This window comes from Zonotrichia leucophrys, chromosome 17 (genome assembly GCF_028769735.1).
Source record: "Zonotrichia leucophrys gambelii isolate GWCS_2022_RI chromosome 17, RI_Zleu_2.0, whole genome shotgun sequence".
Lineage (NCBI taxonomy): Eukaryota > Metazoa > Chordata > Aves > Passeriformes > Passerellidae > Zonotrichia > Zonotrichia leucophrys.
In genome coordinates this window covers 2,456,696-2,575,736 of record NC_088186.1, presented here as the reverse complement: position 1 = coordinate 2,575,736, position 119,041 = coordinate 2,456,696, and the positions used below count along the sequence as shown (strand labels likewise).

Genomic DNA, 119,041 nt, shown 5'->3' with positions numbered 1-119,041 from the left:
AATAATTGTTCTATAGGCCTTCTGTTACTAAGGGGGTAAATACCAAACTCTCAGGCCATATATTTGTCTGCTGAGACTGCTTGAAGCCATCCCTTCCTGAACTCACTTGTCCTGCCCAGGGCTCATTAAGCACTACCTGCCTTCAGCAGCAGGAGCTGGAATTTATCTGAGAACAGGCACTGTGTGATGCTTCACCAAAGTGATGCAAGTGAGTGCACCAGGGAGGTTTGCAGAGCAACTGCAGCCACTCAGCTCCACACAGCTCCATTACCTCCAATCACAGTCAATTCCTTTTGGCTTTATTTTTCCAGATCAGTAAACTGTGAATAACTTGCTATTTCTGAGGTAGTGTTGTCTTAAGGCTATATATACTACAAGGACCAGTATGGCACTGGTAAAATGTTAAGTACAGCTAATAATTAAGAACTCCTCATGGGCACAGATGGGATCATTAATCACTTTAGGACCTAAAACATCATGCAAACACCTTGGAGGAAGTGCTGCTGACTATGCAACCTGTCCAAGACAGGCTCCTGTTCTGCGGTACATTTATGGCACTGACCTGTCTGTAGCCATCAGGTATTTGGATTTCCTTTCTTTTTAAAGGAATAAAAATAAATTAATGCAATACCTTAAGTGAGAAACAGCTTTTAGTGTTGTCAGAACCAGAGTTCTTTGTGTGGTGTGTGTTTGGGTGACCTGGACCATGTCTCCAGCTGGAGGGGTGGGACAGATTTCTCTGTAATTGTTTGCATTGAACAGAGCGTGCTCCACTGGCCAGCTCAGGAAACCCTGGCAGATGAATTTCAGAACTCTTACTACTTGCTCAGTTGTTCAGAGGTCTCTTTATTTCCTCACAAACATACACAACAACTGAACAGGACTTGCACACTGTGGGCTCTGCAGGAAGCAATGCAACGTTGGAGTTGCATGAGGAAAGGATGGGGTAAAGCAGGTACCAGCAGCCTCACAGTGCTCTGCTCCCAGCTGCACTGCTCCTTACCAAACACAACCAGCACTCAAGAGCTGCAGGGCAGCTCTCTTGTGTTTTTAAACCCATGTATTAGGGGATTTAAAATCCAGTGTTTTATTCCTCTTTTGAGTCTCCATTTCTTTAGCATGTCACACATGTGGCACTTGGCTTTCTGTGACGTGGTGTCAGTCAAGATTGTGTTTCTAAATGTTGTGATTTTGTTATCTTGACTTCCAGCTGAGCCACATTTCTGCTGTGAGACTGGTTGTGTCTTCCTTTTGCAAGGCCTTAAGTCCATCTGGGTGACACTGAGGAAATGAGGCACAAGTTTCAGGTGCAGCAGCAGCAACTCCTTTAATAACTGTTTGTAAAGCAACTCTGGAGGAAAAGAACTTTTATTCTTTAGCACAGTTCATGTTCAAGTGAAAAACCTAAAGAATAGGATCAACCTCATTCTCAAGTAAGTGTCCATTATGTACAGTACCTCTGCAGAGGAACTCCACAGAAAATTGGTTCTGTCATGGGGCTGCTTTCCTTGGAACTCTGGCAAGACGATGAAGTTATTCCCAGGTAGGCAATTCCTTGTCAGATGGTGAATGGATCCGTGATTTGTAACAAAATCTGGATTGCAGGAAACTTTCTGGCTAACTTCACAGGGACAGTAACTATTATTTTCCTAATTCAGTTTGACCAAGTCTTGGTTCACCTTGGTAACAGTTATAAATATTCTCTGAATTGAGACATGGAAGCCAAGCTGTTTAAGGTGCCACACATTGCTCAGGAAGGGCACAGTGGGGCCTCGTGTGACAGCCCCACTTCCACTGCTGGGCGATGAAGAGGCAGTGGCTGCTCAGAGATGTGCTTTCACTGTAGTGATGAACATTTTGGCTTGCTCTGTTCTCCCCAAAGCCAAGAGAAGGGTGTCAACACCCATCTTCCCTTGTAACCTACTCAGAGGGTCAGACTCCTCCTCCAGGGGCAGCGCTGGCTCCTTACACGAGCTCTTCACACTCCAGTGCTCCAAAGCAGCTTTGCTCAGCTCCACGCTTGCACAGAATGCCTGGGAGCATTGGGGGCAGGGAGGGTGGTACAGCAACATGAGAATGAAAAAAAAACCATTAAAAAAGAAGGGATTTGAGGGCGGGCAGGAGGCGCCGCTCGCTCTATCGGAAGAGGCGGTAGAGCCGCGGGAGCCGCCCGTCCTTGCTGGAGAGCGCGGCCTGGATGTGCTCGTACGTGGGCAGGTCTGTCAGGTCCCCCAGGGCAGCCACTGCTGGCTTCTTGTGCAGCATCTTAGTCACCACCCTCTTGATATCGCTGGGTTTCACCTGACCTGCAGGCAGAAGAAAGGCAGAGCTGTGACACCTCCATACAAACAGCACAAAGCAGCTTTGGGCCTGTGCTCAGAAAACCAACTCTGTATCTTCTCTACCATGATTTGTTTTCCCTTCCTTCTGACCAAAATAAGCCCTATGCTGTAATTGTGAAAGCAATTAAGCTCAGTTTGAAATGTATTTCTGTAGTACTTTCAGAGGTAATTCATCAGTGCTACAAGAGTATTTTAACTGTGCCCACAGTTCCCTTGAGGCAAGGCAAAGCATTGGCTACTCACTGATGAGGTCACAGAGCTCATGAGGTAGCTTCCTTGTGTTTGTTGCCAAAACCTGCCTCCCCACATCTTCAAAGATCACTGGCCGAGACTCCAGGTTCATCATGAGCATGGACTTGAGCTGTGTCTTTGCTCTCTCAAGTTCAACCTGTGAATGAGCAGGAAATTAAAAAAAAAAAAAATTAATTGCTGCTCTGTAGTACAAGGTAACATGGAGGAGTTCTGCAGAAACCTCTCTCTGTGGATGCATTGCTAATGTTGCTGTATTCTTTTACAGAAATATATAACAAAATTATCTCTAAAAATCCATTCTAGCACAGTCAATGCAATGCATTCACAGAATCCCAGACTGGTTTGGGTTGGAAGGGACTTTAAAGCCCATCCAGTGCCACCCCCTGCCAGGGGCAGGGACAGCTTCCACTGTCCCAGGGTGCTCCAAGCCCTGTCCAGCCTGGCCTTGCACACTTCCAGGGATTCTTTCAGCTCAAAGACCATCTGCAAACTCAAATGTGCTGCTGACCTCTCCCACTGCTCCTGCCATGAGGATGAATTCCCTGGTGATGATTTCCACCATCTCCCGAACCTGGGGAAAGCAGATGATGGAGAGAAGATCAGAACAATGCTGCTTGTGTCCACAGAACCCTGGGACTGCTGTGGGTACTGGTTAAGGACTCCTGTCTCTGAGCACAGCACTCTGTACCTGTTTTGGATCTGCACTGGCATGGATGCACAGCAGACCTGTGTCCTCATAGCTGTGGTGGTAAGAGGTGGCATTGTACATCCAGTGGTGCCTGTGAGTATAAAACAGTATTTTAAAATTTAAAACCCAGAATTTACAACGTGAAAATTAAACATGGACAGTGAGCACCCTCCCAGTGCATTCTCAGGATTCTCAGCAGTGCAGTGAGAATTGTCAGTCCCTGCTTCTGACAATTTGTGCATGTGGCATCTACTCCCTTCTCTCCATTTCAGTCCTTGAATCCAGGAAAATACAGAGCCAATCCTGTTAATATTCCCTGATTAAAGCATGAACAGGGCTAGCAGAAGAAAACTCCTGGTCATTTCTGCCCTTTACTTTCACCCTCTCAAAATCCCAAATGACACACCAGTCCCATGATCCAAGCAGAATGAACTGATATAAAAAATCCTGGTGGGATTTGCTTTTTTTCCATGTAAAACTGCTACAGGATTGTTCCTGGCAGCCCTTAAGCAGCAAGACAAACCCACCTGTTGAGCACATTGAGGTAGAGCCGGGTGAACATGCCCTTGCCAGGCCCTCCAGCTGAAAAAGAGCCACCACCTCCCATCATCATGTTCAGCACAGCAAAAGGAATGAAATCGTCCTCCTGCATTGCAACAACAAACCCAGGTCATGGCAGAGCTCCCGAGGGTCTGGGGTGAGGAAAGGGGAGGGAAAAACACAGCACAAGAGCAGTGGGAGGGGCAAAACCTTCAGCAAAGTGTGGTGGGAAATGCTGATTGTTTTTATGTGCAGCAGCAAAAATGTCAATGTTTGTGGGGTGAGTCAGTGTTCCTGGGATTCTCCAAGGAACAGGTTTATGTACTCCAAGTATAGGGCATGCAAAAAGGGATTTTAGGTTAATACTTACTAAAAACGAGCAGCTTTCTAAGCCAATCATGATGTGGGTGAGCTCTGGGATGGGAGTAGGGCCCAGGCTCACATCTGACATGTCTTTTTCAACCTGTGGCAAGGGCAGACAGATCATTAACACCAATTTTCACAGCTCTTGTACCCAGTTTGATATATTCCAAATAATCACCACACCACCCAATTTACAGCTGTCATGGCCAGTTTGAGGCTCATACTCATGAAATACAACTCAAGAAAAGCAAAAGCCTGCAGAGAAATGAGTAAATTTCTCTGCCACCTGCACACACACCTTGATGATGCCTCCGGTGTACTGAGCCACGGACCTGTCCACAGCCCTGCCCTGCCCCGAGCCCCACACGGGCTCCACGCCCAGCAGGTGTTTCCTGGCACACTCCACCAGCTGCTCGTGCTCAATGCCCACCCCAGCCAGCACCATCCTGTCTGGGGTGTAGTAGCTGCTCAGGTAGGAGTGCAGCACGGCACGGTCGATTTTGTCCGTGTTCTCCACGGGGCAGAACCTGTTCAGCCCCACTGTGTTGTCTCTGAAGGCTGCCTAAAAGGGAACAGACACATTAAAGTCACAAACACTTTTCTCTAAATCTCTTTTTGCTTTGGAAGTAAGCCCACATCTGAGAGAGGAAAAGCTGAGAGTATTTCAACTCAGTTTTGTCACCCACATCAACAAAGGGAAGTTACAAATAGAATTATTTTGCAGTTTGGGTTAGAATCTTCCACATGTGGAGAATGCTGGATTTCAAAGTGAAGGGACAGCCAAATTCTCCCATCACAGAAACTGAATAACAGAAAATCTGGTTTTAGAACAGGCTAAAATAAACCCTGAAACTGCTAAAAACCACGAGGAATGCAGCAGGGTGGAATTGCCAGTGTGTTACCGCGTGGATCATTTCTGTCAGCAGAGGCTCGGGGTCAGGTCTCATGTTCAGATCCTCCAGCTCAAACCTGATGGCCATTCGAGTCATCTCAATTTCTTCATCTGCAACGAGACAAAGAAAGGCATGGCAACCCCTACAGGAAACCCCCAGCTGCTGCAAGTTCACTTCAGAGAGAATTCTGAGCTCTCAGGAGCAAGCCATGAGATGGAAATGGTTTTCTTGAGATAAGGATTGTGCTGCCAGACCTGATAACCTGGGCTGCAGGGTTACATCAGCCAGCAAGTTGACCACGGTGTCCAGGCCCCTGGCATCAGCAGACACTGCATACATGATGGTGTCCCTGCAACACACAACAGGTTCTGCACTGAGACATCACCTCTGGGGCTATCAGTGTCATCTCAGCATCAGGAAATCACAGATGAAGCTGTTCTAACCATTAAATGCTTCACAAATGAAATAGATCTGAGTTTTATCATCCTTTCAGGCTCACTTTTGTAGCTTCCCAGCAGCCCAAACAAACAGATTTCTGCTGCTTGGGAACAAAAAGTGGCTTTTCCTGCCCTACACCATGAAAAGAGATTCAAAGTGCTGTCAGTGCTACACCACCAGGTAAGAGCAGAAGGAGCAGAAGGATCAGCTCACCTCGATGCCTGGCAGTCACAAATGCCTCCATGCTTCTCCAAGGTGAGGAGAATTTCATCTTTGCTGCCAAACTGAGCTGTGGACTAAGGAAGAAGATACCAGTGTTATTAATTAGTAAAGCAATAACTGTTTATAACCCTTCAGTGTAACCCAGAGCATCTCTGACATTCTCTCAGTCCTAGAGTTTGATCACTACATGTCAGCCTTGGAGATGAAACCACAAAGACTATTAAAATGTAATCACAGTCATGCTAATTAATAAGCAATTAGGGTTCTTGACTTACCATGATGCTGTCCACCACTAGGGCTATGGAGTTGGGTGCATGCAGCACTCAGAGCGCTCTTGTGCAGATTTGGAGATGCAGGCAGTCGCTCACGGATCCCAATTCTCCCAAAGAACTGCAGAAACTGAGAAGTACGCCGTGTCATCCTTAATCACCAGCGACTCACAACGAGAGAAACCCAGCGTCCCTACCCCGCGATCCCTCACATCCGGTACCCCGGCCCCCGCCCGCCGGTACTCACCGCCCCAGCCCTCCGGTACTCACGGCCCCCGGTCCCGCCGGTACTCACCGCCCACGGTGCAGAACTGCCCGAACTTGTTCTGGGAGGCGACGCGCAGCCCGTTCTCCAGCACCGTCACCCGCGTCTCGAAGCGCTCCCGGCTCTCGGCCGCCGCGAACACGGCCTTGGGCACGCCGGGCAGCGGGCACGTCAGCGACACGCTGGGGTAGGCGCCGCCGCCGCTGTAGCTCCGGCCGGCCGCCAGCCCGCACCTGCGGCACACCGGGCACACCGTCAGGGCTGCGGGCGCGCCGCTCCGCCGAGGCCGGTACCGAGCGCTGATCCCCCTCCCAGAGCGGGTGCCGCCTGTCCCTCCGCTGTCCCAGCACTGTCCCCCCGCTGCCCCCCGCTGTCCCCGGCTCCGTGCCCTCCCCGCGCGGTGCCGGGCCCCGCTCACCGCCGGGCCGGGCCGCAGGCGCCGCGCCGCAGCCACGCCATGGCCGCCGCCATCTTGCCGCCACCGGGAGCGTGGGGTCAGGGGGCGGGGCCGCGGGAAGGGGGCGGGGCCGCGGGTGGGCGCGGCTGCGGAGCGCGCGCGCTCATTGGTCCGCTCCGAGTGGGAGGCCCCGCCCCGCCCTCAGGCCATGGCGGCGCCGGCGCTGCCGGTGGCGGAGCCGCTGCCGGGGGCCCCGGCCGAGCCCAACCCCTTCTCCTTCCGCGAGTTCGTCCGCTCCAAGGCCCGCGGCGGGGACGGCGCTGGCGCTGACACGCAGGTAAGGCCGTGCGCGGCAGCGCGGCCGGGATCCGCCCCGTCACGCTGCCCACCTCAGCGCGCTGTCCCCTCTGCAGGCGGCTTGGGCTGTGCCCCCGCTGCCCGCAGTGCCCGCAGAGTCGGGGGACGAGCAGGAGGACGAGGAGGAGGAGGAATGGAGCGAGAGCTACCGGCCGCTGGCCGTGGAGCAGGAACACCTGGGCAGCGCCGGAGCCGCGCCGGGGCCGGGCCGGGTTCCCCCCGGGCAGCCGAGCTACGAACAGGTGAGCGCCGCCCGCCCCCGGTACCGCTCCGGGAGAGCCGCCCCGAGCCCGGCCTGGCACAGCCTGCCCCACCGAGAGCCGCTGGGGAACAGAATGGGCTCTGGAAATGCGCGCTCAGCAGGGCCAGGGCCGGTTCTTTCCCTGTCCTGCTGCCCCGCACATGACCCGGGTGATTTCCTCGTGCTCCTGCCCCCTGGGTTCATGGTCATTTAGAGTCGGGACATTAATTAGTCACGTTTACATTGGTGGTTCAGTGCCACGTTCCTGTGCCCCGCAGTGGTTTCCAGATGGGTAAACTGAAGGTAAAATTCAGCTTGAATGTATTAGAAAGCACAGGGATTTCCAGCATTAAAGCTGAGCATTCTGCTATTGATCTTAGATTGTTGGTGTTGTTGTGAAAATGCATCTAAGTCCTAATAAGAATTTTTTATTTCTTTTTTTAGCTAAAAGAAGAGAATGCTATCTTGAGAAACAAGATCAAGAAGCTTCAGATTCTGTCTGAAACTCAAGCAGACAAGTATGTGAGAAGAAATCATTTTCCACAAAACCATGAGATTCTTGATCCCTTCCCAGAATTTCCCTCCTCAAGTATTTAATGGTACAAGTACTTACTGTGTGCCATCCTTTATTTTTTTTAAGGATGAGGAAGCTTGAGAAGAAGCTAGAGGAAAACAAAATCAAAGAAGAGAAGGAAGCACAGGATTTGGAAGCAATGGTGCAGCACGTGGAGCAGAATCTGCAGCTGATGACTGTAAGTGTTGGCTTTAGGTTGAGCTCAGATGTCAGGAAGAAATTCTCCCCTGTCAGGGTGGGGAAGTTCTGCAGATCCCAGAAAGGAGCAGTGAGAAGGGAAGGAGGGAGCTGTTCCTACATCCTAAAACATTCAGAACACAGTGTGGTGTAACACAAACCTATCCCTCCAAGTTCTGTGCTGGAATCACTCATTCCCCTGTGGCTCAAGCTGCCTGGGTTATTATTATTATTATTATTATTATTATTATTATTATTATTATTATTATTATTATTATTATTATTATTATTATTATTTTATCTTTACTATTATTAATATTAATTGCAATAATAAATTGGATCGTCATTATTATTAGCATAATCACATAATAATTTATTATATATAGCAGCATTATATTTTATTATATGTAATAATATACAATAGTATTAGGGTATAATAATAGTTGTTAATAATAATTATTAATATTAATATTAATATTATTATTATTATAATTTCAATAATCTCTGTTCTGTTGCAGAAAAGGGCTGCCAAGGCTGAGAACAGTGCTGCCAAACTGAGGCAGGAGAATGCACAGCTGCAGGTACAGCAGCACTGCTGGGGCTGCAGGGACACATGTCAGAGCTGAGCCAGTGCAAAGGATTTTGCAGGCTCTGAGGAAAATGCTGGGTGTGTTTTTAGGCTTGGGAGTTGTGTCCTGGCAGAGGCTGGGAGAGCCTGGATGGTGCAGTGGTGAGGAGCAATGGCCAGAAACTGAAATGAGGAAGAATTTCCTTCCATGGAGGGTGGCAGAGCCCTGGAGCAAACTGCCCAGGGAATTTGGGAAGTCTCCTTCTCTGGAGACACCCAACCCCACCTGGAATTGTTCCTGCCACACTTCCTTAGCAGGGCTTGGGCTGGATACATCCAGAGCTCTTTCCAAGCCTAATGATTCTGGGCAGACACTCCCTGCAGGCAGCTGGTGCTGGACTCCAGCCCTGTTTATTGCACTGTTTATTGCATTGTTTATTGCACTGTTATTGCATTGTTTGTTGTATTCCCTCGTGTCAGTCAATGGTTACATCCCAGCCCATCAGCAGCTATGGGAATGCACCATTAGCTGCAGAGTATCTGCCGCGGTTCCGGGGTGGTTCCTCACGGATTCTGCCCTCACCCAGGCGGAGCTGAGGAATTCCCGGCTGGAGCAGGAGGAGCTGCGGGCGGGGTTGGCCGCGGCCAAGCAGAACGCGGAGGCGGCGCTGCAGCAGCTGCTGCGGGTGACAGCCAGCTCCAGGGCATCCATCAGGTCAGCTGCGCTGGGACAGCCCCACCGACCCCCTCCTGACACACAGATAAACCTTCTCAGGGGGTTTTAGGGGTAAAATTCAGGGGTTTGTGCTCTGTGCCGCAGGAGCTGCTCTGTGTTTCCTTCAAGTGTAAACATACGTGGGAAGTGGGAGTTTCCAGTCCTGATAAAATGCTGCTTGATAAATCACAGAATGTGGGGAAACTCCCCCAAAGCTGCCTGGCTGCCTGTCCCCACGTGTAACCCTGCATCTCTCCCCCTCAGGCAGCTGCTGTCTGGAGCAGAATCCCTGCAGCTCGTGGCTGATCTCCTGAAATCCATAGACAGAATTTCTGAGGTGTCAGAGGATGGACACTGAGTGACTCACACAGCACGGAGCACTTTGTTTTCATATGGAAACCATTACTAAAAAATGATTTTTTTAATACTTGGCCTCATTTTGATGCGTCAAACTGCAGACCTGGCTTCTCCATCACCTCCCAAGAGATCCCTGAACCGGGAAGGGAGCAGCTCCTGCGGGGCCGGGAGCGCGGCCCCTCCTCCCCGGGCACCCGCAAATCCCCGGGCGGCTTTGGTTGCGGCTCCCGCTGCCCTTCGGTGCTCGGAGGGGGAAAGCCGGTGTCCCAGTGCCATTGAAGGCCGTGCCGCGGTGTCCCGGTACCATTGATGGCCATGTCCAGGTACCATTTGAAGGCCGTGTCCCGGTACCATTGAAGGCCGTGTCCAGGTGTCCCGGTCCCGTCCCGGGCCGATCTCTGCGCGTCCCGGGACCGCCCCCCGGCCGTGCACGTGCGCCGGGCCCCGTCCTGATTGGCTGTGCAGTGTCACGTGTCCGATCAGCTGACCAGCTCTCGCAGCAGTGATTGGCGGAGCGGAGGGCGGGCCAGGAGCGGCGCTGCCGCCATGTCCCGCGGGCCGGGCTCGGCCGGGCCCCTGCGCTCCCCGCAGGGCCTGGAGCTGGATGCGGAGCGGGAGAGGATCCGCCGCGAGATCGAGCAGCTGGAGCGCAGCCTGCAGCCCGGCGGGACCGGCATCCAGCTGGCCCTGTGCGACACCACCCTCAGCTCGGGTACGGCTCCGGGGGGCTCGGGGCGCTCCCCGCCGCTTTGCGCGTTCCCTCTGCAGCCAGAACCGGCAGCGGTGAAACGGCGGGGCCCAGGAAGCCTCACAGAGCGCTGTGTGAGCCGCAGCGTGCCCAGCTCGGTGTGCGGAGCCCGGAGCGCTCGGTGCCGGCGGGAGCGGCGCTGCCCGAGCGGCTGCACCCCCGGTCCTGCGGTTCCTGCGGGCGCTGCGGCTCCGGGACCCTGCCCGCAGTCTGTGCCACCCCCGGTCCTGCGGCTCCGGGACCCTGCCCGCAGCCTGTGCCACCCCCGGCCGGTGCCAAGGCTGGGCTCTCTTGCCTCGGAGCTGTCCCTGGGCTCTCACCCGGAGCCTCTCATGTGCAGCTCCACCGTTCAGCTTTGCTGTGCTTACCCAAAGCTGTTCTCCAGAACAACAACGAACAAAAGCAAAAAGCATAAATAGACTATAACAATGCGCTTTTTACATGACTGCGTTGTCAGTATCCAAACCCACTGATGGTCGTGTCTGAGCTCTCTCTGCTGTTTTTTCCTCTCTGTTTTAATTGCAAAGATTTGGGTTTAAAGCTTTTCTTTTATCCCACTGCAATCAGCATTTTTGTGTTTTGTTTGTCTAACAGATGGTGATGATGAAGATGATGATGATGAAGATTGTTGTGCTGAAATGGTAATTGTTTTTTCTTTAAGTATGTATTTCCAGTTTTGAAGGGAAACCTCACCCTGCTCTGGGGAAATCCAGGCAGTTGCCTTGGCTTTGTGCTCAGTAAAACCTGGATTGGGGTATTCCTGCCCAGGATTTGTTATCCAGGCTCAGAGGCCTCCCTGCAAACCCCTCAGCACTGAGGAAGGGCTGAGTTACAGCACTGCTTGTTACAGACCTGCTTTTGTCTTTTTTCTCCCTAAATGCCTTCTCTGCCTCTAGGAAGTGGAAGTGGAAGAAGACAGCAGTGATGATGATGATGATGATGATGTTGAAAGCCTGCCCCAGGATCCAGAAACCTGCCTGCAGATGAACCATGTGTACCAGGATGTTATCAAGGAAAAGATTGAGGAGGTGGAGCTGCTCATTGCTCAGAACAGAGCACAGCAGGTGAGCACAGCAGCAGGGAAATGCTCATTCCTGTGCTTTTCTGGGTTCCCATTTGCCTGCCTTCCTTCCCCTCAAGCCCAGGGCTCAGGTGGTTTATTTAACTGATGATTCCATGCTTTCTTACAATAAAAAAGGTTATTTTACATATTATATTTTAGCTTGCTGTGGCAAGTTATTATTTTATTAAGCTTATAATCATCTGCACAGTGCTCAGCAAGTTCCAAATGCTGCCTTTGACTCCTGCAGTGATTTTGAATCTGGTGCTGCAGGTTTGAGCCCTGCCTGGGGTGTTTGTGAGGGCTCAGCTCTCTGAAATCAGCACTTTGGGGGAGACACTGTTCAATTCATTCTTGTGTTGCAGAAAGAAATCATGGATGAGCGTGATGGTTCAAAAACAACCAAGGCAGGAGATGGCAGAAATCTCCCAGCAAATGTGTTTTTGGGTCATTTTATGAAGCCATACTTTAAGGATAAAATAACAGGAATTGTAAGTAATAAAAGCAGCTTGCAGACTGGTGTGTGTTCAGTGATGGTTGTACTGGAATGTGTTTGAACTGTTCTCATTTCAGGTGTGGAACTGACTGTCACTCCTCAGCCTGAAACCTTTCCCCTCTCACTTGTCACTCTCCCTCTTTTGGAAATGTTTGTTCAGCCCTGGGAGGTCTGAGGAGTGGAATTGTTATTGGGTTTAACTTAACTTTAATTGTCTTCATTTCCATGACCCAATTCCATGCTGCTCTTTAAAGCCCTCACTGAAATCTGATCTGATTGTCTGTGAAACTGAGTTTTCTCAGTTCCTGAGATTTTCTGTATTTTTTAATATTTTCTGGAACAATCAGTAGTACATTTTCATGTGTTTTTAAAAGGCCATCAGCAAAAGGAGATCTTGGCTTTTTGTGGTAGCCAAGATGTCAGCTATCATCATCCATATAATAATATATTCAAGCAATTACTGGTAATATTTCTGTTTAACTAAATGAAACCTGTGAGCTCTTGCTAACAAAAGTAGCTAAGCAGTGGGAGTGTGACAGTTTGCACAAGTCTGAGTTTCCAGTTATTGTAGTAGCAGTTCATGCTGGAGTTTTAAGAAGAAACAGTCATTTTGTGACTCTGAGTGTATCTAACCCTGCTAATCCTCCTCAGGGCCCTCCTCCCAATGAAGAGGCCAAGGAAAAGGCAGCTCAGGGCATCAAATCCTTTGAACAGCTGCATTCATCCAAGTGTAAGTAAGTCTGGCTGCTGTTCAGTGCTCTAGAAGAGCTGTAATATGTTTATATTTATGTAACAAATTTATATATTCATATTGTTTGTGTGTTCCTGTTTGCAGTTAAACATCAGCACCTCTGCCTGACTCACAAAAAGTTGTTAGAAGGGAGTGGGGTGCTCTGTAAATAATTTCAGTGAGTCATTAATGACTCCTTTTCCATTTGTTGTGCTGATCAGCTCCTGTGAGCACTCCTAAAGCAAGGAAGGTGCTGCAGGGTGCCCAGATGAGGGCAGTTCAGGGGACACCTGCAGCTCCTGATGCTCACAGGGTGATTCCTTTCTTGGGGTCCCTTGGGGGGTCCCAGTAACACCGAGCCAGAGGCTGTGCCCAGCCCTGGTCTGGCACCACGTGGGTGATTTGTGCAGGGAGCTCTCACTGCAGAGCTGCAGGAATTCCCTGGAGCACTGGCTGTCTCCTGGCAGTGTTCTGCACTGATTGTGGCTGCTCCCTGTCTGCTTTAGGGAAAGCTGCAGAGAAGACTCTGCTGCAGAAATCCGTGGTGAGCGACCGCCTGCAGCGCCTGCTCCAGCCAAAGCTGCTCAAGTGAGTTCTGCCCCAAATCCCCTCTGCTCCTGCTCAGAACACTGCAGGGCGAAGGAGAAGGGACATGTGCAGATTTCCCCTTCCTCCAGCAAGTTCCTGTGTTAATTGCTTGTGTTTGTGGGATTTTACCATCTATTCTTCCCCTTGGCACTGTGGTGTAACTTAAAATACTTTGCAGGGCTTGGAGCTAAAATTGTGATATGAGGCCTAAAGGTGTGGATTTCTGTGCTGGAGCTGGCACAGTCTGTGTGGCTGTTGCAGCAACCATTGGTTCTCTGTGTAAACACCAAAATGGTTTATCTGAAACCTGCTGTGGGTCAGGGTTTGCACTGAAGGGGCAGAAATATGGCAATGAGTGTGCCTTGTGGGAAACCCTGGGAGAACAGTTTGGTGTGGAAATAAACCTGAAGGGAGGAATGGAGCTGATGGGGAAGGTGTCTCTGCTGTACATCTTCTGATGCCATTGACCCCATTCCCATCTGTCCTCTTAAGCAGTGATAAAAATGTCTTTGAACAGGTTGAGTTATTGGAATCAGAAACTGGAGAAAATCAAGACTGAAACAGAAAAAGAGACCTTGGAAAAGCAAATCAAAGACTTGGAGCAAGAAATAGAGGCAATTAAGTGAGAAGTCTTTCTATGTTCTTGGTGAAAAATAAAATGTCTTAGAGTCTAGCTGTAAATGTTCTCTCCTTCTACTTCTGAATAGTCATTTGTGTTGGGTTGTAAAAGATCAGGTGCTGTTGTGGCTCTGCAGCTCTCTCATCTCCACTGTTCTGTGCTAAGAAATGTGTTTGGGTCTTGATACACAAAGTGCCTGCAGCCAGTGTAGAGGTGCTGCTTTAAATTGTTCTTTAGCAACAAAGGAGCAGAGCTCTGATTTTTCCATAGTTTTGAGCTTTTGCTCATGAACAAATATCAAGCAACATGTTTGGATATGGCATTAATTGTTTCTCCTGCTAACCTGAGTGTTCTGTTCTTGTGGAAGTCAGGAACAGGTGGGAGGAATGAGATGAGGCAGGATCAAGAAGACAAAGTGTTTCATTAACCATTTAATGAGATTCTTTCTTCCTTTTTGTACCTTCTCCTGTAGCCAACTCCCAGAAAGTGACTTGATAGGAAACAGATTCGATGAGCATGACTGGGACAAGATTTCAAACATCCACGTGAGTTGAGGGCTCAGCTGCTTTATTGCTTCTGATATCTGGGTCCTTCCTCTTGAGAATCCCTGATCTGGTTTGCATCCAGTGTTTCCATCTTGCATTTCTCCAGGCTGACTGTTAAGTGATCTCAAATTGTTAAATTTGGTGATTTAATTCTGGCAAACTTGGCAGTAAGACATACTTGGAATGCAAAATACTGATTTTCCTTTTGTCCAGGTGTCTTAACCCCAGCTAGGAGACTAAACATATTTTTGTTGGTTTTTTAGTTTGATGGACAACGCAGCTCAGAGGAACTGAGGAAGTTTTGGCAAAACTGGGAACATCCAAGCATCAACAAAGAGGAATGGACTGAGGAGGAGCTGGACAGGCTGAAGCAGATTGCTGCTGAGCACAACTGCCTGGACTGGCAGAGCATTGCCCAGGAGCTGGGGGTAAGGTCTGAGCTGGCTACTGGGTTCACTCTGGCTTTACTTTGCCTCTTGTCAGGTTTAAAACACAATGTTAATACTAATTCAGTGTTAATTAATGCTTTGTGATGAGTGTCCAAGAACAGTACCAAAAAGGTTTGGTGCTTTAGCTTTTCCCTCTTGCTTTTTGTTCTCATAAATAACTAATTACCTGCCTCTCTCTGTTTTCCTTGTATTAAGACAAACAGGACACCTTTCCAGTGCTTGCAGAAATACCAACTCTATAACAAAGATTTAAAAAGGAAAGAGTGGAGCAAGGAGGAGGATCAGATGCTTTTAGAGCTTGTTCAGGAGATGAGAGTGGGGAGCCATATCCCATACAAGAAAAGTAAGTGGCCCACAAGTGACAAACCTTTCATTCACCTGGAATGCTTCACTCTCCCAGTCTCTTTTCCTTGGTGAACTCTGCCTTTCCTGTTTCATTATATCAGCAAGAACTTCATATCTCTTGGAACCTTTATCCATACTGGGAATTTGGCTGAAACTGGCAGAGCACCATTTCTTAAGATTTAACTGCTGCTTATGGCAATCACTGCAACTGTTTTCCAGATAAAGAAAGAAGCATTAATTACAACAGATTTAAATAAGCTTTTTAATTTCCAGTTGCTTATTACATGGAAGGAAGAGATTCTGCTCAGCTGATTTACCGCTGGACAAAGAGAGTGGACCCCAGCTTGAAGAAGGGACCCTGGACACCAGAGGAAGATGCTGTAAGCTCCATTCTCTGGGCCTGGAATTGCAGGGGGGGAGTGTTGGAGTGCTGAGGAGTTGGCATGGCTGTAAATCTGAGCTTGAGGAGTGTGGAACAGACCAAGGTGGGCGCTCCACAGCTCAGGAGCGCTCAGAAGCTCCTGAACAGTTTTGTCCAGAGATTTGCACAGGAAACAAACAGAACTGCTGCTGTCTCAGGCCTGTTAGGGTTGATCCTGGTGAGGATTTCAGCTCTTGCTCTGCCTGCACAGATGCTGATGGCTGCAGTTAAGAAGTACAAGGAGAAGGACTGGTACAAAATCCGGAGGGAAGTGCCGGGCAGGAGCGATGCCCAGTGCCGGGACCGGTGAGTTCAGGCCAGGGAACATTCTCCCTAAACAAGGGAAATGCTGGGTTTTTCAGTCTTGGAGGGCAGGGATGGTCTGATTTTTACAAGCAGGACTGAATGATGCTGACTGTAATGTTTTCATTTGGAAGGTATGTGAAAGCATTGCACTGGGATTTAAAGAAAGGCAAGTGGAGCTTGGAGGAAGAGGAGCAGCTGATTGAACTGGTTCAAAAGCATGGCCTGGGTAGGTGTTTCTGTGGCTTAATCTTTAGAGGTGTCATTGAGGTTTTCTCTTCTTTCATTGTAAGCCCTGCAGCCTCTGCTTTGTAGTGATGATTGCAGCTTCTCTCTATTGTGTGCTGTGGATATGAGATCCATTCATGCAGTAGCTCTGTCTCTTATCCATGGAAATGTGTAACAAGTGTGTAATGGCTGCATTGAAAGGTCTGTTGCTCAGTTTGTGGCACAAATAAAAATGTTCTGCATCCTCTGCATCCTTTTCAGGTCGCTGGAGTAAAATAGCTTCAGAGCTGCCCCATCGGACTGGTGCCCAATGCCAGAGCAAGTGGACAGTCATGATTGGCTCTAAGGTATTGTGGGAATCCTGCTATGTCACAGCCCCATCTCTTCAATTAAGTTTCTCTAAACTAAAAGTGCAATCCTAAAAGTGAAATCAGTAAAAAAATTGACATTGATTTCACACAATCAAGGTTTTTTTTGTGGATTTCACAATTTGATTTTTTGGTGGGTAAAGCAGCCTTTGTTCTGAAGGGCTGAAGTTAATTTGTTGTATATTTATATATTATCCAGAATCCTTTCCTGCCTTGAAATGCCAGTAAGAATGGGATATATGTAGGTTTTCATGTCTGTACCTCATGACTTGCCAGTTTTGATCCCAGACACTCAAGAAATTCTGGCTGCTTAAAACCATATTAAAGATGGTTTTGTTTCCTTTGGAAAAGGAAACTTCCTGCTTTGAGAGAGCTGCAAGCCAGGAGTGAACACTGACTAAAACTTGTGTGTGCTTGTTTTGATCAAGAGGAAAAGATCTGGGGCAGCCAGACGGCGCCACGCTGAGGAGAGCTCCAGCCCCTCAGAGAGCAGCAGTGATGATGAGGAGCTGGAGCTGGAGCTGGAGCTGGCAAACAACTCAGAGGAGGAGAATGTGACCACAGGAAAGGAGAAGTTTGCAGTGCCCAGCATTGACCTGTGGATACCAACAGGGACAGACAAACAGGAGACAAGCAGAGAGGGAAACCAGATCCAGTCCCTCCTGTCTGCTGCCAGGCCTGGCACAGGGAGCAGCTGCAGTGAGGTTCCAAGGGCAGGGTGTGATGGAGACAGAGCTGCTGATAAATCATCTGAGCTGAACACTGTGCTCATGGGCATTGCAAATGCCTGCTCCACAGATGTGCTGGTGAGGAATCCAGCAGAAGTGATGGCCAAGGTGAGCAGGGATGGGGGCTTGGATCAGCAGTTGGGAGGGAAGTGCAGCTGCTGCAGTAAGGGCAGGATGTGATGAGCAGATAACATCTTGCTGTTCATTCCCTTGTGGTGTTAAGTCAAAAAACATGAAGATAATTACCCAGTAAATTCTGGTTTTTGGTAGATCCTTCACACAAAAGCTTGTGTGAAATAGGCATTTCACAGAAATGATGTTGTGATGATGCACAAGGATTAAAAGGGAAGGTCTTCAGAGTTGATTTCATTTAGTAAGATACCTTCAACAGCAGCAGTGTTGAGAACTTTTACCTGCTGTGCATATCCAGTGCAAATCATTTCCTTTGACTTTTCCTTCTGTATTTTCTTGTGTTCTTTCATCTTTAGGCTTCCCAGTGTGGGAAGCACGTGCTGCGGGTTAGCCTGGAGGAGGTGAGGACAATACTGAGGAACAACACGAGCTTCCAGAGGAAACTGGTGAGTGCCTCTTGTGTCTTGTCTGCTCTTGTGACATCAGCACTGCCAGGCTGTGCTTAGTAGGAATTTATTTTTATATAATCACTGTATTTCCAAGAGGAAAAGCTCACAGTTTTTTGTCCTGACTGCCCTGTGAGTTGTTTGTCCTGGGACTAATGGCAGAATCTTCCTAACGGGAACTCTTAATTGTGTATTTTTCATGCACGGCAATGAAAGATGCTGAGACCTGCCAGGCTTTTGGCCATGCCCCCTGGAGTGGGTGCAGCTGCTGGCCAGGATGCCCAGGAGGTGCCCAGGAGAGCCTGGCGCTGGAACAGGGAGCACTGGAGGAGGCTGAACCTGGACAGGAAGCTGCTGATGGCAGTGACCCCATGGATGGGCAATGTGCTGCTGCCCCGCAGCCTGAGGGCTGGCACCATGGGCTTCTACCACACAAAAGGTACTGGGGGCCCATCCTACCTCTGTCCCTATTTTCTGATCTCTCCTGAGTGATTTCCCAGCTGATTTTGTTGTTGGATTTCTTCCCAGCTGCTGCTATTCATGAGAAGGTGAAGTCAATGAGTCTCAGCAGCACTCCCCTGTTTGCACTGCTCATTCAGGTGAGTTTTACTGTCTTTATAACATTACCTGCTTTCAAACAGGGGGAGTCTTTATTTTTCAGTATTTGAGGCTTAAATAAATGGTTTAACTTTGTTTCTTAAACAAATAATCTAATTATTGGACTAATCTGCCCTCATGGTTTGCACATGAAGTTTCTTAAATAAGTCCTGCATCCAAAGTCTGGTCCTGCCAGGGCTTTTTCTGCAAGTGTAAAATTTCCCCAGAATCTTGCATGTGGAGCATGTCCCATCTGTCTTGCTTTGTCACTGACCCCAGCAATACATTTTTGTTCTCATTTGAATGTTAATGAAGCTCTCACCTTGCAGCTCCTCCAGATTGATACCAAGGGCTGTATGAGGATTATTAAGGAGAGGAACCTGAGGCACCTGGAGCTGCTTAAGGCTAATGCAAGGAGCCCTCAGCAGGTATTGTGGTTTTAAGCTTTCCCCAATGAAATCTTGACTAAAATAAGCACTTTTAATTGTGTGGCCACACAGTTTATATGTGTGTTAGCTGTTTTGGTTCAGAGGCAGAATCAAATGCTGGCTCTGTTTGTTCAGGAGGTGGCAGATGTGGGTTTGATTCACATCTGTGCTGTTTTAATCATCTTTAAATCTATCAGAAGTATAATTTAATATACCTTTATTTTTTACAGGCTTCCCAAAATACAGAGACTTCTTCAGGTACCTACCAGAACATTTATTTTTGTGATGTGCAAGAACTTTCCCATAATTCATCACTGTTACATTAATAACCAGTTTAACTGAAGGAGAGCTTTGGGGGACAAACCTGCATTGTCATGCTCATTTTTGCTAGATCTTGGATCTTTAAGCATGTTCCCCTTTGGTAAGGACTGGAAAAAACCCTGCAGGGCTGGGGAACCAGTGGCTGTGGACCAGTTCAGTGGGTGTTAGGGTGCATTCCTGGCCCATCTCTGATTTCTGGGGGCAGTTACCCCTTGTTGGGATGTGGCTTGATTAAATCAGGACTGTAGTGTTGTAGGAATTCTCACAAACAGGAATTCTGCCACATTCCTTGATGTTTAATGAGAAATGGCTTTTGGAAATGCTGTTCATTCGTTGTCATTTTATCCTCTGCAGGAAACTCATCCCAGGCTTGTTCTCAGAGGAATTCCCAACAGGGCATCCCCAAGAGTGCTGTCAGGAGATCTGCCTTGAGAGCACGGGCCAGCCCCACTGGAGCCTTGGAGAGCTGGGCCCCAGCTGTGCTGGGAGCTCCCCCAGCCCTGGGCCAAAGGCACAGGGTGAAAACTGTCTCAGAACTGCTGCAAGAGAAGCGTTGGAGGAGGATCCAGGCCAGGGCAGCCATGCAGAGGACAGTGCTGCTTGCCCCACAGGTGCTGGTTTCAGGGCCTTTGATCATCCAGCACCCAGCACAGCAAATCATTCCCTGTGCACCAGCAGGGAGCTCAGCTGCAGCTGCTGCTGGGACACACAGCCAAGTACAGGGTTCAGCAGTGCCCACAAGGACTTCAGCTGCAGGTTCTGCTCCTGTGCCTCAAAACCATTCCTCTGCAGTGCCAGAAACTGGGGAGAGCCCTGGCTGCTCACAAGGGACAGATCTACAGTCAAGTAAGGAACTTCACGAAAAGGAAGCTCTGGGAAGCAGCCCTGAAGGAAGGGTTTCTCCAGCTGTGAGTCCAGCTGCAGCAGAGAAGGCCCCAGACCAGGGAGGGTGCAATGGTCAGGGCACAGCCAGCAGCTCAGCTTCAGCAGTGTTGCACAACCAGGCTTTTGTGCCTCACCAGATCACAGTGGTGGCTCTTGGCCTGGAGTCTGGCACCAATAAATTGTCCCTTTCCACACCAGTCACCAGTGAGCTGGAGAGGAACAGGCCACAGCAGAGGCCAGTCAGCCTGCTGCCTGCTCTGGTCACTCCACAATCTGCTTCTCCCGTGCTTCCCAGCAGCATCCTGCCCTTCAAGTGGGTTGTGACCCCCCAGGGTCTGCTCCCCAGCACTGTGCAGGCTGTGCTGGGTGTTCCCCAGGGATCACCAGCTGCTCCTGGGGGATGCCAGGCTCAGACAGCTGTGACTTCCAATGGCAATGTCTCTGCTTTGGGAGGAACTCCTGTAGCAGCTGAAGCAAATCCACCTCACCCCAGCAGTGCAGAGACAAAAGGACCAAGTTCCCAGCTGGCAGGAGCTCCTTTGGGAAAGGCAGCTGGCCAGTGCACCCATCTCTTACCTGTGACCCCAGTGAGTGCTGGATGCATCACATGCAGCATTTCTGCTGTAACCCCTGCGTGTTCAGATGGCTCCTCCATGGCTCCAGACTCCTGTGCAGCTCCAGCTGCCAGCCCAGCCCTGTGGGCTGTGCTGCTGCCCCAGCCCCCTGCCAGCACCCAGGGCTCTGACTGCCAGCCTCTGCCCAGTCTCACCAGCTTGGGAAGGAGCAGTGGCTCCATCACACCAAAGGGATCATCCTCCAGGGCAGGCAGCAGCAGGAGAAGGGCTGTGCACTGGCCAGGAGCTGCAGCTCCTCACAGCAATGTTCCAGGGAGCTCTGCCTGCTCTGGTGCCCAGGCCCTGAGGAACAGACCCATTGCCTCCAAACCACCAAGCACTGACGTCCCCCCACAGCCAAGCACCTCCCATGCACAGAAGAATCTCCTTGACTTCAGCCTGATCTCCCTGGAGGACCAGGGGCTGGTGAAGGAGTGGCTGAGTGGGAAGCAAGGGGTTCAGGTGCCACCACTGCAGACCAGGCTGCCTTATCTGCCCCCTTTCCTCTGCAGCATAAAAACCCTGTCAAGGCTCCTGCTGCAGAAAGCAGCTCTGGAGGTGCAGGCAGCCTCTCTGCTGGCCTCTGAGGCCAGTGGGGATGGGGGCACTGGGGATCTCTTCCATGCTATTGGAGAACTGGTGCAGCAGAAACTGGGTGATAACCCTGCTTACCTCCTGCTGAAAGCCAGATTCCTGGCAGCCTTCACCCTCCCAGCTGTCCTGGCAACTCTGTCTCCTCCCAGAGTGACAACGACTGTGTCAGCCGGGAATCAGCTTGAGGAGAGTGAGGAGGAGGAGTGGCAGAGTGAGAACCCAGTGTTGAAGGAAGAGAGCTGTGGGAATGAATTCACAGGAGTACAGGAGGACTGGAGACTTGGGGATGAGCCTGGAGATGAAGATGCTGATTTACTAAATCAGGTAAAACAGATTCCAGGGGCAAAAAGCAGAAAATTACTGCCGGATCAATATTGCACTGCAATCCAGGGGGAAGCCCCACTGTTCTTAAGTGTAGCAGAAATTTGGTCCTTTTGAATAAACACAGTTCTGCAGCTGCTGAAAGGAAAAGCTCTGCAGCTCAGCAGGGTGAAATCCCATGGTTTAGGTAGCACCTTACACTTGCCATGACAGTTCCCAGAAAAGTATCAAAGCTCCCTTCCCCTTTCTGTTTATAGTCTGCTCTTGCCTTTTTGAAGTCAGGCCTTTGTTTTCACTCTGTAAACTGATGTTTTGTGCCTTCTCTGACACTGGCAATGCAATGTTGTCCCATGCATCATGAAAGATTGTTTTAGAAATGTTGCTGAGCTCCCTAAATCAGGAAGGTGGCTGAAGGGGTTGTTTGTAATTCTCGTGGTGTTGATCATCTCCTGCTTCTGTTGCAGGACATGGGGGCTGAGGAGAGCCCTGCTCAGTCTGCCTTGGGCTCCTGCACTGCTGGGGCTGATGCCAGAGCTCCCCAGAGCAGGAGAAGTGCTCGCTTCAAGAAGAGGAGGAGGACATGAGAAGGAGATGTGTTAGTAGCTCCTCAGTGGTTTGTACATCTTGCTGAGAAGCTGAACCACGTTTGTCTGTGGTTCAGCTCAGACAGTGACTCATGACCCCAGGAAAGGACTGAAATGATCTCTGCTCTTGTTCCCCAAGGACACAGAGTTCTGCAGTCACCACCAAGCACAGCCTAAGGCTGATAATATTTTGGGGAGAGGGAAAGTTGATGTCTCTACAATAAAATTATATATAAACTCATGAAATTCAAATATTTGGCAGCCTTTTAGTTCATGCCCTGAACCCTACTTAGTATGCACCTAGTTGGTTGCACTCTACAGGCTTGACAGTGGAGTTTTTCCTTAATACCTCATTTTTGAGCAGCCTGGTGGGGTTTGGGGTTTATTTCCCCCATTTGGCTTCATTTCTGTGCAGTTATAACAGATCACCTTCTGCAGGGTACAAATGGCTGATGTCCTGATACCTGCTGAGGCTTTTGGTGCACTGAGTGGAATGAACATGAGCAGTGTTTGATTCACATGGTGATCAGATGAGACTGGCTGGAGATTATTTTTTTTTTCTTGAAAATTCATTTTAGGAACTCCAAAAGGGCAAGTTCCCTGTAAAAACGTGTGACTGATAGGAGCTGTTTGTGCTTTGTTACAGGGGTCATGGAATGAGCTCTGCCTTCCTGCATGGCAGGAGGAGATAATCTTTGCACTGTTCACCTTTTCCACTTCCAGTGATGACTGGATGGACCTGGGGAAGACGAAAATGCTGGATTGATTTTCCCATCCCTCAACAAAATCTGCATCTGTAGGCAAGGTTTAAAAAGGATAGATTTCCCTCCAGCCAGTTTCTTTCAGGCACAGACTCCTGCTCTTTCAAACTCCCACCTGCCATAGATTCTGAAGGGGAATATTGCAGGAAATGTGGGGAAACAAGCAATGGTGGTTATTTATTTCTTCTTGTGTTGTTTATGTGAATGCTTATCCATGTTCAGAATATGTTAATTGGGTGGTTTTTAGTGCTGTGACAGTGGCTTTGCTTGGTAACTGACTGAATACTGTGGAATAAGCAGCAGATTAATTTTGTATCAAAATGACTCTTAAGTATTTGTTGAAATACAGATGTTTTATTTTTCACACTTAAAAATTACTGATGTATTCTGTGTGGGTTTTTTTTCCTGGTAAATAGTGCTTTTAATAATGTGTGTATGAGAGTGATTGCTAATGAGAAAATGAAGTTTTCAGGCTGCATGAAAACCAGGGAAAATAGGGGAGATGAATATTCATGTGCCTAAAACTGCAGGATTGAATTAGGATTCTTCCTTGATTCTTCCACAGCCTGCCCCGTACAGACATCACAAATCACTTTAAAAAAACTTGTTTCTTCATTTATAACCCAGCAATTTCTGTCTCACAGAGAGGTGCAAGGTTAGCTGAGGCAAAGCTGATAAAATCTAGAGGGAAAGTGCAGTGAAAGCCTCATTGCACTGCACTGACTGAACTCCCCTGAGTCTGGTGGGGAGTTGGGATTTGAGCTTTTCCACGAGGGCTCTTCAGGCAGAGCTGGGGGCAGAGGGGCACTGGGTGCCTGTGTTGCTGTAATTTGGTGCCAAGACTTTATGGAGCACAAGGAATGATTGTGGAAGGCTCTCCTCTTGCAGTGTACTCTGTTTTCCATAAGCCACTCTAGATAGCAGTTTTCCAGGAAATTCAGCTGTGGCAGAGTTGTGGGTCTGTGCCCAGGCTGTTACAGTGAGGCACTGGTGGGAAAGGTGAGCTGTGCTCTAAATGATTGTTGGCCTTTGCAAATGCTGCTGAAAGATGCCCTTGTCATTTATTTGTGGGGGAAATGTGTAAGCAGCAGCTGGCTTTGTCCTTTTTCAGGATTAAATTGATTTGTCACTGGAATAACACCTCCCCAGGCTAAACTGGTGAATTAACAGACACACTGATTACCTCCAGCAAGGGCACAGCTGACACAGGTACTGCATCTTTTTTAGTGTAAAGCTAATTTAATGACAAGAAACACAGGCTGGAAGAATCTCTGAGCATCTCTGTCCTACTGCTAATGATGAGATGGAAAAACTCTCCATAAACTTAGAAAGCAGAACAAAGAGGGGAGTGGGAAGCTAACGGGAACATGTGTCATGCTGCCATGGCATCAGAGCCTGTGTGCTCTCCAGGCTTTCTTTAAAAAACACTGAGTGAGTTCTGAGTTCAGCTCCAGGGCTGAGGGAAGGGGGGAGGCAGGCTCAGGTCTTGTGGTGATGCTCAGCATCATCACAATGGCATTATCAGCGTTATCACACAGCCCAGCTGCTCCTTTGCTGCTGCCATGGCCACGGGCTCTCATTTGGGAATCAGGGGTGATGTTCCTTGCTCTGCCAGGACTTGATTCCCTTCCCCTTTCTTGTTATAATTATGCTGGAAGCTTGAGGACTTCCAAAATTAGAGGCATCAATGTAGCAATCACCCTTTTCAGCTGAAGAGACCTGTGTCTAAACTGAGAGTTCTTCTGCCACCTGTTTTCCTGGAGAAGATGTTAACAGCTGGAAAGCCTTTGAAGAGCCTCTTTCTTCTAATTTTATGGCTTGTTTTGTCCCCTGCAATCAGCTGCACACACCTATGGCTGTGGCTTCCATTCTTTTTAGCCTTTCTGACCACTGCACAAGGAAACTTTCTGGACCCCAGCAGGTCCTTCAGTGGGACAGATTAGAAAACAAAACCAGAATTAATTTAAAATCACTGCTTACGTGTTGCTGCTGACTCACAATGCCACTACCATCTTTCTCCTCCCCCCTCACCCATTCTGGCTTCTGCTTTTCTTATTTATCTCTCTTTTTCTTTTCCTTCCCTTTCCTGTCTCAGGGTATAGCTGAGTAGTTTCCCCTTTTTTCTCAACCCAGTTTTGTTCCTGGAGTTATCTTTTCTCTAGTCAGAGTACAGAGGGAGGCTGCATGCAAGACAGGTTTCCTCAGAGCCAGGACACAGGAGGAGAATCAAGGAAGCTTTTGTGACTGCAGAGGTGAAGGTTGGTGATACAGAATGGCTGATATTAACAGGGAATAAAAGTTTATTTCACAGCTCTGTGGGTGTTAGATTTGGTGTCTGTGTGGTCAGACAGAACACAGGGATCTCACATGCTGGGAGGTGGAGAAGGAAGAGTGAGCTGCTCGTAAAGCAGAGGCAACAGCTCATGAGGACACTTCTGCATTGTCAGTGTTGACGTCCTTGTTTTCAGCACCACCGCTCCGAGAGCCTCAGGGGCTGCTTGGTTGGGTTTTGGTGTTTTTTTCCAGGCAGGACAACGCTGCTCACTGATCCCCTCACTGCTGACATGCTGGAAGAGGATAACGATGAGATCTGCTGGAATAACCTGGAGAACTTCCGCGTGAAGCTGATCTCGGTGATCGAGCCGTCGCGGATCACGCCGTACCTGCGGCAGTGCAAAGTGCTCAGCCCTGACGATGAGGAGCAGGTGCTCAACGACCCCAGCCTGGTCATGCGCAAGCGGAAGGCAGGTGGGAGCACTTCCAATCCTCCTGGGGAGTTTCCAGGCCATTGGTTTGGGATTGTCTGGGGAGTCAGGCACTGGAAGGGCTGCCCTAGGAGGTGCTGGTGTCACCCACCCTGGAGGTGTTTAAACAAAGCCTGGATGTGGCACTTGGTGCCATGGTCTGGTGGTTCAGTCATAGACTTAATGATCCCAGAGGTGTTTTCCAACCTAATTTATTCTGTGAGTGGATCCCAGGGACTTTTGTATGTGGAGGAAGTGAAGCCTCCACATACATTTTTTCTTACGTTAAAAACAGGTGAAGAGAGAAATAACTGAATAGAATATACTGTTGCCATGATTTCAGGTGTTCTCCTGGACATTCTTCAGAGAACAGGACACAAGGGCTTTGAGGCATTTATGGAGAGTCTTGAGCTTTATTATCCACAGCTGTATAAGAAAATAACTGGCAAAGAGCCCAGCAGGGTTTTCTCCATGATTATAGGTAATGTTTGTGTTCCCAACATCAGCTTTTCCTTTGGTGCTGCTGAGCAGAGCCAGGAGCATTCCCTGCCTTGCTCCATGTGTGCTTGGGAAAGGTTCTGGGAAGAACAGCCCTGGTGTCACGGGCTGGACTTGGGAGGGGGATGAGGAAGCAGGAGGATGAATTCTTCCTTCTGCCTGTTGTGTGGTGCAGGAAGGCACAGAGCAGAGAGGCACAGCGGGGATAATTTGCTCACACACCATCAGGGTTGGCTGCAGTGACGTGCAGGGGAAGCCGAGCTCTGCGTGTGCCTTGGCAGCAGCCACGAGAGCAGAGAGTGACCCCTGTCCCCCACACAGACACGGCTGGCGAGTCTGGCCTGAGCCAGGTGCTGATGAACGAGATCGTGAAGCTGCAGAGCGCGGTGCAGGAGGAGCGGCGCAAGGCGCAGGAGCTGGCGGGGTGGCTGCACTCCAAGGAGGACACGCTCAGGGAGATGTGGGTCAGGGACAGCCTGCTCCGCAAGCACCAGGAGCGCGCCCAGAGGATGAAGGAGGAGAGGGACAGCCTGAGCAAGGAGCTGCGCAAGTGCAAGGACGAGAACTACAGCCTGGCCCTGAGCTACGCCAAGCAGAGCGAGGAGAAGAGCGCGGCCCTCATGAGGAACAGGGACCTGCTGCTAGAGGTCAGGCACAGCTCCTCCAGCTTCCCTCTCTCACCTGGGCTGAGCACCTCGTCTTTGCCAAGGATGCTCCAGGCCAGCATGAAGCACTGAGCATCTTTTCTAGAACGTGTCTTTGTGGTCCCCAGCTCAGCCCTGTAGGCCTGAATTTAACAAGCTGTGCTGCGAATGATGACCAGTCTTGCCCTCACTCAAGACTGCTCTCATAAAGGCAGCACAGGAACATGTCCCTGTTAGCACACAGGACTCTGGCCCCAGGGCACAAAACTTCCTGAGGAAAACAGCTGGGGAGAAACTTGCCCTGGGTTTGGCTGGGGAACTGAGAACTGGTTTTGCAGGCCAGAGCTCTCTCCTTGCTCCTGCTGAGCTCTGAACCTTCTCGTAGATCGATCAGCTGAAGCACAGCCTCATGAAGGCTGAGGATGACTGCAAGCTGGAGAGGAAGCACACCATGAAGCTGAAACACGCCATAGAGCAGCGCCCCAGCCACGAGGTGGTGTGGGAGATCCAGCAGGAGAAGGAGCTGCTCTTGGCCAAGAACCAGGAGCTGGAAAACACTCTCCAGGTTGGTGGAGTATGGACTCAAGGGATTATTTGCAGCAGCCAGGGCAGCCATGCTGCCGTGAAGATTGTGGGGATCAGCTGTTGCCCAAGAGCCCTGAGGGGAGAGAACTGATAGAGAGTTAGATGGGGGCCCTGTCTCACTTCTGCCTTTGTCCTGCAGGTAGCCAGGGAGCAGAACTTGGAGAAGAGCCTCTCCAAGGAAACTCTGGAGAATGACTGCAGCCAGACCGTGGAAGAGCGCCGGGAGCTGGTGAACACCATTTACAGCCTGCGCAAGGAGCTGCGCCGGGCCAAGGTGCTCCAGGACAAAGTAGGTGCTGCTGTTCCAGTCCCTGCTGGGGCTCTGGATCACACAGGACAGGCAGGTGAAGCCCCTGCAGTGTCCTGCCTGTGGAGCAGAGCACCTGCTCAGGAGCAATCCCTGCTGCTCCTGCTGTACTACCTGTATTTCAGCACTCTGTGTGGGGCAGCTGACAGCTCAGACACCCCATGGAGCTCTGTGGCACAGAGCAGGAGTGGGGACAGTCTGGCTCAGGCTCTGCCCACAAGCAGGTGCTTTTGACCTTGTCTCAGCAGTTTGCAGAGGAGAAAGAGGTGCTGGAGCTACAGTGCACATCTCTGAGGAAGGACTCCCAGATGTACAAAAAGCGGATTGAGGCTGTCCTGCAGCAGATGGAGGAAGTAGCTTCGGAGAGAGACCAGGTGATAAAATATCCCTTGCTGCTTTTCACTGCTTTTTGGGCAGAAATGCCAGGCTGTGTGTGCTGTTGTGTGACTGCCCCATTTCCCCTGCACAGGCTCTCCTGACCCGGGAGCAGTTCCACATGCAGTACTGCAAGAACCTGGTGGAGAGAGACGCCTACCGCAAGCAGATCCGCGAGCTGGGCGAGAGATGTGACGAGATGCAGCTGCAGCTCTTCCAGAAGGAGAGCCAGCTCCTGGCCACGGAGGCCAAGCTGAAAAGGCTGCAGCTGGAGCTGCCCACTCTGGTATAGCTCTCCTGCCCTGGATGGATTGGGAAGCTGAGGATGGGGTCACAATGTGGCTGTTCCCAGGCCTTGTGCCTGAGCAGCTCCAGCTCATCAGGCAGTGAACACTTCCCTGAGCCACCACCAAAATTAATTAAAACTATTGCCATGCAAATGCTGAGCTTAAAAAATGAAAGGTGATGGTCTCTATCACCCCACCCTGGTTTCAGGCCTGGAAAAGCTGGACAGATGCAAGCTCAGGCCACTTGTGTTTGTGTTTGGAGCATTTCCAAAGGTGGTGAGGGGTTCCTCAACCACCAAAGAGTAGCTCTATTTAGAGACTGGGTGTGAGCCATTTGGATGAAATGGGGAGCTAAGTTTTCTGGAGCTAAATTAGGTATATTTTAATTAATATGTCATTGTGTGTACTTTCTTGAGTGTCCAGACAGGAGTGTAGGAGTTGTGTGTTTTGTGGAGCTCTAAGTCTCCTCCTTGCTCATGAGGAATGATCAATCTATACTGGTTTTGTTTCAGACCTCTGACCTGGATGACTCCTCCTCCAGAGATTCCCAGGAAGTGAGTAGGTTTCCTTGTTCACCTTTCCCTTTCCTCTGGGATGGTTTCATGTTCCTCACCTGTGCTCAGCTCCCCAAGTATCAGCAGTTTTCAATGGCTCAGGCTCATTTCAGTCCATAGGCAGCAAGACAGTGACAGAACCTCCCTGTGTCCTGAAGTTCTAAGTGTAGGACACAGTTATGGCATTAGTCAGCAAGATTTGTTGAGTCTAAGCAAATCAAGGGAATTGAATTATTTTTTAATTGCTTTTAATTGGCTCTCTTGTGTGAGAACAGGCAAAAATAAGTCTTACCCTGGAGCCACCTGTAAAAAAGAGTTTCACTTAGTTCATAACTTTAGTGAGGGAGCAATTGTCACATTGTCTGGAGGCCAAAAGTACAAATGAGGCCAAAGGAAGCTGGATCTATTCATGGAGGAGAAATCTGAGCAAATCTGTAACTCCTGGCTCAATGTGCTGTTTGCTGGCAACAACAGGGAGAGAGAGGTTGGTTCTAGCATGTCCTGGATTTTATGTTCATTTATCTAGGGACAGTTCTGATGTTCTTGCTCTGTTTTCTTCCCCACAGCTTGTTCTTCACACTAACCTGGATGAAGATACACAGACAGCTAAAAGTAAGGGGAAAATATTGAGTAGAGCTCTGGAGAGGATGGTCCATTCTGTTTTGCTCTCCTGGAAGATCTAAATGATCTTTTCATTCATTGAGATGGGAGAATTTTCACTAAAACTAAACAGCACTGATCCAAAAAGGCATTTTTTATTATTCTGCCTTGCTCAGTCCAAAAATATCTATTGTAACACCTGGTCACTACAGGAGTTTCACCAAAATAGGATCTGGTGTGAAGTGCCATGATATTCACAACTTGGGGAGCAGGGACAAATGATGGATAAATAATGATTAACACATTTCTCACAGTGGCCTCAGAGGAGCTGCTTGGCAAAGGTTTGTTTGGCTCCTGCTGAAGCTGGAAGTGGAAAGCTGTGTCTCTTTCTGAGGGAGGTGGGGAACTCCACCATCCTGGGGAAGATTCAGGGCTCAGTTAAAATGAGAAGTGACTTGTGATGGATGACAGGATGGAGCTCTGAGTGCTTTGGGCTTGGTTTCAGTTCTGCTGGGGACTCTGTGCAGTTACATCACAGCTCTTCAGTTGGAAGAACTGCTGGAGGGAGAAGTTACTTTGCAATGGCAACTCTGACTAAAGCTGTGATTTTTTTATCTTTCAGAAGATTGCCTGGAAGTACAAAGCCAGGAACTCAGCCCTCAACAGAGCCATCTGCCCCCAAAATCACCAAGTGTAAGAGAATCTTTGTGGGCTCTTCTTTACTATGACTGGGGTTTGTGATCTTTAATATTCTCATTAGTGATGGATTTACCAGCTTGGAGAAGCATGTCAGCGGCTCCTTCTTTTCCAAACTCTGAGCACTTTGTGCAGATCCACCCTCCAAAAAGGGTGAGCTCTGAACAGCAAAACATTTACAGTGGACATTTCTTCATCTGTGTATAAAAACTTTTTCTAATTACTTTCTGCCCTTCATCTCTGGGTGGGGATGTTTTCCAGTGTAATTACCGCCAAATTACTGTTGCTGCAGAAAACAGACTCCCAGAATTACACATGTTGAAGGAATAAATGTAGTAAAACTGTGTGAAACAGCAGCATTACCACTCTGCACACACTAGTAGGGAACTTGCTGGTACTTGACTCTGCAGATGCAGGAAGCAACCTGGTGTTAACACTGATCTGATCAAGAATAAATTCATATGTTTTTATGTTTTTTTGCTTTTTCCATTTCAAGGAGTGTGGCTTGGCCAACGAGGAACTGGCAGAAAAGGAGAGGAGGAGGATGAAGGACTGCTTTGAGCGTTACCGAAGGTCTGGGCTGCAGTAAGCAGGGCTGACCTGGAAATATCCATGATTTGTATTTTTATATCCATGTATTTTTATATCCATGTATTTGTATTTGTATTTCCCCTTTCCTGTCCCCAAGCTTGATTCATGGAGGGCACGAAATGAGCCACAAAGGGGACCGATATGTACTAACAGCATGAAATGCCACTTGTTTGCAGAAAGCACCGTCTGAAAGTTGTATATCTGGTATTGTTTGCAGGAAACACCTTCTGAAAGTTGTATATCTGGTGTCGTTTGCAGAAAAAGAGCAATGAGAAGGGTGCCCAAAGACCAGCACCATGAGGCGGATTGGGAGAACACGTCTGGCAGTGACAACACTGACACCGAGGGCTCCTGAGAGAAGGACAACACCAAAATCCCTTGGAAAGGGACACCATGGACACCAAAGGCTCCTCAGGAGCCAGTCACTGAGGGATCACCAGTTTCTGCAGGCTGCCTGTGTCTCTCCGTTTCACTCACAACGGACTGTTTGGATTCTAAAACCATCCAAACACCCATTTATGAAACGCGCTGCAGTGACACTATTGTATGGCTCTGACGGCCCCTCGGTCAATAAACAGGTTTAAATGCCAGCATGTGACACAGGGCCGGGCTGAGCTGGTTAATTACGGGTTAATGAAGGGCACTGCCCGACACCGCCATGGCGGCATTGCCCGCACCCAACATGGCCGCCGCTGCCTCAGGGCGCGCTGAGGGCGCATGCGCGGTGCAATGCAGCGCGCGCTGAGGGCGCTGCTCCGGCAGCCGCCGCCATGGCGGCCCCGCCGCCCCCCGCCCGGCCCGAGGGGCCCGGCCCGCTCCGCCCCGGGGCTTCTCTGCGGGCCCGCCCGTCCGGGCTGCACCGGCCAGGGACAGCGCTGGGGCCCGGCCCGCCCGCTCTGCACCGGCCAGGGACAGCGCTGGAGCCCGGCCCGCCCGCTCTGCACCGCCCCGGGGCCGCCGCCATCCACGCACTATCGCCTGGTGTACACCTGCAAGGTGGGCGTGCGCGCTCTGAGCGCACCGTCGCTGGGGTTCACGGTGTAGCTGTTTGCTTAGTTTTAAACTTTCAAAGACTAATTCAGAGTGGAAGAGCCCTCTGGAGGTTTCAAGTTCATGCTCATTGTGTTCGGGGTCTTGTGAGTGTCTCTGAGGGTGGATCCTCCTCATTAGGGAGCCCCAGAGAGCAGTGAAACCTCTCAGCCTTTGTGTCCCTGGCTGAACTCATGACATCCTAACATGATGGAGCCGACTTGGGATAGTTAGAGATGAGGGAGGGAAGACTCTTTTAATGTCAAAAGTGTTTTTGTCTTAAAAGTCCCAGGAGCTGCAGTTACCGTGCTCGTAAAACCCACTTTTTTTATCAGGTGTGCCAGACCCGTTCAGCCAAATCCATCTCTAAGGCTGCCTACCACCAAGGAGTGGTGATCGTGACCTGTCCTGGCTGCGGGAACCATCACATCATCGCCGACAACCTGGGCTGGTTCTCTGACCTGGAGGGAAAGAGGTGAGTGTGCCACCAGCATCCTCCTCTCACCCTGCTCCCACCTGCAGCTTCCTGAAATTATGCCTTATTTTTGTGATTTTTTTCTAATATGGCTCATACTAAAAGTTTCATCCAGTTCATTAAAACACACAGACTCTGTTTTCAGTCATTATAATTTGACTGTTGCTGTCTAGGATCCAAATAAATTGGTGTGAAGCTGCAGTAGAAACTTCACAGGGATCCTTAGTGGTGCCAGCGGGTGATCTGCTGTTCCCCTCAGGCTTTATCACTTCACTGCTGCCTTTCCTTGGATGTTTCAAGTGTGTAGATTGGTCTGTGGAATTCCAGTGATTTCTAAATTCCCAAGATAACTTTAAAAGCTTCTGTTTAGCTGTAATTGCTAAATCATTGATCCTAGTGGATGAGAGCAGTCCCAGAAGGTTTGGGTGGTTTTCTGTGGTTAATTTTGGGTGGTTTTCCCGGTGATGCGATTCCCTGCATGGTGTCAGTGCTGAGGGCAGAGTGCAGTGTGCCTTTGCCGTGGTGTCACTGCTGGTTCTCAACTCCCTGTGCAGGAATATCGAGGAGATCCTGGCAGCCAGAGGGGAGCAGGTGAGACGTGTGGCTGGGGAGGAGGCGCTGGAGCTGCTGCTGCTGGAGAGCCCTGCAGAGCCCCAGGGGCAGCTGGCACAGGGGGACACCGAGGAAACCCCCCCAGATCCTGGCAGCAAGGGACACACCTGACACGAGGGACTGTGGCCTGAGGGACAGATGTGACAAGTGAGATCGTGGCCTGTTGGACAGACCTGCCACGTGGGATTTGGGACATTCTGCTTGGGCTCTTCACCTTCATTCCCTGATTTCAGCTGTTTCTAAAATAAACTCGGGTGTTGGGTTTTCTCTGTTTTGTGTCTTTGCCTTGTGTAGTTTCACCTTTGATGTCTTTAGAGGTGTGTTGGTGCCTTTCCTGGTACTTGTTTTGCTGATTTCAGATGATTTTCAGTGCCCCAGCTGTGTCCCTTGCCTGGCTTTGTTCCCTACTCAGAAATTCTCTGTCTGTGTGTGTTTGACCTAGCGAGGTGCAGCTGGAGCTGGAGGTTTCAGGATTGCTCAGGTGTGGCAAATCAGGAGAGGGGCCAATTGATACCACCTGAGGAGATGGGTCCCAGAATTCTAAAGCCAAAATAACCCTGCAGGAGGGTCAGACCACCTGCTCTTAATGCAGTCAAACACTGCTTTTATCTGTTCTTTTGACCTTTTCCAGAGTTTTGTTTCTGTGTCACTCATATCAGGGTTGAAAGTTTTGTATTTTGATCCCACTCAAGCTCCAGCACGGGGGTTTTACCTCTCCTTGTTGGTGAGGGGGAGTGTGGGTGTGAAGGCAAAATTACTGGTGGTGGAGAGAAGAAGAGGACCCAGAAAGTTGTCTTGGCAGATATTGAGGGGCTTATTAGTGCTGCTGCAGTAGGTTAGGATTAGTTAGAAATTTAAAAAGAAATAAATGACAGATGTGGGAGTTTGTCAGCATGCAGCTCTGGGGTAGTGGTGGATCAGGCACTGAGATGATGATGCTGTGCTTTGTTAGGGTTTGTTCCCTCTGCACAGTTCCCACCTGCTTTCTTAGGGTTTTGAGCTTGCAATCAAAGATAATTCAGTTTGGAAGAGCCTTCTGGAGGATTCCAGTCCAGTCTGCTTGTCAGAGGAGGATATTCAGGATCTTGAATCACAACCTCTGTAGATCCCCCTCATCATTGAGGCACAGAAAGCAGTAAAACCTCTCTCACCTTTGTGTCTTGGGCTGAGCAAACCCAGTTCTCTCAGCCAGGCATCCCCAGCTGCTTGTGGTGCTTCATCAGCCACAGATTCAGTGAGGGCAATGCAGGCATTCATAAATCCTTCAGCTGGAGTGTTCATAACAATTTTATTTGTGTTGCATTCTAAGTGTTGGGTCAGAGCACCAGGAAAGTTGTCATGTCCTGTGGGAGTGTCAGTGCAGAGTGATGAAACAGGGGCAGGAACTTCATCAGGCAGCTCGTGTGTGCTCAGCTGTGTGAGCTGCAGCTCTCCCTGACACAGCCAGCTGCTGGAGTGACCCAGGACTGACAAACAGGAATTTGCATTCAGAGCACTGCTGTGTTCTCCCCCTGAGCTGGGCTGCTGGCACCTATTAGCACTGCTGGAAAAGTGTTTGTTTTATTACCTTTAATCTGAAAATCAGCATTCTGCTTCCATGGTGCTGATGCCTTTGATGGGGTGGAACAGAGCAGCTGTTACAGGATCTGTGTTGCCTTGGAAACAACTCATTTACAATCTGGCTTTTTAATACTGTTTTCCTTACCTTTCTTACCTGTTACTAGGTCCCAGGAAGGTGGTGCAAATTTTTGCTATGTTTTAGTAAAAAATGTAGCGAAATCTGTGTTGGCTGCTCCTAGATTTTAGTGTTTCCTTGTGCCAGTGTCCTCTGTCACCAGGTGCTCTTTGGGGCAGGACAGAGACAGAAGCCCTCTGTGCATGGTGGGTGGCAGTTCTTGCTGCTTCTCTGAACATTCAGGTTAACATCAGGGGAGGGAATTTACACATAATACAAAAAGATTTGCTGCTAAGAGATTGCAGCTAAAAACCAGAATTTTTTGCTCCCTTTTGAAGATGTTTTTTCTGAAAAATGTTGTGTCATAGGGCAGTGGGTTTGCTCTGGAAAGGGGACACAGGTAAGCACATGGGCTTGCTGTAGCCAAAGCAGGGAGTGAGGAGAAGCAGCTTTTCTCCTCAGTGCCTTTCTCCATCAGCCCTGTCCTGCGAGTCCCTCTGGTTCTTGTGTACAGCTGGGTAGCAGAGGGCAGGATCTCGTGTTTCTGCTGCATTTTTAGGGTTCTTCATGAAGAGGACGTGCCCTGCTCCAGCAGCTCACACTGCACAGCTGCAGCAGCAGCAGCGCTCGGGGCCGGCAGTCCCGCGGCTCTCCAGCGGATGTCACCATCAGAGAGCTCTTCCCGATGTGGGAACGAGCCTGGCAGCGTGGCAGAGAGGAGGATTCACACAGCAGGAGCTCAGAACGAGCCTGTGCTGCTCAGGATGGACAGACAGGAGGTGACACCATCACTCTGCCCCAGGGATCACCTGAGGGCACAGTTCTGGCCCCAGTCACACTCAGAGCTGCTGTGCCCAGGCACCCTGAGGTGTGAGAACACCTGATGGGAACAAGCTGGTGGCTCTTTATTAATCTTTGCTCAGGGCTGGCAGTGGCCAGCACACATGAGCCAGGCACGGGAAGCCCAGCTGTGACTTGGCTTTATCCTCACAGGGCCCAGGATCCAAACTGCTGCTCCCAGGCTGCCTTCCAGCCTGCTGTGCTGGAATGAGCTGGTGCTGCTGCTTTGTGTCTACTCCAGGGCTGTGCCCAGCACTCCCTGCCCCTGTCCCCTGGCTCTGGGGAACAGCCCAGCTTTGGGCCAGGCGCCGGGGCGGCACCCAGACCGGGCAGGGCCTGAAAGGAACAGCTCAGCCTCTCCTCAGCCTTTTCCAGTGGCCTTTTCTGTGCCATGCAGGGCTGCTCTGTCTGCCCTGTTGTCCTGGAAACTTCTGGGCAGGGAATTCTCAGGGCTTTGTGCCTTCCCTGCAGAGCTGGGATGGTGGTGCTGCCATGAGCCCCATGTGCTCACAGAGTAAAGTGATGTGGAGGTGGGTGCACAACACTTTCCTTAGCACATGTGCTGGTGTCTGTTACCACAGACCCCCCCATTCACCCCCACCCTTATTCCAAAGGGCCAGGATTAGCCCTGCTCTGAGCCAGGAAATAATGGAAATGAGTATTTGCACTGAAGCTTAGACACAAATATTTATTAAGCACAATTCCCCCCCACCCCTTCCCCTTGAGCTGTATTCATTTCTAATATATTAATCCATTTGGCAGATTATTTTTTAGAAAAAAAAACAAGTACCTGTGGGTTGGAAATTCCCCATTAAAATGACATTAGCAAATGCACATGTAAAAAATAAATAAGCTCATACATTCAAGTATATGGCAAATAATACCTCAATAATACCTCTGAAAGCTTAATGGTCAGGTTCCAGTTCACCACCTGGCTGAGAGCTGCACAGGCCTGAGCCTGCAGCTGGTCAGCTCATCATCATCATCAATGTTTTTCTCTTTTACAAATGCCAGCCTGGCTGGTAGGGATGGGCAGCTCCTCCTCTCCCCTCTCCAGAGCTCTGCCAGCCCCAGGAAGGAGGCCCAGCAGCAGGTGAGTGCTCCCAGGTAGCAGGTGAATGCAGCTACCACTCCACATGGTCAGTGCAGGCAGGGTAAATGCCCCATGAGCAGCATCACTGGTCTAAAAATACCTCCCTGCTGGCTGGGAATGTTTCCATCAAATGCATTTCCAATCCAAAGTGCTGATTTGGTCTCTGCAGGAGCGGCGCTGCTTCGGCACAACGCTGGAGCTGCTGAAGTCCAGCACAGTCTCTGGTCCAGCACAGGGAAAATACTGCAGCTCCTCAAGTCAGGGCCCTGCTCCCCTCCTCCAGCTTTTCCAGCTGGTCCAAAAAGGAAAAATAAAGTGAGTTCCCAGCCAGCCCCCCAGGCTGGGGCTCTCCTGAGACTCCAGGGGCTGCAGACAGGTGGGCAGAACCAGAGAGCCTCACTGGGAGCAGCTCAGCGCTGGTTTGGGGAGAAACAAGAGCAGGGAAGGGCCACTGGCCAGAGCTGCTGTTGGACACAGAATAAAGGAGGGGTGAGCCATGAAAGCTTTGCTGGCTGTTGAAGCAGGGCCCAGTCACACACAGGTTCTGTCTTGGGTGCCCTCACATCGGCTCAGTGGCACCAGGAGCTGTCCCTGATTGCTGTGGGCTGAACACTTGGGCAGAGACCTCTTTCTTTCCTCCTTCCCTCTGCCCAGGAACAGCCCCTGCCATGGGGCTGCACAGGGCTCCAGACATAACAAATCCCACTAAAGCTTAGAGTCAGAGAGGCTTTTCCCCTGCTCAGGAGGTCCTGCAGGGCTGCAGCTGGAAGCAGAGAATGTCCAGGGCTCTCCAGAGAGTCCTCAGCAAACTTAAAATACACTCAGGTGTGTGGGACCACGATGCAGCTGGGGTGGAAAAGGTTTAAAGGACTTGGGCTCTTTTTCTCCTGTAGAAGGAACAAAGCTGAACAAGACGTTCCAGAGAAGGATCCAGAACCATTTGTGTCAGGGAAGACAGGACGACTTCAAAATGGAAAAGGTGTTCTTCCCTTTCCCTGTTTAAATAAAAGTGTTGTGGAAATAAAAGAAATCAAGGATGGAGTTAGCTACCCCTTGTGGGCTCCTCCAAGTTCCTGGGGTTTTAGGTGATCAGCAAGGGGCTGCTAAAGTCTTCCAGGTGCTGTGCCCAGAGTTACAGTGGCCGAGTGTCCTAAAAAAAACTCCCTTATTTAAAAACTGTCCCCCATCCATTGGGCTCTCCCATAGGAGCACGATGGAGGTGCAAAACTGGGAGCACTCGGGCTTCAAACCACCTACTCTGTTCTTCCTTTTTGAAAAACAAAACAAAGCTGAAACAACCCCCCCAGCCCAAAGCCCAGTTCTTAGCTGGAACCAGGCCTCTGCTGCTCCTCCTCGGCCTCCTCCTGGGCTGAGGCCAAATCCACACGCTGCTCGTCCATGCGCTTGGCCTGCACACGCTGGATGAGGCTGAAAAAGTCTTCATCAGGCATGGTGGGGCCCCGGGGGATGGAGTCTGGGGGGGCACAGCGCTGGTCATCGATGCGGGAGGACTGCAGGGACACAGGGGCTCAGCGTTAGCACAGGGCGGGGAGAAGGGGCTGGAGCAGGGGTGCCACAGCTCCCCAGCCCTGTGCCCGTACCTGACACTTCATGAGCATGTTGAAGAACTCGTCCCCGGGCTCCTGGGCGTCCCCCTCCACACGCAGGTGGCCCAGGTTGTTGTGGGTGATCCTCAGGCCGGGCAGGTTGCCCACGTTGGCACGTTGGTCATCCAGGCGCCTGCTCTGCGAGCTGGCAATGAGGTCGAAGAACTCCTCTGTCTGTGGGGATGCCATCAGGGTGGACTGTGCTGGGGGAGAGGAGCACAGGGCAGGGTCACTGCTCTGCCTGAGCTGCAGAGCCCAAATCCCCTCCCCAAACTCCTCTCCAACCCACACAGACCCAGCAGGCAGCAGCGGGGGAATCAGTGCCTTGATAAAGCAGAACCTCACACACCCACCTTGCACTGCTGGGTCCCCTGGAGGCCACCAAAGTGCCACCTCAGCCCAGGAGATCCAGTGCCCCCGGACTGAACCACAGCCTGCATGTGATCCCTGCACTGCCACTTCCACTCTGGCTTCCACCTGGACCACGAGGCACAGGCAGAGCTGGCAATGGCAGGGGAGCACAGAGTTCCTGGTGGCCCCTGTGGCTGTGACAGGCACACACACAGTCCCAACAGCTGGGAATAATTGCAAACAGGCCACCAGCAAAGCCCAGGCCTGGCTGAGCCTCTCACCTGGCAGCACCTTCCAGACCCCCCCAGAAATCTGAGCTGTTTGCCCAAGGAGAGGCACTGCCGAGGTGAGTCTGGCTGTCATGGGCTGCAGGACCTGGTCAGCACCAGCAAAACACTCAAACACTCCTGGGCTCTGCTGCTTCTCATCCCACGGAGCAGAGCCTGGGCTGTGCTGGTGCTGGGGGTCCCAGTTCAGAACCAGTCCATTCATCTACCCACCACTGACCCTTTGGAAAGAGCCTGTTGGCTCCTGCAGCTGCTGGGTAGGGAGAGGCTCCCAAACAACAAACCAGCAAGGCAAAACTCAGAAAAAATCTCAGAAATCCAGCCCAAGTGGGGTTACTTTCCCTGAGCACAAAGCACTGGAGCAGAGCTCCCGACACAAGTCCTTAGAGCCCCAGCTCATAGAGCTGCAGAAACACGAGAAAATCTCAGTGCTGACGCAGGGATGAGTTTCCTCCAGCTCACAAAGAATCCTCAAAAATAACACGTCCAAAAGGCTCAGAGCCCAAAAGAGCCAAACAGAATGTGGGGCCGCTCGTGCATTCTTTATAAAGCTCCACATTTTCAACCCCATCTCCTAAATTACACAGCTGTTACAGCCAAATGCACTTGTGTGTCAGAAATGAATCTCTTGACAAAACAATGCTCATTTCCACCTTATTTTTAGACAATAAATAACCTCTCACCTCAGAGCCAACCTGCCTTCCTACCACAGCCTGACCTCAGCTTCAGCCCCTGCCCTGGCACTCGCTGCTTGTGCTGCAGTGTCAGGGGGCTCCTCTTCTATTTGCACTTCATATTCATTTGGCAACTGATGAAGAACAAATCCATCAGGTTAAATAACTGGTTTGAGCCCTCTGTGCTGGTGATTAAACATGTGAGGGTGATCTGTGCATTTCAGAGCTTGGGTTAAACAAAGGCCCTGAACACCGAAAAAGCCACGGAACCCAAGTGCAAACACAGCCCTGCCTTTCCTGCCCTATTTGTCAGGCGCCTTCCTCAATTTATCCCTGTCCTTCCTAGGGCTGTTTGCCTGAGCAGTTCCCACTGTTTATCCATCCTCCTGGCTCCTCTGTCCTCACACAGCACCTATCACCGCCGTATCCAAGAACAGTACAAAATCCAGAAGTTTTTCCTCCATGGCAACGCTATTACAAAAACTGGCAATATTTTAACTTGCCTGAGAAAGCCTGACCCGGCCCCTGCACGTCCCAGACCCCAGTTTGTCACAAAGCTCCCTCAGCAATGACCATCATCATCTTCCTCCTGGAGATACTGGAAGTGGCACAAGTCCTGTGCCAACCTCCTTGTTCAGAATCCAAGACTTAAAGACCCACACTGAAAAAAATCCAAGTGCATTCTGCATTTCTCTCGCTAATTTACTCCCCAAACCTTAGCTCACATTCTCCAGCCTTTCCCTCGGCAACCATTTACATAAGAATGTTTTTTCCTTCCTTAAATAATGACTGAGATTGCCAAGGAACTGCTAAAAGTTCAGAGAGCTGAGTGAAAACATCACGGGATGCAGGGCAAACCACAGCAGCTGGGCACGCCGCGGGAGCAGCGTCGCTGCCACAGGAGCAGGGATTTTTGGGATTTGGGATTGGGGTGCTCACACAGGCGCTCCCCCAGCGCAGGGACCCGCGTGGCCGCTCCCTCCGCAGCCTCGGCCGGGCACTCCTCCAGCGGGCAGCGCTGATCATCCATCCGGTTGCTCTGGAACTTGCTCAACAGGTCAAAGAAGCATTCCTCGTCCGAAGGGGTCCGGTTGATTTTCTGGGGAGAGAGAGGAGAGTCAGAGTCAGAGTTAAAACACCCTGAACAAATCCCTGAATCTCAGGAACAGCCGTGCCCTCTCCTGCTCCGTGCCAGGCTGGCTCCTGGCTGTGCCCTGTGCCAAGCCCCACAGTCTGGAGCCCGCTGGGGTCTCTGCTCCTTGCTCCCTCTGATCCCAGAGGCTCCAGGCACTGCCACAGCCCAAACCCGTGCATGGATGAGCCTCGTGCAGCCGCTGTCACTGCAGAGCAGCCACAGGAACCTGGAGGCTGAATGGGAAAGGGGAAAGGAGACAGAATTTACCCTGGCACTGCTCCAGGGGAGCTCCTGGGCTGGGTTCAGAGCAGGATTCTCAGAGCAGAACCGTGCAGCCACCCTGGCTGAAATGCTGCCCTGTGCCCAGGGCTCAGCCCAAGCTCAGGGATTGCTTTTTCCACCAGCTAAATCCAACCTTTCCAGGCCACTGCCCCTCACACCCCAACACTTCCCTTGGTGCCTGTTTCCTCAGCACAGCACTTGTAGCAGTCACCCAGCTGAAAATGCCACAAAATTACAGATTTTCAGGACAACAGCTCTTGCACAAGAGCCCCAAATGAGCACCTTGCACTAGACAGGGATATATTTAAGTTGTGCTGCAGGAGGCTGGCGTTGGAGGCAGCCTCTCCAAGCCACTTCCAGCAGGGAGAGGGGCTGTGTGTCCTGATCTGGAGCAGACAGAGCAGCAGGAACCACAGATCCTTCCAAGGAGTCGCTTGGAATGGGAAATAAAACTAGCCAGTGATAGGAGGGGCATCTGCCAGGCTTGGGGATATTCCCTACACACCAAGCCAGTCCCACCAGTTGCTGGGAAAAAAGCCACAACAGAAAGCAACCAAAACCTCTTAGGATGGGTCTATCTGAGCTATTTTCTAGCCAGAGGCCAATCAGAGGCACTGGGTTCATCCTGAGGGGCTGCAAATTCCACCAGAGAGATGGAGAGGGCACAGCCAGACTTTCCATCAGAGCAGGGGATTCCCTGGGCTGCTGCTGAAGCAAAGTCCCTCTCCCACTCTGCTGGCGGCCTGGGAGCCTCCCAATCCCACCACAAACAACGCTGCTCTTCCCCATGGCAGGGGCAGGCAAAGCCCTTCAGGGGAGCTCTGCACTGGGGAGAGACTTGTGCTGACAGGGTTAAAGCCACAAGTTGGATTGGGTAGATGAAGGAAAACAATTTTCCTGTATGCTAAGCGAAGCAGATGAGATGCACTCAGCTTCTATTTAGGGCAGCGTCAAAATTAGCAGCAGGCCAGAGAGGAACATTGGCAATGTGGGAGCTGATCAGGGAGGGGAAAAACCCCTCTCACCTCCTGCCTGCCACGTGCTGATCCACTAATGCAGCCCCATGGACCCTCTGAGCCACCAACAGCTGCACCTCAGAAATCAAAGCTGGCTCGGGCTTGAACCGAGGGTGAACTTCATCTCTCACAGCTCTGCTGTGCTGGGTTGTGTGACCCAAATTTCAGGGTAGGGGAGGAAATCAGTTCATTCACACCGAGCCTCCCTCCCGCTGTTCCACGACTGCATGGAGTAAAGCAGAGCAGCCCTGAGCCAGGGGGAGCTCCAGCTTGCAGGAGCAGCCTGGCAGTGCATGGCAGAGCCCCCAGCTCAGAGCTGCCCCCCACAGACCCTGCAGTTTGGGGATCCTGCTCCCAATGCCCCTGGCAGAGCAAAGGATGCTCTGAATGAGCAGGAGGAGCAGGCAGAGCATGGAGGTGTGGGGCAGGGCTGGCTGTGTGCCTGGCACCTCCAGTGGCACCCGAGGGGCAGCAGGTCAGTGCCCATGGGCCATGTTAGTGCTGGCAGGGCTGTGCCAGCCCATGGGCAGCCCCGGGGCACCAGGCTCCCTCCAGCCAAACCCTGCCCCAGGCCTGAACCTCTCTAATTAAAATGGCCAAATGTGACACGGCAGGGAGCTCTGAGCTCCCTCCCTGCCAGGCTGCTCCCAGCCCCGAGGCAGGAGCTGGGAGGGCAGATGGAGCTGTGATCCCACCCTGGGGCTCTCCATCTGCTCCGAGCCCAGGGCTGGGCACAGCCAGGGTCAGGAGGCCCTCGTGGGGCTGAGCACTGCCCTGCCACAGCACAGACACACAGCCACATCCCCAAATGCTCCTGGGCACCAGCCTCAGTGTCCAGCCCTCAGACCACCTCTCACCTCATGGCCGGTGTCCCTGTCTGGCCTCATCCCCCATCCTCAGCCTCCAGCGCTGCAACTGCCCAAATTCTGCCAACTGTCACCTTCCTGTGGCAGCCAGACACTGTCACAAGGAGTGACAGAGGGACCCGGGGCTGCTGGCTCTGCAGAGATCACCCCAGGGCAGATCTGGCTGCAAACACGCTTGTCCTTGGCACGGGCACAGAGACACTCCCAGCTCTGCCCACACAGGGACAAGGACAAGTGTGGAACCCCTGCTGCTGCTCCCTGACCTCAGGCAGGACAGGGATGGCACCATCCCAGGCAGGCTGGGGTCCCACTCATGGGGGTCAGAGCTTTGTTCACATTTTCTGAGAGTGGAGGGGAGCAGGGCTCCCTCTCCTCACACAGATCACTGGAAGGCATCCAGGCTTTTGCACACATTCCCTTGCTGGAGGAACAGGCTGTTTAACCTGCCTGGGTGGATTCAGGATGTGTAAAACCACAGCCGAGGTGTTGGAAAGGCAGCAAAAAGCAGCTGCAGAGTGTGACAGGATCCTGCTCTGCCACTGTCCCCTCTCCCTGCAGGCTGGGACCACCAGCTCCTCAAGAGCCCCAAGCCAAAGTCATTACACCCCGTGGAGAAGCACAAATACACACATTTTCCTTTCTGATAAACTCTCACACCACATAACACCTGTCACAGTTTTGGGATGAGAGGGTCCTGGGCTGCCCAGCTCTGCCCCAGAGGTGCAGGACATGGAGCAGCATCTCCTGTGGAAATCCCTCAGTCTGACCCCCCCCAGATGTGCAGGTAAAGCCGAGGCTGGAGCGATCCCAGGCGAGACAAAACAAAGTCAGAGCTGACTCCTGAGCCTCACCCCCCTTGGCCATTTTCACTGGGATTCAGGAAAGCCATTAAACAAAGGCAGAAAGCCTCATTGCAAGAACTAAACCACCTCCTAGCTCCCAACACCTGAAGGCACAGCCCACAAATGCCCTGAGGGCTCCCACCTGGACCCGCTGCCCACCCAGGACCCTCCAGAGAACAATTCCCACTGCCAATCTTGGGATCAGCACCCTGTCCCAATCTCTCTGCGGCATCTGAGCCCCCCAGCCAGCCCCAGCTGTGCCAACCACACCAACATCTGCTGCAGAGATCCCTCACCCCAACACTCCGATGGTGGCAGCTTCTCCCACAGCTTCCCGCTGCCCCCACAGCAGCTCGGGATGCAGCTCTTCCCACAGCGCTGCTCAGCCCCACCAAAGCCTGTCAGCTCCGCTCTGGGACAGCGCCCCAGAGGTCCCCAAGGACCACAAAAGTATTTCTGTGCTGGCCAAGTCATGGCACATCCCTCAGCGATTCTGTGGTCACCCGAACATGTGGGATCCCCTTCGAAGGGAGCTTCGCCCACCAAACCAAACCACAGACACCCAAAGGGCCAAACCTTGTCCCTCTGTGAGAGCAGCTTCTCTCACAGCTGCTGTCCCCAGGGCACTGACCTGCCTTGGTTCCCCTCCTCTCCTCCAGGCTCAGCTCCCTGCAGCCCTGACCCAGTGCAGGACGGAGCTGTCAGGCTCGAGGGCTGCTCACCCCGGCTTTGTCCAGCCCTCCCAGGACAGCTGGTTGGGATTTGCAGATCCCAGGGGGGGTGGATGGACCCTGGTGGGTCTGGTACAGCAGATCCAGCTCAGGAGCTGCTGCCTGAAGGTGCCTGCTGAGTGCCCAGGTCAGGGATGAGCGAGGAGGGTGCCAGGTTCAGCATTTGTCACTGTCACCCCTCAGAGCGCTGCCTCGGAATTCAAACACATCCACCACAATTCCACCTGATCTCAGAAAGGACACAGCCTGGAGATGAAGTGACCTGACCCTGTCCCACAGTAACAGAGGCAGCAATCAGCCCAGGACCAAGTTCTCCCCCATGGACAGCCCTTGGAGATCCGTGCCCTTGCCCAAACAGGCGCTCACCTGCCCTGGCAGTTCTCCACTCCCAACCTCTGTGCCCACATGCCCTGCCCTATCTGCCTCTCCCCTGTGAGCCACACATGTCACCACTCCTTACCTCTGCTCTTTGCAAGGCAGCCGACCTCAAAATCTCCAGGCAGGAGCAGGGCTGGAGCTGCTGGTGACCACCAGTGCCGGGAGCAGCTCATCCAGGGCTGTCTGTCAGTCTGTCCGTCCCCTGCACGCAGCTTTGCTTTATCCTGCACCACCCCACACCTCACCCCGCAGAACTCACCGTGGGGGCTGCACCCCTGGCACAGCCACAGCCTCAAACCCCAAAACCACCAGGCACTGAACTTCCCAGCCTCACCTGCAGAAAGGCTCTGAGGGGGAGGCTTGCAGAGAGGCAAGCGGGGGCTGGAGGAGAGGAGTGGAAGGAAATCCCTGGCTGGAATCCACAGCCTGTTTTAAAAACCAGGAGCTGAAAAGCCTGGAGTGGTGTCCCTGTGCTCCGGGGGAGCGGGGCTGTCCCTGTCCTGGGCTGGAGTCCCCACTCCTCTGAGCTTCAGAGGCAGCAGAGCTGTAAAACGCTCCCGCTCTTTGCTCAGGACAGGCAGCAGAGCTGTAAAATGCTCTCAGTCTGCTCAGGACAGGCAGCAGAGCTGTAAAATGCTCTCAGTCTGCTCAGGACAGGCAGCAGAGCTGTGAAACTCCCCGGTCTTTGCTCAGGACAGCGCTTCCCTTTCCCTGCCAATCCCCCCGCGGGTGACAGACGGACGGACAGACAGACACCTCGTGTCTCCCCCGAGCACGGCCGGGCTCAGGGACCCTCCGCCCCCCCTGTGCTGTGGCACACAGCCCACTGAGCAGCCTGAACACCGCTACAGAAATATTAACATTAAAAAGTTCACACCGGAGCCACCTGAAAAACTTCAAACCCCCGAGCGCACCCACGGCACATCCCGGCCCGAGCGAACCCTCCGTGTCTCCGCACCCACCTCCTCCTCGCGATGCTCTCATTCCAGAGGAAGCCGGACACACGGACAGACAGACAAACAAACCCGCGTTTCCCTCACTGACCTCAGCAGGGCTCCTCCGGCTCTCACATGTCCGCGGGCAGCAGCGCTGGATGCTCCGGGCTCTGCGGGGTTTGAGCCGAGCCGGGTTTGTGTGCCCAGCCGGGTTTGTGTGCCCAGCCGGGTTTGTGTGCCCAGCCGGGTTTGTGTGCCCAGCCGGGTTTGTGTGCCCAGCCGGGTTTGTGTGCCCAGCCGGGTTTCTGTGCCCAGCCGGTTTCTGTGCCCAGCCGGGTTTGTGTGCCCAGCGATGTGAATGCAGAGCGTCGCCGGCTGCAGGGACCCGCAGGGTGCGAGGCGAGGTTTAAAGCGCCAGCCCCGCTGCCACCTCCCCCCGGAGCCCTGGCACGATTGGGGAGGCTCCAGAGATCGCTGCCGGCTCCCTCACCTCGCTGCCACGATCCTCCCGTTATTAGATGATGCTCTTAAACACACAGTGCAGCTACGTGAATATTTAGCTTCCCTTCCACCTCCTCACCTCCCACCCGCCACACTCACTTCACCTTAAAAATAGATCGGGATCGATTCTCCCAAACTACATCTGCAAACACGCTCGGCTCCGCGGGCACAGGCAGCACACGCTCTGTGCACACACAGACACACTCTGATCGCTCGGATTTAAAGCACTAAAATACTGAAGGGCCATTTTTAGCTCCTGATAGTCCTCCTGCTCTTCATATTATTAGATATGTGTGGTTTTTTTGTCTTATTGCAAGAGCCTAGGCTGCTCAGCCATAAGCATCTCTTGATTTAAATGTAACACTGCTCGACAGAGGGAAATTTCTAATTGCAACAGGGTTTTAAACAGGGAAAGATGGAAATGCCACGCAGCAGCCAAAGAGCTGCTCTCACGTTTGTGAGAAGGGAATTACTGACAGTGAAATGGGGCTCTGTCTGGGAAGAAAATCACTTTTCCAAAGGGGAAAAATGGGGACAGAGCCCCACTGGCACTCTCGGCTCCCTGTCCACACTTGTCCTTCATTCTCATTTTTCACTACAAAAGTAGGAAATCACTTTAACCTGAACAGCTTTGGGGAACTGCCCATGCTGTTCCACAGCAGTAAATTCATTTCCAGGAGCCACCCCGTATTTTCCAGAGAAAGATGGAAACTGTGCAGGACCTGAGATCAGGATGCCTGGCTCGGTACCTGGCCCTGAATGAAAAAGATGAGAAAGGTGAGGGAGGGCAGGGCACAGCCACAGCTCCTGTGAGCTCAGAGCTGGTGCTGCAGCCCTGTTCCCACTGGGGCTGAGATCAGGGATCCATGGACAGAGAGGGCAACAGGGGAATGAACCAGGATGGGGACTCTGCCCCTGATCTGAAGGGCTGAGCCGCCTTTGGAGAGCTCTGAAAGGGGAATCTGCAGCTGGAACAGGGGGAAAGGCAGAAAAGGGTGATAACAGAGGGGGAGAGGTGCTTGGAACACCATGAGGAAATGACATTTTCCCTGTGAGTTTAGGATGCAGCAAAGAATAACGAGCGAGACATCTGTGATCTGCAGAGACACCACCTACCACGGCAGGCTGGGGCTGAGCGTGCCCTGGGCACACGTGTGCCCTGCACCGAGCTGTGCCCAGCCCTGGCACAGCCCATCCACACCCTGCCCAGCCCCAGGACCTGCACACGCTTCCCTCGGAGCATGAAATTATCACCCTCACTTGGACACTTTTCAAAGATTTTTTTTTCCCTTTAAACAACTCGCCCACTCATCCCTATAAACGCCGGTGCTAAAAGCTGGTTCTGTTGTTAAGATTTCAAATAACTCGGGTTTTATTGTTCCAAACAAAATCAAAATAACTCACCCACGCTGCCTCCTTCCGAAATGCAGTCAGGGCTGACCTGTGGGGACGGTGCCCGGCTGCCACCCGGCTGGAGCACAGGGCTGTGCCTCGCTGCAGTGACAATGTCACTGCTGATTGCATTTGCAGGGAGCCCCGGGGTGTCTGCCTCAGTGTCACTGACACCTCTGGTCTGTCTGGGAGCCACCGGGACCACATTGGGCCACTTTGTGCCACATTAACACAGGATTTACTCTTTTTTACTCTTTTTCCTCAGCTGCACAACAACCTGTCCTGGGATCACAGGTCAGTCCAGCCCTCACTGCTGAGACCAGGGGGAATTACTCCTGGTTTCTCTTCTGTCTATTCACACAATCCTCTGCAGTAAATGTTGCAACTTTTCCACGTAGATTTTGGCAGCATTTACCATGCAGGCTGGGTTTCCCTGGCACTATTTAACACAAACACACAAGCCTGGATTTAGCACCTGGAGCTTGTTTTACTAACCAGGGACACCAGGTAGGAGCATTCTCACTCCAGGTCAGTCCCTGGAGAAGATGAGTGGCCAGAGAGGTCAGAATGGCCCATCAGAAACCTGGGGGATCCCTTAAACACCCAAACTGGGAGTGAACCTGAGCTACTGCTTGGAACAGCTCAGGCTGGAGGTGGATGACAACAAGCAGAAAGTTTTTGGGGTGTAGCTCTCACCAGGGCTGTGGTACCTGGCTGTGCACACCAGCACACACCCAAAGCAGTAAAACACAGAGTTTTGGCTATAACTCACAGCAGTGACTGACCCTGCATTGGAGAGGGGAGAACCAGGACCATGCTCAGCCAGGGCAGTCTCAGCTGAGCAGCACTAATTTGCTAAACTGAAATAACTCCGTTGCTTGAAAGGGTATAACCCATATTCCTGGTTAATTAGCACAAGGTTAATATATAGAGCACTTTCTCTATCCAGCTCCCCACTCCAAGCCCCACGGAGCAGGGCAGGTGAGCTCCTCTTTGGTGATGGAGACAATCCATGCTCCAGCTGCTCTCCCTGCACCTCACATTGGAACCTCTGACAGTTTGCTTTGAAAACGCTCTGCACAAAAAGCCTGCTCGTCTCTGGATTGCCAAAACCGTGCTGCTTCCTTGAATCAGACTTTTATTCAGACACCTACTTGCTCTGAGCACAGCGAGGTTTTCAGAGGGAGCTGAGCAGATGCAGCACCTTCCTTGGGCTGGTGGGGATGGGGGAAGTGGAGCCGTGCACACCCATAACACATCCAGCCTGCACATAAACAGCCCTGCTCAGCACACACCCAGATGTTAATTATTATTTACTCCCAGCCCAGAAATGAGCACGGTTTAATGAGACTTTCGTTATGCAGGCACCCCACTCAAGCCACGAATCTGGCCTGCTGAGCTCCTCTTTTGGTTTGCACTGCATCCACTGCTCTGCTGACCTCTCAGGAGATTGACAGCTGCTATGAAACAACGCTCTGCACACAAAAGCCTCTCTGCTCTGGATTGCCAAAGACAGTGGCTGCGCCTTGCAGATTTTTTCAGGAACACTACTTGCTTCTGAGCACAGCAAAAGAGGTTTTGCAGAGGGAGTGAGCACTGCAGCAACCTCCGGCTGGTGGGTGACAGGGGAAGTGACTGCCTGCACAGCCCAGACACTTCCCTGACATAAACAGCCCTCCAGGGAAAGGACCAAGATGTGTAATTATATTTACATCAGCCCAAAAGTGCAGCCGCGTTCCAGTCGAGGCTTGTTGTGCAAGGCACCTACAAGAACACAATCTGCCTGCTGGGCTGCTGCTGGGTTGCCACTGCAGCCACGTCTGTTGACTGCTCAGGGGTTGAAACAGCAGACAATCATTGCAGGCAACAGTTCTGCTATCACCAAAGATCTCCTGTCTGGACTGCTGCTGCAAAGGGCGATGGACGCCTGCTTTGGGTTTGCTCAGAAACTGGGATCAAGCTTAGAACTGCAAAAAATCCTCTGGGATTCTGCAGGTCCAGGGAGTGGCACCTCTGACCAGCACCACAGGCTGCTCTGCTGGCTCCCAGACAGGGCTGCACTGACTGCCCTGCACTGAGCGCTGCAGGGAGCTGGAACTTCCCTGGGGCACAAACAGCACCGTCCAGGCTGGAAAAGTTGGATCCAAGGGATGGTTTGGGGCCCTGCTCTAATGGCACATCACCCCAGGGGAGCCCCTCCAGCCAGGCCTGCACTCAGAGCCCTCTCTGGGCTCCTGGGGAAGGAGCCAGGGGCTCTGAAAAACCATTCTTTGGGCTTTTTTAGATTAATTGGTGTTAACTGCCTAGGGAGGCTTAAAAATAGCACAGCTAATGGAACATGTGGATGCTGAAGGTGAGGTGTGAGAAAAGCCCTTAACTGACCAGCTTGCCCAGCTGCAGCAGAGCCAACTGGACACTCGTCCAGTCCAGGACACTTCTGTCCAGACAGCCATCGCAGCCGATTGCTGCCTGCCTCCAATTCTGCCCTCTCTGGGACAGGGACCCTCTGTCACCGCAGATTTTATCAGGAGAGCTCCAAGAAACAGCCCCCAAACCCTCCTGTGATTCATGGATTCCCATCCTTCTCCTGCAGCCATGCAGGACCCTCAGCCTCAGTTTCCTGCACCCTGCCCAAGTACAGAGGCAAGGACAGCTCAGAGAGACCCCAAAGCCTCTGCTCACCCCAAGGCCACCCTAAATCCAGAGGAGAGCATTGCATGGATGGGACAGTGTCTATCCTAAAGCATTGATTTAAGGAACAGCCTGTCCCCTGAAACAGCCACAATCAAAGATAAGGCTCAGACAGAGCCTCTGGTTGTGCAGCTCTGTCCTCCAGTAAAACCCAGAAATATAACAGCAGCAGCATTTCCTGGGTTTCAATGGAATTTACAGAAAGAGAAACACAAGTTGTTGGTACAGAAAGGATTCTTTAGGCAGCCCCAGCAAGCACAGCCAGACCAGGAGCCCTTCCAGCACAGGGACCTGCTGGATCCATCCATGGCAGAGCCCCCAGGCACAGCTGGGAGCTCAGGGATGGCTGTGCAAGGAAATCAAACACAGCCCCGAGTCACCAGAGCCCCCCTTGTCATCTGCTGTCACCCCAGCTCCAGGGATTTAAGCCCAATTAGGCTGATTTACATCCAAAGAGAACCTGGGCTATGATATTTTTTTAGCTCTTCTGCCATGTGAAGTTTAATAAATGCCAGAGGCCAGAAGTGTGAAGGTACAAGATACCCCAGGCACAGCAGAGACCCAAGAAAGGAATGAAAGGTTCCAGATTTTGAGGGAAATCAAACATTTGGAGGCTTATCTCTCTGGGTTTGGCTTCAGTTCATCCTTTTTTCCCTGTGCTGTTCCCTTTAAAGTGACAGTTTCTAGGAAATGGTGAGTGTAACATCTCTGTTACTGTCTCATCCCACCTGATGGCTGACAGTTTGCCGGGAGAAAAGGTTGTGCAAGGAGGAAAGCAGACCTCAATTAGGGTTTCAAAGTGCCAATAACTGCAAACTCAGTTACAGTGAGTCAAGGATGGCTTTGGGGAGCTTGGTTTGTCACCTCCAGCCTGGCTCATCGACCTTCAGACCTCCAACACGAGTCTGCTGGGTGGCCCTGGACAGCCAGCTCAGCTTTCACCTCCTTCCTAGGGCAGATTCCTTTTGTAGGAGGCTTTTCTTCACAGTTTTCTAGCCCCAGAGCTGGCCTCACATGGAGCCAGGTTAGGATGGAATATGAAGGCCCTGATGCTCAACCAGAGAAATACCCAGACCCTCAGGAAGGGTCATTCCTAAATTCAAACCCTGGATCTGCCCTTCAGGAAGGGTCATTCCTAAATTCAGTCCCTGGAATTCAAACCTTGAATCTGCCCCTCAGGAAGGGCCATCCCTAAACTCAATCCTTTGGATCTGCCCCTGAGGAAGGGTCATTCCTAAATTCAATCCCTGGAATTCAATCCCTTGGATCTGCCCCTCAGGAAGGGCCATTCCCAAATTGAAATCCTGGATCTGCCCATCAGGAAGGGCCATTCCCAAATTCAATCCCTTGGATCTGCCCCTCAGGAAGGGCCATTCCCAAATTCAATCCCTTAGACAATCCTGGTCTGCCCTCAGCAGCAGCATCATCTCCTAAATTCAATCTGAAATTCACCCTGAGACTGCCCTCAGGAAGGGTCATTCCAAATTCAACCTGGATCTGCCTCAGGAAGGGTCATTCCTAAATTCAAACCCTGGATCTGCCCTTCAGGAAGGGTCATTCCAAATTCAGATCCTGGATCTGCCCCTCAGGAAGGGCCATTCCCAAATTCAATCCCTGGAATAAAATCCTGGATCTGCCCCTCAGGAAGGGTCATTCCCAAATTCAAACCCTGGATCTGCCCCTCAGGAAGGGCCATTCCCAAATTCAATCCCTTGGATCTGCCCCTCAGGAAGGGCCATTCCCAAATTCAAATCCTGGATCTGCCCATCAGGAAGGGCCATTCCCCAGCTCCATCCCCCAGGCACGACACTCGCCTGCAGCAGAGCCAGCTCTGCCCTGCCTCCCTCTCACTCACACAGGCTCATTGGATAATTACAGAGAAAACTAAGGCAAATCCCAATTTTAATGCCATTATAAAACAGAGAGGGGGAATTCATTACCTGGCAGCTGTTCATATTCAAGGAAGAAACTGATAATTTGCCTCTGAGGCAACGAATGCAGCAGAAGCCAGAAAACGCTGCTGCCTCCCCCCACCTTCTCCTGCAGCCACTTTTTGCAGAGCTTTTCCATTTATTTCCCTGCCTCCCATGACTGAAGTCCCACAGAAGAATGACTGTCAGGGCCCTGCAGAGCTCCTGAGAGCCCTGGCTGTGCTGCAGCTCCAGCTTTGGGGGGAGCAGCTCTCACACCTCTCCTGGCTTGTGCAAGGAGCCCACCTGAGGCAGAGAACAGGAGATGAGAGAACCCCACAGCTCAACAGAGAGACTCAGAGAGAAGGACAGCTCAGACAATCTGAGCTGACTCTGGGGAGACGCCCCTGACTGTTCTCCAGGAGCCCAAATCCCTGACAGAGCCTCCCCATACCTGTCAGGCTGGAGCTCTCCAGGTTTTGCTGCACATCCAGGAACCAGCACAGCCTCCCTGCCCCGAGCGCTTTGGAAGGTCCCAGCACTGAGCAGGCAGATAAAGCACTCTGAGAACAAGGCTCTGTGTTTACCTGCTCACTTCCAAGAGGACTGACACCAGCACAGCAGCCTCCAGGTGTCATAGGAACAGCCTTAAATTTAGCAGCAGCTGCCTCTCCTCTCTGCCTGGCTCTGGCTTCTCCCCTCCTCTCAGAGCACGTTCACAGCACAGAGCCTGGCCAGCACTGATGGTGTAATTACAGCCCTGCAGCTGAGCAGAGTGAGGTGTGGGTGAGGGAGGGTGTGATCTGCACTGCCCCTGTGCTCTGGCACTCACACACAGAGATGGAGCAGGGGCCAGGCTGGTGTGCAAACAGGGAGGGTGCAGTGGAGGCTGCAAACCCCACAGCCCTGCTCCAGAGGGAACTGGGGAAGTGCCAATCTCCCCTCAAACAGCACAAGGCAACCAGGGAAAGGAGGGAAATGAGCAGCCCCCAAGGCTGACACATCCCTGCACCCACCCAGCCCATTCTGCAGCTCCCAGTGAAGTCACAGGGAGGGATGGGGACACCTGACAGCCAAGAGCTGCCAGGACAGCCCTGATTCAGCAGGGACAGGCAGAACCCTCCGGATCTGCTCCCTGCCACTGACCCTCAGAGCATCAACCAGGAGCATCCTGCAACCAACAATCCCCCAATAAATCCTGGGACAGAAAACCCCCAGGGCTGACCCTCAGAGCATCAACCAGGAGCACTCTGCAACCAACAATCCCCCAATAAATCCTGAGACAGAAAACCACCAAGGCTGACCCTCAGAGGGTCAACCAGGAGCATCCTGCAACCAACAATCCCCCAATAAATCCTGGGACAGAAAACCCCCAGGGCTGACCCTCAGAGCATCAACCAGGAGCATCCTGCAACCAACAATCCCCCAATAAATCCTGGGACAGAAAACCACCAAGGCTGACCCTCAGAGGGTCAACCAGAAGCATCCTGCAACCAACAATCCCCCAATAAATCCTGGGACAGAAAACCACCAAAACAACTCTGGCAGCCTGCCTCTGGGGTGGGGATGGATGACCTACAAAAAAATTCCTTTCTTTTATGGCTGCCTCTCACTGTCATCATAAAAAAGGCCTTATAAAAACATTTGTCCCAGGGAATGTTTGGAGATGCAGAGAGCTTGAAAATCGTTCAGTGTCTAAACACATCAGCAGCCATCCCTGCAAGTCATCACTGCAGGCACACACAGCTCCTCTTCCCCTGCCTGTAAATGGGCCTGGCTGAGGAGAGGCTGGGGACAGCTCTGCAGGGTGAGGAGTCACTCCCTGTAATGTCCTGAGGGATTTCCAGAGCACAGATCCAGACAGGGGTGGGTTTGATCCTTACCTCATTCCATGGGTTTTGCTCCAGCTGTTGGACCTTGGCACAATAAATTTGTTTAGTCCCATTGACTCAGTCCCATTGACCTCAAACACAGGCCCAGAACTGGGGCAGGTCCCAGGAAGTCTTTTCCAGAACACACAGCCCCTTTCCTCCATGGGCCCTCTCATTCTGCACAGAGGAGGGTGAAGGACACAATCTCTGATATTTCTGAAGTTTTAGAAAAATCCCATCCTTCCAGCAACCTTCTAATAACCCCCCAAAACACATCTGCTACTGAGTCAAGGCCAAGCTGGAGCATCCTGACCTTCAGCACAGTGGAGAGAGGGGTTAAATTTATGAGCAAGCCTTTGATGTCTGCAAGTTTCATGTAGTACAAAACCCCTGCTTTGATGTTCCTTTTAAAAGAGAGGAAGCTCAGAAAGGTGTGCACTGCACGAGCCCCAGGGAGGGATTTGGATCTGGCTGCCCACAGCTGCAGGGACAGAGCTTTAATGCAGCCACTTCTGCTCAGGGCTCTGCTGCACCAGAGCAGAAATGGGACCAAAAGCACCTCACCCTCATCATCCTCTCCCACAGCAAATCCTCCTCAGGGCACTCAGAGCATCCCCAGGAGAGCTGCACACCTCCTGGTGAACATGACCTGGCCTTGCTCATCCCCACACCCGCCAGGGCTGGTCCTTCTCCTGCAGGTGCCACCAGCCAGGGCTGGGAAATCTCCACTCTGGGCAGGGTCAGGAAGGCCCTGCCTGCCCCAGCAGGGTCAGAGCCTCCTGCATGGGCACCACATTCACCAGCAGCCCCTGCAGAGGGTGGCAGGCAGGTGTGAGGCACAGGGGTGTCGCAGACATCTTTTATGGAAAATCCTTTCCTCCTGAGAAGCTGAGAGGCCTCAGGAACAAAATGTAAATATTGATTACCTGCTGCTGTGGAATGCAACAGGTGCATCTGTGATTGGCCAAGGTTGGATGTTTGTAATTAATGGCCAATCACAATGAGCTGGCTCAGACAGAGAGCCAAGCCACAAACCTTTGTTATCATTCTTTGCTATTCTATTCTTAGCCAGCCTTCTGATGAAACCTTTTCTTCCATTCTTTTAGTATAGTTTTAACATAATATATATCATAAAATAATAAATCAAGCCTTGTGAAACATGGAGTCAGATCCTCATCCTCAGACCCCTGTGAGCACGGTCACACAGGGGCCCTGCTCGCTCTCCTACCTTCCCCAGCAGCTGGGCCATGGCTGCTCCCATCCCTGCCAGCATCCCCACGGCCTCTCCTGCAGGCTGGGCCCTCCTCAGGGCCCCACGGAGCTGCCAGCAGGGACAGGCTCCTCTCCATGCCCTGTTCTGCCTCCCCTCCGCCTCCTCCCAAGGGGAGCTTCCCAGCACTCGGTAATTAGCAGCAGCATCATCACCAGCGCTAATGACAGCCACCAGGGCTCCTGCCATGCCAACTCCAACAACTGCACAGCCATCAGCACGGCCTGGAGCCTCCCCGGGGGAGGCAGGAGAGCAGCAACACCCCAGCACACCAGGGGGAGGAGAGGGAGGCAAACAAAGGCAGGGGATGGATGGCGGTGAGTGCAGGGGCTCTGAGTGAGGCACCTCATCCCCAGCACCTCCCCAGGCTGGATCTGCCCTGGGATGGAGCTCAGGGCTGGGCTGGATCTGCCCTGGGATGGAGCTCAGGGCAGGATCTGCCCCTTGGATCTGCCCTGGGATGGAGCTCAGGGCTCACCCAGAGGTCACATCACTACACCTGGGTTAATTTTTGTCCCTGCTCACAGGTTTTTCTCTGCCATGGACAGCAGGGATTGTGGCAACCCAAAAAGCCTCAGATCAAGATGCAGAGATCACGTCTAACTAAGGACTCACAGTTTACCAATGGATTAAAGAGAATTTTTGCTTTGCTCCTTGCAAAATGAGGAATCTGAGGGAGTTGTTGTCTGACCAGGAAAAGCCTCTCTCCCACTGGTTTGGGGTTTGCTCCCTCTGACTCCAAAGGCTCCCATGGATGGAACTGCAGCTTTCCAACAGTGACAGCAGAGCACAGAGGGGTTGCTCTGCTCGTGGCAAACCCACAGGACAACGCTGGCTTGGGACACCCTGAGGTCTGGCCCGTGCTGCAGAGTCAGCCTGGCCAAGCTGGGAGCTCCAGCACAGCAAAGCTGCCCTGAAGTGACCCCAGAGCCCTCTGGCCTCTCCCCAAACCCCACAAGGGCTGCCAAGGGGTCCCCAGAGGCTGGCAAAGCCCCACAGGGCCATTTCCAGCCCCAGCCCCACTCCTCAGGAATGCCCTCCCCAGCTCCTGTTTGGGCTCTGCCTGAATGTCTGAGTTAAAAATACAGGGCTATTTCTGGCAGAAGTGGTTTTTCTCTCTCTTTGTGTTGCCTTGTGTGCCCCCATGCTGCTGGCTCCTCTCTGGCTCAGATGAGCTTTGTTTTCCTTCTCACTGATCGTGTTTGCACCTGTGAGCTGCAGGAAATGTTTTTCCCAGCAGACCATTTCCATGAGCACTGTTGGGAACCAAGAATGAGCTCAGAGAAGTCTGAAAAAAATTTTAAACACCCCAGTTAGTGTAAAAATTGGGTCTCCAGTGGCCAGAGAACTGAAAGTCAGGAATGTCTGTGGTAAAAAAAGGATGTGTCCACACACTCATGCACACAGGTACAGCAGGACGGATTCTCCCCATGGTCCACAGCTGAGGAACAAAGGACTGAGAGCCAGAATTCCCTTCAAGCATCCCCAAGCTCTGCAGCTCTGACTCTTTCTTAGCCAGCATGAAAATATTTAATTTCTCTTTTTCTAAAATGCCATGGAAAAAAAAAAAACCAAAAAAAAACCAAAAAAAACCAAAACAAAACAAAAAAACAAAAACAAAAAGCAAAACTAGGCCTATCTTTTCTGGCTTGGATTTCCTCCATCTGGAATCTCTGCATGATCACAGAACTGCGACAGTGTGTTAGAGACCCAGTGTAAAGCAAAAACCTGAATATTCCCAGCACCCATGAGATCACTGATCATTCATCATTCATCTCTCCTGGCAACAAGCTGAGGGTGTGGGGCTCTCCCACCTGAGATCCCTGAGTTCAAAGCCCTCCAAGCCCCAAGGAAGGTGCCATCTCTCACCGTGGGAGTGAGCTCTGCCTCCAGGGCTGGGACAAACCCAGCACAGCTGCAGGGAAGCTCCCTGGTATTTGTGTTTGCCATGTGTCACCACAAACATCAACCAAAGCCAGCAGAACTGTCAGGTTAAAACAGCACAAAGGCATCTGGGGAGCTGCCCAGGACATGGATCCTCACCATGGGAGACAAGCACAGACTGATCAGAGCTCCCAACACAGGAGCAGAACATGGAAATCACCAGGGCAGCTCCTGAGGAAATGAGCTCCATCTGAGCTGCTCCCAAGGAAAAGCTCCTGGATGATGATTTCTACCATTTCTGATGAATCCCAAGAGACCACTCTGCACATTGATCATCAGTGTGAGCAGAACATGAGGTACAACTTCTACAGTCCCACATTTGGTAGAGGCAACCAGCAAAGCAGCACTTCTGGTTGTGTGCCAGAGACCTGGGAAGGGTTTTGCTTTTTGAAAGCACCAATCCCACTCATGAGCCCCAGGAGCTGATCAATTCACACTCCACAAAGCACCCAAACTGCTGTGCTGTTCTGGAATTCAAGGCATCACATCCTGACAATCCTGAACTCAGCTAAGCCCAGCCAAAGGCTCCTGTCCCTCCAGAGAAGGTTTAAATGTCACCACAGAGACTCAGCTTGTGATGCAGACTGGTTCCACTGCTCTGCTAAAGGGACAGTGATGCTGAGGCTCAAAAACACAAAAGGATTTGCCCATAGGTGCCCCCAGAGCCAACAAACAGAGCACAGCTACAGAATCTCCTTTCCAGCCAGAAATCCCCACTGCCACCCCCACACCCGGCTGGAAATGAGGTAAAATCAAAGATGAGGAACTCCCAGATCAGCACTGGAGATTAAAATCATCCCACTGGAGATTAAAATCATCTTCCTACCGACTGTGGCACCTGGCCCCTGAGCTCCCCAGCATCCAGGGGGGCTCCCTGGGGTCTCCTCTCCGAGCTGGCCTGGTGCTCCCGGTGCCTCCTCGTCCTGGCAGGCAGCGACAGGAACTCCTGCCCTGAGATCTTCAGCTCTCCCACGTGGTGGCTGTCCCCATTCTGCTCCTTGGGAAAGCAAGAGACAGTCACTGCAGCAAGGCCTGCCTCGGGGTTTGGGGGAGATCCACCCACAGAGCAGCACAGGAGCACAGGAAACGTGGGGCTGGGGCTCAGGGTTCCCACTGACACAAACACAGGACTGGGACACAGGATTGGGATACAGGACTGAAATACAGGATGGAAACACAGGATTGAAATACAGAATGGAAACACAGGATGGGAATAGAAGATTGAAACACAGGATGGAAATACAGGATTGGGACACAGGATTGGAACACAGTATTGAAATACAGGATGGAAACACAGGATTGAAATACAGGATTGGGACACAGGATGGAAACACAGGATAGGAACACAGGATTGAAATACAGCATTGGAATAGAAGATTGAAACACAGGATTGAAATATAGGATTGGGACACAGGATGGAAACATAGGATTGAAACACAGGACGAAAACACAGGATTGGAACACAGTATTGAAATACAGGATGGAAACACAGGATTGAAGTATAGGATTGAAACACTGGATGGAAACACTGTGCTGAAACACAGGATTGGAACACAGGATTGACACTCCAGGTGTGGGGAAACACAGGTGACACAGATCCCAACGAGGAACAGTGAGAAGGAAGGAGAGATTCATTGCCATGTTGGTGGCACCAGCACAGCCAGGCCAGTGTCCACAACTTAAAAAGCAGCCACAGGAATAGAAATCAGAGCTGGAGAGTGCCTTGGCTGGAGCCCTCACAGTGCTCAGTGCATGACAGCAGGAGAGATGACTCAATTGCAGTACGTGGGCACCTCCAGGGTGAAACCCAGAGGGTGAGAAAGAGATTTTAGTCTGGTACACAAAGGAATAAACAAGAGGCTGGGAGACAAAAGCAGGGGAGATGAAATGCAGGAGTGAGAGACACACTGGAGGGAGCAGGGTGAGCAGGGTCCTGCAGTGCTGGAGCTCAGAACCAAGGTGGGTTCCTGTGCCCAGCCCTGAGAGAGGCACTGGGCAGGGGCTCCTGGCAGTGGGGTACCAGGGGGCTGTGCTGGCTCTGAAGGCTCTGGCAGAGGAGAAAGAGAAGGCATTTCTGGCAGAGACAACCCCCAGAGGATGCTGGAGAGCTCAGGGTTCAGTCCATGGGTTCACCCCTTGCTCCTCCTCACTCCCAGCACAGCACAAAGCCCAGGAGCTCTCCCAGGGCTGCACCCAGGGGCACAGAGCACAGGAACTGCACCCAGAGCCCTCTGAGGGAGAGGGGACCTCACAGCCTGCCCAGGACCCTGCAGGGAACAGGAGAGCTCCCACTGACCCCACAGCTCCTGCCTGCTCCATCCTCCCACAGCACCCTGAATCCCCGAGCCTGCCTGAGCTATTGAGTGATATTTACAGCATTTCCAGCCAAGAGCAGCATGAACAGCCTGTCACACACAGCCCAGCCCCTGGGCAGCCCTCAGGGCTCTGCTGCTCCATGGGGACACCAGCCAATGTCCCTGACCTTGGGCACTGCTGTCCCTGCCATCGACACCCAGAGATGGAGTCATGTTGGAGAGCAGCAAAAGCCAAAATAGCCAAGGGGAGAATTGATCAAAACACGTCAGGACATTTGGAATTTATTTTCCAAAGAGAGTTCATTCAGGGAGGAGCTTTTGCCTGGCCTTCCCAGTGTTTGCTGGGATTTTTAGGTACCTAAATGGTACCTAAATGATAAAGCCTGAGGTTTTATCCCATTGACTGTCTGCACCCACCTGCAGCTTGGGTGAGCTTTTCCTCTCTGTGACAGCTCTGGAAATGCTGTGCCTGGAAAGCACTGGGTGAATGGGGATGATTTGTGCCAGAAACATCCCAAAAAGGCAGCGTGGCTGCAGGCCTGGCCATCCCTCTGGAAGGGACAGGCTGACCCTGGGCAGCAGCAGCATTTCCTGAGAGGCTGAAATGATCCCTGGGGCTGGGAGGGCTCAGAGCCTCCAGCTGCTGCAGGAGCAGCCCTGGGACACAGAGCAAACTCTGATCTGCTCAGATCTGACATTCCCAGGAGCAGAGCACGCCCTGGGACAAACCCTGGGACAAACCCTGGAACCAACCCTGTGCTCCTGCAGTGCTCCATGTCCTGTGTGTGCCCTCTGTGTCCCTCCATGGGGTGACAGGCACTGGCAGCCACTCAGGGCTAAGCTGCTCACCATGATCCTTCCAATCAAGGGCTGCTTTTGCAAAAAAAGCCCAGAAGTGACTTCCCAGCTTTGAGTGTTAAGTGCCTTTTGAATCAGACCAGCTGTTCCTCCCCTCCAAGCTCTCTAGAAACCCTCTTTGGTTAATCCCATTGACTCCAGTGATATCTGCTAATTGCATATTTCCCTGCAAATGAAGCCAGGCAACAACAAACCAATTGGAATCTGTGCACAGATTCCCACTGACAATCTCTGAGGCCAGACATCTTTGCTTACCTTTTCAGAAGGGAACTTGAGGAGGTCTAAGCTGTCCATGCTGTTCCTCTGGAGTCTCTTTGGCCTGGCTCCTGCAAAACAGCACTCTCACATCAGGGGGGTGTCACCCACACACAAATGTCACAAAGAGAGAACCCAAACCAGCTCTGGTTAGCTGAAAGTCAAAGGGGTGGGATGATGCAGCTGTGCTGGCCTTGAGATTAGAACTTGTGGGTTTTTTTCCTTCTGTTTTGGGTGTTTTTAAAGCTCTGTCACAGGGCACTGTGGGGCTTTGGCCACTGAGCTGCAGCCAGGTCACACCAGGACCCTGATCTCAGACAAGGTCTCTGCAATTCAGGAGTTACAAACCTCACTCTAAACCACAGAAGCCATGGGACTGGCATTGAGAAAAATCGTAACAAAGGGGCAATTTAATACGTCTGTGGATTTTCTGCTTTATCATCATGTTTATAGCTGAAAGAATGTTTCTGGGACTCAACTTTGAGCTTTTCTCTGCAGTCACAGAGGCTGCAAAACTAAGTGAAGGAGCAAATGTGTTCTATCATAGGCCCAGCCTTAAGGGGAACAAAATCTTGCCTTGAACCTGAAAGAGGAATCAAAACTTGGCAGGATTTATGATATTTATTTGAGATTTCATAAGATTTTGATGTTTGATTCCAACAACAACAGAGTGGGTGAAACACAGTTCACTACTCCTGCTTTCCAAACCCTCTTTACCTCCAGTTTCCCTTCAAGCTCCTTCCAGCTGCTGCTGCCCTGCTGACAAACAGCCAGGATGCACCAAATGGCCCCAGAGCTGCTCACTGGGCAAACACAACAGAGAAAAAGCACAAAATTCACCAATCAAGGCTGGCTGAAAGCACAGCATGGGGATTAAATGGAAAAAGGCACCAGGGATTCTTCCACCAGCTCAGCCAGGGCTCCAGATGCCACCACAGCTGGATCCAAACTGCACCAGCTCCAAGGACAGCTCTGCTTTGAGGAGCTCAGCTTCACAAGAAGCTCAGAATACCTGGGTCTTTTATCTGCAAATCACCCTTGGTTAGAGAAAAGCTGATGCACATTTGGGGGAAAACTGAAATCAAAGATGTGCCAAACAACCACAGCAATTACTCAGGAGTTGTAAGGCTACAAATAAGATCCCCTTGTATTCCAAGACTGCAGCTTTCCTACCCTGAGTTTGCTCCTATTGGGGGAAATAAAGAACAAATTTATTTATTATTTAAATAATAAATAAAACTGAAAACTGAAATCAAAGATGTGCCAAACAACCACAGCAATTACTCAAGAGTTGTAAGGCTACAAATAAGATCCCTTTGTATTCCAAGACTGCAACTTTCCTACCCTGAGTTTGCTCCTTCTGGGGGAAATAAATAACAAATTTATTTATTATTTAAATAATAATAATAAAACTGACAAACTGAAATACAAGTGATGTGGCCCAACACCACGAAGGATTTCTGGCTTTGTAAGGACCCAATCACAAATCTTCCCTTGTACTTCCCAAAAGCACTGCAGCTTCCAGCTTGAGGTTTTGCTCCTTTGGGTAAGTAACAAATTTATTTATTATTTAAATAATAACTAAAGGGTCACAAACTCACATCACAGCTCGGCCAAAAGTGACCTGAAGTTGATGTCTGTGCCCCTCACCACCCTGAAGGGATTTGCTGCTTTTGCAACCATAAAGACTCCAATCAGCAAAAACATTTCTGCACATTTGTGCCTCTCTCCTCCAAAAAAGCACAGCAGCTCCAGCTTTGTTTTAAGGTGATTCATTAGCAGCCTTTGAGTTCAGGGGACTGACATCAGGGCTGGAGGTGGAGAACAGGCTCTGAACACACGTCACGAGGAGCAGGCAGCGCTCCCACCAAACTCATCCCTGCACACAAAGCCAGGGGCCCACCTGTCAGCAGCTCAGCACATTTGTGCTGGGAAAAGCCTCAAAGACCTCAAATCCAACCAATTCCCACCGCGTCACCCAGATGTGAGCACTGAGTGCCATGTCCATCGCTCCCTGAACCCCTCCAGGGGTGGTGACGGCCTGGGCAGCCCAACAACCCCAACCCTGGAGAAAACTCCAATTGCTCCACCACCCTCAGCAGGGAGGAGATGGCTGAAGGAGCTTTGGGTGCTGCCAGTCCTGGCTGAAGGAGCTTTGGGTGCTGCCACGTGGCTGGGGCAGGAGGGGACAGCAGGGCTGGGCTGCTCCCAGTTATTCCCAGTTTCACCCTCTGGGCACTGCCACAGCTGCTCGTGGCTTCCCAAAGAACAACCCACAGCAGCAAGGTGGATTTGCAGGAAAAGTCACCTCCAAACACCTGATTTGGGCTCCAAACACCACATCTGGGCTCCAGAGGCGAGCCCAGCCCTGGAAGTGAGCGTGCTCCTTTAACAGACACTTCCAGGAAAGCAAGAAAGCAGCAAAGTGTGCCCAGTTAGATAAACACACATCATTTCCAGCTGTCTAAAGAGTCATTAATTACACACCTCCGTCCCCAGGTGCTTTTGTGTGCTCCCAGAGCACTGAACTGCTGGCCAGCAGCCATTAATCTCCGAGCAGAGAAAACCTGCCTGCTGTTAATTGAATAAACACAGGCAGCTGAGCCTACCCCAGCACAACAACTCTTCTTTTTCTCTTGCTCTGATGCTGGTGGCTGTCTGTGACTGTGTGGGGCTTGCACACACTCAAGGTGAGACAGGAAAAAGTTCAGAATTACAAAAAAACTTCATCCAGCTCAGCAATCCCAGCCAGTGCTGGGGGCACTGTCCTTGCTCACCACCACTAAAACCAGCAGCATTAGAAGGATCCCTATCACCCAGGGCTACAAGAAACTGCATCCACACCACCAGACATGTGGGAGCTTTCCCCTTCTCATCCCACACATCCTCATGCACCTTCCAGGAGAGCAGAGCTTTCCATACTCACAGCATCCCACGGCAGGAGGAGTCCCTCTAACTTTCTGTCTCCATTCCCTCAGATGGCTCCAGATGTAACTTTCAGCCTCTCCCAAATTATTTAGCCCAGAAATACCTGCAGCACCACTTAAATCCCAGCCAAAGCTGAGCTGTGCCTCCTTCTCCCCAGGGCTGCTCCACAGCAGCAGCAGGGATGTGAAGGATTGAGCAGCTCAAAACCCAGGTCTGCTCCTCTGGAAGGTTTTATTCCCCTCTCTCTCTCTCTCCAGCATTTATTGGCATGTTTACCAAGCCTGCTGCAGAGAAATGGAAAACCTCAGGGGCCTTTCTAAATGCTCTCTCTGTCTTGGAGGTTTGCTGAGGTCTCAGAGAGAGCAAGTTGAAACCTTCTTGTGAACATCAGCTGAGCAGCGCTCCTGACTGGCTGCATTCATGCCCTGTTTTCCTGCAGCTCCTGGGATGTTGCTCTTTTCAGGGGTGTTGTTCCTTTTTTAAATATTTTTTTTCAAAATCTCTTCCTCCTCCCCATCTATGATCTCAACAGCACCACGAACCAAGGGGATTTAAAATTTTTTTTTAAATTTTTTTCAGCTTTTTGCTTTTGCAATTTGGCCGCTGAGGCAAGTTCAACGGTTTTCACATTCTTGTCTTTAATCTGCAGCCACAGAGAACACAAGGAAGGTTTATCAAGGATGGTGATGGGATCATCTCATGGAAAGGAGCACTAGGGCAAGCTGGGCAGACAGAGCTTTGTTCCTGCATGGACAGGCTCCATCTCCCAGGGACTGCAGCTGACAAGATCAGGCTGAACATGTGTAGAGATTGCAGTTGATAAAATCAGGCTGAACATGTGTAGAGACTGCAGTTGATAAGATCAAGCTGAACATGTGTAGAGGTTGCAGTTGATAAGATGGAGCTGAACATGTGTAGAGACTGCAGTTGATAAAATCAAGGTGAACATGTGTAGAGGTTGCAGTTGATAAGATCAAGGTGAACATGTGTGGCAGGGACTCAGGGAGTCTGCAGGAGCTCTCATCAGGCTGACATGAGCTTTGATGAGCCCCAGCTCTGCCCCCTCTCCCACAGCTCCAGGAGCAGCAGAGCAGTCCCCCCCCATCCAGACACAGCCCCAGTTCTGTATTTACAGCTGGAACAAGCTGGATCCCTCAGGGGGGCTGTGCCAGAGCAGGCAGAATTCAACCTGACAGGGGACTCCAAGGAAAAGCAGCAGGGAAAGGTCGTGGAGCCAGCATCAGTCCCCAGTGCCTGCCAACACAGGCTGGGCACCCCAAACACAACAAACCCCACATCAGGACATGCTGTATTCTCATGAAAAGGTCATTTCCCCCTGTACCTGCACTAACCAAGAGAGTGACTTGGCTTTTGGGTGCACAGCACCTCCCTGCCTATGCACAGACCCAAACCTTGATCCTGGCAGACAGCTCTAAATATTGCCCAGGATAATTACACCAGAGCAGCCAAGCCCCTTGTTTGGGGTGGAATGCTGCTCTGGAAACCCTCCCCAGCCCCCAGTGACAGTGGGGACAGGGTCCAGTGCTCCCAGAGCATTTCCAATCATCCTCTGCTGCCATCTCATCAGGGGAGCTCTGGCAGCCTCGTGCTCCTTTATTACAGCAAAGCTCTTACAAAGGCAAGGGGGAGGGGGAGAACAAGAACAGCAGCAGGAAAAGAAAGAAGGAAAAAAAAAAAATAAAAAAGCATCCTCCAGTAGGACAAGCATCTCATTTAAGGCTTTAATTAGTCTTCAAACACATAATGGGTTCTGGCACTATAAATCCACTTGACCTCTATTATTGTCAGCACTCGCCTGATAAATGGTGGCATTTGTTTTCCCAGTTGCTACTGGGCTAGAACAATACTTTTCTCCAAATAGAGAAAGCAAATAATATCAGTTATTTACAATGGCTGGGCCATAAAATGCTGGTGCCAAGCTGCAGTGTGCCCATCCATGGAAGGGCCATCTGCTCACCCTGCTCCTGCAGGCAGGGAAGGACCAGGGAATCCCAGCAGCTCTGGCTCCTGCTGTGGCTGAGGACACAGAACCACCGGGACAGGACTGATCCCTCCCTTTGCTGGGAGGCTCTGATGAGCTCTACCCAGAGCACAACAAATCTCAGCCCCCCAACAGGCCCTGAGCACAACAAAGCCCTGCTCCAGAACAAGAATCCTGCAGTTTTCTCCTCTGTGGCAAAACTGTTCCCTTACAAAAGCTGCACACAGTTATTGTGGCAGTACAGAGAAATTCCCTTGGCATCGAGATGCTTGTCTGGCTGAGCTGGGAGAAGATGCTCTGTGTTTGTGTCACCCCAGTTCTGCATCTCCACAATCCAGCCTGACAGCTGAGCGATGGGCTGAAAAGAACAGAAATAACAGCAATAACAGCAATAACAGCAGTGCTGCACATCCACACAGCACCCAGAGCCCGGGGGCATTTCCTGGCTGCACTCAGGGCGAGCAGCTGGCACAGAGCTCCTTGGATGGGGACAGGGAATGAGGAGATGCTCTGGATCACTGGCCAAGAGCCCTCACATTCAGACAGAAGAGCTAAAACCTGGAAAAAGAATCCTCCTTGCAGGTGGAAATGGCACAAGGGAGTTTCTTTCTTATTTGCTATTTATTTCCCCCGGTAGGAGCAAACTGAAGGTAGGAAAGCTGCAATCTTGGAATACAAGGGGATCTTATTTGCAGCCTTACAACTCTTGAGTAACTGCTGTGGTGTTGGGCACATCTTTGATTCCAGTTTTCCCCCAAAATGTGCAACAGACATCAGCTTTTCTGTAACCAAGGGTGATTTGCAAATAAAACGTTGGCAATTTGGGTCAAAGAATGAAATATTTAGGAGGAGTATTTGCAGAAAACACTTGAGAAAGTCAAGCCTGGAGGCTGTGGAAGGCTGGGCAGCGTCAGGCAGAGTCTCCTGTAACCAAACCCCCGCAGGCCATCCCTGCTGCAGACAGGAACACTCGTGGGGACAGAGGGATGTTCTGGGAGATCAGCTGAGCTGGGTGGAGCAGCTGGAGGAGGCTCAGAGCCCCAGGGCTCACCCAGCACAGGTGAGATGGGCTTGGCAGCAGCACCTGGCTCCTTCTGAGGGCAGGATTTCCCCTCCAGGATGCAGCAGAGCCTCATGACCTCCCACCAGCCATTATCAGCTGGTGTTGAGCAAGCAGAGATCAAAGGCAGGGTTCAGCTAAAAGTGACACACAATAATTAACGGGGGCAACATCTCCGGCAGCCAGACAAGCCCAAGGACACGATTCTGTCCTCCAGACTGACTCAGGGAGGGCAGGGAAGGAGCAGCCACGTGTCAGCTCAGCAGCCATCCAACACCCACAGGAAAATCCTCTAAAAAAGAGGGGGATGGACGTGATCCCTCCTCCTGTGATCAGCCAGCAGAACACACTGCCCACGCTGGACTGGGCTCTGGGCTCTGCCAGGGGCTTTGCTAAGCCAAGGTTGGCTGTGCCAGGGCTTGTCCCTACCAGGGAATGGTCCTGAGGTCACCCCAGGGATGACAGGGGCTCTGCTGAGCTCTGGCCTTGCCCTGCTCAGAGGAATGCCAAGGCACATCCATACATACCATCCATTTCTGTGGCCACACATACAGAAAGTTTTAAGACAGAAAAAGAAATTCTAGCTGGGCAAGAAAGAGAAATTCCTCCTTCTCTTTTCTTTCAAAAGTCCCAGCAAGCAGAGGAATCCTGTCCCTCAGGGCAGTGCTGTGCTCATGGCCAGAGCAGCACCACAGCCAGGGCATTTCCTACCCAGCAGCTTCCAGGGAAAACTGTCTGGGAAGGAACCAGACAGCTCAGCAGGGCTGGGAGTGCTGCTGGAGCCTGGAACTGCAGCCAAAGGGAACTTCAGCCCTCCCAGAACCAAGGATTTCCAACAAGTTCTCCCTCCCCACAACAAGAGGTTTAATCTGGATTGGATGCACGGCTTTGCCACAAGCCACGTTGTGCCTTCTCTGCCACAGGCTTCAAGAACTGGCCTGCTCCTCACCCTTTTTTCCAGCACTTGCCATCTCCCCTGGCATCAAGATAAAACAAATTTCAGTAGCACAACATCATCTTCTCCAGTCCTGGAGCATTTCCTCTGCTGTGAGCCAAGAACTGCTGCTGTATTTGACACCAGTGCTGGGAGGGAGGCTCATGCACACAGCAGGATCAGAGAGGAACCTTAAATACTCAGGGAAAAGCATTTCAAAACTTCCTAAAGCCAATACTGGGGCAGTCTGAAGTGAGTGCTAAATTACTGAGTTTAAAATCCAAATGACTCAGAGGTTCATCCCCCCACCAGTGCTGCTGGAATGACTTCACAGCTGTAACAGCAGAGGATTTAGAAAAAAAAAACCTCATTATAAAGAGGAGGCATCCTTGAGAAACCTGAATCTTCACTGCAGAACCCCTGTGGAAGCAGCTCTCCTGAAGGGCCACACTGACAGGTCTTTTGGGCATCCCAAAATGTTCAGAAACATTCCTGTTTCCAGATACTGTAGAAGGGGAAGGATGGAAGATTGGATGGATGGATGGATGGATGGATGGATGGATGGATGGATGGATGGAATCCTCTCCCTGAGAGCCCCTGCTGGAGCACAGCAAAGCCACCAGCCCACCAGCCCTCCCTGCCCTTGGCCAAAAGCCACTCTGCTCCTGCAGCACCTCACCCATCCATCAGCCCTGCCTCAGCAGGTACAATCACCCAGCACAGCCTCAGGCTTTGCTTTTCACCATGAAGAAAAGGCTGAGCTGCAGCCCAGCAGCTCCTGGGAAACACCAAATCCAGCAGAGGAGATTGAACACTGAGCACTTTGAATTGCTGCCCTTGCTCAGAGTGGCTGCAGGGGACTGGGCAGGTTCTGTGCTGGGGATGTGACCCCAACCCTGCCCCAGGGAAGGCAAATGCTTCCCAGACAGTGAAATCACAGCCTGGGGGAGCAGGGCTGGCCCACTGTCAGCAAGATGCTGCTCTCACACTGCCACAGCTCCCAGCTGACAGCTTTCTGCAGGAGCATTGAGCAAACGACAGGGGAGGAACATCCCCGAGGCTGGGCAGCATCACCTCCTCCCTGCTTGCATCAGCACAGGGATGGTCAATGCTGCCTGCTTTATCAGCCCTAAACACTTTCTAGGTACTTCAAAGATATTTAAAGCGAGCAAACAAACAAAAACAAACAGGCTGGGAAACATAAAAGCAGATTTTTTCTTCTATTTCAGTCTGATTGATCCAAGGGTTCAAAGATTTCTGTGAAGAGATGAGCTCAAACTGCACTGAGGATGCAGAGCCCCACAGTCACAGCCCCACAGGGCTGAGCAGTGCTCAGGAGGGATTGGGGGGCTGTGCCCACTGCAGAACACTCAGGGACGGAGCACAGAGCCCTGGAGCACCAGACAGGCAGGGCAGCCTCATCCCTGCCCCTTCTCAGCAGAGAGGGGAGTCAGGCTCATTCTCTGAGCCAAACTGGCAAGATTTACCTGTAAATAATCCCTTATTCCAGGAAAGGGCAGCTCAGAGCTCCCAGTCCATGCTGGGCACAGGCAGCTCCTCACAGAGCAGATCTGCAGCTTCAACTCTTCTGCAAAAGGGCACCAGTGCTGTCTGTCTGTCTGCACCCCAGTGCTGGTTCTCACCCTGGTTGCCTTCACCCCTAAAAACAACCCCCTGGAGCCACAGAAAGTCCTTCATCCTCTCCAAAGGCAAAGCCTACCAGTGCTCAACTCTCAGCCTGCAGCGTGTGAAAGAGAAGGAGATTTATTCAGGGCCACATTTTTGGTTGTTTGGAGAAGCAAACCCAGCCCCTGTTTATTTACTTGGCGCTCCAGCTCCTCTCCAGCCTCCCTCAGTTTGTTGCTTTAAGCTCTGTGTGTTTGCCTTTCCCAACAAGGTCGCTGCTTTCACAAGACTCCTGCAGCCCTGCCCCACTTCCCCAGCCTCCAGCTTTGTCTTCTGACATCCAAATACTCTCAGAATATTAATTAAAATCATCAAGAGCTCAGCAAGGGGAGCCAGAACAGCAGAGAGAAACATCAGGCACTCCTTCCACCCCCAGAGCCCAGGGAAGGGCAGTGACCAAGGAGGAGCCTGTGAAGGACACCACAGTGAAAACCTGGCCCAGCCTCTGCTTGGAAGCCTTACTGTACCTGCCTGATGGAACTGATGTGTTTAATCACATTTGCCTCATCAGAGGGGTTCAGCATCCTTAGGAATGTGCAGCCATTTTGTAACTTTAAGCAGGAAAAAATCTGAATGGAATAAAAAAGTGAAAAGCTCTCCTCACCATGAGATTTGTCAACATCAAAAGGCACTGCTGGTTCAGGAGCCAGCTCCAACCTCAACTCCCTCACCTGCTTCCTATTACAGAAACAGATGTTCCTCTGGCTGGAAACTGCTGCTATTAATAATATAAATAATTATGTTCTTCTAATAATTTAATAGGTGCACAGGAGGGTACCAAAATTTCTGGCAGCCATAAAATACATCTCCCTCCCCTCAAGGGCTTAGAGACACATTGGTGGCCTCTCATCCTCCAGTGAAGTTTGGGATAAGAGAGGTGAAAAGGATAAAAGCTAAGGAGAAATCAAGGAGCCAGGCTCCTCTCTGCAGGCTGTGCCTCCTGTGGCAGGGCCAGCCCCTTCCCCACCTGCAGAGCACTGAGAGCTCAGCCAGGTGTGGCCTCGCAGTCCCTCCCTGCAGCCCAACACCACAGAGCTGATTTTACCTCCCCAGCAGATTCCCAGAGCTGGAGAGGGGGAATCAGCTCTCCAGATCCTTCTGTCCCTGCACTGCTAATCCCACTTGTTTGCCGTGTTCCTCCTCCCAAGAACACTTTGTCCTTCTCTCCACAAACAGCCCCAGCCTTGGGAATGTGAGCGGGAGCACCGCGGATTAACGGGGCCACTGCAACCTCCAGAGCTCTGCCTGCAGCTGCTCAGCCCCTTCCCATCCTCCAGGATCCCACAGACCTGCACAGATCCCACTGCTGGCTCCAGATGTTAGCACAGCACATCTGGATCTGCAGAGTGCACTGAGCAGCCCCTGGGCCACATCCACACAGCCCCAATACTGAGATTTATTTCCTCTCCTCCTTTCACAACAGAGTAACCGGCCAGAAGTGTCGCAGACAACTTTTATGAAAAATCCTTTCCTTAAGATTTTTCCTCCTGAGAAGCTGAGAGGCCTCAGGAACAAAATGCAAACAATGGTTATCTGCTGCTGTGGAATGCAACAGGTGCATCTGTGATTGGTCTCATGTGGTTGTTTCTAATTAAAGGCCAATCACAGCTGGCTCGGACTCTCTGTCCGAGCCACAAACCTTTGTTATCATTCTTTCCTATTCTATTCTTAGCAAGCCTTCTGATGAAACCTTTTCTTCTATTCTTTTAGTATAGTTCTAATGTAATACGTATAATAAAATAATAAATCAAGCCTTCTGAAACATGGAGTCAGATCTTTGTCTCTTTCCCAACCCAAGAACCCCTGTGAACACGGTCACACAGAAGGAATCCCCTGAGGAGATGCCAGGCTTATTAAATTTTATGGGAAAAGAAAGGGTTAGGGTTACGAGCTCTGCAGGATTTACAAGAGGAGATGAGGGGCACAGGGAGCTGGGGGAGCTGCTGTGGCCCCACAGCATTTGAGCTCAGCTCCAGTGGGGCACAGCAGGACACTGTGGCTCCCTGCCCACACCTCACCTTGCCAGGAGCAGCTGCAGCAGGGAGGCAGCAGGTTATCAATGTGAGATCAATACACACACACACAGCCAGCCTCTCCTGCCCTCCAGGGCACAGTGCCTCAGCCCAGCATCATCCCCTCCACGTCAGCGCTGCCCACAGGGCACTGTGCCCGTGCCACAAGGTCACATTTAATCAGTGACACCTCCTGGCATGCAGGGTGTGCATTAATAACTCTGCCCCAGCACGGAGCTGCCAGCTGGCAGTGCCAGGCACCCACCCGTGGGCAGTGGGCAGTCCAGGACAGTCCTGGCAGCCCTGTGGGGACTTGTCTGTGCCACCCTGCTCCCTGGCAGCACAGGCAGTGATCCAGAGCCAGTGAAGCCACTCTGGCTGCTGTGACCAAGTGTGGTCACATCTTCTTTCCACATTCAGCGCTGCTGGTGTTCCTGTCACCCAGTGTGTGCTGATGGTCCCAGCCTGCCTCCAGTCCCTGCCCTGCGCTTGTTACTGGGTGCTAATCAGAACAAGAGCAGCCAAAAATCCCTGCCAGTCACTCCTGAAAGCCTCAGGTATCAGTCAAATCAGAGAAAAGAAGCAGAGCTTTAAAAGACACAAAAGCTGGTTTGCTGCATGGCACGTGGAATTTCATTCCCAATGCAGATTAATTCCATTAACTCCTTCTGTGCCCTTTTTTGGGGACTATTTCCTGCTTTTGCAGCATGTAGAAAGCACAGAGCAAATATCCCTTTGTGGTGAAGGCACTCACAGCTTATTCTGCTCCAGCATTTCCATTTCCTGCCCACTTGCAAATGGGGCAAGGAATGGTCCCTCCCCACACCACCAAATTCCTGACTTCCCAAAGCCACCAAAACGCCAGGAACTCACCTTGTGCCTCGTAGCCAGGGTAGGGATGAGCTGCAGCCAGGTGTTCCTCGCCAGGGGCCAGGCCCAGAGCTGTCCTGAGCTGGGCCATGTTCAGCTGTGCTGTCATCTCCCCACTCCTGTCCCCAATCTGCAGCAGGAAAACCAACAGGGACTGGTTAAAGGCAGGGGCTGCTCCAAGCACACCACCCCCAGCCCAGGGTTTGCCAGGGCTACCCCAAAATCAAACACAGAGAGCACACAGCTCTCCAGAACCATTCCCCAGGGATCATTTGGGAGAGGGTCTGTGCTGCAGCTCAAACAGCTCAGGGCAAGGACTGAGAGGGCTCAGCTCGCCCAGTGCCACAGGACTGAGCCTCAACGGGCTCATCTGGGCTGTCCTGCAGGCACACAGAGCCCTGGAGCTCCCAGCCCCGTTCCTCAAGGATTTCCATAGTTACTGAGCACAGACACCATCAGCCACGTGGGCACACCAGGGCCCTGGGAGCCCTTCTCTCCTGGCTCACAGCCATACAACTTCGAGTTGTTCCTAGTGATCCACCCACACAATGCTCCAAAAATTCCTTCACAAGTCCACATTTTCCCCAATTGCCACCTCTAGCTGGCCTGAGGCCAAGGAAGCTGATGTTACACGTTTGGACAGAGATGTTAAAATGAAGAGTTGTGGGACACAGCACTGGATCCTCCTCAGAGTTTAAGCCCAGCAGAGAATGGCTGTGCTGCACACCACAGAGGTCACCCAGAAACTGCCTCTAATCTTCAGAGGAAGACCTTGGCTGTTCCCCTGGAGAGGCCAGCTCCTGTTAAATGCCTGGCAACAGCTCCTTTGTGTCCCCTGCCATGGTCTGCAGCATGGAACAAACCCATAAATCCCCACATTATTTATGACAAAGCCCCAAGCTCCAGTAAAGGGAGGCAGATCAAAGGGCTTATCACCAGGCATAAATCCCCCTGCCAATTACAGGAGATTTGCTGTTGACATCATCTCCAGAGAAATGACTATGTCCATGTTAGGTCTTACAGTCCTTGATGCTCATTTATTAAATGCTTCCCTGACTTCCACTCAGTTCAGATCATCTCCAAAGCTCCATTAACAACCAGGAACAGACAGGCAGGACAATGACCCCGGGCAGGAGCTGCCACACACACAGCAAAGCCCTGGTTCCTGCCCCCAGCCTCCCAGAGCTGCACTCTGAGATGACAAAAGTACTCCAGAGCAGTGGCAGCTGCCAGGGTTTTTAGGTAAATATCCTTTCTTCCAGTGGGATTTTGTGAGTAACCTCTGATCAACCTGCAGCAGTTTCCATGTGGTTACCCTGAGCTGGTTTCACTTGGATTCAAATGCCACCATTAGGTTTTTGTTGGGAAAAAGGTGATGGGAAATGAGTTATGAACATCAGCGTGAAAAGGCTGAATTCCACGAGGTTTCTCCTGGCCAAAATCCTGGTGCTTGTAAAGGGACAGTCTCTCACAATTCATGATGGGGGGATTTCATCAGCCACCTGCCAGGAGGAACCCACAGCTGGCACAGCTGGAGCCACAGCCAGCACCCTGCAGTGACAACACTGGGACCCCCACCCTGCTGGGTCTCCCCTCCACCCTCAAAAGCCCCAGGACCAGCAGGGCTGATCCTCCCAGGGCTCCCCAGCTATCTGAGGACTCAGCCCCAGCCTGAACAGAGCTGGGAAAGTCCTAAAATGTGCAGGCCAAAGAACAGTATTTCTGTGTGCCTGATAAGTATAATTAAATCTGTAATTAGGCTGCTGTGTCAGCCCTACTCAGAGATTTAGCCAACCTAAGAGACAGGCAGGAGAACACCCAGCACACTTACAGATGGTGATTTCAATTAGTGCTTCAAGAGGGCAATTTCTTCATCTGGGGAAGACTAAAGAGGCCACAGCCGATTTCCTCAACACACTGAAAAGAGCAAACAGTGGAATTCTGGCTTTCTGCACTTCTGAGGCACCAGGAAAGCTGCAGAGAGCTGGGCAAGGTGAAACCAGAGCAGCTGCACACACAGAGGGGTGGCAGTGGCACAGGGCTGGCTGCAGGCTGTGCGAACCCAGGGACAGCACCCACACTGCAGCTCCAGCTCAGCTGGGATCTCCCTGGGCTCAGCAAAGTGGGATTTTACACCCTGGACACTGCACAACACCTTGGCCAGCCAGGGGAGGAGTCCCCAGGTCCTTTCTCACCCAGAACTTTGGTTAAGAGCAAAGCACAGCTCACACACTTGTTGTAATCAAGGGCAAGGCTGGGAGCCTCCCATCAAAAAGTGTTTTCCAGCCAAGCTCTGCAGTTCCTAAGAACTGAGCCAGCACAGAGAGAAGGGCTTTCCAGAGCAGGGAGAGCATCAATTTAACTTATTGGCATAAAAGAGCCTTGCTCTCAACATTTGTCACAGGCTCCCTCTGGTTTGCACCAGCCTCTCTTACCTCTTGGGAGATCTCAAGGTGTTTCCTTGCAAAGTGCAAAGCCTGCTCGTGGCTCCCCAGGGACACGTAGGCATTTCCCAGGCTCCAGCAGGCTCTTCCTTCTCCCACCCTGCAGGACAGAAAACTGTCAAAGCACAGAAATGCTGAGCAAAGCCAGCAGGGCCTCTTGGAGAGCCCTGACAGCCAAGGCTCCCTGCTCTGCTTCCACCTCCACAGAGCTCCTGCACTGAAAATGAAGCGAGCTGAACATCTTCAACTCTGCTTACACTGGGGAGGGACAACAGGAGAGGCAGGACAGCACCCACAGGGACAAAGTGCCAGCATTGCAGCAAGGGCCAGCTTTGGCTTCACTGCTGAGCCCCAGCCTGAGAGGAGAAATCAAAGCTCCTGCCCAGCTCCCACCTCACACAAGCAGGGCTCCTCTCAGAGCTGCACAGAGAGAATGTGTCCTAGGGTGAGTTTATGGTGCTTGTATCCCCATCTGTGTGTTCTGTTTGTGCTGGATATCATGTTCTGTGCCTTCAAGACTGGCTCTGAAGGGTGAAAGTTTTGATTTGGTTTTGCTATCAGCCACTCCCCCACAGCTGGCAGGACACACAGACAGGGCAGTACAAGGTGCTGCTTTTGCTTTGCTCTCGCTTCTGCTTTGCATCTGCTTGCTCTTGCTTCTGCTCATTAGTTAGTTTAGCTGAACAGTCCAAACTCCTTCCTGGACTGTTTCTTCTTTCCCTTTTTTGAACCTACTTGAACCTGACCCAGACTGGGCCCTGGGAACTCCCAGAGTTTGCACCTTGTGGCTGCAGCAGCTGCCCCAGCGCTGGAGGGACTGAGAACAGAGCAACCACCCCCAAGAGAGACTTTCTGAATTTGTCATCTTTGTCAGAGTGGTGTCATCTGGTATTGTTCATTCTGTGTGCTGGGGGTGCTGTGCCTGTTCAATAAACAGGTTCTTTCCACTTCTCTCCAAGGAATCCTTCCCAAACCAGTTGTGGGATGGGGCTGTGTGGGTTTGCTGTCTGGAGGGGACCCCTTTGGAGATTCTCTCCCAAATTTGCCCTCAACCAGGACAGAAAGCAACACCCAGCTCTGGTTCAGCAGCAGCCCAGAGCTGAACCAGCAGGGAGAGAACACTGCAGGCAGCTGAGCCCCAGCACTGCATCACCAGGGTGAGCTCACAGCATGGAACTGCACCAGCAGAGCACAGGCACAGCTCTCCACAGGACACTGCTGGATTCCAGGAGCCAGGGGAATGTGGAGCTGCCCTGGGCAGCCCAGACCCCCAGCCTGGCTGTTTGCAGCTGTTTGCAGGAGCAGGCAGAGCCTCCTGAGCTCTGCAAACGAGCAGATGTGGGGGGAGAAAGGATAAAAAAAGCACCTGGGGGCGCAGGGGGAGGTTCAGCATGACTGCAACTCCCTTTTCAGAGGTTTGGGCGGGTTGATCAGCATTTCACCGTTTTTCTTGTCACCCTGCTCAATACCTTCTGCTCACAGGGTGTGTTCCCAGAAACGCAGGAGCCCACAGGCCTGCACCCCCACAGCATGATTCACCCCTGGTGGGATTGTGCCTGCCCCGAGCGGAGCCTGCCCGGCTGCTGGCACAGCTCTCCCATCCTGATGTCCCTGCTCCATCTAGTGGAGGACACCCGGGCTCCCAGGGAATTCAGCACCACGCTGCAAAGGCACTGAGCTGCACGAGGGCTCAGGAGCAGAATATCCAGGAAAAAGGAACCAGCTTCTCAAAAAAAATTTAAATTTAAGAAAAACTAAAAGGCCAAGCCTCCTAAATAACGAGGAGCAAGACCAAGATACATCATCTGCATGCTGTCTATGCAACATCATCTGTACATGGAGGTTTCCAGCATTAACCCAGGGCAAAATGGCACACTTGTGTGCACTAAACACACAGATTTTAAGGGAAATATAACTTTTGGGAGCTCTCTAGAGGCCCTCCTGGGACAACACAGCAGCAGCACTGGCAAGGCACTGAGCACGATGCACCTCTCATTAGAAATCTCACTCAGCCCACACAGAAACTGCACTGGGGGCACAATCCCAGGTTTGAGTGACACCAGAAAGGTGAATCAGGCCAAGATTTTGACAGATGATTGGACTAACAACTGGCTGCCCAGAGATTTCTAATGCCTCCCAAGCGCACACATCACTGGTGCTTAACCCCAGCACGAGAGAACAGAAATCAGAAGGGTCAGGGCTCTCCACCCTCACCTGAGGCTCTCCCTTACCTGTCCCCCAGCTCCTGTGCTATCACCAGGTGCCTCAGGTGGTACTCAATGGCTTTCTCATAGTCCTGAAGCAGCGTGCACGTGTTCCCCAGGCTGTAGCAAGCCTGGGCTTCTACTGCTTGGTCCTTGAGCTGTCTGGAGAGCTGGAGCGTTTTCCTGCAGGGAACAGTGGGAACCAAGAACCCTGGTCAGTGCCAGGCCACAGGGAGGTCACCCCTTGGAGCAACACCCTGCATCACCCACCACAGCAGCCCTGTGCCACCCTGTTCTTCTAAAGGTTTCCAAGCCTTCTGATGTTTACATTCTTGTAGCGAACTTTCTCACACATTTTATGTAAATAATTACTTGCTTTGCATTCCTTTCTGGAGGAGAAACTTGACAGACTGTTGGTTTCTCCAGTGCCATGGGAGAGGTGGCACTTACACCCTCCAATCCACTGTTGTTGAAGTGAAGGGAGCGACCCACCTTTGTTGATCAGCATCTGACTCCAGCTTATTGATCAAATTAGACACCTTTTATAACAGTGCTAATTCACTTCATGCATATTGCAAAATCTGAGCTCCTGATAGGCTGTAGAGAAAACTTCAGCTCCTCCTTTAGTTTACAATACCTGAAGTTAGTTTATTGAAACCAAGATCAGTGTTCTCACCATGATATGAAAAGTTCTCAAAACCTTCATATCTGTTCTCAGACCGGCCATCTGTTCCCAGCGCAGCCAAGGACAGAATATTGCCTGTTTTTGAGGAAACGGTCTGAGAATCTTGTTGTTTATATAAAAGGTGGCTGAGAACCTAATTATTTACAGGATCAAGCCTGGGAAAGGCTGCTTTACAGCAGCCTTCTATCTTTCCCTCAGCTGAGTACCTTCATGGCCTCTTTCTTTAAGCCATGCTTAAACCAGGCTCTCCACACACTGTCACTTTGGAGAATCTCTAAATGTTAGAGGCAGAAATTAAACTCCCCTTCTTTTACATTGAAAGTCACAGTGTGCATGTAATTTTATTTCATGTCCTAGAGTGACAGCCCTGCTACCTCAGGTCCCTTGTCACAGCCCCTGGTGCTGAGGGGTGGCTGTGACCGCCCAGGATTTAGGGGAGCAGCCCCTGGCACTCACCTGTAGTAGTCAGCAGAGATGTCAAACCTGCCCAGGAAGATGTGGGCATTGCCCAGGTTGCTGTAGGCGCGGCGCTCTGCAGCCTTGTCCCCAAACTCCTTGGCGATGGCCAGGCGCTGCAGAGACACAGCACACACAGCCCTGTCAGCACCGACCCCTCTGCAACAGCAGCTGATCTTGTGTGACATTTGTGAGGTCCCCAGGAGGAATTGAGAATCTGACTTCCTCAGAGTCCGACACAGCTGATGGTGATTGGTCATTAAATTAAAACAATTCGCATGAAAACAAACATGCACCTGTTGGTAAACAATCTCCAGACCACATTCCAAAGCAGCAAACACAGGAGAAGCCAATCAGATTATTATTTACATTTTTCTCTGAGGCTTCTCAGCTTCCCAGGAGAAGAAATCCTGACAAAAGGATTTTTCAGGAAAATGTGACAGTGACAATCTGCCCTGGGGAGCAGCTCCCAGGGCTGCAAAGCTCCCACCCAGCCAGTGCTGAACCTGCCTGGAAGGGTGGCTTTAGCAGGAAACCTCTCCCTCTTCTGCAGCTCAGCATCAGGAAAGGCTCTTGGAGAAGTGGCAGTGATGCTGCACCCCAGTGTCACAGTTATATATTCAGAAAAATCTTTTTGCCCAGGATTTTGCTCCTGGGAAGATGAGAAGCTTCAGAGAAAAAGGAAAACAAATTCTTATTTCATTTGCTTCTCTTCTGTTTTGCTCATGCAGAATGTGTTTGGAGATTGTTTCATTGATTTTTGGCGTGTTTTCACTCACTTGCTAATTATGGCCAAGCTGTGTTGAGGCCCTGGAAAGAGTCACAAGTTTTCATTAGTATCTTTTTAACCTTCTGTAAATATATTTTCTGGTTTTTTTTAGCATAGTTTTGTACAGTATTTTTAATGCAATATAGTATCATAAAACAATAAATTAGCCTTCTAAGAACATGGAGTCAAATTCACCATTCATTCCTGCCACAAGGCACCCAGCAAATACAAAACCCCAGTGCTGTGCCCCCAGCATTTAAAAACCAGAGGAACAGTGAATCTCCATCTTCCCTGCACGGGAACTGATACACACTCTGCAACAGAAGCTAAATTGCATTTGAATTGGGGCAGGGACTTTGTCACCTCACCTCCCTGTAAAGCTTTGCAGAAAGTTATTATGTTCTACAAGCAGCATTTATTCTTGATCAACAGCTCTTTCAGCAGCTTAATTAAATTCATGGCTTGCATTTATTAAAATCTAGACTGAGACAAATTAAGAGCAGAAAAAAAAAAACCTCCTTGCTAGACCCAGCTGCAATTTGCCCTTGGATCCCTCCTTTGGTTTCCAAGCCAACAGCACCCTTCCCTCAAAGCTGCTGAGATGTACTGATGGGACTGGAGTAAGGTTTGCTCAGAGTGAGGTGGTACAACAGGGCAGAGTTTGCTCAGAGTGAGGTGGTACAATAGCGCAGACCATGGGTCCACAGGAGTGGATACAGTCAGGGAACATCATCCTGTGCCGCTGGCCGGGGTGAGAGAACATCTCCGTGCTGCTGGCGGTGAGGGAAACATCTCCCTGTGCCTGCTGGGCCGGGGTGAGAAGGAAACATCTCCCTGTGCCTGCTGGGCCGGGGTGAGAAGCAAAGCTGCTGCCAGGAAGGAGCAGAGGTGTCTCCTACCTCCTTGTGGAAGGCAATGGCCTCAGTGAAGTTGCCCAGCAGGTACTGGGTGTTGCCAAGGTTGCCATAAGCACGGCCCTGTGCAGCTCTGTCCCCCAGCTCCTTCACCAGGGACAGGTTCCTCCTGAAAGAAAGCAGGCAGAGCATCCATGAGGCACAGCCCTGCACAGAGAGGAAGGAGAGGCAGCCCTGGAGAAGGCATTTCCCCCCCAAGCACAGGTGACAGGCTGGTGACCCGTGCTGGACATTCCTGGCAGCTCAGGCCAAGCCAGGGGTGCAGGTGCTGCTGCTGTGTCCCCTCAGGCAATGGGTGACTCTGTGCAGGATCACACCTGTGCTCACATCAAACCAGAAATGGCCTCAGTGCAACACCAGGAGCACAGGAAGAAGATTTCCCTGTCCTGCTGCAGGGAGAGAGGCCAGATCCACAGTGCCATTCTCCTGGCATTTCTCTATCTTGTTTTTACCCTTTACACAGCACAGAGAATGGTGGAGCACTCACCATTGGCACAAATTCACCCCTTGGCTATGCTACACGCACCACTCCTTGGAGGAAGGGTGGGGAGCTGTTCATGGGCACTATCACATCCTCAGATATCAGGGAAGGGATAAAAGATCTTATCACTCTCCGCACTTAAAAAGCCTATTTTAAAAACCGCATCGCAAAAGCACAAGGAGAAAACACAAGCCCCAAATTCTGGTGCTGACCTTCCCGTGTGGCACATGACTGATCTTTGAAATGATTTGGGAAAAGGAAGGTTGAGACAAAGTGCAGATCCTCGAGCAGAGCCAGGACTCCAAAGTGCCTCCTCCCTGGGGTGAGGGGATGGAGACACGCAGGGCTCCATCCTCACAGAGGCCAGCAGAGAGCAGCAGGGGCCTCAGGAGCTGGGAGCTCAGCTTCCCACCCCAGCCCTGGCCAGCAGCACCGCTGCACTTCATTGCATGATCACCATTCAACCCACAGAGGCAATGCCAGCATGAATTTCAGCTCAGATCTTATAAAAGACCTCTCCTCACCTTCCTTGAGATTAATTTGCCAACACAGCTTGGCATCTCAGGGAAATATTCCTAATCTATTACAACCTGCAAATTCTCAGCCAGTGGCCCTGTTCCCTGCAGGAGAAGGGTCTGGCCAAGCTTGGATACTCACTCATAATATTCTGAAGCTTTCTGTAGTGTGTCCTTGACTTCCTGAGGCAGGTAGCCTGGGTCCTGGGCTGTGTTCCAGGATAAATGCTTTCCCTTTGCATGGTAAACATTCCCTATATTATACAGAGCTCTGGCCTCACCTACCTACAGGGAGGAAGAACAGCAAAGTGTCACACTTCATATCCCAGCATGGGCCTCTCCTCTGCTGGGCAGAGATGGCCAGAACCATGAGTCTACACGTCCTCCCCATCTTTCAGAACCATGAACCCATGTTGTCCTTCCCCATCTCTCAGAACCACAAGCCCACGTTGCCCTTTCCCGTTTTTGAGATCCACAAACCCACATTGTCCTTCCCCATCTTTCAGAACCATGACCCCACATTGTCCTTCCCCATGTTCACCCTCACAGCAGCAGTGTGATGGCAGCCAGCAGGGAGAGCTTCCCCCTGCAGCTCCTCCCAAGCCCACCTTGACCAGATCACATTTACTGACCTGCAGACAGGTAATTTTTAAAGCCAGGAGATATTTCCTGCTGGAAGCATTACCTTGTCCCCCTGCTCCCGAGAAATGTCCAGGTGTCTCTGGCAGCAAACCACAGCTTCATCAAACTGCCCCAGGATTTTCAGGGTGTTCCCAAGGTTGCCACTTGCCTTGGCCTCTCCAATTCGGTCCCCAATGGTTCTACAAGATGAAGATGTTAAAGAGCTCAGAGACTTTAATTCACCAAATAAAAAAATATCTGCTGGAGGCAGATTTAACTGCAGCTTAGCACAGACACCTGGCTGGAGAGCTTCCCACAGGCTCCACAATTCTGAAGGCAGATCCTTGTTCCCCATTTGCTGTTTCAGAGCTGCTCTAATGACTGCAGGTCACTGCAGGGAGTGCTGGGGACAGAAGTGGACCCTGCTCTTGCTGCAGGCACCCTCCCCACACCCACATCCCTTTCTCCACCTCCCTGCTCTGAAGGCAGCTGTCCCATCCTTGGTAAGTCCCAGGTTCCCCACAGGACAATCCCAGTCAGTTTGGGATGTGTATTTCTGGGTTTAGGCCCCACAGAACCTGTCATCACTCAGGGCTGTGCCTGATGAGGATGAAGCAGAGCTGACACACTCACCTGGCCAGGGTGAGGTCGTGCTTGTGGTACAGCAGGGCCTTGGAATACTCCTTCAGGTAGAAATAGGCATTGCCCAGCTGGCTGTAGATGGCACTGAGAGTCTTCAGGTCCTCTGTCCCCACCTGCACTGCTGCTTCAAAGAAGGCTGCCCCAGCTTTGAAGTCCCCAGCCTTGCACAAGCGCTCTCCTTCCAGGGCCAGCTCCAGGCAGGACGCCTCCATCCTGCCAAAAACAAGGGAATTGTTTCTAGAGGAGTGTGGCTGCAGTGCTCCCACTCTGCCCTGCAGTGCTTACAGAGTTTGTTCATTGCACACCTTCAATTTATCCCCTGGAGCATCCAGACTCCACCTTCCAGTGGAAGTGTCTCTGCCCAAAGCAGGGTTTGGGATGAGAGGGTCTTCAAAGTCCTTTTCAACCCAAACCATTCTAAGATTCTCTGATTTACAGACCACACCTGCAAGCAGCCAAAGCAGGAATCTGGACAAGAAGCTCAGGGCTCCTGGCTCCAGGACATGGAACCATCTCAGCACTAACACCTGCTCTCCTCCAGGTGCTGCAGAATTATATACCCGGGAATTTATACCTGGACCCTTTCCCCTGGGTAACAGAGAGGGAAGCCAAATGGTAACAGGTTTTTCCTGGATACCAGAGAAAAGCCTGGACTGTGCAGATTTTCTTGGCTGAGCAGCTCCCAGCTCAGTGTCTGCTTTCCATTAACTCTGCTGCTGTCAGGTTTTCCACAGGCACTCAGCACATTTCCCTGCAGGGCAGAAAAGGCACACTGTCCTCCCTTCATTTTCTGACACCTCTGGCACTGGCACACTCCATGCTGTCAGAGAGAGAGAAAACATCCCCTCTGAGTGCCCCAAGCCTCCCTAAGCCCCAGCTGTCCCTGTTAGACCATGCCTATCCCAAGCTTCCACTGGAAATGTCCTGCCTGCTGCAAAGCCAGCCCTTTCCCAAGGGGGATGGACACAGCATGTTCCTGCTCCTCCATCCTGATGCTTCTCTTTGCTCTCCTTCTGCTCAATTTATCCTGAAAAGTCAAAACTATCTAGGTCAAAGGTGGACATCTGCTGAGAAAAACACAGAGCTCCCTTGTCCAGAGGCAGAACAGCAAGGCTCTGTCAGAAGATAATAACTGCCCACAGGTGGTTTTAGAAGATAATAAAGGTCAGAAGATAATAACTGCCCACAGGTGGTTTCCAGTCTGTTCTGAGCACTTGGAGGAGTTTGTGGTACCCAGCCCAAGAGCACAGCTTGCCCAGCTGACTCCTCCTGCAGCACTTTCCTGCTGAGCCCTGGGAGATGCTCCCCAGAGCCACCCAGGAGCCCAACCCGGCAATGAGGGGCTCTGCAGAGCAAGGACAACCCACCCTGCACACAGCAGCTCCAGGGCAGCAAACAAAGGCAGCCCCTCCAGGAGCAGCCTGAAATGCAAACCCACGTCCCTGCTCATCTCCCTGCTCCCTGTGCCTCCAAACACACAACACTGGCATCCTCCAACCAGGACAACCACAAGGACTGGCCAAACAAAAGAAAAATAGCACAAGACTTGGTTTGAAACTCTCCCTGCAAACACACCTGTGGCCTCTTGTGGCTCGCTGCTCATCTGTCCCCAAAGCCACAAAGGGAGAAGGGGTTGTGAAGCAGCTCCTGTGAGCCCCCACCTCCACCTCCCACACAAACATTTCATTCCAAAGCAATTCCCACATTTCAGTGGCTGTTTTATTTACACAAGAAAGCTGCTTGTGCTGCCAGAGCAGCATTTGTCCTTGCCTCAGCTTCTGTTCAATAGCAGGAATAAAAGTATTAGGATTAAAAACATTTAACTTGTCTCTGCTGATCCTCTTGCTAGACCACATGAAAATTAGTAAGAATGAGTTTCTGCCAGGGGATCCCACCAAAACTTCATCAGTCCCAAGGTACATCCATGGTTTGCAGATCCTGCATCATCTCCAGCTATTGACAAGTCTCTGCTGATACACCCCAAACAAAAGGAGCTTTGGGACTGAAGGCAGACAAGAAACAGCTTGCGCTCAAACCAGCAGGATTAACTTCAGGCAGCTTAGTGGGGATGAGGCTGGAGAGGACCTGAAATGCAGCCATGAGCCACTACCACTGGAGTTAATGCTGGATTCCAGTTAGAAGGTGGCATAGACATAATCAAACTAATTTGAACTAGAATTTTAACCCAAACCGAGCTTGAATTTCAACCCAAACAAAACTCCTTCCAATATCCAGGCTGTCTGTGAGAAATTGAGTTCACCAGCTGTAAACAGCCCAAACAACTGGGGTGGAGACCAACTTCCCAAATCCATGGCATTGCTGTACAGCTTGTGTGGAATTTCTGGGGTGATTTTAAGAGCTTGAACTGAAGGTTCCCATTCCCACAGCAACAAAACCCAGGTATACATTGCAGGGGTGGGACCAGAGTGAATTTTGTGCCCTGAGCCCACTGTGGGACACTGTCACACCCTGTGGGTGCTGTCCTGGTGTTCCCATAGTAACTGTCCAGGCACAAGGCAGTGACATGACCTTCCAGTGCACACAGCCCTTAATTAAAATCTGTTTGTCCTTGAACAGGCTGCTCTGCAGAGTATCTGACTTATCTAATTAACATCACTGCTCAGCCTGGGACCTGAGCAAACAAGGGGAAGGCACAGGAGGCTTTTCCCTGCCTCCTGCTCTGCCAAACCTTCGCTGCCTTGGACAACAAACAGGGATTGCAATTGTTAACAGGAGCACAACCCACCTGTAAAACCCCCCTGCCCTCCAGAGCTGCTTTTGGGAAGCATCCTTGCTTCAGCTCAATCACTTCAGCCTCAAAAGCACACAGGAAAACAATGCCAAGGGCAGAGGAATCAACTACAGGTCAAGGAACAAACTCAAGAACACTAAAATTCCACTTTAAAAAGCTTCCAAAGCCCACACAGCTCAACCAGCCATAAAACACAGCTGAAAGGACAACCCTGAACCAGGCAGTGAAGGGCAAACAGTCAGTGACAGCAAGGTGCAAGCCCTGCCCTACCTCTGCTGCTCTCTGTGCATTTTCTGCACACCCAAGGCTCCAAAGGCAGTGGCAGGAGGAAGCAGTGGGGCTGAGGCACACATAAATGCAGTGTTTGGCCATTACTGCACTCAGAATTCTGCCAGGGGGGTGAGAGGGTGGCACAATGCTGGTCCCATCAGCCCAGGAAGGGATGGCACTGCTCACATCATTCCCTCCATCCCCTGTGCAGTGACAGGAGGAAACCTCTGCCCAATCCAACCCGGGCAGGGCCTCCCTCCCTCCTCCTTAAGTCTTTCTTTAAAGCATAACTGATGTGAAGGCAGAAAACGGGAGGAGCAGCCTTGAACGAGAATGCCCAGGGTCACCCATCACTGTCAGGCAGCAGCTAATGAAGAGCTGGAGCACAGATTGCCTTTTGCCTGCTGCAAGCTTGTTCAAAGGGCTCCACAGCAAAAATGTGCCTCTGGAAAAGGTAAAATAGAAAGATTCTCACGTATCAAATGTTTTCAGCAATTTGGAGAAGGCAGAGACAGTCCCAGGAGTGCTGGGGAAGCCAAGGACACTGTGAGGAAAAAAGGGAACAGCACAAGGTGCCACCAGCGCCATTCTCAGTGATCACCATGACTGCTGTCAAACACCATAATTAGGATATTGTAATTGGGTGATGATAGAGGTCCCCAGAGTGGGAACACCACACCCAGACCTCCCAACAGCCTGCTCAGGGCTGCCTTGCTCACAGCAACCTGTCACTGCTGACAACAGCTCCATCAGGGCACACAGAAAATGATCATGGCACCAGACACAGCCTGGGGTCACCCGTCTGCTGCCTTAAATATTGCAAATATCACAGGGCAGGAGAAACTCTGCCTGCCTGCAAGGTGAAACTGCCTTTCAAAAAAGGAGAGAAGGGAAAAGGAAAGGTATTTATAGATATTTGATTCATGTTAGTGGGGGCGATTGCAGAGCTCATTCCCAATCAGACCTCGTGTAGTTCAGAACTCCAGGCTTTTAGACAGAAGGTAAGGCAGAAAAAAACCCATCAAAACCATCAAGAGTAGTAAAAAAAAAATCCCCCTTAGTATTTCTATTGATTTGAGTTAGCGAAGCAACAGATTTTAGCATCTTACTTGCAATCTGATTAGTTTTGTACAAAAATAAATCTAATTCCAGAGCGCTGCTGACGGGCAATTAAACATTTCTTCTGAAGCAAAAAAGGATCACATTTACCAGGTGCTCAGTGTAAATGCATATTCGCTGCCTTAACAAATTAAATATGCATTGAAATAATGACTTTCTTTAAGGGTGTGCTGCCAGTCAATCAAGCTGGGAATTATTCCCCTTCAGCAATTTCCTCTGGCAGCCCTGCACGGCTCCCGTGGCTGAGAGGGAGCTGATGGCTCTGAACCACCAGGGCCAGGTGGCCTCAGACCCTTGGGATGTGTCCCCTCCACTCATGGGGAGTGCTCTGAATATTTTCCTTTGCCTCCCTACCTGAGGAAAGCTGTTCCAGACCCTCCTGAGGCACAGGCTGAGTTATTCACATGAATTTATACCCATTTAGCCTCAGGCACTGCTCTCTCTGCCTGGGGCACTCTCCCAAGGGTTTGGGGCAGTTTTCCCTGTTTACTGTGCCCCAGGCAGGGTCCAGCACATCCACACCTGCCTCTCTCTCCCACTTACTCCCAATGAGCTCCAATCTTTAATAAAATCCCATTCCTTGCTCCTAAATCCAGATGATTTCAGCCTCCTCCCCTCAAATACCATCTCCTTGCCACAGCACTGCACCCATCCATCATTCAGTCCCTCCTCTCCATCACCAACAGCAGCAACCTGGCAGGAGAATAGTGAAAATCCTCAATTATCTCTCTCCCAAATACAGCTCTGCCCAGCACAGCCCCTCACTCCCCACCCACATCACATCCCCAGCACTGATCCCCTCCTGACAAGCAGCTTTGTGTCTCAAACTCCCTGTTTCTGGCACGGAGGGTGACAAACCAACCAAGATTCACATGAAATGAGCCTGGCTCCAAGCACTTCTGAAAGCTGGAAACAGCACACAGGAGCTGCTTCCCCTGCGGCCAAAGAGCAGAGCCCCAGGGACAGCCTGACCCGCCCCTCGCCCCAGCAGAGGGGAAGGAAACAAAACCTCCTGTTGAGCTGGGAGAGGAAAAGGTCAGAGATGGAACCAGGAATGCTGCACCCAGTCCTCCTCAACTTCTGAGCTGGTTCCAAACATCTGGGGCAGAGCCTGCACATCTGGTTCCCACTGCACACACCCCCACTGCTGGGAACACTGCAGAGAGTCCTTCCAGTGACCCCTGAGCTGGAAATAACAATATCCACACTCTCCCTGCTGCTGGGGAAGTGTTTGCTCAAGCCGGAGCTCTGGGGATTACCCAGACCCAGCGATTTGCACTGCAGGCTTTTGCTAAAGGCACAGAACAGAAAATCCAGAGGGGAAAAACTCCAGGGAGCTCTGGAAGCTGCTGGGTCTGTGCTGGCTGCAGATTTCCTGTCCCCTCACTGATGCAGCATCAGTGCTCCACAGTAGTCATTTCAGCTAATTGCTATCTACCATTAGCTGCAGAGTACTTACAAGGGATTCAATTCCACTGCATATTTGCTAATAAATCCCAAATGCCACTGAGGAAGACAGCTGTATTTAGCTGCCTTTACCCTCTCATTAGCAGTGCTGAATGAGACCCCATTTCAATGGGGAATGGCTCCAAAAAGCTGCATCATTGTCAGAAATCCAAATCCAAACTCCCCACTGCCTGCTGGAAAGCAAAAGTCATCCAGCACTCCCCTGCTTACACAACCTCTGTGGCTTTGATCCCTGGGCATGGGGGAGCAGGGGACAGATGGGAGCTATTTGCTGTTTTCAGAGTTATTTGCTGTTTTCAGAGTTATTTGCTTGGCTTTTTTATGTCTCTGAGTCGGTAGGTGCAGAAACTTCAACCTAAGGACTCCAAAATGTTTTGCAGAGGTGCGAGGGCAGCAATTACCCCATTTTTCAAAAAGGCAGCTGAGGCTCTGGGGGAAAATGATGCCTTGTTGTGAGTCAGCTGTAGGGAAGGGAAAGGAGCTCTGCCTCCCTCTTCCCAAGGGGAATGAGGTGAATGAGGTGCAGCACCTCCCATCCATCCAGGGATGCTCCCAGCTCACCACATGCCCAAAAAACCAAAGAAAAGCCCCCAACTCCAGGAGCTGAAGAGATCCCTGACCTGCAGAAACCTTCCCCACACCTGGGGGGTTTGGGGTGTCAGTGAATGATACACTGGCAGCAATTATCCTGAATCCATGACCCAAATGCTGCCCACAAACCCAGCTGGACCCACAGGAAGAACAGAGAGCAAAAAGGGAATTTTTCTGTGTCAGCTGAGGAGTGAAATTTCTAACAGGCAATGAGAAGAAATTTAAGTCATTGTGCTCCAAAATTAGTCAAGTATCAAAGGACTACCATGGATGTAATTAACTTCCAGCACTTGAAAATGCTCAGACGAGATTAAGGTGCAAATGTGAATTTCATCTCAGCCTGGTTAACAGTTTCACTTGATAGCCAGTTTCAAAGCACTTAAATTATAAGATGCAAATACTTTGCAGGGTCTGAGGAAGTGATGATTAAGGAGATATCAATTTGAAAATTAATTCATTAAAACATGTTCTGACTCCCAAATGGGAAAAAAAAATTATTATGTATCCACCAAGTGTATGAACTGATCAAATTCTCTGAAGAACTGTGCAGGAGAACTCACTTTCAATAAGAGTGAGAATGAAATGAGCTTGGAACACAATTTCTTTGCACAGCTCATCAGCAGGGCATAAACCCAACCACCAGCAGCCACGTGAGAACAACAGAAATAAATGTAGAGGCCAGGAGCACCAGCCTGCCAAACACAAGTGGAGTCACGATGCTGATGCCTGAGGATGCTCTTTCCTCCCCAGAAACACAAGCCCAGCACTTTGGGCTGTTCCTGACCCATGAAATGGGCTCTGCAGAGCACCAGCAAACCAGCACCTGTTTTGGACATTTCTATTTGGTCACAGAAGAATGAGCTCATCAAACAAAAGGAGCTTCCTGAGTTTTCCAAGAGTATTTTGCTTTCTTGAGCAGCACTAGCACCTTTAATGAGGTTGATCCATCACTGTGCCATTAAACAGCACTCTGGGGATGGTTTCACCAGCAGTGAAATGCTGTTTCCTTCACTCCCAAAAGCCAGAGAGCAGCAGAGGACATGCAGGCTGAGAGGCTTTTCAGGACAAACTTTGGCAATTGGGTCAACACACCTCTCACTAAAATATATAAATATATGCTGTGATTTAAACAAACATACTGCAGAATCCAGCATGTTACAATTACCATATAGATTAGAAAAATTAAGTGATCACCTTATCCACATCCAAACAATGAAAACAATTTATTTGTTACCTATTTTAATTATGCTATTCAGCTTCTATTACCCACCAGTATAGAGGAGCTCATTCAGGCCAAACTTAATACTGAAAACGGGCAAGTCTGGGGGGCTCTTTCCAAATTCAGAAGAACCATAAATGAGAGATTTACAGACATCACCTCTCCAAAACTGCCCCAGACACCCAGTGGGGGCTCAGTGTCCTGGGATGGGAGAAGGGGCTCCTGAGCCAGGGATGGGTCCCCATGGATCCCCAGCAGGGCAGGGGAGCAGCTCAGCACCAGACTGAGCTCATGCCAGCCTCCCCCAGCTGCCTGCAGGGTCAGGCTCAGCCCCACCAGTGCCACCAGCACAATGGTCCCAGTTGTTCTGGGCAGCTGCACAGGCTGGGTGAGGTTTCCTCTCCTGCACAACCTTGAGTGAAAGCAAGGCTTGTTTGCTCCCAGGGCCCAGTCTATTCTCCATTCAAGCTGCCTGGAAACCCCTCCAGCTGCAGCCCCCACTTCTCCTTCCTCTCCCAGCCTGCCACTTGCTCCTGCCTGCAGCAGGAAAAGAACTGTGCATGGAAAAGGTGCTGCCAAGCCCCACAAACACCAGGGGCTGCCTTAGAGCCAAAGCCAGCCAGCCAAAGGAGCCACCTCAGCCTGTGCCATGTCCCACCCCATCCCAAAGCTCCTGCAGCAGCTGCAGGCTGCCCACAGTGCCCACGTGGTGCCTCCTTGCTGCCCACAGCCAGGCTGGGGCACGGCCGTGGGATCCTCGCTGTGATGCAGCAGAAAAGGAAACCATGGCAAAGTTCACACCACAGCTTTTTCCAACCAACCGACTCCACAGCAGCCAATCTGGTTCTGCTCCCTTCCTGTCTCATCTGCTCCCACCAGCCCCAAGCCAAGGGTTCCAGGCCAAGAGAGAGAGAGAGGAGCCTTTGGGATCCAGCAGAGAATTCACACCCTGAGCCTGGGCTGGGAGCCAGCGAGGGGCTGAGCCTTCCCAGCTCACCAGAGAATGCTGAGGATGCTCTGCAGCACCTGAAAGGGGCTTGGATGGGACCTCAGTGACAGAGCCAGCACAAACCTGGCCCTTGCTCTTCCTGCAGAGCTCTCTGAAGAGCAAACAGCAGGAACCAGACAAATCCAGTGAATCCAAACACACAGCAACTTCTTTTACATCTTTTTCAGATGACCATCTGGTAAAGCCTGTGTGGAGGGTGAAATCCAGCCAGGGAGAGGCTGTGCTATCCCTCCCTCAGTGATGACAGCCCTGAGTGCCCAGAGCAGAGGGACTGACAAAGGTGGCACTGCCAGGTCACACAGGGCATGTGGGCACAGCTCCTGCCAGGGCTGAAGCACTGCCAGCCACCAGGACAGATTGCTGCTGGCAGAGCTGCAGCACAGCAGACTGCACCAATTTCACATTGTTTTTCTGCAGCTGTCTCCTGCTCAGAGGGCTGTTCAAAGCATTGTTGTGCTCTCCCTGAAAATTCCAGGGGTGCCAAAAGTCAGGCATCAGCCCAGAGACACTCATGGGTTTAGAAGGCCAGGAGAACAAGAGCTCACACTGGACACTGCCCTTCCCCCTGGCTATTACACAAGGCATCCCTCCAGATTTTGTACAGATAATTCCACATCTGTCAGAAAAACAAGGGAAGAGGCTCCCCAGGAGCTCAAATATCAGCCAGGTGTCCACTGCAACCCTTGCCAGCATCTCTGAAACTGCTCCTGCAGCTCCTCAGTGCAAACCCAAACGCAGCAGATCAGCACCAAAGTACTTCAGAGCACACTGTAGAAAAATCTGTGTATCCCACAAGGTGGGGAGCCCCCAAATCCAAGCGTGGCAGGAGTCCCAGAAAGGCACATGGTCCCACACAAGGTGAGAATTCCACTCAGCCTCCCTGCTCAGAGAGCAGCCCCGCTGTCTGGCACTGTGCTGGGTGTCTGCTGCCTCTCAGGATCCCTCCATCACCCTCCCAGCTGCTCCCACAGCACCCTGGCACCGAGTTCTCCACCACATCCCCCCAGATTTTCAGCACTTCTGCCCCAGCATGGAAAACATCTACCCTGGAAATGCTTCTGTGCAGATCAAGCACAGGGAGGCAGCTCCTGCTGCTCCCCACACACCACATCAGCCTGGCTCTGACACTGTGCCACAGTTCAATCTCAGGTGTAAACAGCAGCAAACACATATTTTGAGAAGAGTTTGCAATGTAGATCACATCCTCTATGTGTGAAGTGGGCTCTGGTCCTGCTCTTCCACAGGAGGGGTTTGTACCAACATCATGTTTCTTGAAAAGTCTTCCCAAATCCAGCAAGATGCTCCTCTCCACAGGCCTGTTTTGGGTTTAATTTAGATCCTTCTTGCAATCTCACAGGTACTGCAATGAGTTTACAGACCACAGGCTGCTGCTCTGGAGCTCTGGGAGAATTCCCTGCTCCCCTCCTGCCTCACACTGGTGAGAGAAGGGAGGATCCAGCATCAGCCTCGCACACATGCCCAAATCCAGGGAGCCCATTTATTCTGACAACTGAATTATGCATGTCTGCAGAAAAAGAAAATCTCTGCTCCAGCACGGAGACATCATCATCATCCAGCAGTGAAAAAAACACATGGCACAGCACCAGGCTGCATGGAAAATGTGCCTCAGGAGCAGGGACAGGGAGGAGGAGACAGCTGACAAGGCAGCTCTTACCTTAACCCCTGAGGGTGGTGGGCTGGGGGGGCTGCTCTGTTTCCACAGGGATTTCATGTGCTGGAGGATTCTGCCTGTTCTGATCCAGGGCATTCCTGAGCTGCTGCATTTGTGCTGCACAAACAGCCTCCACCAAGCCTCCAGGAGCAGTTCCATCCACCAACACACATGGCTTTAATTGGGGATGGGTTTTTTTTCCACTTCCATTGCGGTCACATGTTGGGAGCTGTTACTTTTCTCTCCTCTGTGTGTATCTGGATGGCTGCATCCTCACTCTCCTGCCTGAGCCATGCCAGCCTCAGGCAAGCAGCTCTGAGGGTGTCAGCCTCGACAAATGACTCAGTTCTGTCTGCAGCCAGGGCTGCACAGCATCTCCTGCCTTCCCTTCCCCTCCCGAGGTGCTGCTCACACAGCTGCCCTGGGCACCTCAGCTCTGCCCTCTGGGCTTGGAGCTCCACAGAGCCCCCAGAAAACCTGAGGGGAATCCCTGAGTCCCCCAGGGCCATTCAGGAAGGGATTGCCACCACCACAGGAGAATCACTTTGCTCGCACAGGGAACACAACACAACATTTGTCTCTGCTCACTCCTCATCCTTACGTGACAGATGTGCTGCTGGTCCCCTCTGCAGAGTGGTCACTCACTGGCACAGCTGGTGACAGCCTTCTGCCAAAAGCACTGCTGCCAAAGGATGGTTTGATTGAAGAGAACACCTAGCAGAGTGAGTTTTTCTTTTCTTCAGAACAGCAGAGGAAAATGTGGGTATTTTCAGTCATTTCGTTATTAACTCCCCAGACACCTGAGAGTGCTGCAGGAGCTCCCTGGGGACCAGCATCTCCTCAGAGCCTGTGGGACCTGCTGGAGCTGCCCCTGCCTGCCCTCCCAGCAGGGCACACGCACCAGAGGCATGAACAGACAGAAAACAGCAGCTTTCCTTTCTCCCCTGCTTTACCCAGGAAGGCACCAAACCACAGACTTCCATCAGCCAAGCAGTTCGTGCTCGGGGTTTCCTGGATTACTGCCCTGATGGAAGCAATTCATACCAGAGCTGGCCAAGGGCTGCAGCCTTAAAATTCTGGGCACATGGCAGTGAACTCATATGTTTTATTATTTAGACCCATGCAGGAGCTCAGAGACTCAGCTGAACTCAGAGGCCAGGAAATGCCTGGAGGTGCACGTGGAGGATCACAGTTCCAGGACATTCAGCTGCTTTTATGGGTGTAAGTCTCCACTGAAGCACTATGAGATGTTGGCCCATGGGCTCCCCAAGCTGGAAATCACAAGGGCTTGTTTGTCAGGGGGAAAAGAGAAGCACCAGTGCCTTAGGAAGCTCAGTGTTTCCATGTGCTGGTCGCTGGTGGTTTGTATTCCTGCCTTCATGCTGCAGCAGGCTTGGCTGATAAACAAGCTCAATCTGATGGCCTCTGTGTTTTGCAGCAAGATCCAATCCCCAGAGCATTTCCTCCATACAAATCTCTGCAGACAGCTGCTAAAAAAAGGGGCTGTTGCTGCTGCAGCACCAGCTGGGATATGGTGAGTGCACAAGGACAGCAAGGACAGGACCCTCCTCAAAACCCTGCAGCCCCTGCCCATCCCAAATCCCTCCTGCACAACTGGAACTGCAGATGTGTGCTTCTCCCCCTCCATCTCTCACCATACCCCAAAAGACAGCCACCCCCAAGGCAGGGCAGCTCCACTAATTCCCACAATAGAACTTGCAGGATTTTCTGACAGGGAACATTGCTCTGTGTCCCTCTCTCCTTTTTAAATTAACTGCTCTTTTCTCAAAGCCTGAGACAGGGAATTTATGGACTCACAGGTGCCTGAGCACTCAGGGCTGCTGTGCTTCCTTCCAGCCCTGGCTCTGGGCTCTTCTCAGTGATCAGAGCCCAGGGCCACCCAGGCTGCTCCTCCTGTGGTCTGCAGTGTTCCCTTTACCAGGGACACCTTGTAAACAGGCATTTAATTCACTGGTAACTTCCTCCTAAACAACTTTCTGCTCCCTGCTAGAACAGCAGAGCCACTGTGATTCCGTGCGACACCAGCGCTGCAGTGCCCAGCAGGGCTCAGTGAAGGACAAAGCCAAGGTCTCCAATTCACAATTAGCACAATTACCCTCACTCTGACGTGGGCAAGGAAGTGCTGAAGGAAAGGAGTGGGAGTCAGGACATCCAGCTCCCAGTTTTACCACCTCTGTTCCCTTTCACCCTGATGGCTGTACAATCTCCCACCCTTGAAAACAGGAACAATATTTCCCAGAAAAGCTGCAATACAACACTGGTGTTTACCATGCACTCTGGAGCCCTGGAAAGGATGCAACCCTGCCAGGATCCACTCAGCACCATCACACAAACCATGAATAACAGTAATTAACAAATAGCCCCAGAGAGATGAGTATTCATCAGCATTTCCCAGCTCTCCTCAGGCACGAACGGATATTCCAGATGGAGTGCACAAAGAGCCACCTCAACTCTGCAGCGTGCATCACCCAAGAAACTTCTCCCACAACTAATTTGGGCTGAAGCTGCTCCAGAGCACAGGAAATTGCAGCAATTCACACCAAAGTGCCCAAGGAGGTACCAGCAGGTACAGGTGAACACTCAATGGCACCTGCTGTGACACCCCCAGAGCAAACACAGCCCAGGGCTCTGCAAAACCACAGGAGTGTCAGCAAAGCCCTGGAAACAGAGCTGGGAAGGCAGCAAACCCCTCTGTTCTACCTGGAAATGCACATTTGTGCAGCTCTGTTCATCAAGGAATGCAGAAACTCCACCACACACAGGGCCCCCTGTCCCAGCAGTGGGGTAGGGCTTCCCCGGGGGAACTCAGCACAACTATTGATTATTTGTGCTGTCCTATGGCAAAGCTGATCTCCTCTGCTGCAATCCTGTAAGAGAAGCCAATCCTGCCAGGGAGAGGCTGCAGATCAGGAAATCTGCCCCAAATCCAATCACAGATCAGCAGCTGGACCTGCAGCCACAGCACGCAGGGAAGGGCTCCCATTCTCAGGAGCCAGCTCTGCTCCCTGGATGCAGGAGGTGTGAGGGGAGCAGGGCAGGGTGCCCAGGGCAGGAGGGGAGCCCTGTGAGCCCCTGGGTGCTCAGAGCAGCCCCCAGCAGCCACCCTGTGCAGCTCAGAGCCAGCTGCAGACAGAGCTGACAGCTCCCAGCCCTGCCCATGCATTTTTAAAAGCAGCTTCCAAGACAAAACATCTGCTCCCAGGTGGAGCATGAAGCAGCTCTTACAGTGAGCTGTGTTATTAGTGTTTTCCCCATTTAAGTCCTTTTTCTTGGCCTTTCTCTTGCATTAGCCCCCAACTCCCAGTGAGGAGCCCCTCTGGCTGCTCCAGAGGGTGGAAGAGCAAAGGGTAACAGAAAAGCTTGAGGGGAGCCAAGACAATCCAATATTCCTCTTCCAAAAATCCCTCCAGGGGTAGCAGCTGCACAGAGCTATGGTTCAGAGCAGAAGGTGAAGCTTCTTTGGATGGATCCTGTTTAATCTCAGAGTCAGAAAGGAAACACCTGTGGTTCCAGTGCCTGCCATCCTCAGGCAAAATCCTCTCGCTGAAAGCAAACTGGGAATAGATTTTTAAGCTATTTACTCCTGCCCTGAAGGTCCTGAACAGACAGCAGCACTGCTTGCCAAATCATCAATTCAGGGGTTTGCTGCTGTTCCGGTGTCCAGGGCCTTGCAGAAGGTGTTCTTATCCCTTCCACTGAAATAGGAGCAGCTATCAGTGAGGTGCTTCAGCAGATGCTTGTTCCCTTTTCCCAGGCTCCAGTGGGACAGGGATCCCTCAGGCCATGACATTGGTTTGGGTTTGGCTGTCCACTCTGAAGGCTCTCAGCCCCATGCCTCAGATTCACTTCTAAACAGATTCAGTTCTAAACAGATCCTGTCTCTGCTCTTCTCCTAAGAGAACAGAGGTCATGGCTATTGTCCTCAACCAGCCCTGTTAATTTTATCTCAGGAGAAGTGAGTTAAGTGACTTAAGTACAGAGCTGTGCTGCAAATTGCTCATTTAATATTGCCCTTGAAACTGCACTGTAATGATAATTTTTCACTTCCTTCCCTAGGCAGTTGCATAACATTGCTGGGCATTGTTTAGAGAGCTCCAAAGCTGAGGCAGCCGTGTCCCTTTCACCCTCTCCTCACCAGGCACTGGCAGGGATGTTGACTTTCTGGTTGTGGGGGGATTTTTGGATTTTTTTTTTTCCATTCTATTAGCTTATTACATTAAACAACAGATGGACGTGACTCTGAATGCAAAGAGCCTTCCAACAAAATGATTCCTGCTTCCTTCAGCTTTCAGTGGGAAAAAAATCCCATTTATACCAGTTAAACCTAAGCCAATTAGAAAGTCAGATCTGTCAAATAACATTTAATTAAAAGTATCTTTAGGGAGGGAGCAGCCCAGTCAATGAAAAGCTTTCCCACTGACAATATAAATAACCCAGGCCCAGAATTCATTTTGTGGTTGGGACACTCAGCCTGTGTGCCCAGACCAGCAGGAATTTGGGTTTCATGGCTTTGGTTGGCAAAGGATTTTGTAAGAGGGAAGTGGAATTCTGGAAGCTGGGCTGGCTGATCAAAGGGGCACAGAGAGCAGGACATGGGATGGGAGGATGGGACACAGCACCAGATACAATGAGAGCAATTTGGAGAGAAAATTGCTCTTCAAGCAGAAGAGCATCAAGAGTTAAATAAAATCCCTCTCTCCATTTCAGAAACTTGCTGCTTGTGGCTTCTTGCAGTGGGTAAGACCTGACAGAGTTCAAACCTGTTCTTCAAGCAAGTCTGGACACCACCTCGAGTGCAAAATCATGAGACAGCAAGAAATCCACATACCACAAGAGAAATGCAGTTTGTGCTCCCCAGCACCAAAGTCTGATCTGCTGGAGAGGAGGCAGGAGAGCACAGAGGGGCAAACAGGAGCATGAGAGCTGGGGAGATGGGGCTGAGACAGCAGCACCTGCTCTGTGGGGAGCTCAGAGCAGTGACAGAGCTGTGTCCTGGGGAGGTGCTAAAGCAGCACAGGTGAAGGGAGCCACATCTGAAGTGCCTGGATCAGGACACAGGGCAGGCTGAGGGCAGGGGGCAGCAGGGGGGTCCTGCAGGGACCCCTGTCCCACCCCAGCTCCAAGCACAGAGAAGCAGAGGTGGGAATGTCACCCCTGAGAGCCCACCTGAGCCCTCCTGCTTCAACAGGAACACACACACACTCCACAGGTCTGATCTTCCACCCCAATGAACTTCCTTCAGCAAACCAAGCCATTCTATCACTGCCAGCCCCTAAAACATCCTCTCCTATCTGCCTCCCACAGATGCTCCCTCCAAGCCTGAGGCCTGGATCAGTGAGAAGTTCATTCCCCAGACTTTTACCAGCATTTCCAATTTTAAGCCTTTCTGCTTCTGGCTATGGCTTTGCTCATCCTCAAGGCACCACCAAGGCAAGGCTTTCCCCTGTGATTTATGTAATAGATCAGGAAAAACTCAATGTCTGGGACACTCATCCCTGAGCTGGAGGAGGGGAATGCCAAGGGAGCTGTGCAGCCTGTTCCTGTCCTCAATCACCATGGTCCAGCTGCATTTGGATCAAGAGAGGAAGAGCCAAAAAGGATTTTAAAAATCACTCTTCTATAACAAATCAATTTCTCAGCTTTCATAACACGTTTTCATCCTTTGGTGTAACAGGCACTGCTTCCCCTAACTTTGAAAATAAGGGGCAGCAGATCCCTAATTGGCCACATCCTCCAGGAAAACAGGAATTAATCACACACAGGATTTTCCTGTGCCATAAGCTGTGGAATCAGAGCTCTGACAGGACCTGGAGCCAGAACAGGACCCAGCTCTCATGGAGTGAACAAAACTGCTGCATCAGTCACCATGATCCAGCACCAACCTCCTGCTTACAGGAACTCTTTGCAGTGTCCCTCCTCTCCTGCTGGCCATGAGCTCCTTCCCAGGAGAGAAGCAGCCAGTGACCAATGCAAAGGCAGCCAAGGCATGGAGCTCTGGGCAGCACAGCTCCCTCCTGCCCCACAGCCAACATTCCAGGTGGGAAGGGTCACAGCTGCTTCAGACCCAGCCCTGGTGTGATTATTAACATTTATCTCACAGAAAACTGGCTGTGAGGGGTGTCCTCAGGCCACAGCCCAGTCACAAACTGATCTGACTTCAGCTGACTCAGAGGCAAACTTGCAATAAGCACAAACACGTGGCCAAGGCACAACATTCTCTTTCTGGTGTGCCTGGCACAAACATCCCATACAGGGCACAGGATTTGGGGACAAAGCACCCAGAGGGACTGCTGCCACCCAGGAGAGGCACAACAAGCAGCACCTGGCTCAGTGAAATGCAAGGCAGCACAGGAGAGGGCAGAGCATCAGCTCAGCTCCATTTAATGTGCACACAGCCCAAGCAACACCCTGAGGACAAGAAGTGTTTGTGTGGCAGCAGCACCTACAGGGCAGAGGCAAAGCAGGATCCCTCTGTGCACAGCCCTGCCCCATGGGAGAGCAGGGGCAGAGCTGCTCTCCCCATATCCCACCAGGTGAAACACAGAAAAACCAAAAAGGACACCCAAAATCCTGGGGAAACCTGCAAAGCACCAGTCCCAGGTGTGCCCAGCAGGATCCCTCTCCCTGCTGAGTGCACACTCAGTGTCCTGCCTGGCTCCCCTTTGGGATGTCCACAGACTCACCAGGGCTGAAAGTACAACCGAAAGCTCAGACATCAAAACAGAATCAAAGGACACCAAACTGGGAAACCTGCAAAGCCCAGTCCAGGTGCCACAGATCCTCTCCCTGTGATGCACACAAATCTGCCTGCTCCTCATCAGGCTGAAGTACACTGAAGTTCAGACATCAAGACAATATACAAAGCAACACTGCCTGCTAAGCTATCATGTAATTTTTGCCCAGGCCAGCTATTATGCAGCACAGCTATTTTAGAGATGTTTGTCCTGTTTTACACATCCTTCTGGCCTGGTGGAGACTGCCAACAGAAGAAAAATCAGAATCTTTCCGAACCTCAGAAATGTAATAAGCAATTTCAAGTTTAATCTACAGAGTAAACAGAGACCAAATGGCCATTCCCAGTTTTCTGGTAGTGCACCTGAGCCCTTCCCCAATCCCACAGAGGAAGCTGATTGCACTTTGCCAAACCCAGCACTGCTGCTGGTGCTAATTTTCACCTCAGGTAGACACAATTAAATACCACCTCTTGGAAAGAAAATAGCTGTTAGCCTTGTATAAAGTCCAAATTCAAACACTGGGTGAGTTTATTTTACAAGAACTGGGGAAAATACCAAGTATTTCATGGCATTGTTATCCCTTACACACAAAACAAAGAACAAACCCACCTCAGAAGAGGATTTTCTCCCCAGTTTGCTTTGCAAACCCCAGTTTTCTCTGCCTCAACCACCAGGCTGAGTTGTGCCCTCTCTCCCTGCCCCCCATGTCAGAAGGCCAGCAATTTCTGCATGCCATTTTTGCCATCAGAAGAGGAGGAAGGAGCCTCCTCTCCCCGAGCTCTGTGGCGCTCAGAGCACTCTCTAATTGCCCGATGCACATTCAGGTCAGGTCCTCACCCTGGTGACACTAATGAGTGAGATGGGGACTGTTTGTGACACAATCAAGGAAAGTTTGTAAACATCACAAAAGCCAGGAGTGCTTTGGAAAACAGAGACTGCAGGAGAGCAGAGAGCAAGGGAAGGGGAAGGTGTGCTTGTATCTGAGTTCTCAGGGCAGATTAATGCATTTCTGGAGTGACTGCAGCTTGATCAATGTTCTTTCTGTGTGGGATCAATAACATCTCCATGATGTCAGTGCAGGACAGGGAGGGTTTCCCCAGGACAAGTCCATGTCTCCCTCCCACACCCAGAAATCTCCAGAGTGGCTTTTTAAAAATCCAGGAGAACTCTCTGGGCAATGGTGGACGTGTCCCCAGCATGAGCTTGTCACTGTCCACAGTCCAGAGGAGCCATTGATGGATTTGGTGCTTCCTACACCTTCCAAATCAGCCAGCCAGCACAGAGGGCAGGTTGGAGCACCTGCAGCAGTGGAGCACCAGCAGGTGTTTCACAGCTCCTACAAACCCTATTCTGCCCAACAAGTCCTCAGAGGTTACACACAGCTGAATTAAGGCACTTGAATTAATACCAGCCCAAAACCCCATGGAAGGTAAAGCACTAACTCAGGCTCACACAGAACTTGGCCAGCTCAAATTTGAGGGGCACAATCTCAGAACTGGACAATGCCAACAAACCCCAGCAGTGACCCCACAGATCCACAACTTCCACAGCCCTGGACTTCCAACAAGTCCTGCCAGAAACTCCACAGCTCTGTGTAGCAAATGGCATCAGAAAGGTGAGCAAATGCAGACAGAGGGGCAGAAGCACTCTGGGTTGTGGTGCACGACTGCTGTAGCAAAAGTTTTGACTGCAGTCTCTGTAAATAGAGATGTTTGGCCCAGTCAGCACCCGGATTATTTGCTGTCAGCACAACAGAGCACATGCCTTTTTTTAGGAGGGGTTGAATTTAGGGAACCACTAAAGGATGTCATAAAATGAATAAACACTTTCATTTTTGGCATGTTTCACCCCACCTCACCCTGTTTCCTAGAAGGAAAATGCCTTCCCCAGCTCTCCTGCCTGCACAGGTACCTTCTGCAGTTCTTACACCTCAATGCTCCCAGAAAAAAGAAAACCCCACATACTGTAATTAAGATTGTAGTACAAATTACTGGATTTTTAGTCCCAGTCACCAGAGGTTCCACCCATCACACCAGACAGAGCCACTGAGTTCAGCCTCAAGTTTCTGCACTGCAATAAAGTGAAATTAAGGAAGAAACTAAGTTACCACTTATTTTACAGAGCAGTAGGAACAGAGGCTCCGCCAGCGCTTGCTTTCAAGGCCTAAAAGGCACAGCAGAGACTTGTAAAACCACATGCCCTGCCAGAGCCACCCAGATAAGCCACAGGAAAACGCTTCCCATTTCTCTTCCCCAGCAGCTGGGAGCAGAGCTCGTGTGCAGGCACACATTTGTGATAAGCAGTCTCCCACTAAAATTTCCTTTGCAAAAGCGACCAAAATCCACACCCCAAAAAGTTTCCATGAAAAAGAGAAAGAAGCAGCCCAAGTCTGGTTAAAATCCATCAGGTTTCTCCCCAGCTCTAGCTCGCCCAGAGCAGGCAGAGCAATGATATTAACTCTGCTGCCTCCTTTTCCCTGGAGTTGCTCTACAACACAACATAACCAAGAAACACCTGCTGCCCACCCTAATGAACCAACACTCATTAAAGCACACAACCCACTAGCTGCTGTGCTAATTACTGCAGAGCCTGCAAAGAGAATTGGTGAAAAGCTGCTGTATCCCATACACTAGAAGCATTTTTGGGCTTTTTTAGCCCTCTAGTCCAGGCACTGCATCACCTCCACTTCAGACAGCTAGAGGAGAAATAAAACACCATGGTGAACAGCGTGAACAACGCTGTAAGGCCTCAAAGTCACTCATTTAGTCTTCTTTGGGTTTAGCGTTTTCCACTTTAGATCTAAATGAAGAGAACGAGCCTCGCCACGAACGCCAAACAGCCTGGAGCTATTTTTCTTCCCCAGCCCTGTGTAAATTTCTGTAGCGCCCAGTCCTAAAGCTGAGACTCCCAAGTCTCTGCAGTGCCATCAGGAGCCTCCCATGCCAATGCCCAGCACCGGGGAGCTCCGAGCATCTCCCTGCCCAGCCGAGCAGCCGCTCTCCCCCTTGGCAGGGCAGTGCCACGGATCCCCCTGGGGCTGCCCCACCGAGGGAGGGAGGGAGCGCCGCGTCCTTCCCGGCTCCATCCCCGCCCGTGCAACAGCTCCGGGCTCCGCTGCGGGAGCGCTCCCTCCTCCTCCTCCTCTTCCTCCCGTTCCTCCGCCGCGCTCCGGGGCTGGGCTGTCCTCAAGGAGCGGGCTGTCCCCAAGGAGCTGTGTGTCCCCAAGGAGCGGGCTGTCCCTGGGGCTCGGGGTGGGCACGGCTGTGGTGCCATGCTGTCCCCAAGGAGCGGGCTGTCCCCGGGGCTGGGCGGGCTCGCAGCTCGGGGCCGGGCTGTCCCCAAGGAGCTGTGTGTCCCCAAGGGGAGCGGGCTGTCCCCGCTCAGGCTGTCCCGGCCCCGCTCACCTGCAGTGGAAGCGCCGTGCGGCGGAGCCGGGGCTGTCCCCGCCGGGCGGGCTCGCCATGGGCGCCGGCCCCGCGGCGGGGAGCGGGCAGCGGAGTATGGCAGCGCCGGGAAGTGATGCGCCGAGCAAAGAAACTCGCGGGCAGGCCCCTCCTCCGGCTGATGTCACCCGGCCTGCCTCCCTCCCTCCTGCCGCCCGCCCGGCACGCCGGGTCCCGCCGCGGGACGGGGAGCGCAGCCCCGGGCACGGCATCCCCCGGGCTGGCAGAGCCCCCGTGTGCCCCCGGGACACCCCTGGGGACATCCCGATGGGGACATCCCCGGCAGTGCCTCGGCGCTCACCTGGGAGCGGCCCCGAGCACCTCACCTGCGCGTTATCACCGGGAGCAGCATCGCTGCTTCCTGCCCAGCTGCAGCTCTGCAAAGCCCCAATGAGTCTCGGGCTTGGCTTGGCCACAGCCCTTTTGTCTTCGAAAGTGTCTGCACCTGGAGGCAGGCAGGCAGGATGAGCAGCTGGGACCAGGCAGGACCTGGCAGGGCTGTGTTTGCTATGCTGGGTCAGCAGGGCTGTGCCACAGCCACACAGCAAAGTCTGGCTGCTCTCTCTGGTAGTGAGGAATCCCCCAGGAAAAGGGATTTTCCCTCCAGCCCACAGCAGTTTCTTTCAGTTAACTGTGTCCTGCTGGAACTTGGGGCCTTAAGTGTTTCTTTCCACCCAGACACCTGGAGAAGGATGCAGGTCATCTTCAAACGCTGCATGCAGCTCATTGTGTTCTCCTAGGCTTGAGATGCTCCTGGAAAAGTTAGGGAGTTGGCGATTCAGCAGAAACCTGGCTGAAAGTTAGAGCACTTACCCAACAACAGCAAATTAAACATCATTGTCATCACAGACCCACCCCCAAATAAGCACAGCTATAAACTGTGACTTTCCCTGGGTTCCAGCAGCTTGCTCTGCACACACAGAACCCTCTGTGGTGGGAATCCAGAGCCATGTCTGTTTACTGCCTCTTTCACCCTGGGGACCTGCTCAAAACCCCTCTCAGGAGTAAACCCAGATCCTGCTCAGGAAAGAACATCATCAATAACGCCCCACTAGCAAACCACAAAAGCCTCTTTCCCAAGAGCTAATTGATTGGGCATTTAAATTGGAAACAAAACCCCATAAACAAACCTGTGTCTGTGTCTCAGCTTAGGAATAGTCTCAATTCTGTAGATAAACCACAGCAGAGAAAGCTGAAAGCATCCTGCTGAGAGCTGTCTCCTCATCCATGGAGATGTGGTGCTGTCCTGGGTGCCTCATTATCCCAAAAAAGGAACCCCCTGAGTAACCAGCCCCAGAACCCCCGCTGGAAGGAGCAGGCTGGGACACTGTGCCTCACACCAGCCAGTTTCTACCCAGGTTTGTGGTTTCACTGAGAGCAGCAAACATCCTGCTGCAAAGCAGCTTTTCACAAGCCATGGAAACACGGGACTGCTCCGCTCTAGGAGATTTTGGCACTTTGGAGGGGGTGTTTGCCCTTGCCTCTCCCTCTTCCAGGCAAGGACATGAGTGCAAAAGATAAGTGCAAAAGATGAAATCCAGCCTGTGGTGCTGCTGCTGCCCTTGCTCAGCCCCAGGCACTGAGGATGCCAAGCTGGGCTGGCATTCAGCGAGTGTGGGAAGACAGAGGAATTGCCCTTTGGAGAAACAATGCTGGAAAGGAGAGCAGGGGAAAGGAGGGAGGAGGCCAGCTTCCATTCTGGGCTCCAGCCAGTTCTCTGGTGTTCCACAGAGCTCTGGGCAAGCAGGGTCACCCCCACAGTAATGACACAGGAATGGCTGGGGCACATTCCAGGCCTGGGGTGTGCAGGAGGTCAGGCTGAGATGAGTGTAATGGTCCCCTCTGGCCTTCAAACTCATGAATTTGCAATGGATCATTTATCATCTGACAAACTCGGCTTCTCTTTCTTCTCCTACAAGTGGCAAATAGGTCACAATAGATTTGAATTCATTAGATGAAATAATTCAATTACTTTGCTGTGGGTTGGGTTTGGTTAACCCTACATGTTCATGCCAAGAAGCTCCCTGCAAGCACTTGGACCTCAGCCACAGCTCAGATCCATTGCTCAGCTGCAATGGAACAGGAAAATGATCAGAGTACAGAGAGAAAGAAACCCCAGAACTTCAGAAATGCCACTAATTCCTCTGGTGAGCTGTGTGCACATGTGCTGGGAAGGACCCAGAGCAATCAGAGAGGCTCCAGATGAATGTGACAAGTGTGACCTACCAGAGAAAGGCATGAGAATTGATTTGTTCAGTGCAGATAAGATCAAGAAGTGGAGCTGGAATCTTTAGCTGTTAAAAGGGCTGATGCAGAATGGAAAAAAGGAGGAGTGGATCCTGAAGAACAGGGCAGGGTACAACACAGCTGGGCCAGAATCCAGCAAAGGCAACGCAGGGTTCACTTTCCTTTGACATTACACACCCCTGCACCTCCAACATCTTTAGTTTCTTCAATCTCAAAGCTCCAAATCTTGTTCCTCCCAGTTCCTGAGTGCCTCTACACCTTCACTTACCAACAGGCAGAATCCCAGCTCTAAGCAATAGGATTGCAGGATCCTTAAGGCTTCTTGGGCAATTTTTAACATTTCTTTTATAAATTGATACCCAAAGCTATCACAACACAAGATGAAAGAGCTTCAAGTATTGCCATATTTCCTTCCACTTGGAAGAGACAGCCTTGAGAGCAGGAAGGCACAGAAAGCCCAAGGGAAGACAGAGAGACAGAAGACAACAGTAAATTTTGCCCATCAGTTAAGGATTGCCAGGACACAGGAACATCCCTCCACTGCCTCCATGTCTTCATCATCCAGACACACCAGAGCCAGGCACTCCCTCCAAAACACAAAGATTTATCTTAATTAGCATGGCAGCTCTCCTGCAGCTCATGGAATGGATTGCTGGGGGCCTCTGCTGGGGTTTGTGTGCAAAAAGAGCTCTGCAATTCAGGCTCCAAGGCTGACAGACCCCAGCTGAAATCACTACAGAGCTGGCACTGTAATTGTCTCCTCTTTCTGGCAACAGCTGTGATTAATCACCAGACTTTGCACTGTCTTTTTTTTCCAAGCTGGCAGGTTCCAAAAGCACCTTGCTATTGTCCTGCATTCAATTTTCTAAATCCCTCTAAACATAGCCTGCAAGGAAGTTCTGGGTTTGAACCAGCCTAGAAAAGAACCACACAGCAAAACTGAAGAAACTTGGTGTTGGCTTGTATCAGTTTCACAGCTGTGAATTTACATGGGGACAAACTTATCTCGGAGGAAGTTTGCACCTTTTTTAAAAACAAACTATCCCAGTGGATGCAGCTCCCTCTGTGTGTAGGAGATGAGAGCTCACAGTGGGTGTTTTTCAGCTGGATCCAGCTCTTCCCCAGTACATATAGCTGGAGGGGAGGGGATGATGTGCAGCCTCGGCCAGGGCTGCTCTCCTGTGGAACATCACTGTTGGTGCTGCCTCATGCCAGTTTGTAAAGTGGAGATAACAAAATAACTTGTACCCATCCCTCCTGGGCAAAGAGCAATGGCTGGAGATCTCTAATGTGTCACTGAGCTGTGAGCACAGGAGCCTGAATCAGCCTGACAGCAGTGTGAAGATGGGTGAGAGAGGAGTTGGCTTTGTGAAAGGAAAAAGGAATAATAAAAATGCCCCTGGAGGGTCTGAGGGCTGGTGTGCAAATCGGGGCCACACACAGGAACATTTGCCTTGGCTTTGGGTTTTCATAAAGCATAATTACATGAGTTGCAACAACATCCTCCCCAGAACAGCTCAGAGTGGGGAGGGAGCAGGAGGGAGTGCTTAGCTATTCCTTTAGTTAAAACAACAAATTAAGAACAAGGTTCAATGTCTGTGCTTGGGGAGCAGAAGCCTCCATGCTGCTGAAAGATTGAACAGGTCTAAATAAAACTGCTGTGCCACACAGCTGCTTTTTCAGGAGCTGGAAAGAAATTACAGTTTTCAAGGGCTTTTACAATCCTTCCTTGCACTGAGCCTGATCCTAAGGCAACAAAACTCCTCTGATCAGAGGGAAGGACTCAGTGAGGAACCATTATTTTATCTCCAAAGTAGAAGCACAAAAGGTTATTACAATCTGCAGATAACCTGTAATAGAGACTCACAGCCAGGAATATTATTCATACCTGAAATAAAGAGGATCATCTGAGAGTGAAGAGTTGTTTTGCTGACTGTGATTGTCTCTTTTAAAAACCTCTTGGAGCACAGACATTCAGGAAAAGCTCTGAGTAACGAGCTCCTCTGAATAATTCAGCTGCGTGCAGGCACTCCTGAACCAGCCCCAAGTGCTGAGCACAGAGGGGCTCAGGAGAGCTCGGGTGCCCAGTTTGGGGTGGCTGAGCTGGATCCAAGCCCTTCCCAGAGCCTGGGCAGGGACACAGCCTGTGGGCTCTCACCTTTCCTTCCCCACCCCTCTCTGCTGGTCCAGCATTGCAAACACACATCAGGACCTCAGTGATTCTCACCAGCTCCATCTCCTCGTGTTTGGGTGCACCTGAGGATCTGGCCTGGGCTTTGTGGATATTTATACATCCTGTGTCTCTGATGTCCCTGAATTTCCTTTTCATTAATGCTCCTCTGGGCCTCGGAGGAGACAAACAAAGCAACAGAGCTCATCCGCTTCCTCCAGCCTTCAAGCCTGGCTGCAAATGCTTCATTAAATAAATAGCAAGAGACCCTCAAAATGCCCTTGCTCCCAGCCTTGAGGAGAGTTTGATGAGATGGAGCCCTGTGGGCTGGCACTGGCCTGCTGGGGAGATGGGGATGTTTGAGGCAGGGCCAGAAGGGACTGTCCTGATGCCTTTGTGTTAATGTCATGTATCCCTTGGATCCACCACTGAAATCCTGCTCTTTGCCTCAGAGCAGAAAGACTCTGCAGAGTGCCTGGGAAGGCTTTTGAACTCAGCAAGGTTCAAGCACAGGAGCTGATGCTGGGCAGTTTGCCTCTGTGCCCCAGCATCTCCTCTCTGGTGGTTTCCTAAGGGGCACTGGGGCAGCTCGCCCTGGCACCCAGCGATGGCTGCAGCAAGCTGGACATGCTCGAGGAACATTTCTGCTTCTTTCTCATCCCTTGGTGAATTCCCATCCTTTCTCACTGCCTGGGAGCAGCTCTTCTGTTCCTGCAGCAGAATTCAACAGCCTGGTGGTGTCTGTTCCAAGAGAGCTTCAACCAAGAACCCAGTGGGGTGGTGGAGGCTCTTGTGGGGCTCACCAGAAATATTCTGGATTTTTCTGACCTTGCAAGCCTTGATGGCAGTACCAGGGAGCTCTTCTTGGAGGCACCTTATCAAAGCTCTATTGCTCAGACAAATATGCCAGAGCTCAGTCACGATCAGTTTCTATTTACAATGTTGGCAGTGGATTTGTTTAACCAACTTCAATTTCCAAGAGTCAACAGCCAAAACCCCAATTTCTCCTGCTGGAAGTCTGGGAAAACCTCCTGTTGGCATTGACTGAAATGAAGAGCAATATTGTGCTAAGAACTGAAAGCCCAGAGGGGGAAATAAACATTTCCACCTTTGAAGGGGGCTTTATTTCCTTTTAAGTCGTAACTGTTGGTACTGACATTAATTACAAGCATGTTTGGATTTGTTTTTAAACAGACTGTCAATATTTGCAGTGTAATTGCATTATTGAGTCAAGCTTCTGCAAGTGCTTTCCAAACACTCGGGGTGGGACCGGTTCCTGCGTGGCTCCCAACAATTGAGTGAAGCAGAGGCAGGCGGAGCAGGAGCTGCTGCTGAAGTGACTCTGTCACAACCACAAGGTCACCAAGGCCCCTGCAGCAGAGCCCCTCCAGTCCCCAAACCAGCCCCTGGTGGCAGGAAGCACATTCTGGTTATCACCAAAACTGCATCAAAACCACAGGCTCAGGTCTGAACCCATCAAGTTTCTAATCAGCAGTGAAAGGCAGTGCAAAAATACCACCATGTACAGCTCAGCTCTGCTCAGCTTATCCACATTTTTCTACATTTCCTGCATTTGAAGGTAAGGCTGTTCTTAGCATTCTAGTCAAATATTAGGATAATATTTTAGCAACATTAAGCAGCATAAAAGTAATAATTCTCATTTATATGTATCAGTTATAAAAGTAATAATTCTCATTTATATTTATCAGTTATAAAAGTAGTAATTCTCATTTTAGAACTAGCAGACACCATTAATTCTGATTTTTGAGCAAATAACAGAATACAAGGAAAGTTTCAAAAGCCCAAGAAAATCCTTCCATGTGAAAGTGAGGAAGTCCTGGCACAGGGTGCCCAGAGCAGCTGTGGCTGCCCCATTCCTGGAAATGTCCAAGGCCAGGCTGGACAAGGCTTGGAGCAACCTGGGATAGTGGAAGGTGTCCCTGGATGAGCTTTAAGGTCCCTTCCAACCCAAACCCATCTGTGATTCTGGGATTTTATTAAATATCTTACAATAAAAGTAAGTGGGATTACCCAAGTACCTCATTAATCCAATACTGGTGCAACGCTAATATGGGAGGCAGTCAGAAGGGCTGAGGAATGTCAATCCCTTGCTCCAGAAAACTGTTCATCAAAGAAGCAATCTTTCATATCATTTCAGTTAATACAGATAATTCTGCTGACATAATATATTTAGACTTCTGCAAAGCAATTGACTTGATCTTGCATGACATTCTGATAAAAATAGTACTCAAAAAAAAGAAAAAAAAATCAACGTAGCTTATTTTAAATGGATGGAAAAATTAGTAACATGCATCAAAAAGTAATTATCTGATGAAGGAATTTCTAGTGTGTCCAAAAGGATTTACGCTTGCTACAGTGTTATCCAACACTTTTATCAATCCAACATTTTATCAAAGCACCATTGCAGCCAAAACTGTGACTATCACCTTCAGGAGTGATGCAGAATTTGCAGACGAATTGGTTCTGTTTGCTTAAAGTGACATTTAAAGTGTGATTTAATCTTAGGTGAGAGTTAACTTTATCAACCAGAAATTATCTGGGAATAAAAAGTGTTTTAGTCCAGGAGAAAGTGGCACACCCAGAACTTGTAGTGAGGCAAATTCAGCCTGGAAATAAGAGGTGATTTTTAGTTGTAGGTAATTAAACAGTGGCACAATTAACTTTTCAGGAGCAGAGTGCAGCCTGCATTAGGTGGGGTCTAGAAGAACCATGCCCAAAAATGCTGCAGTTCAAACACAAATTCTGGGGCTGCTGCAGCGTTCACCCAGTGCTTGTGTTAACCCAGATCTTTAATTAGACAATCTGCCCTGTTAGCTGTGAAAACACTCCTCTCGTTTTACCCATTGATCAGGTTCTCCACGGATATTTGAGATTTTCGCTGGCAATGGCAGGGCTGTGTTTGTGGTGCATCGATCCGCGGGTGTTTAACAGCCCTCACAGCCCCAAGGGATGGATGGCAGCGTTTGCTCCGAGTGCCCACTGATCCAACATTGGTGCCCTTTGCAGGGAAGAACAGCCCTGCTTCTGAGGGACAGGTTTGGGTTGGCAAACCAGCGTTTGTCTGTCCATCTCCATCCCCTCTTTTCCTTGGTGTCACTGTCATATTTTCTGAAAAACCCCCTCGCCAGGATTTTTTCTCCTGGGGAGCTGAGAAGCCTCAGAGAAAAATGAAAACAATATTATCTCATTTGCTTCTCCTGTGTTTTGCTGCTTTGGAATGTGGTTTGGAAGATTGTTTATCCAACAGGTGCTTGTTTGATTGATGGTTTCATGTGAATTGTTTTAACTTAATGATCAATCACCATCAGCTGTGTCAGGACTGTGGAAGGAGTCATGAGTTTTCATTATCATTCTTTGTAGCTTTCTGTCTATATCCTTTTATAGAATAGAATAGACTAGACTAGAATAGAATAGAACATAATATCTTAAAATAATAAATTATCCTTCTAAGAACATGGAGTCAGATTCATCATTTCGTCCTGGGACCCAGCAAATACCACACAGCAGCTCCTCGGAGCAGTGTCCGTCCGTCTGTCCCTCCTGGCTGCTGCTGGTGACTTTCACTCAGTGATGTTGGCATAGGAACCAAAAAGGAGCATTTGGGAACCCTTCCAGTCCAGGCTATGATAGGACATTTCCCTCTCCTCATCTTGGTCTGTACAAACTCAACACCTTGCTAGCAGAAATATTCATCAAGCCCACGTTTTCCTACCAAATTCTTGCACAGTGCTGGCACTCTGTGCCCCCTAAATAACCATCATTTCCAGGTGCCCAGGATCTGCTGTTTCTCCACACCCACCCTTTGCTGCAAGCAAACAGAAACTCCTCAGGGTCAGCTTCCCTGCTTACATAAACTGGGAGAGCTCTGGTGCTGCAGCACTTTACATCAGCAGGGAATTGAGCCTTCAACATAAGCAGGGCTTATTTTCCATTGGAGATGGGCAGGCACTGGTATCTGTTTTCCTTTGTACTTATCTCCATATAGATTCATTTTGTCAATATTAAGGTAATGTTTTTGTTGGTTTGCGTGATTATCTGAAGAGACAGAGAGGAAAAAAAAATAAAAATTAGGCCAGAGAAATAAATTCCAGCCAGTCAGAAATGATCTTGGGTTCAATGACTGTGCTGCCTGGCATCCCAGGGGACAGCAGGAATGAAACCCCAGCAAATCTGAGGGCAACCTGACTTGACAGAGCATAACAAGGCAGGAGAGGGCCTGTTGTGTTGGCTTAACCTGCTGCTTCTCCACTGACACTGCTCTGGATTGGCATTTAGTGGGGAAACAAACACAATCCAGGGGAATCAGATGAATTTATGAGCAGAGTGTCAGCAACCCCAGAGGCTGCTCTTAGCAATGGGGGCTTATAAAGCTCCTCTGCTCTCATAACCTCTGCTAGCTGTGCTCATGTCCCAGCTGGGACTGGGCAGGGCAGCTCTGGTGCCAGGGCTGAGACTGATGGCCTGCAAATTGCTGAGGAGATAGAAAGAGCTGAGAGGTGGAAGGAGGGAATTTGAAGGCTGAAGGCCCAAGGAGAGCACTCCAGAGAGGAATAAATGCAGCAGGGAAGGGGAACTCTGGCTGGCAGCATCTGCTGTGTGGGCAGGGCTCAAAACAGGCAGCAGCAGAGGTTACAGGAGGACCCAATTCCCAGATTCTGATTGGACTGTTTGGATTTTGAACACAACATTCCTGTTGAAGGAACAGGCTAAATCTTGCCATTCTTGAGAGCTGTTTGATGCCTTGTTGAAAGGTTGAAGCAGAACAAAGTAACATGTGAAGAAAAAGCAGTGGAGCACAATAAAACACCCTCACAGAGTGCACAGAGCTTTGAGACTTTGCCACCAAGGACTCTGAATTTCCAGCTCAAAAGGAATTTTCCTTCTTTTATTTGGTGACACAAATATAGCCAGATGTGCAGCAGCCTGCACACTAAGCCATGGTAAATCAGGAGACTTTGAGGTTTACAGGATAGGATGAAAAGGCAAATTGGTGAAACTTAGAGGAGCTAAAGCCCACCCTGGCCCCATGGTGGTTCCACATAAGTCAGATTTAACCACTGCCCTTAGCTAGGAATGGTGTCTGATCCAAGGAATTATGGACTCAGGCACTCAGGACCTGGCAATACATGGTAATGAAGGCAGCCCTGCAAAAATAATGTTGTTAGTGTCTCACAGCACTGCATAGATCACTGTGCTTGAGTGCCAATAAATTGGGGCATCTGAGCACAGTAAATCATTCCCATTTATCTGATCCCTTAGAGAGCAGGGCTTGGGGCTCACAGCACATTTTGTCTCACTTTTAGGTGTAACAGGCTGGATTGGGAGCTTTACCAGATGGACTCTTCCCCAGCTCCAAGCCAAAAGAACAAACTGGGAGCATCCCTGAGCAGTGGGGTCTCCAGTCTGTGGGTTATCCAAGCAGGGAATGGACTCTGCTTCTCGTCCCTGTGAGGCTGTTGGACACAGGGATTGTGCCTGCTGCTCTGGTTTGGGGCACAGGGAGCACAGAGCTGCTCCTGCCCCCACCAAGATCCACAGGAATCTCTGCAGCATCTCCTGAGTGTTTTAGGTCAGGATTTAAGACACCTCATCACTCTGTACTGTAATTCTCACCACCCACGTCCCCTTCCTTTCTCACTTGGCAGTGCAGGGAGACAAGGTGGAAGGAAATGTGCCATTTTACCTGTAGATTGGTGATTTAAATTGCCCACTCCCGGCCTGGCACTATAAATCCTCTCCTGCAGCTGGAGAGCCCCGTTTACTACAGCAGGTTTCCATGGCAATGCTGTGCTCTCTCACATTCCACTGCACCGTGCAGGCAGCCCCCCCTCCTCACTTCAGATTCCATTCACACAGTCTCCTATTGATAGGAAAAAAACCCAAATGGGCCATGGATAGCTATTTGCTATCTTAACACACTTTTCCCCCAATAACTGGATGATGGATCTGTATTTTAGCACATCAAGAGAACACTTGCCCTTTGCCAGACACCACTTGGCAGGCAGCATAAAATCCAGATATTCTGAAGGTCTAGTTCTATCCTGACACACATTACTCCTGTTATTTTAGGACATCAGTAGGAGAATACGAGCTTGATATTCCCTTGTGTTTCTGGCTGCCAGCCAAGCCAAGGCAGCGTGTCTGTGTTGCAGCAAATCCTTCCCTGAGCTTGGGCAGCCTCGTGGCAGCCTCCCACCTGCATCCAAGCTGTTCTCAGCACTCAGTGCAGCTCAGCCACTGAGGGGATGGCACAGCCCATGGGAAAAGGATCTGCTGCTTCCCAGCAACGTGGGAGGGAATTGGGAATTTTGTCTGCTAGGATGGAAAATAAAAAAAGAGGAAATGTTATCAGTGGTACCAGCGAAAAATCACTCCTCCCCTGTCTCTGGGTGTTTTACATGAGCACTGATATCTCACAACATTACCTGTGGAGGAAGAAATTTGTGTCTTATCTCAGCAATGTGACATGGCACCATTAATGGGGCAGCCCATTTGTCTCAGTCTTATAATGCAGCTGATTTGAGAGGTGATAAGTACTGCTAAGAATGACTTCAAAGCTTAGGGTCCCCTAAGATCCTTGAGGGTTCAAATCAAATCCCAATTTATTAAGTGTCTTTATCTTTGTCCTTTTTAACTTCAGGGAGTGTTTTGTCACAGATTCCAAGGGGTGCAGGACTGTCAGACTTCAGAGCAGTGCACTTGGTGTTTTTATCAGCTGCCTCTTCCCTCCATGTGCTCACTCCAAAATTCATGTCACATCCAGTCCACATTTGGGCTTCGATTGTTTGCTAACTGAGAATTGCTGTGAAGATGGTTTACCGTGAAAATTGCTTAGTCAGGCACTGTAAAAAAATCAACAAAGAAATACCATTTTCTTTCCTTTAGCTGGATGTGTTTCCCAAAAGTGGAACTCACAATACTCCCACAAAGCCAGGCATGAGGATCAAACCAGCAAGAGAATAAAGGAGTGTGGCTGCCAGAGCTGTGGGCTGTTTGTAAGATTCTTGGAGCACGTCTGGAGGGTGCAAAAATTTCAAAACACTGAGACTGGGGAGGAATTTCTGGTTTTGGTTCACATACATCTGCACTTCCTGAATTTTGCTAGACCTTGTGGGTTACTGGGTGAAATATTTCCTTAACAGTGACAGTGCAGAGCAGCAGAAACTGAAGCCTCTGGGAGGTGAGTCTGTATCAAACAAACCTTCAGAGTCCAAACAGCCTCATGCAGGGTTGAGTAAATACCAAACCCACTTGCCTTTGCCTTGCAAAACCACCAGAAATCCACACTGGAGCTCTGAGTGCCACAGTGTGGCAGAGCTGGGCACTTCTTGCCCCATTCAGCACCGTGTGTGCAAGGGGGAAGTGCTGGTGGGGAAAAAGAAGACTCAAACCCAGAGCATGTGCTCCTTATGGGATAACCCCATGTGGGGGGTCAGCAGCACCTCTCTCAGCAGGTTCTTAGATGAGAAATTCTGCAATATTCTTGCCAGAAAAGCCCTGAAATTCCTTTGTAAAACCTGCTCTGAATGGGCCATAGCCCATTGTCTGATTTGCTAAAATGAGTAGGTGGTAATTGGAGTATCTCAGTTGGGGAAATTCAGTGTTTTGGGTGCCTCTAAATGCTGTAGGAGTTAAAACCCAGGGCCTCTTCCTTCCTTGTTTCCACGAGACAGGAGCTGTGGAGTCAGCAGGACAGAACTGTGCATGCCTGGCTCATGTTGCTCCTGCAGTTCTAAAATACAAATCCTAATGGATTTGCTGCTCTTTGCCTCAGCTCACCCTCAGCTCCCTCACTTGGGAGTTTCACACTCTGCAGAAGTGGGATTTGGCCCAGTGATAGGTTTCACTTCATCTCTCAGCAGATTTGTGGTCTAACACTCCAAGATGTGCAGCATAACAGCGTGGCAATCTGTCACTCTCCTGGCTCTTGTCAGCTCCAACAGCTTGCTGAGAAAATACAGAGCCAAAATAGGCACCAGTCCGACCTGAGGGACCCAGAATCACGCCTGCAGAGAGCTCTGCCTGTCACAGCACACACATTCCTGCTCCACTTGGCTCTCCCACCATCCCAGCAGCCTGGGACCAGCCCTGGGCTTTCCTGGCAGCTCTCACAGCTCCCCATCTTCCCAAATCTTCCCTGAGCGTTGTCCTCCCGCTGCTGAGGCTGCACATTGTGTTCTGTCCCCTCCTGGAGGTTCCACCCCTGAGCCCTGAGCCTGCAATTAGGGCTCTTATCACTCGTGCACCCAGAATAGCTGTGGCTCCTCCTGGGCAGGCTCTGCATTCCCAGCACTGAAACCTCTAATCAGCCCAGAACACTGGCTTGGAACAGCTTGAAAAGGGAACTTTGTGACTCCAGTCTGGAATTCCTTGTTTGGTTAGGCTTGAAAAGCTGAAATTCTGGGATGTCTGAGCAGAGGCTCTGAGCAGGGACATTTATTAGATTAGGCTGGGTCTGTTTCTTCAGGAGGAATTCTCAGAGGGCACAGGGATCCGTGGGCATGGAAGGAGGTGGTGCCAGCGTCTCACCTCACCCTCTGAGTGCTTTCCAGGAATAACCAACACTCACAATCCTGACATTGCTGCTAGAAGCAAATCTACCTTCTAGAGTTATAAAGAGTTATAAAGAATGAGTGAATAATTGGAGATATAAACCAGAGAAAGGGGTCAGATTCAATAGAAACCAAAATGCTGATGGAACAGCACACAGTTGGCTCTGCCCTGCAGTGGGGTGGGAGAAGAGGATACAGAGCCTTTTCTTGGGGTACTCACTGAAATTCAACCCACAACAGCAGTAAGTGGGGCAAGAAGAAATGTGTTTTATGGCTTTGCAGAGGTAATTTTGAGGAGTTATAAGAAATGCGCTGTCAGGACTCATTCCAGGACATCACAGCCTAGTGAAGTCCATCAGATGCTCCATAAAAAGAATGAAAACGAGAAGGAAAGTGAATTGTTGCTGCTGTGAGAGTTTCGCTGCTCTTGCCAGCCCAGGCTGTCTTTGTCCAGGGTGGCACCTGCCCCTCCCCTGGGCCGGGAGGCTCCAAACGCTGAATGCTGCAGCTCCGGTGTGTGTGCAGGCTGCGTTTGCCCTCTGCTGTTGGCTTATCAGACTGTTCCCTCCGGATAACCCAAAACCTGGAGAACCTGAATGGTCACAGCCCAGATTTCAAATGCTTACACTTAAAAAATTTGTGGTGCTTAAAATAAGTGATGCCCACAAAGGGGGAAAAGCTTCACCTCAAGTTGCTCTTGGCTGGGGTCACCTCCGGCTTAAGCTGTTTTTAAAAACATCAGTAAAAATGTGAGGCAAACACATAAAGAGTAAATAAAGGAGAGAGGTGATTTCACCTCTTATCTTCCCAGTCAATAGCATTCTTTCCAACTGTAGGAAATAGCACATGGAACAAGCTCAGACAAGCCAGTATTTACACAGTAACTAGGAGCTGCAAAACTAATCAGAGAAGCAGCGGATGCCAGCAGAAAGCGTCTCCAGAAAAAACCCAAAACATATGTCTCCCTTCAAAAGAAAAATCTGCTTTTTCACAGCTACAAAGGATTGAAAACAAATTTTGTCATCAAATGTGGAGCTGTGCCAAATCACAGGCAGCCAGAAGAAAGCTTTGGCACGAAAAGAGCTTTGGTGAGTTCTGGGTTACTGGGGAACTGCTGGGATGGGGCTGCTTTGGTGCTGGAGGGAAGGGAAGGTGACAGGAGACAGTGAAAAATCCTCTTTATTGAGGCAAGTGTGTATTTTCATCAGCTTTCTGTGTGTTCCCAGCAAAATATCACAATGCACAGGAAGTGACACCTTGCTGGGGAAAACTCAGGCAAAAGCTGCAGCATCAACACCCACAGCTACAAAAGCTCCCTGTGCTTCTCCTCTGAGGGTTCCTTCCCTAGAGATAAACTGATGTAAATGCAACGTTTTGTTTGCTAACTTTGGCAGGAGATACATAATGTGTTTAAAATCGTTTCTAAAAGATGAAGTGGGAGAAGGGAAAAGCAGGAAATTTCACCCAATTCCAGAATGTTCTAACAAATTAATGACAAGAACAGACTTCACTTGTTATTTTCATCTGTTAAATATTTGTTTCTGAGGTGGTTTATTGGCTGGGAGCAGTTTCAGCTGCCAGCCTTTAATATTTAAGTTTTTTGGGGGGATAGTCCCTAGTCAAAGTTGCTCTTTGAATTGAATGGTTAAGGAATATTTTTGACATTTTGACATTGACATAGTTTTGATGTGCTGTAGATGGCGAGAGGAAGAAAGATGAAACAGCTTTGAGTGAGAGAAAGAGCAACGAGATTGTTCCAGCCCAAAGGTAAATAATAACCTGAGTGTACAGCACCTGGGGGGGAGAAGGTGAAGGCACACATAAAGGGATTTAAAATTTGGGATGCGGGACTTCAGAAAAAGTTTAGCACCTCACTGTTTATTAGGGAAAAAAAGGAACAAAAGAGTCACCAAACAATTGCTCCCCCAGCTGTGACCAACAGGGCAGTGCAGGAAGGCAGAGCCTGGGATCAGTTCTCTGCTCATAATTTCTCAGATCAGATCACAATTGGCACTGTACCTCCCTAACATTACCTTCATTTGCCAGACTGCTGGTGGCTGGCAAAGTGCTGATTCTGTGGAGATGCTGAGGTCACACCAGAACATGAACAAGCTCAGCAGTCACTCCTGTCAGTGTATTGACCAATGTAATAATTTTTAACCCTATACTGACCCTTGTTTCCCTTTTTCCAAAGAGAGAGAAGCTCTGCTGTTCCCTCCCCTGCTCACTCACAGACCTGCTTGCCTGGGAGCCCTGCTGTGATCTCTGGTCCATCCAGAATGTCCCCTCTGTCCCCCAGGGCAGCCTCGGGACGCTGCAGGAATTGGGCAGCGCATGGAAAAGGCTCAGCTGGGACATGGGTGCCTGCAAAGAGCCTGCACAGCCCAAGAAGGGACAATTTCAGGGAGCTGGGAGGTTCAAGAGGATTCCCAGCACAGAAGGAGGAATCTCCCTGCTGCCTGCACGGCCCACCTTGCTGCCCTGCAGGGAGCAGCCCCTGCTCTGTCACTCCTGTGCCCATGGCTCTCCTGCTTCCCACATCCCTCCTGGCAGCAGCCAGCAAGGCCAGAGACCAGAGGCTGGAAGGGCTGTGGGGAAAATCACCCCAAAATAAATTAGAGCAACTCAAGAAGAGGATCCAGGAGCAGAAGAGAAAGCAGCAAACAGCACCCCGGGAGGAGGAGCGCCTGATTTTTGTTAAAGACCCCCTGCCAAAGAGAGCCCTGAAAAGAAAGGTTTGCAGAGTGGCCTCTGCTCCCCCTGCTCCAGCTCACAGAGGTCAGTGGGGGTCTGGAATCTCTGGAGAAAGGCTGGAACTGGGTGTTCCCTAGCAGTGCTTTGGCACAGCTGAATAACGTAGCACAGATTCCACCCCTCCCTGTGATATCTGGGGGACATCACCCATGTTCTTGTGATAAATCCATTCGTTTCTGCAGGTCCAAACCTCCCTGTGCTGTACATCCCACCCTGCTCACGGAGTCCGCTGGATTTACTCCCCAGCACACACAAATTCATAAATTTCCTCAAAATAGTAAAGAATTTGCTGCAAATCTCCCTTTCCTCCCACATCCTTCCTTTTGCCACATATAAAACATGGAACAGGAGGCAGCACAGTAGTGAGGAGAGGCACACAGGTATTTAAATCAAGAATTGTGTAGTTCAGAGGCATTACAGGGGATTTAACAGTTCATTCAGTGGAACTAGTGTGGATCTGAAAGCAAATATTATTAGACCTTCTTATCCTGCTTTGCTGCTAAATTTGGGGTTGAAGAACCATGCATGTAGAGCTGTCAGTTCAGTTTAGTGTGGTTCAGGGATTGCTGGGAGCAAGGTTGGGGTCGGGAGTGCCAGGGCAGCCCCAGCCAAGGGGGATTACAGAGGAACACGGCACGGGAGGAGCTGGGCAAAGCTGCCCCTCATAAATCTCATTGCTGTAATAGCATTAGTGTTAATTCACTGGGCATCCCTGGCACGCCCTGCCAGCTTCCAGGGCTGTTTCCCTTGGATTTGCTCCCTGCCCCCTTTTGCAGGGGTGCTGTGGTGCTGCCCTCAGGTCTGTGGCTGCCACTGTCCCTCCCCAGCTGCATCAGGAGCACTTTCTGTCACCAGTGCCTGATGTTACCCCTCCTAAAGCCAGGAGCAGAGCCACAGTGCAAGCTGGGCCTCCTTGGGACATTCCTGTGGGATCTCAGCAACTCAGGACTGAGGTGCTGAGTCACCAAGACCACCCTTGGGGGGCTCGGGAGTCCTGGAATGTTGCCAGAAGTGTTGGTGGCTGGACTTGATCCTACACAGGGACGACACCGTATGAGACAGGAGGGTTTCACCGGGTGATGGTGAGGGATT

At 50.9% G+C, this 119,041-nt stretch overlaps 6 protein-coding genes and 1 long non-coding RNA gene across 23 annotated transcripts; 5 read left to right on the top strand and 2 right to left on the bottom strand.

Annotated features, from left to right (window-relative positions):
- Positions 1-826: 826 nt before the first annotated feature.
- On the bottom strand, positions 827-6,743 carry PMPCA (peptidase, mitochondrial processing subunit alpha). Its single transcript, XM_064728114.1, has 13 exons — positions 6,691-6,743; positions 6,303-6,505; positions 6,014-6,036; positions 5,730-5,812; positions 5,333-5,427; positions 5,088-5,188; positions 4,484-4,747; positions 4,193-4,285; positions 3,810-3,928; positions 3,283-3,373; positions 3,103-3,165; positions 2,586-2,730; positions 827-2,306 (listed from the first exon to the last, which is right to left on the bottom strand). The coding sequence occupies exons 1-13, from the start codon at positions 6,741-6,743 to the stop codon at positions 2,137-2,139; spliced, it is 1,503 nt and encodes a 500-aa protein (XP_064584184.1). The 3' UTR covers positions 827-2,136.
- A 123-nt stretch (positions 6,744-6,866) lies between these two features.
- Positions 6,867-9,732, top strand: ENTR1 (endosome associated trafficking regulator 1). Its single transcript, XM_064727721.1, has 7 exons — positions 6,867-7,006; positions 7,083-7,268; positions 7,712-7,785; positions 7,908-8,019; positions 8,537-8,599; positions 9,174-9,301; positions 9,566-9,732. Exons 1-7 carry the CDS (start codon positions 6,878-6,880, stop codon positions 9,657-9,659), a joined length of 786 nt encoding a protein of 261 aa, XP_064583791.1. The 5' UTR covers positions 6,867-6,877; the 3' UTR covers positions 9,660-9,732.
- Positions 9,733-10,090: 358 nt separating this feature from the next.
- On the top strand, positions 10,091-23,568 carry SNAPC4 (small nuclear RNA activating complex polypeptide 4). 3 transcript variants are annotated; one of them, XM_064727719.1, is made up of 23 exons: positions 10,091-10,370; positions 11,001-11,047; positions 11,303-11,470; positions 11,832-11,957; positions 12,614-12,692; positions 13,199-13,280; positions 13,798-13,902; positions 14,372-14,444; positions 14,708-14,872; positions 15,089-15,236; positions 15,512-15,618; positions 15,871-15,965; positions 16,097-16,191; positions 16,452-16,537; positions 16,987-17,394; positions 17,775-17,864; positions 18,081-18,303; positions 18,393-18,463; positions 18,791-18,889; positions 19,120-19,147; positions 19,565-21,627; positions 22,089-22,219; positions 22,855-23,563. In XM_064727719.1, exons 1-22 carry the CDS (start codon positions 10,205-10,207, stop codon positions 22,206-22,208), a joined length of 4,644 nt encoding a protein of 1,547 aa, XP_064583789.1. In that variant the 5' UTR covers positions 10,091-10,204; the 3' UTR covers positions 22,209-22,219; positions 22,855-23,563. The 3 variants fall into 3 exon arrangements, with proteins under 3 accessions (XP_064583789.1, XP_064583787.1, XP_064583790.1); XM_064727717.1 differs by having other exon boundaries at positions 22,089-23,568; XM_064727720.1 differs by lacking the exons at positions 10,091-10,370; positions 11,001-11,047; positions 11,303-11,470 and having other exon boundaries at positions 11,837-11,957; positions 12,614-12,696; positions 22,089-23,568.
- A 1,132-nt stretch (positions 23,569-24,700) lies between these two features.
- On the top strand, positions 24,701-31,447 carry CARD9 (caspase recruitment domain family member 9). 8 transcript variants are annotated; one of them, XM_064727688.1, is made up of 13 exons: positions 24,701-25,227; positions 25,496-25,717; positions 26,057-26,194; positions 26,533-26,858; positions 27,241-27,424; positions 27,584-27,729; positions 27,996-28,121; positions 28,217-28,408; positions 28,922-28,963; positions 29,530-29,575; positions 30,186-30,256; positions 30,756-30,832; positions 31,109-31,447. In XM_064727688.1, the coding sequence occupies exons 2-13, from the start codon at positions 25,534-25,536 to the stop codon at positions 31,203-31,205; spliced, it is 1,629 nt and encodes a 542-aa protein (XP_064583758.1). In that variant the 5' UTR covers positions 24,701-25,227; positions 25,496-25,533; the 3' UTR covers positions 31,206-31,447. The 8 variants fall into 8 exon arrangements, with proteins under 8 accessions (XP_064583758.1, XP_064583754.1, XP_064583757.1 ...); XM_064727684.1 differs by having other exon boundaries at positions 27,241-27,420; positions 27,580-27,729; positions 30,756-30,844; positions 31,109-31,439; XM_064727687.1 differs by having other exon boundaries at positions 24,701-25,717.
- A 120-nt stretch (positions 31,448-31,567) lies between these two features.
- DNLZ (DNL-type zinc finger) lies at positions 31,568-33,233 on the top strand. The gene is made up of 3 exons (XM_064727728.1): positions 31,568-31,846; positions 32,215-32,354; positions 32,909-33,233. Exons 1-3 carry the CDS (start codon positions 31,568-31,570, stop codon positions 33,075-33,077), a joined length of 588 nt encoding a protein of 195 aa, XP_064583798.1. The 3' UTR covers positions 33,078-33,233.
- Positions 33,234-36,149: 2,916 nt separating this feature from the next.
- On the bottom strand, positions 36,150-102,574 carry GPSM1 (G protein signaling modulator 1). Of its 8 annotated transcripts, none has more exons than XM_064727370.1 (14): positions 102,532-102,574; positions 81,900-82,121; positions 81,331-81,466; positions 80,788-80,930; positions 79,635-79,758; positions 77,967-78,082; positions 76,853-77,008; positions 74,613-74,721; positions 72,181-72,307; positions 60,686-60,756; positions 58,084-58,254; positions 40,433-40,592; positions 38,176-38,384; positions 36,150-38,085 (listed from the first exon to the last, which is right to left on the bottom strand). In XM_064727370.1, the coding sequence occupies exons 1-14, from the start codon at positions 102,555-102,557 to the stop codon at positions 37,897-37,899; spliced, it is 1,959 nt and encodes a 652-aa protein (XP_064583440.1). In that variant the 5' UTR covers positions 102,558-102,574; the 3' UTR covers positions 36,150-37,896. The 8 variants fall into 8 exon arrangements, with proteins under 8 accessions (XP_064583440.1, XP_064583438.1, XP_064583439.1 ...); XM_064727368.1 differs by lacking the exon at positions 102,532-102,574 and adding an exon at positions 102,167-102,290; XM_064727369.1 differs by lacking the exon at positions 102,532-102,574 and adding an exon at positions 102,167-102,290 and having other exon boundaries at positions 58,084-58,248.
- Positions 102,575-116,117: 13,543 nt separating this feature from the next.
- Positions 116,118-117,947, top strand: LOC135455034 (uncharacterized). Its single transcript, XR_010442239.1, has 3 exons — positions 116,118-116,283; positions 116,893-116,962; positions 117,390-117,947. It is a non-coding gene; the product is annotated as an uncharacterized LOC135455034 (long non-coding RNA).
- The last annotated feature ends 1,094 nt before the right edge of the window (positions 117,948-119,041 follow it).

Bases quoted from the DNA above. Each gene is read 5' to 3' on its own strand.
- PMPCA (XM_064728114.1), bottom strand. From the start codon at position 6,743: ATGGCGGCGGCCATGGCGTGGCTGCGGCGCGGCGCCTGCGGCCCGGCC. The intron at 4,748-5,087 runs GTAACACACTGG...GTTCCCTTTTAG, and splicing joins TGACAGAAATGATCCACGCG to GCAGCCTTCAGAGACAACAC. The intron at 4,286-4,483 runs GTGTGTGTGCAG...CCCTTGCCACAG, and splicing joins ACACCGGAGGCATCATCAAG to GTTGAAAAAGACATGTCAGA.
- ENTR1 (XM_064727721.1), top strand. From the start codon at position 6,878: ATGGCGGCGCCGGCGCTGCCGGTGGCGGAGCCGCTGCCGGGGGCCCCG. The intron at 7,007-7,082 runs GTAAGGCCGTGC...TCCCCTCTGCAG, and splicing joins GCGCTGGCGCTGACACGCAG to GCGGCTTGGGCTGTGCCCCC. The intron at 7,786-7,907 runs GTATGTGAGAAG...ATTTTTTTTAAG, and splicing joins TCTGAAACTCAAGCAGACAA to GATGAGGAAGCTTGAGAAGA.
- SNAPC4 (XM_064727717.1), top strand. From the start codon at position 10,205: ATGTCCCGCGGGCCGGGCTCGGCCGGGCCCCTGCGCTCCCCGCAGGGC. The intron at 13,903-14,371 runs GTGAGAAGTCTT...CTTCTCCTGTAG, and splicing joins CAAGAAATAGAGGCAATTAA to CCAACTCCCAGAAAGTGACT. The intron at 17,395-17,774 runs GTGAGCAGGGAT...TTTCATCTTTAG, and splicing joins CAGCAGAAGTGATGGCCAAG to GCTTCCCAGTGTGGGAAGCA.
- CARD9 (XM_064727684.1), top strand. From the start codon at position 25,534: ATGCTGGAAGAGGATAACGATGAGATCTGCTGGAATAACCTGGAGAAC. The intron at 25,718-26,056 runs GTGGGAGCACTT...CCATGATTTCAG, and splicing joins CATGCGCAAGCGGAAGGCAG to GTGTTCTCCTGGACATTCTT. The intron at 28,964-29,529 runs GTGAGTAGGTTT...TCTTCCCCACAG, and splicing joins CCTCCAGAGATTCCCAGGAA to CTTGTTCTTCACACTAACCT.
- DNLZ (XM_064727728.1), top strand. From the start codon at position 31,568: ATGCGCGGTGCAATGCAGCGCGCGCTGAGGGCGCTGCTCCGGCAGCCG. The intron at 31,847-32,214 runs GTGGGCGTGCGC...TTTTTTTATCAG, and splicing joins GCCTGGTGTACACCTGCAAG to GTGTGCCAGACCCGTTCAGC. The intron at 32,355-32,908 runs GTGAGTGTGCCA...CTCCCTGTGCAG, and splicing joins TCTGACCTGGAGGGAAAGAG to GAATATCGAGGAGATCCTGG.
- GPSM1 (XM_064727368.1), bottom strand. From the start codon at position 102,225: ATGGCGAGCCCGCCCGGCGGGGACAGCCCCGGCTCCGCCGCACGGCGC. The intron at 77,009-77,966 runs GTGAGTGCCAGG...TGTTCCCTGCAG, and splicing joins ATCTCTGCTGACTACTACAG to GAAAACGCTCCAGCTCTCCA. The intron at 72,308-74,612 runs GTAAGAGAGGCT...TTCCTGCTGCAG, and splicing joins ACCTTGAGATCTCCCAAGAG to ATTGGGGACAGGAGTGGGGA.